General features: G+C 42.3%; 1 protein-coding gene and 1 long non-coding RNA gene across 6 annotated transcripts; both read right to left on the reverse strand.

The window, feature by feature from the left end:
* Nucleotides 1-4,596: 4,596 nt before the first annotated feature.
* Nucleotides 4,597-95,797, reverse strand: BAZ1A (bromodomain adjacent to zinc finger domain 1A). 5 transcript variants are annotated; one of them, XM_014611303.3, is made up of 27 exons: nucleotides 95,707-95,797; nucleotides 94,982-95,101; nucleotides 85,160-85,438; nucleotides 60,616-60,759; nucleotides 55,873-55,974; nucleotides 54,548-54,635; nucleotides 52,085-52,219; nucleotides 51,513-51,615; nucleotides 49,657-49,823; nucleotides 48,610-48,705; nucleotides 44,296-44,434; nucleotides 43,212-43,358; nucleotides 38,440-38,535; nucleotides 38,075-38,299; nucleotides 36,095-36,260; nucleotides 35,691-35,804; nucleotides 34,580-34,704; nucleotides 32,145-32,741; nucleotides 27,884-28,047; nucleotides 27,571-27,725; nucleotides 22,132-22,280; nucleotides 15,616-15,863; nucleotides 15,291-15,526; nucleotides 13,158-13,648; nucleotides 9,762-9,907; nucleotides 6,632-6,719; nucleotides 4,597-5,620 (listed from the first exon to the last, which is right to left on the reverse strand). In XM_014611303.3, exons 2-27 carry the CDS (start codon nucleotides 95,092-95,094, stop codon nucleotides 5,430-5,432), a joined length of 4,704 nt encoding a protein of 1,567 aa, XP_014466789.2. In that variant the 5' UTR covers nucleotides 95,095-95,101; nucleotides 95,707-95,797; the 3' UTR covers nucleotides 4,597-5,429. The 5 variants fall into 5 exon arrangements, with proteins under 5 accessions (XP_014466789.2, XP_019344308.2, XP_006258800.2 ...); XM_019488763.2 differs by lacking the exon at nucleotides 95,707-95,797 and adding an exon at nucleotides 95,445-95,696; XM_006258738.4 differs by lacking the exon at nucleotides 95,707-95,797 and having other exon boundaries at nucleotides 94,982-95,251.
* On the reverse strand, nucleotides 57,454-60,142 carry LOC132248797 (uncharacterized). Its single transcript, XR_009460217.1, has 2 exons — nucleotides 57,960-60,142; nucleotides 57,454-57,505 (listed from the first exon to the last, which is right to left on the reverse strand). It is a non-coding gene; the product is annotated as an uncharacterized LOC132248797 (long non-coding RNA).
* Nucleotides 95,798-144,179: the final 48,382 nt, after the last annotated feature.

A 144,179-nucleotide genomic window follows, 5' to 3' on the forward strand; every position in this document is an offset into this window, starting at 1 on the left:
TATCTAAGAAACTCTGAATTAAGATTAAATGTGAAAGGAATTAAAACATGGTGAGGGATGGAAAGGCCCTCAACTGGCTAGCTGCAAACTTTTCTTTTTTAAACCTTGTGGGTAGATGATCATTTCCACCTCTAAAAGCATTCCAGTGGGGAAGTGCATCCCAATTATGTGCAGGTCACATCAATGGCTAATGTTATAATGGTCGAGGACAAATATAATAATACCAATTTGGAAAAGCACCTCTGCCTGAAAGCAGCTTTTTTAATCTGTCCATTGGTTGTTTGCTGAACATCAGACTTACTTTACTTAGTGATTTAAAAACTGTCTGATACTATGCATTGAACAAGCTGTGAATTTCTCCCAACTGTTACTTACTTGACCAAATCTCAGCATGTACTCCAGATTTCCATATACTAGGTAAGTCTACATGTTCTTTAATGCACTGCAATTAAGGTGCTTTAAGTTAGTAGCTGTTATTAGTACTCCGCATTAGCGGAAACACTTTTTTGTTATATTTAATGTGCACTGTACTAATCTACTTCATATTAGCAGTTTTAGCCAGCTGCACTAATACGCAGTAGAATTAGTCCAATGGATATTAAGCGTCTTGTGTAGATATGCTCACTGAGACCATTGCTAACCTTTAACATGCTGTAAATTCTCAGGTGTATGGCATGCTTGTTGCCCATATGGACTGTGTCCAGATGTGCAGGGGTGTGCACTTGCAGCAACAAATAGTAGCAGCACAAATTTGTGCCACTTTGTGCCTCAGCGCACACCCCTGCACATCTGCTTTGTTACAGGACACATTGTCCCACTGTGGGCAAAGTGTCCTTGCCCAGCTCCTGGCATGCTGGAACAGCTGGGGCACAAATGGAGCAGTAGAGATGGTTTGGCTGGCAACCAGAGCATCTCACTGGAGGACCAAACCTCCAGTTGTTCCAGTGCATGCTATTTTTGTGCTCTGTACCACTTTTTTTCCTGGAGCTTTTTTTTTTTTTTTTTTGCTACCAGGAAATCCTGGGTACTACACCTCTGGATGTAGCCAAGGGGAAAAGGAGCTTGGTCTCCATATGAAGGGGAACATACAATGTTGCATCCCTTTGCAATAAGTAGCACACTACCAGCCCACAATAGACGTGGTTGGATGGAGCTGTGGCTATACCTTGTGGAGGAAAGCAGGGCCCTTCTGATGCAGGCGCACAGTGGGAAGTATAAAGACCAGGCAGCAGCTGGGCTAGGTAATTTACAGGCACTCCTCACTTAACGACCGAGTTCCTTTCCTGCGACTAGGTCGTTAAGCAAATTGGTTGATAAGCGAGGAGCCACCCCTTGATACTGCGTGCCTTGGCTTGAGACGCCGCGCTGCCGTGTCAACAATACGTTTTGTACAATACCGACTGCTCGGAGAGCTGGTCATAAGTCCGTGCGGTCGTTAAACAGGTAGGTCGTTAAGTGAGGAGTACCTGTATTACAGTGACTGAAGACAAAAGTGGAAGGCTGACACTGAGCTCTCTAGAAATCTATAATCTCCTTAAAAGGGCATTTTTGTGACCAGAGGGTTTTTTTTTTTTAACATTGAAGACAGTGATAACATTGGACATAATTGGGCTTCCAATTGAAACAAACCAACTGAAACCTGAACTGAATATAAATATTAACTTAAAAAAAATCTTGCTCAAGACCCAAAACAAAGACTGACAACACTTGGAATTAAATTTTTTATTAAAAAATATACAGCACTTCACAATCCAGTTTTAAAAGACCTGCAAATATACAGCCACGTTTAACAAGATTAGAATTCACAGTTTGGATGGTTAGAAACTGGGGAGAGCACTTCTTATAGGTCATTCTCAAGATCCTCTGACCTAGTGATTGGTGGATCCCATTTGACTTGGTCTTACTTAAGCCAGCATTTTCAAACATTAGTATCTAATATAGGCCCCTCATCTGCACCTCACCCTGCTGTACTGCTCGCGGCCCCAGTCCTGCACATTCTTAGGCACATGGGTAATTTGAAGTTTGGATGTGGACAACTATGATATTGACCAAAGGAGTTTATTGTGAATGCATCAAAGCTGTTGCAACCATTTTGTCTGTCTGCTTGTATCCCAAAGTAAATGGAAACTGAAATAGAACCAAAGCAGTTTATCCTTGAATAAAGAGGGTTAAGTTTAACTTCACTTACAACAGGACAGGAGTGGACAGATAAAAGTTACTACAGATGACCTGACAGCTCACATGGTAAATGCCCCTCTCTACCTGGCCTTTAAACACATAACTGGTTGCCACTTTATGTCTTTGGTCCCACTGACATCAACAGGAACAAGTCACATTAGTCAAGAATTTCCCAAATGTGTGAGTGACCTGCTGGTCAGTATGTCATATATGCCCCACACTGCTTACTCCACAGAAGATACAAAGTATATAGTCCATGTGCTCCAAGGAGCACAAAACTATTTTTCTGCTGCACACACTCCTTCCCCATGTGTTCCAATATTAATTACAGTAGAATGGTTATAAACACATGGGGAAGGCATGAGGGAGGATTCTTTGGTTTATATTTTAAAGATAAGGGAGGATTTCAATTTGGAAGAAGTCAATGGTACTGGAACATTGATAGAGTATTTCCAGTCTTGGTAGGGGGTGGGTAGGAATGCATATGAATGCCTCTGACTGTGAATACTGACCCTCTGACTTCCTAAGCTTAAAAACAAATGTAGAGGTTGATTCCAAATGTCTTTTTTCCAATTGTTTTGAAATATCACATCCCCTCAGTGTTGCAACAGATTTCTAAAACATGCTTATTTTATCTTGGCATTCCCTCATTTAGGGGCAATTCCTTGAGCTGGCCTTATACTAAGGGGATGCCCTTGGGTGATCACAGAATATCCTTGAAAAAGCAGATATTGAGGGTTGTATACCCTGTCCCCACACACATTTAAGGATATACAAGAGAGGGCAGAACCAGCTGCCACTCAGCTCCTTGAACTATTTTAGGGCTCTATAGCGGTATCCTCTTACATAGGCCACCTCTAGTCACATGAAGCAGAAATTTAAACTGTAATGGACTTCAGTGAGACTCCTTGGGGGGAAAAAAATTAAGTATTGCTCCAGTGAGTTAAGATGGCAGAATCTGGTTACCATCACAGATTCTAGATGCATGTAATTCCAATTGAACTCAATAGTGTTGTGGGGCTTGCATTTCTGGTACTTGGACTCTGATCCTGTTCTTGTTCATTTTCCCCATTTGTAGTATGTGAATGTAGAGACCATTACAGGGTTGGAATTGCTGAAAGCCTCAGTTGAATAGTTTACAGCTTTAGTCTGGGAACAATACATGCATTTTGCTAAATCGCCTTATCTACCCTTCAGTTCATCAGAGTCCTATTTCAATACACAGGGCACAGAACTTGGTGTTAGCAAAATGCCTTTCATCAGATATATGGGGCTTAATGCCTGGTGCAAATAACAAGGCCATTAATGTAGAATGCCTTTAAGATTTTACTTTTCTTTTAAAAGATAGTTACTCCATCCGTGTTCAAGTCCCAATATAGAACAAAAAATTGTTCCTCTTTTATAAGCCATCATCCTAGCCCTTCCATATTTACATTTGTGTAAGTGGAGGGAGGATATAGGCCAACAACTGTCTTGGTCTTGGGGAAGTGAAGTTTTCCCCTGTTCTGTTGACTTTCTTTCTCCATTCCACATCCCCCCTCCGCTGCAACCTCTCAAAAAGCCTACATGCTGCTGTGGAGACAAAGGTAACATTTACTCTGAGCCTACCACCACAAAATAGCTTTCTCCCATAACTAATCAGGGCTACCACAAGAATGGGCGGCAGGGGAAGGGGGCAATGACGTTCAGTGAAGGATCTACTGCTTTATCTAGCACCACAGGCACCAGGCAAACTCTTGTGATATGTATTACATAGTCAGTAGATCTGGGGTCATTCAGTATTTTTCCTTAAGCCCTGTTGCTCTCTGCCCTGAGATAGTCCTGCATTCCTGACTACTATGGTCTGCCCCTGGCCCTAGAAATACTGCAAATAAAAAAAAAAAACAAAAAAAACAACAACTCCAAAACAGCCAACCCCAAGAACCCTGCCTCTTTTACACCTGTGTTTTAAAGGCACCAATTCATTTGAATTTTAAAAATAAATATTTAATTCAAAATTCCAGAATGAGACCTTTAGAAGATGAGCAAAAGAATTACAAGAATGTTCTAAGAAAGCTTCTGGCTAACTAAAGTTACAAGATCTTACATGTTTGACAGAATAAAAAGCCTGAGCATTAAAGTATCACGCAGTTCACATACATCCTCAAGGTATCTGCATCAACAGTTTGCTGTAGAATAGCACAGGAAAGACAAGACAAAGGGATATATCCATCCATCCATTTTCAAGGTTGTTGGAAATACAGACTTTAAAATACCCCTTATGATTGCTATGCTGTTAGAATGCATTCTTGTCGAAGCCAAATCCTGCCATCTTCTCTCAAACAACCTCTCACTTGGAGTCACTGGAAATGAGGACTGTTTAAGGATGCAGATTAGAGAGTTGGATGGCTGATTGCAGTAAACTCCAGAAGCTCAGAATACATTGAAAAATGTATCATTTTATTTGTACACTTAGAAAGTTGTCATATAAATTCATTATACAGTCCTGTAAGTTAGTTGTTGCTAGAAGAACTGCTCCACAGAAAGGGGAAGGTATTACATTATCAATTGATCATCAGAAAAAAAAAAAGTTAGAAATAACAAAAACACAGAAAAATAATAATAAAAAAAGGTTAAGGAACTCTGTTTTTTTGTTTTTATCCCCAGGTACAAATTTTATAAATACAAAACAAATTCACAAATTACTTCGAATACTAAATAAATATCTACTTAAACTCAGACTGAATACCTCCAGCCAGCACTGGTACAGTACTTTGAAGGATATGTAAATTGTACTCATTCATGTGTAGTGTAGATAAGATATGCTCAAAACAAGTTTTAAACATATACACAGTTTCTTCAACTGTGTTACAGTAGAAGATTTTATCTGAGTTGATAAAGCCCTCACAATACCACAGCTTCTAGAAAATCTATAGGATGAAACAAGGTCATTCAATGCAGGAAAAAAAAAAAGTTTCTGGAAGATATATTTGGACACATGAATGTATTAAAAATGTACAAAACCTCTGTAAACCAGTACTGTATCCAGTACATCTATCAAAATTATTAGACACTGAATAAAACTGTAGCAAAGGTAATCTTTCCTACATTCTCCTGAGTGCTTAATATTAAATTGAGAATATAGTGCAGGCCCCACTTCAAGGTGGTTAAACAGTTGTTATTGCTTTATACAGATAGGATGACTGCATGATTTAAATGTTTCATTTTTATGCATATAAGTTTCCCTCAAAACATCCTTCGGAAGGCAGAGGTTAGATTCGTGACTTCTTTGCAGCTGGAGCAGCATGGTCTGCATTACCAGATGTCACAGGGAGTCCAAGCTTTTGAGCCTGAACATGGAAGAAAGCTTGAAGTCTAGTTCCAGCTTTTGCTTCACTTGTGTTGCGAGGGTTGTACTCAAAGCAGTTTGCAAACATGAGCTCAATATCTTCAATAAATTCCGCTGGAAAATAAAAAAAATTAAAATGAAGAAATGATGTTAGGGTATTTTCCACAGATGCTATGCTTTACGCTTCCAGTTGTGGCACTCTATAGAGAGTTCAAGCAGAGATGGATGCCATCCAGAAAGATCATTCTAACCTAAAGAAATCTTACCAATACTAATGCTGTGAATTTAGAGCATATGCAAGTGCTGAACAAGCAAGTGCTCTAGATTAACAGTTCAACAATCAGAGGCTGTTTCTCAAAGATTACAGCTCAGCAGCAACAATGACAACTACCCTACATGTTTCAATGTGCCACACCTATTTTGCTTTAAAGGTACTATCCCTAAAGCTTGAGCAATTAAGTTTCATGATTAATCATTCCTTAGGCCCCCTGCCAGATGTGCATGTAAATGGGATCTGATGCATGATCCATATGTGCATTGCAAGAGGCTCAATTCCCACAACTACATCAGATCTCACCATGCCTCATTACTGGTGTGTAGGTAATGAGGCATAATCCTGGGCTTCCCCCTGCACCGGGAAGTAGCAAGCTCCTGTATCTGGGAGCCACTGCAGCTGATGGGTCTTCCAGATGCAAGGGTGTACCATGTGCTCCCACAGCTGAGAGCCTGGTCAGCTCATTTGGGCTCCCACAACTGACAGGGCTCCTAACCACAAGGGTACATCTGGCCACAATTAATGGTGTGATAGGAACCAGCCACAAAAAGTTATCACACTTTTTTGTGGAATAACCATGTGGCTTGTTCCTTGTTTTATGTTGCCATTAAATGCTTTAATGTGCGGCCCGATTACAAGCTTAAGATACGATTAATCAGTTAATAATGTCTTAAGTATGACAGGTGGCACACACCTTACTAATACAAGTACTAGGAATAATAATTACTACATGGAAAAATATTCATAAGTTTCTTAGAATGGTTTTTCAAACCATCAGCTCTGCTTCTCTGGAGAGAATAAAATCTATTTTAAACAATAGTTTATACATTACTTCAGTAAATATTACTTACATGCTAACTTGTATTCACATTTATTTACTTTTTCACGGATTATATTTAAGGCAATAGGTTTTTTGATGATATCATAGTAGTCTGGTACCTGCAAAAAAGAAAAAGCAGTCCTTTTATTACAGCAAAAATACATAGAAGCTTGAATTCAACTCTTAAGAATCAACTGTTGAGACACATGCAGAGAAAAATCTGGTGTTTATTTAAGAGTCTTTCCTCTGTATGAGAGTGTAAAGATAATAGTTCTTAACTGGGAATTTACGGAATTTCAGCTCTTGTTTTCTTGATCTAATTTTGAAAGTTGTTCAAGAGACAACAACAACAGCAATTTATGCAGAAATCTGATACAGAAATTCATTAAAACCCCAAAACAAAACAAAAACACCCCCCGGTTTATAAAACTTATTTCTTGTGTAGCAGCTGTTTATACTGGTCAAGCTGCAAAAATGATTTACTGTTCCTCACACTTGTATTCGTCCTTTAGTATTTTATTACCTTACATGCTCCTTCATACTTAAGGAAGGCTATTTTTACTCCATTGCTCCTCACATTCCTCCATTTTGCACTCTTTTGGTTCTTAAAATACCAGTTCTGGTAGAAGAAAGTATCCATTTCTGCGTGACAGGTAGAAAGTGCTGCTTACCTCCCTTTCTTCCCTCCACCCCACAAATTAAGCTAGAAAGGGGGAAGGAAAAATATACAAGTCGTCTTTGTGTCAAGGACAATCCGGATCCCAATTCTGGTTGTCCAACACAACAGACTTAAATGTAAAATGTACATGTGTTTGTCTAAGTGGCTAAGGCTCATCATATAACATGGACTGAAATTTGCCAGGAAGAGGCAAGGCAGGATGTGGAAAGGGAATTGGCAGTGATACATGTTGGATGGATAAAGATAAAAATCACCCATTCTTCTTGCTACCTACCACCTGCCATTTATGAAGAAATGGAAGTAAAAAAAAAAAAAAATACACGTTGGTTTTCAGCCTCAAATCTGATACACCGATCATCTTCCAGTGCACCCAGGATTTGTAAATGCAGGTCAGCAGACTGTCTGCAGGAAGCAAGTAATTAAATTCAACTATTATAGCACTGTATAGAAGATTAAGTGTAATCAGCTGTGGATTTCTCTTTTGGAATCACGAAGACTATTTTCTAGTACTTAATTTGAACATATTTGCAATGGGGCTTCTAACGATTTCCTTTCAAGAACCAGATTAATCAATGTCCCCACTACAAAGATTTATTTGATGTCAGCCAGAGCTTTCTTTTTCCTAATTTAATTCCAGTACACCTAGGTAGTAGTAGCCTTCCCCCTCCTACTCTATGAAAAATTCCTCTCCTGCTTTGCTATTTACTAGGAGTACACTGACAGTGATTTTGGAGGCCGATACCAATAGCTGATTTTTAAGGAGGCATATTGGCTGATACTGATCCAGTTCTTGATACCAGCTGCGTGCAACTGGTAAGTCTGTTATGGGGGGGGGGGGCGCAGATCAATGCCCCCTGTGGTGAGGGAGTGGGACAGGGTCAGGCACTGTCCAGCTGAGGTGGGACAGGGCAGGCCAGGGGACAGAGCCATTTGGGAGGGGGGGGGAAATGCAGGAGTGGCTCCCACCACCGCATGCACCCTAGGACAGCACCAGGGGGGTGCCCCCAAACCTGTGCAGGGCAGGTGGGCTGCAGCTGCAGGCTGGGGTCATGCTGGACTCTTCCCAGCAGGGGGTTGAGAGAGCTGGGCCAGACTGTGCTCAGGGTGGGTGGTAGCACTGGGAGGGGGGACAGACTATGACAAAATTTGGGGTGGCTGCAGTCCCCTCCCTCAGTGCTGCCACCCACCCCAAGCACAGTGCAGCCCAGCCCAGCCCCCCTTCCCCTGGGAAGAGCAAGGCACAGCCCTGGCCCCAGTCTGCCCCATGCAGATCTGGGGGCATGCCCTTGGCCCCCCCCCAGGCCCTTCTGGGGTGTGTGCAGCTGTGGGAGCTACTCCCCCTCCCCTTGCCCCCTGGATGAGCTGCAGCTCTGTCCTGTGCCCTGCCCCACCCTGGCTGGGCAGCACCTACACCAGCCCCTACCCCACTCCCTCCCTCACCAGATCTGCACCCCCCATACCCCTTCCACCAGACTCACCAGCTGCATGCAGCTCTCCAAGCTGTTGGGCTGTGCTCCTCACTGCTTGTGTGCTGTGCTGCAGCTGTATGCACAAGCATTTATCAGCCAAATTAAATCAGCCACATTAGGCCAATTTCTGATGCAGTGAATTTTCTTTTTATTGGATCAGCACCAATATTCGGACTGATGTATTGGTGCACGTCTAGTATTTACATCCATTTATCTTGCTAGTAAAATGTCTGGTCACAGAGAACTATTTTAAATTGATTCTTCCAGCTCCCTGATGTTTGTTGTTTTTCCTCAGACTATCAAGTCTTCATTTTATCAGTTTAAGACAGTGCCCAGAAATTAACAGAATATCCCAGCTCTGGTCATAACCTGGCAAACCTATGTTCAGGGAGCAGTCATAATATGGCTGAGGAGGTAGACAGCCCTACCATTCACCTATAGAAGCCAGCAGAGCTTGCAGGAGCACTTACTGTGCTCTTTCAAACACTGGAGTAAGGAGAAGGGAAACTCCTTTTGGAGTTCCTACTGCAAAAACAGGCCCCAGTTGAAAGAGAGCAATGGAACTGAAGATGTGTTGCAGTGCACCATCATCATTTGGATGGCTTGATTAACACTGGAATAAGGTCATTCCTTTAGCACAACTTCTTTTTTTTTTTTAAACCATGTCTCTGCTTTGGAAGTAGTTCACCATCTATACAGCATTAAGAAAATAGAGGGAGAGCACTCATTCAATTAACTTTCTAATAATTTGCTTTTCCTTTGAGTACAGACTGTTAAGAATTCTGCCATTCACTTACCTTATCAACCCATCCCAGGTCTTTAACCTTGGATACCAGGTATATTAAAACATGTTTAGTAATACACCAAGTTGGGAAATCTGAGTTTCTAACAAAGAATTAACTTATATAGCTAAAGATTTTAAAGCCAGGCTTAGCTGCATTCCTGTTACTGTTACCCACTACAGCAGAATTCTGCTGTCAGTAAGTAGCATCCAAAGCATTCACACCAGTTACCTGGATTTTGGAAACCAGTTTCATGAAAGGCCAGCTGTCATCATGTCGTACTAGCTCCACGACAAGTTGTTCAAAAGCTGACAATTCATGGACTCCACTCTGACGCCCTGAACTCCTCCTGTTTAAAGCAGTCTGAGGAGAAGAATCTAAAAAGAACACAAAATTGGCGAAACAACAGTACTAATCTAGCCAAATATATATGACACTAAACATGAAACAAGAACCATTACAATGCAAGAGGAAGGGACAAGAGAAGGTAAAAGATCAGGCAGTCTGGTACTTCAGAGAAGGGATGGAAACTTTGTCTCTCCTCCCTTGTACACCGAGTTTCATCCCTATGTGAAATAGTATTTCTGTTGATAGTTTTATTTTGCTCAACTGCCCAGTAAGATTGGGGTGAATTCTAAAAGAGGCAAGAGTTGCCAAGGGATTTCAGCTACTTATAACTCCAAAATTTTAAATTAAGTCTCATCTGCCTTCTTTAGTCTGTGACCAGCAAGAACAGTACAAAGCTAAAAGGAACTTTTTTTGCTGTTTACTTTGAAAACACTAGTAAACATCCATTTCCATTTGGTCAAGTATCAGATAGTAAATTGGGCATTATAAGTTGAGAGGAATACAGAAGACTTCATTTTTGGAGACTTAGTGCCAAAACAGGAGCCCCCACACAGTTCATAGTTTTGGTTCATGCCATTTGTCTTAACTCTATTACAACTTCTAGTAACCAACTCAATTAGTCAGAAGTATAGGCTTTTGCTGAAGTACAGTACAAAGTCAGAACACTGACTCTGGACTAAGATCCACATCTTTCTTGTAAGCATCTGGAAGAGAGGACTTGGCCAGAATTTAGTAACAAAGTAACAAAAAAATAATACAGACTGACCCTGCTTCAGAGGCTTTGTGGTTCAGATGCTGATTAAAATAGATGCCTCAATTTTGTCCCTGAACTAGTGATTCTCAACTAGGGTGCCACAGCACTCTGAGGTACCTTGTGATCCATTCAAGAGTACCACAGGGTGCCAAGCAACATTGGCATGTTGGTGTGCAAACATGATTCACAAGATAAACCCAAGGATTAAATAAAAAGCCTACTGCAGGTCAACGTTTTTAATATTATGGATTCCTAAGTTCTTCGCAACAGAAGAATTGCCATTGTTGTTTTCTCTATAGTCCAAAAATAAAGGGAAAACCACAACGTCGTAATTTCTAAGGGGTGCCTTTAGTTTAACAATGATGTCTTGAGCCCTAGACTTTCAAACTTGAAGCCATGCCTATACTACTACTTCCCTTCCCCAGATCAGCCACCAAGGAAATAAACTTCAGACACTTGCAAGTGGGTGATGTGCCCTTGTAAGAGCAATTACAGAGTGTACATGGCTTGGGAGCCACTCTCAAATCTTCCTACCAGGCCATATTTAGGCTCACTCTCCCTTCCCTCTCTCTCTCTCTAGCTGAGTGAGGCTTGAAGAATGAAGAGGGGGCCGCTCCCAAGGTCTTCATAACAGCTAATTGCAGATCTTGAATGTGCCCCACTAGCTGTGAATAGGTGGGACTTTTTTCCTGCAGAGAACATTGGATAGGAAGAAGCTGTGCAGGCCAGGCCTAGACTGAGGCTTCTGCAGGTTTGGAAGCAATCCAGATGGAGTACCAAGACACCCAGCAATGCAGATTGGAGCTTGCAGGCAGAGCACACCTACAGTCCACCTGATACCACAAAAGGCACCGAGTTCAGTGCAGAGTGCTGTACCCTCAGTGACCAGACATTACTTTTGAACACAGGAGTTCCCACCAGGGAACTATGCTACAGTTTCTGCCAGGCCTTTTTACATGAGACAGGAATTGGTTAAACATACCATGTAAACAAAAATAACCCTGCCAACAAGGACCAAAACCTAGGACCCCAGCCCCTTTGCAGCACTTGAACCACCTGTTAGAGCCAAGCTCCATTTTGGTGGTTCTTCTCTGGCCCATGAACCTTACATTCTTGGGTTGCCCAGCTTCAATAGAAGGGATGAAAGGTGTCTCCCCCTGACACATCTTTTGCCCAAGGGTTGGAGCATTGTCCTAGGAAGTGGGAGATGCGAGTTAGAACCCTTCAGGTTGAAGTGAACCTAAATGAAGCCAGTACTGGTAGTGAAGCGTGTTAGTGACCTGGTTGATTAGGCATCTCCCTTCTGGGCACTCTGAACCCCAAGATGGAGCAACTTGCTGTGCAGCCCTAAGACATGTGCCTAAGTTCTTAGGAGGGGTAGCAGTTCAGTACACCTTGCATCTAGAATCTCCCACTGGTTGGCTCTAGATGCCTCCCACCTGAGCACCCAGGTGCTCTGGATCATCCTTCAGAAGCAGATAACTTTGTCTGTCGACTAGAAGATAATCTAGTTGCTTAACTCTGCCCATTCAGAGGGACATCTCAGAGCAAGGTACCCAGTTTTTAAAAAGGAGCTGCTGTGCACAATTGGAGCACCAAAAGACAATGGTTTGGATCCAACTCTTTGTACATAAGTCTCTTTTAAACAGAGGAAAGAAAGGAGGGCAGAGGAGTTGAGCAAGGTCAGTGTAGAAAGATACCTTTTAAGAAGAGTATAGAAAGGGTTTTTCTTTTGTTAGAAGGATGGAGGGTGAGTGGGGGAAGAAGGGAAGCCAGCAGCTGACACAATACTCTCCTGTAATCCCAAACTATTAATTTCTCCATCATACTAATACAATTAAGTCTAGTTTTACCCTATTTGCTGACCAGTATTAGCAACATAAGCAAAGCAGAGTGAAACCTCTAATAACAATGGTTGTAAATAGCACAGAATGGGACAAAAACATTAATTTTTTGGTGCCATACTTCAACCAAGCTCTGCAAGTTATCCAGGTGTGCAGTCGCATTATTTAGACACTGGCTTTTCAAAAGTATCCCCCCCCACCATGACTATTTTGGAATACATTAGCTAACATAGCAAAAGACATTGGTTTTCAGGTTGAATATCACTTTGTTTTACTCATTCTGAACTTCACTGCTTCACTTATTTCTCTGTTCTCCACTGCTTACTTGATAGTTACTGTTGAGACTGTGCTTTAACACTTGCCTTCGGCAGTTACACAGAATACAGGTTCAGTCTAGCTCCACTTCCAAATCTGCTGTTTGATAGCTGGCAACCCCTCCACATATTAAGATCACTTGTAACTTGAAACTGTCAGGTTACTTTAAAATAGTCATTAATGCTTTCGTACATTGAAGGGCCAACAGGTTAATTTAAAACTGGAAATGTCTTGCAGATTACAAATTTTTCATATAATCATTTACACTTTAACCCGTTGTATGTGTTTGTCTGTTCCCCCCTCCCATCATCCACGCATTCAAGTAAGTAATGCATCTAGTATCCTTAATAAAGGAGCTTTTCTAACCTGTAGATTGCCGTTTCCGGCCTCTTCTCTTAGGTTCACTATCCTGAAGAGAGAGTTTTGGTGCAGAAACCAGAGATTTCTGGACCCGTGCATTTGAGTCTGTGCTTTCAACAACTCTAAACCCAAAGGAACTGGAAGGACTGTTTTCTGGTGTATTATCAGCCGTCTTCCGTCCTCTACGTCGTCTTCGAGGACCAAGTAATTCCACAAATACATCTGCTTGTAAAGCTCCTTGACTCTGACGAGTAGTGCGGCTGTTAAGTCTTAATGAAGGCTTCATGACTGATGGAGGAGCAGACTTCACTTTTCTTAGCCCCCTTCTTCTAGCTCTGGAGGAAGACGCAGTTTGTTTAGAAGTATTTTGCTGACTCCGGGAAGCATATCTTCCAGTAGCCTGGCGCTGGCTACACCGACTTGAGAAGGGGTTGTTGAGTTTGGCTGCCCTCATTTTTAATGGAAACTTGACTTGTGGCCTCCTTTGTTTAGACAGGCTGTACAAATGTAAAAAAAATAGCAGCATTGCACATTTAACTATTCCAAATCATCACAAATGTCAACTCCCTCCTTTCTTCAAGGCTTTTAATTCAGTATATTTTTAAAAACATTTACCTATTGCTCAGAGTTCTCAGAGTCACAAGTTTTATGCAGCAGGTACTAGAGATAGATTCTAAACACTGGGAAACTTAATAGGAACAGCATGGTATTAGAAATTTATTATGACAGGACACTTGGGTTTGAGTCTTTAAATTTGTTTCTTGGGTCAACAGTGGTTGCTAGGTATTGTACAGGAATTGCCTGCCCAACACTAACTGCAGTGATGACAGGCTCCTAAGGAAGTCTTGTTCAGTCATTAGGGCTAACACAAGGTGCTTATGCCCTCAGGAGGGAAGAGTGAAGACTGAGAAGGGTGATCCAATGGACCACAGCATTTGCCAGTGACAGATAGTCTTATGGTGATATAAATTCTCTCAGACTATTAAACTCCAACTTTCAGAGGTAACAGGAGCCTTCCCCTATGCTCAATACAAGTGACTGAGGAAGGAAGGAATTGTGCTAAAGACAACTTTCAACTTGGGAAAGTGTTCTTAACTTGTATGTCAAGTCTCCCAAAGTTTTCATCCTGATTTACTTGACTCTATTAAGGAAGCAAAAAAAGTTTAGTGCATCACTCCTAGAACCCTCCTGATATGATTTAGGAGAGGAAGTTTTGGTTTCTTTACTGTTTGTATTCATCATACACATTGAGCTCAAAAACAACTCATAGGAATATTTTAGATTTGATCCATAGACTTGATTTTTGGGTTCCACAATTCAAAAAGGATGTGGAGAAGCTTGAGAGTGCAGGAGAGCCACGCACATGATCAGAGGTCAGGAAAACAGACCCTATGAGAGACTGAGTGCCATGGAAAAGCACAGGCTCAGGGGTGATCTGGTGGCCACCTACAAATTTATTAGGGGTGCTCACCAGGATCTGGGGGAATGCCTGTTCACTAGAGAGCCCCAAGGGATGACAAGGTCAAACGGTCACAAACTCCTCCATGACCATTTCAGGCTGGACATAAGGAAGAACTTCTTTACTGTCTGAGCCCCCAAGGCTTGGAATAGACTGCTGCCGGAGGTGGTTCAAGCGCTACCGTGAAGGCATTCAAGAGACATTTTGATATTTATCTTCCTAGGATCCCATGATCACTGCTGACTTCCAGCCCTGAGGGCAGGGGGCTGGACTCTATGATCTTCCAAGCTCCCTTCCAGCCCTAGTGTCTATGAATTTGAAGTCCATGACCTAACTGGGAATTCACATTCAGAACAGCACCTCTCCGGTGTATCAAATTTATCCCTACAACTTTAGGCATGGAAAGGCACCAATGAGCAGTGACCTCTGGTGGTGGTCTACCACATGCACATTTGTTAAAGAGGTATTATCATCCGTAAGTGCACAAGTATCCATTCTTAACACCAATAAACATTTAAACCCAATAACAAAGGCTAAAGTCACCATCACCCTAACTATTGATAATGCTTTCAGACTACAACCAAAGAGACAGACTAAAAGGTACATTTAAGAACCGAGAACATTTAGTAATCCAAGGACAACTGGTTCTCAGAAGACCATTTCTACACCTCCTGACCTACCTTATTTCTTCTTCTTCTTCTTGAGATTCATCATCATCATCATCTTCTTGCTCTTCCTCATAATCCTCGTCTTCACTCTGTCCCACTTCCTCATAGCTTGCTTCTTCTTCCTCTTTGTCAAACTGTTCTGCAGCGTCTTCATCACTTTCCACAGACGGTCTCTGTCTTGAGGAGAGGCGTCTAGAGCGCTGTTTTGGTCGGCATTCTGGACAAAACCAGTCTGCTTCAGGAATGGCCTGGTAAACAAAAATGCATTAGTCAAATGCCTCCCGTGTTAAGCCTTACCTGAATTACGGATTTTCAAAAGCATTTTTTCTCCCAGTACCTTGAGCTTGGGTCTGATACAGTAGGTATGATAACCTCGGTCACAGCCATCACACAGCACCATGCTTTCTGCATCACCCTTCTTTCGGCACATCTTACAGCGAGCATTTAAGATGGATTTAGACCAGATGATGCTCCGATCCAGTGTAGAGAGATGCAGGAACACTTGGGACAGGCTGGTAGAAGAAAGAAGAGATTCCCTCCAGCGATCCAGTACTGTTTTATATGAACGCCCACCATCACTGGCATCTTGCATTAAAAGGGAGGGGAGAAAGAGAGAGAAAAGCAATATCACATTACTTAAAATGAACATCCATGTTTATTCTAGAGAGTGAGGCTTCTAGGATTTAACTCATATGCAAAAGGTAATTTTTTTTATTTCTGTTTTAAATAATAAAAAGCAACCTATTACTCCTTTTCTTTGCCATTCAATGCCAGATTTCCTGGCTTCCATCCTCGTACAGATTTTAGAACAAGCCAATGAACCACAACTTTTAGTCTTTAACACCAAACTGATGTCATATGGGGTTTGCATATCCATGTCAAGTGTCTTGCTTTAGTATCAGATTTGAAACCCAACCTGTCATTAAATCAGAACTCTGTAGTCTTCATTTCATTAGTGTCTTAATTGAAAAATTCCCAACCACCTCTCCCTCACATATCCACATTTGCAGAGGTCAAAGAGGAAGTAAGTTAGCATTATTAATAAATCATTGCTGTAAATGTACTATTATAATATTCTCTCAATTAAAAAGAATCAACCATGTACCCTAGGCTTAAAAGAAAAAGGAAAAAAGTAGTAATTCTAAATTGCATGAGCCTGTGCTGCAGGGAGCCTAGAATCAGACAACTGAGAAGGAACCCACTACACATACACATTACATAACTTGTCTCCAGTCCCTCAGAAGTCCTCTCTGCAAGTCTGTCTGTGGAGGCCCTGTGTAGTGTAAATTACATGGACTTGAAATAAGTGTAGAGTGGCTCAAGAGAATCACACCCCAGACAGCTGCCTCTTTACCAACGCATACAAAAAGGTAAGGGCATCACTATGGCCCAGTGACCTCTAAATGTCCAACAAATTTATGCCAGCTATAATACTGGTAACTGAATAGTGTTCTAACGAAGTTTCAGATGTTAAAACAGACAAGTTCTTTTTTATGGAAAAAGAAATAACAAGGCACAATGAGACCGAGATGGCAGTAGGCCTTCAGAATGACTGTCAGCATTGAAGTACAACAGCCTCCTGTTAACAAGACTAGCATTGCTGCTGCTAGAGCAGCAGAAAGTTCTTGCATGAATAGAAAAAGCAAGCTATTGCCCATACAAGCAGAGAAAGTCAGTATAGTAACTTTGTAACTGTAAAAAATAGCTTTTGTTTTTTTAAAGGAAGAAAACCTGAAGTGATATTCTTGATCCATTTAGCCTGGGGCTAATTAGTCAAAGGCACTTCCTGTTTTACCAGCTGTGTGGTAAGTGCAGAAATGGAATACATACAATCCTGCTGTTAACATACATGTTTCTTCCTTGTGATAGGAAGACAGAAATCCCAGATTCCATCCTCACCTTTCATTGGCTATACAGAAGATAAGTGCTTCCCACCCAACACTTGTCTTCTGTCCCAGGACCTAGTAGACCCCTCCTCCTATTACAGATATTTATATTACACTAGCAGGTACCACCAGAGCCACACCATGGCAGCAATAGTAAGAGGAGGTGGGGGGGGGGGAGAAAACAGACACAAAAACAAACAAACAAACAAACAAAAACAACACACAAGCAAGGGGCACATATGGATATTTAACCATTACTGGGCTGCATAGACAGACCCAGAATTACTCATTACACTGCAAAGAAGGGCAGAGCTTGGGATAGAGAAAGTGGCAACAAGTTCTTGAGCTTTTCATATATACAAAAAAGACCCAAGCTGTTGTAAGCTGCCTCCATACTTATTACTTCATATCCAATAAAGAAGGCTAGATTAACAATCAAGATACTGTACTGGGACAGATACTGTATCTTGCCACAGATTTCTTCCATGACCTTGGGCAAATCCTTTTAATAGGGAGCTGAAGTTTTGTGTCTCCTTTTTACTTCTACTCTGTCTCTTCACTTCATTGGAAGTGCTGGTGAGAAAGGAAAATGGTGTCTTATCTGCCTGTACAGTGCCCAATTCAATGGGACCCTTTAGTCTCAGTTCACACCTGTAGGTATTACTACAATACAAATGAACTTGTTTGAGAAGGACATATCTTAAGTCAACTAAATTAGTTCATAACTGTTATAGTATAGAAACAAGCTTTTTTTCATTATGTAGATTTCTGCATCAAAATGCAACATCTCTTTCTTTTTTTATTTCAGCTTGCAAGTTTGTTTTGGTTTTTTTAAGCGCACAAAGTAAGGATGTTTTTCTTCATCTGGCATATAGGGTAGGAAGACTATACACTGGGTTAACTATATAAATATCAAAAAAGTAACAAAATATTGTAATAGTCTAGCTATAAAAAAAAATAGAGTAAAATTTTGTTAAATGTTACCATCTTTCTGACTAGACTGGTCTTCCTCTCTCTTCCTCTTTTTATCCCCCCTTTGGTTCCTTTTATTATCTTCTGCATCACCTAATGTTAAATTTGCAAAGTTATTTCAAACATCTTTTCATGGTTCATTGGAATATTCACCAGCATGTCCAACACTTGTATGTTTGCCCCAGAGGTCCAACAAGGAGGTTTTTTTCCCCCTAATGTGAAGGGGAGGGGAGAAGAACAATGTGGGTGGGAAACTGAGACACCCTGGATTCAGTCCAACTCCTACTGCAAATAAGGGTAAAACTGATCTATGTCTGTTTTTGTCCAGTACAGCTGATTATAGAAACAGCTCAATGACTTAAGCTTTGTCCAACCTGCCCTCATAACATATAGCCCTGGTGAGAGCACATTTCCCAGTTACAGACCCATCTATTAACATCCTTGCCATGAGAAGTGCAGCCTGCTGGGGAATATGCTCCTGTCACAATGTTACATTCACCATAAGGGGAAAGTTTGTCAGAGCCGAAGACCACTGTCTTGGGCTCCTCCACGACCTGGATGAATTCTCTCCAGAAAACTTGATTTCCACTCCAAATACAAGGTGCATTTCTTTGATCTTGCCATCTCCAGCAGGGAGATAGCAGGGCGTACATTAAAAAAAACAAAAAAACAAAAAACCCAAGAAAACAACCCCCTACATTATACAACTCTCCCCCTGTGGAGAGGCTGAGAGCAAAAACAAACTAACCTGTGTCATGTGTGGTTATGACTCAGCATTACTAGAAGGCAGATAGGTAAAATGGCAATGAGGGTCATGTAAGAAATGGTACAGGGCATAAAGCATGGAAAAAGAGGAAAAAACCCAGGAGTTTCTCTTCCTAGACCCAACAAGACAGGAGTGGGTACAGAAGAAAAAGTTATAGCAAGTGCTGTTTACAAGGTTAAAGGACAGCAAAGACTCCCAATACTTGAATACAAGCCCGCCCCCCCATCCCCCCCCCCCCCCCCACACACACAAAGAAAGGAGGGAAAACAGAACTAAAAGCAAATGATCTACCTAAAAGATCTAAACCAGGAACCGGAAGCCTAGAGCCCATGGGTCGGATCCAGGCTACAAAGCTGGAGCCTCAGTAGGGTTCAGTGGCAGGGTTTTTATTCCTGCTGTAGCACAGCTGAATGGCTGGGCAGCAGGGAGCTTTTCTGCACCCAGGTGGTAACAAGCAGCAGTGGCAAGGAGAAGCAGTGCCAGCTGGATCCTAGCACTGACCTGTCTAGGACCTGAGCTGGGCCATTCTGACCCACTGCCACAAAACACTGTTGACTGCTGGTCTAGACCAATAATCATGATGTAGAGAAAAAACCCAACACTTAAAGATGCCCGAGGTTACAACACAACCCAATGGCTAGAAGTACTGGACTGCAACTCGGGTCTCCCGAGTCAGTCTCTACTCTACCACCGTCCTGTCGGGTGACCTTGGCTCTGTATCTGGGTTTCCCTATCTGCAAAGTAATGCAGATAATGATGCTTACACCTCTTCCATAAAGTGCTTTGAGATCTGATGAAAAGCACTTTAGAGTGCCTATTTTTAAAATGTCTGCTTCTCCAGTACAGAGCCACTCTAGACCTTCCAAAGTTGATAGAGTAAAAACATTTTTCAGACGCTTCAGTATATTATTTTTGAAAGCCCAACTATTTACTGCCAGAGCCACCTTTGTCCAATACTGAAATTTTCCCCAAGATTGTTTGTGCTAGTTTTAGCCACCCTGAATTCAACCTAAGAAAAGAAATACTAATCACCACATACCAGCTAATACATGATGTGCTCTTACTCCAACCCATTTGCTGTTTACTTTAGTTATCAAACACTGCTGTTTAGCTACTAATCTTTCAAATCTGACCAGTATTCTCAAAGGAGGTGATGTGTCTTGCGTTTCCTACAGCCCCTTTACAGTCTGGTACTGTCAGTCTCCCCCTGCAGCTCCATATCTGTGTGCCCTCATATCCAGTCTTCCCAGAAGCATCGGTAAGATACTTTTTGCAGCCTGGTGCACACACAGGACGCAGAAGAACAAGTCGAGCTTCTGGTATTAACTGCTGTGCTAGTTTCCTTCATCTGCTACTGTGCACCCAGGAGGCTCCAAGAGTTAAACTTGCTAGTGACTCTAGTCTAGTAACTCTCCCTGCAATTTCTTCAGTATTCAAAAAGCACAACAGAAGGGAGGTGCAGCAATCCAGGAATGAAGCCAAGGCTAAAACATGTTTTCAAATGTGGTTCCATTTTTCTAAATGGGAATGAAGTCTAAAAATCAACCAGGAAAAAGAAACAGAAAGAAAAGTAACTAGGATAAAAAGTGAAAAGATTTTACAATTGTTTTAAAAGAGCATAATGGTATTTCTCCCCAGTATTACAAACAGCGGTAGTCCATATGTATGCGGTTCCTGCAATTCAGTATCAGCTTTTGAACCACAGAGTTAATCAAGTCTGCTTTAAAAAAAAAAAAAAAAAATGGTTTTCAGGTTTAATTGACAATATTACGCGTAGAAACAGGTGAGTCTTTTCTACAGAAAGCGTCCATCATCAGTTCCAGTTTAATTCAAAACTAAAGAGTAAAAAATGTTTATTAGAAACAAGAGTAACGTGGCCTAGGTATATCACTCACTATGAGCAAGTTACATCTTATAGTTGAAGTCAAATTCTGCCCTCAAATACTGATAGATACCTCCCATAGATGACAGAGAGTATTCAAAGTTTCATTATCATAAAACTCCAGTAAGTAGCAGAAATATCATGCTCATTAAGGTTTTCTAACAGTACTAATAATTTGGGGGTGGGCAGGGGAGGAGAGAAAGTATTGGGGAAATCATCCTAGCTCATGTTATTCATGTCCAACACAGAAGGAAAGTTAGAATAGCAACCTTCAATGATGCGTAGAAACACTGCTGCAATGTGACCTTAGGTCAGGAGCAGTCAATTATTTTGGGCGGAGGGCAGCTTACCCAGTTTTGGTGGGCTGTCAAGGGTAGCCCTGTCCCTTGACAGGTACCCCACCCCCTGGTCACCATCTTGAGACCAATGTCCAAGGGCCAGCACTGGTGGGGACCAAAGCAGGACACAGGCTGGCAGGGAGCTGTGGAGCCGGGCTGGGTTGCACTAGCAGAGGGGGGGGGGAAGCTGGCCTGGCTCCATAGAGCTCCTGTCAGTTAGAACTCTGTGCTCCTGCCACCCTGCTCTGGGCCCTGCTGGCACTGGCTCCAGGACACCAATGCGGGCTCCGTGCTCCCACTGGCTTCCCACCCACTCACACCCAGTGCCCCCTAGTCCCATGGTACAGGCAGGGAGCAGTGCACAGCCCCAGGCCCCTGCTCACCAGCAGGGAAGCAGCTGGTGCTGAGCACAGGGAAAAAGCAGTCCCTCGCCCGCCCTATGGCCGGTGCTCCCTGCTGCAGGCACTCGCAGTCCACACAGGGCTGTCTGGAGCAGGCACAGGCAGCCCCAGCGCAGGGCACCAGCCACAGGGCGAGTGAGGAGCTGCTTTTCCCTGCGCACAGCACCAGCTTGTAACCCGGTCCTGCTGCCAGCTTAGGCCCTGCCGGCTCTGGGCTGTGTGTGACAGCAGCAGCTGCATCCCACCCCCCGCTTGCCGCACTAGGCAATGCTGGCTGCTGCTGCCTGTCTGGAGCTCACGTGCTGGGCAGCCCAGAGGCAGCGGTGGCAAACACTGCCCAGCGCAGCAAACAGGGGAGCTGAAGCTGCTGCTGCCGTGCACAGCCCCAACAGGCGAGCCCGGAGCCAGCGCTGGGCTCAGGTTACAACCTGGTGTTGAGCACGGTAGGGAAGAAGCGGCCCCTTGCCCACCCCGTGCCCAGCACACCATGCTGCAGCTGCTCGCAGCCCATGTCCACAAAAGGGAAGAACAATTTTGCTACTCTTCAGAAATTCTTTAGAAATCTAAGAGAATTAAAAAGGCATTCAGTTTTGATACTGGCAACTTACCGAGTGGTGCTTTGAGAAACCTACGCTCAATGCCTTGCTCTATTTGAAGCAGTGCAGATGCTAAGCAATGGACCACATTATTAACTGGCTGGGGAGTGCTTGTATTTGTTGATGCAGTGCTTTGAGCTTCAGCTTTTAATCCTGTAAATCTAAAGTTAAAAAAAAAAAAAAAGTTAAAAGCACAATTTATGGCAGCATTGAGAAAAGTTAAATAAATCTAATTATTGTAGAGAATTTTAATTTATTTGCATGCATACAAGTTATAGCAAAAGCCCATCCAACCACAGAAATGGAGTTTAACAGGTTATATTGAGCTAAATTCCTTCATATAAAACATTACCAGACATGCCTATCTGGAGTAGAGTAAATTTGGTATTAGGACACTCACCAATTTTGATTTAAGTATAACTTTTCACCAGTCTCACATCATTGAAAAGAGTCTACTGTTACTTGTAAGCATCTTTAAAAGCTTTTTTTGTTATGATGTACTAGCTGTTAAAAGAATGCATAACCCTTCAGAAAGGGTGATATTCTAGACTTCACACAGATAATACCCCCTTTAATGGTCAGCTATGCCACTGTAAGATGCTATTATTAAGGTTAGCAAAGTGTCCAATTTGGTGGTATTATCACAACCAAGCAGATTAAATAGAAAGAAAATTCTGGAGATGGATGGATACAGTAACAGCTTAAAGACCTTGTATGATGCTGAACAGAGTGAAGCAATATCCCCTTACAGCTTCTTATAACAAACAAACAAACAAACAAACAAACAAACAAACAAAACAAACAAACAAACAAACACACACTCCTGAAGACTTGCCTGGTAAACCACTTTATTTTTTTCTCTCTCGTTTTTTAAAATAGGTCTGAACTGACAGGTAAGCTACAGTAATCTCTAATGGTACAAAAGTAAGACAAACTAAAGCCAGCCTTTCAATTTTGTTGGAAATGGGAGTATACAATTTTCTCTTATTTACAACCCTCCAACCCCATGAGGCAACAAACCCAGCCAACATACTATAGCACCAAAATGTGCATTGCCAAATCCTGTTTTTGACATTTTGTTGAAATGTAGTGAAACACAAAAGCTTAAACAATTTTAAAATTACTGACCAAAACTAAAATAGAGTTTCTAATACTTAAGAAACATTTTCAGAGCATTTGTTTAGTCAGCCTCTTAGAAGTCTGCAGTAAAGACAGCTCTTTGATTTTCCTTTTCATATAAAAAAAGGCTATTAGGTGCTATTTTATGATCTCTCTCTTGGACCACTTTATTTTTGGGCACTAATAATCGCAGAAAACCTAAAGAGATGGCATACTACTTTATACTGCAATTACTTGAACTCAAAAGCCCTAATGAAACTTTTGGGATTGAATGCCCAACATCAATAGAATAAAGAACGATTCCAGAATCTTAGTTTCTATCATAGGAGCAAAATCTGGAAGCTTTCGGGGGGGGGGGGGGGGGGGGGGGTGTCAACACCATAGATAAAAATTGTATACAAGTACAAGCTTTTAGAATGGATCTGAACATAGGCAGGAGGAGAGGCGAGTGACAGGCAAAAGGAGGAGTGAATGATAAAAGACACCAAGTCAATGAGATGACATTAGCTCCAAAGAAATAAATAATGGAATATTCCAATAGTGTAACTTTCAGGATGCAGAGAATATCCAGTCTTTATAAATAATACAAAGGACATGACTGAACATTGGTTTGTGGGAGGAAAGTAACTATTTCTATATCAACATCTTCTCATTAAAATCAGAACAGAGTAGTTCCTTCATAAACCTTTTCAGATGAGGCTGTAATCTTGTGACTAGTTATATACCACAAGTTATTTTGATAAAACACAATATAGAAACCATGAAAGGTTTCTGGTTTTGGAACCATTATGCAAGGTCAACCTAAAAAAAGTGAAGCTCAGACTTCCAAGGAGAGTAGAAGAAAAAGAAAAACAGACTCTTTAACCAAGTCTCTGGTTTTTGGAGTTCAAGAAACCTGGGTTAAGAGGGGAAGGTCTTAATTTCGTAGTGCTTAGAGTTGGAAGGGACCTAAACAGATCATCAGGTCTGACCACCTGCCCCGGGCAGGAACGAGTGCCAGGGTCAATAACACCCCAGCCAAATATATCTGTCCAGCCTCCTCCTGAAGACCCCCAAGGTAGGAGAGAGCACCACCTCCCTTGGGAGTCCATTCCAGAGCCTGGCAGCCCTAACTGTAATGTCTCCTGATGTCCAGCCTGAACCTTCTCTCTAACAATTTGTGGCCGTTATTCCTAGCAACCCCTGACAGTGCTCATGGGAACAGAGCCTCATCCAATTTCTGCTGGTCCCCCCTGGTGAGTTTGTAAACAGCCACCAGATCCCCTCTCAACCTTCTGTTGTGGAGGCTGAATAGATTCAGGCCCTTTAGCCTCTCTTTGTACGGCCTGACCCGCTGCCCCTTGACCATGTGAGTGGCCCTCCTCTGGACCCTCACAATGCTAAGCACATCCCTCTTGAAGTGCAGCGCCCAGAACTGGACACAGTATTCCAACTACAACCTGACCAACACCGCATAGAGGGAAAGGATCACCTCCCTGGACCTGCTTGTGAAGCACCTGTAGATGCATGACAAGGTGCAGTTAGCCTTACTGACCACTTCCTCACATTGGCAGCTCATGTTCATCCTGGAATCAACAGCGACTCCAAGATCCCTTTCTGTCACTGTGTTGACAAGAAAGGTGTTCCCCAGCCTATAGGCGTGTTGCTGGTTCCTTCTCCCTAGATGCAGCACCCTGCACTTGTCTGTGTTGAGTTCCATCCTATTCTCATCCGCCCACCTCTGTAACCCATCTAGCTGAATTCTGTCCCTCCCCTCCAGCGTGCCCACCTTGCCCCACATCTTGGTGTCAGTGAATATGGACAGCATGCTTTCCACACCAACATCCAGATCACTGATAAATGTTGAATAGTACAGGCCCAGGACTGAACCCTGGGGGACTCCACTGCCCACATCCTTCCATGTCGAAAACGACCCGTCCACTGCCACTCTCTGGGTGTGACCATCTAGCCAGTTTGCCACCCATCTGACTGTGTAGGCATCAATGCCACAGTCACTTTTTTTTTTTTTTTTTTTTTTTTAAAAAGAGAAAATGTGGTGGGACACCATGTCAAAGGCCTTCTTAAAGCCCAGGAAGAAGACACCCACCTCGATGCCCTCATCCAGGGACTTTGTGATCTGATCATAAAAGGAAACCAGGTTAGTCGGGCAGGATCTGCCCTCAGTGAACCCATGTTGATTGCCCCCCTGAGCATTACCTCCCCTGCTGGGCCCTTGCAGATACACTCCTTGATAAAATTCTCTCAAAGGTTTTCCCAAGGACCGAGGTGAGACTAACTGGCTTATAGTTACAAGAAGGGGAGAAAAGAGGACCCGGGTAATTGGGGACCACATCGGCCCTTTTCCAACCCTCTGGTACCTGGCCAGAGCCCCATGAGCACTCAAAGCTGTGCCAGGGGCCCTGCTATGATCCTCACCAATTCCCTCAGCACCCTTGGGTGCAGAGCATCTGGACCTACCGATTTAAAACACATCCAGCCCCTCCAAAAGTTCCCTAACTAGGTTGACCCTGACCCTAGGCATGGTGGTGCCTCCCCTGGGTCCATCTGTAATCCTAGTGGGGGAAATGACCTGGTCCCTGTTCAGAAATATGGAGGCAAATAATTCATTGAAGGTCAGCTTTTCTGTTTGCTGCAATCACCAGATTGCCAAGCCCGTCCTGTAGGAGCCCCATGTTCCCTGGTGCCACCTCCTTACTTCCTATGCATTTGAAAAAGGACTTGTTATCCCTAATTCTGGTCACTAGCCCTAGCTTCATCTCTGCCTTGGCCTTCCTAACAGCCTCCCTGCAGACAAGCAACGGAGGTGTAATCCCCCTTGGTGATAGCCCTTTGCTTCCACTGTTTGTATGCCTCCTTTTTTGCCCTCAGGCATTCCTGGATACCTTTGCTGAGCCATGGGGGCTCTTTAGTACTCCTGCCCCCCTTGCTGCACATCGGGACCAACTCCCTTTGAGCTCAGAGGATCGTCTCCTTGAGGAACAACTACCTGTCAGACTCCCATCTCATTGAGGCTCCAAGACCCCAATGCCTCTCCTACTAATCTTCTTAGCTCATTGAAGTTGGCCCTCCTGAAGAAATTGAGGAGTTCTGCCTTACTGCTTGCTTTCACCACCCTATACTAAATAATAAATTCCAGCAGGCAGCGATCATTGTTGCCCAGGTAGTCGAGTACCCGCAGACCCCTCACCAGGTCGTTGCCTGTGGCAAGGACCAGGTTCAGCAAGGCATTTCCCCTGGTGAGACTATGCACCTCCTGGGTTAGGTGGAGGTCCTGGATCCCAGCTAGGAACCTACATGAGCAGTCAAACCTGGTTGACTGCTCCTCCCAGCAGATATCATGGGTGACCTAGACTACCCAGACAACTACATCCCTTGACTTTACAGCCTCCATGAGCTGACCTGAGAATTCCAGGTCCAGCTCATCCCCCCAGTGAAGCGGTCTGTAGTAGACGCCCACTATCAAGTTCCTTTCCCCACAACCCCCTTGCATTCTTACCCAGAGTGCCTCAGTTTGCCCCTCCCGTGACCCCATCCTGATCATCGAGGATGTGTATTGCTCTTTGATGTAAAGCACTACCCCCCCCCCCCCCACCTTTTTTCCCTGCTCTCTCTCGCCTGTACCCCTCGATGTCCACTGCCCAGTCGTGGGTAGAATCTTCTCTCTACTTTTCTCTGTAAAATCTATTTATAGATTATAATACAGTTTACTTTAATAAATACAACTGTAGGTTTCCTTTCTTCTACTGGTGTTACAATTTTTTTCTATATAAAAAGTTATTGTTACTGTTACAGCCAAAAATTATTTTTTACTTATTTTTCCTTTTAGTGTCAAAGGTTTCAAGGCAGTGATCCATTCTGTTAATTCCTCTTACCACAACAGATGAATAGCTAGTTACACACACCTAGGGTATTTATCTAGTAGAACTCCAAAGAAAGTTGAGTGCTGGTGTCAATGTTCCTTGCATGCTTTCTATGAAGCCAACGCTTCCAGAAAAATTAAGCATGGGTTGTCAGAAAGCTCAAACATTATATCAGATTCTCCATGTTATAACATGGTATTTAGTTTACTGTATTTAAACATGCACATTTTCTTATATACAAATAATGGAAAGATGTTCTGCAGTTCACAAAGCAGTCAAAAAGTTCCTCAAAATAGTGATCACATGTTCACCTAATATTAAATCCACATCATTTTGAAAAATTATGGAAGAAAATAGCTCAGTCCTATACACAAAGCCAGCCTTAAGAAAAGAGTTTTCCATTTTTCAGTTATGGAAATAACTTATAAAAACAGGTACATAAAATGTTAGTTATTTAAATTACAGATTTTACCTGTCTTTTAGAATAAACTTGTCTTGATCATCAGTTTCCATTTCTTCAACATCTTCATTCACAGTTTTAATTATACCATTTTCCTTGTGTTCTTCATTTAGCAGCTCGTACCTCCCATTTTCTAGGGCTGCTCTCCAAGATTGCCTGTCTGTAACCTGCAGCAAACAAGATTTTGTTTCTACGAACTTTTGGTTGTGCCATCTTTTGTACACTTATTTGACTTATATTTTTGGTTTCCCTCAGGATATTATGCAAGAGTTCATTAGCACCTTCCTAGAAGCACCATCTACAAAAATACTGAATAGTGGAATACCTTAATAGCTCCCAATGTTCCTTGATAGATTCGGTCTTCAATGTCCAAAAGAAAGTCTCTAAGTCGTAGTTCAAGTTGCTTTTCTGCCGACATCTGAAGTGCATCATGTGTATTCTGTATTCTTCCCCGCCCTGAAAGTGGTCTGCTGTCACTTTGAGGTTTGTCTGCAATGAGAGTCAATACTATAATCTTTGTTAGGATTTTTTACCCCTTAAAACTGACCAGCAAAAAAAGCAAAACAAAAAACCCAAACCTTCAACAAAAAAAGGCTATTAACAACCAAAGTTATTTAAAATTCTTTCAGTACTGATTTAGCTAGAGTAACACCATAAAATTCAACTCAAAACAGGGTCAAAAAGTCTTCCTAAAAATATCAACATCCAGGGCTACCCAAAGCAGGAAGCAAATGGAAGGGACAGAGTTAAAGCTCAGTCTTAAAGTGTTTTATTTTAACACTAACAGATTCTATGCTATAAAGTTAGGACAGGATTCTCCTGTTTTTTTCTGTACACTCAACTTGACTCTGATTTGACAAGAGAAACAGAACTCCTGCATTCTCAGCGTGGTTCTTTCACACAATATGTAAAAAACAAGCAAGTACAGCTATTAAACTGTAAAACCTGACAAGACAATTCAGGAGCAAATTGTATTTCCTGAAACCACTTACCTCATTTTATGTCACTTAAATATTAAAATCGATAGCCTCATTGTAAACAAACAAACAGCTTATTTAAGAAAAACCAGAGAAGAACTCGAATAGAAAAAAACCCCAAAACCAACAACTTACTACATCTTTTCACAAATTTATAAAAAATAGACTATATCAACAGAATAAATACTTGCCAGGGACTGGAAGACAAAGTGGGGGGGGGAGGGGGAAGTTAACAGCATACAAATCAAAAGATGTAGTTTGTAAAACAAGCACGGATGAGCGTGATGAGGAGAGAAGAACATAAGAACTTCAGAGTTATTCAGACAAGAATTAACAACCTGCTGAAAAAGGAGGGTGGAAGAGAGAAGGAAAAAGTAGGGCTGTGCAGATTTCTGTTACTCTCTCACTTGCAGATAACGAAACAACTCCCAGTGGTTGAAAGCAGTTACATAAACTTTTCAAATACTAATGCACATTAAAAAGTGTGCATGGATGGTGCAAGTCCTAAGCAGGAAAAAAATGGCAGCCAATAATTGGAAATTCTATTGAGAAAAAAAGTTGACAGGTACTGAAATAAATATTTTAAAATGAAGTGATGATATGCTGTTTTTATATTAGTCGGTTATGAAGGGGGAGGAGCAGGAAGAAGCAAAACAATATGCTGCCTCTTATAACATTCAGAGTTCAATTTGACTGGGTTATAGACGGGACTTAGGATTTCTGTTCTCCATGGAAAAATGTGGAATTTTCCCTTATGTGGAAGCAGGAGGAGGGCAATCAGAGGCAGGGTGCACCATGCAGATGTGCACGCACACACACACACTGTGCGCGTGCACAAAACCTCGGGGGTACGTAACTGGCAGGGGTAGAGCACTGGCACGGGCAGGGCTGCTCAGCACCACCTAGGGGACTGGGGGGGGGGGGAAGGGAGGGATGGCCCAGAAAGGACACAGCTGCAGCTGAACCTACATCCTGGTGAGCAAAGGGGGCAGGAGGAGCTCTGAGTTTCTATGATATATTTTGGCATTTGATTTTGTTTTGTTTATAGGTATTTAGGAATTCATTTTATTATATTATTAATTATAGTGACTGAAGCACTGGTAAGCTTCTAAACTGCTTTAAAATTGTAAACACAATTAAGATATATATATTTAAACGAAAAATCACAGAAAAAAATGTGGGTTGAGGGTTTTAAATTGGAGAATTTGAAATTTTTAATAAAAGAACTTTGTTTAAAAATCTCAAGAACACCAGGATCCCTGGCTACAAATCATTTTACAGCATACTGTTAATTCATGGAATCATAAGAAAATTAGGTTGAATGAGTAAGGATGTGGAAGCCAAGTCCTATTGTTATAACCCTGCCCCCCCACAGTGAATTTACCTATAGCTACATCTCATTACTAGAGTACAATTCAGTAAAAGGTTTAACTACAACATTCTTTCCTTTGTTTGAAAAAACAAAACAAAAAACAAACCTGAAGTAGAGTTCCTGTTCAGGGTCTAGGGTTTCATCATTAGCAACACCACCAAAAAGAGGAAGTATTTGTAGTTGTTTTATCCATTTTTAATAGAACAACTAATATGCAGTAAAGGCAAATAAAAACATAACCAACCATCCATGTAGACCAGAGGTACAAAACAGATTCCTGTTTATAAATCGCCTTCATGGTAAAGTTGTGCAGAATCCAAGATTTCATTTAAAAATAAATAAAAGATCCAGCCCTCGGGCTAGAGACAATCTTCTGAAGTGAACTAAGAGTAAACCAATGTTATATCTTAGTCTACAGATGGTGTAAAACAAAGTCCCACAGATGTTAAAATTTCCTTCTCCTCTATTAGAGCCCTCACCCAAATGAGATCCAAGTCTAATATACATTGACAATGAAGTCTAATGACTATTCTACCGTTTTAGCTGATGGCATGGAGGCACGCAGCAAGAATAGAAGTCTAGGAATTGGGGGACTAGTGCAGGGATAAAAATGCACAGGAAGGGGAGAGGGAATACAAAAACGAAGAACACACAGAAAATGGAAAGACGACAAAAAACAGAAAAGAAAATGAATACAAGTGCTCATGCGTGTGCGTGCATGATGCATGCGTGCATGCACACACACTGTAGCTCTAATGGAAAGAAGCATTTTTTTTCTTGCTGTGGCAATCAGATGTTACTGGATAACCCCAGTAAGTGGAGATCAGTTATGGATTTTGAATGCTTTTGGTCCAAAAATTTCCCCAACCCATACAAATTAATTTTGCACTTCTGTGGTATACGTGCAAGACATCCTTCACTTCTGTCAGCAATTTGCATGACGACTGATATGCACTATAGTCTCATTTTTTTTAAGCACAAAAATGCTTGGGGTAGTTTCAAGCAAGCTTTTGAACTCGAAAACACACAAACGCAGTGTTATTCTGCAGACAAAGCTACTCCTGTGATGAGCATGTGCCAACAGAGCATAGAAACTTCTCCACGAATTTAGCCTGTGCATGACCCTGGAGTGTTCAACAGTTAGAGATCTTTTACTGTTTTCAAAAAAAAAAAAAAAAAGTTTGCATGACTTCAATACAGAGTACTAAAACCAACTAAAGTGAACAAGACAAATGGGTCTTTTGAATTATTTTGTATATTATGTTATAAAAGAACACCTCCCCAAATCAAAAACATAGTACACTAATTGCCTCTCCTATGCCCTCTGTCTTCAAAGGCAGATTATTGCATCTTCTGTCACAGCAGTGTTGAGAGATGACCTCCCTTTCAACCCAGGGATATCAAATACTGAATTTTCAAATCTACATCAAACTGAAGTCTCATTCTCCCCATCCCCCTACCACTCAATTATGCATGCTGTAATAGACTTTTGCCAGGTAGTAAGGGCCAATGACTGGCTCCAATTTATTGAGCTAGGAGTTGAGCACCCCTGGTTATGGGCCAGATCCAGCCCCCAGAGCCATGTCATCTGACTCACAGGGCTCTCCATGGGTTGAAAGTTTGGCAGCAGTGGGAAGAGGTAGTCAGTCCCCTGCCACATCATATCTGGACCCATGAGGAGCCTTGTAGGCCAGATGACAGAGTCCTACACCCTAGATCAGGTGATTATGGCAGCACAGGGCCCAGTTCCACAATGCAGGGGCACCAGGGCCCAATCCTGGTACATGCAGCCTGATCTCAGTACTCGGGGGGGGGGGGGGGGAGGGTGCGCAAGGCTCCAATCTGGCCTGCAAACTAGCCCCACACAAAAATCATCTCACCTGAAAGACCAAAAGATTGAGCACCACTGTACTGAAAAAGCAGGGAAGCTATTACCTTTTCCTTAAGATACCACAAAATGGGTTTAAAAAAAAAAACAAAAACAAACAAACAAAAAACACACACACACACACACACACACACACTAAAAATGGGCGATTCCCCTATAAAAGGTGCACAGTTCAACTGTGCAAACAAAAGGCAAAATAATTTATATGGGAGCAGTGAAAGTACTTAAATAAGAACTATAGGCTCCTAAAAGTACTATACAGAAACAACAATTAAACCAAAAGTTCAAATAATTTGCAAAAAAAAACCAAAAAAAAACCAAAACCACAGCAAACTAACTTGCCACTTACCTGGAATATGTAATTTTTCCACAGGAAATTCATTTAGCTGTTCATATAATCTATTTTTCTCTTGTAAAAGAGTTTCTTTTAAGGCACTCTCCCTATGTCCTCGGGAATTGAGAGCCTCTAGGAGTTGGTCCAGTTGTTCCCGAGAACTGTAAAAGCACCAGCGGTTTGGCTTACATACTGGCCTTGGCACCTCAACAGCAACACTGGCATATGAATCTTGGTCAATAGCGGAGGTAGATTCAGAGGACTTCAACGACTCTCCAGTTTTAGGGGATACCTGAGGTTCATTTGTGCAAGACTGAAAGGAAGATGTTCGAGGCAATAACATGTCTTCTGTAAGACCAGAATAGTCCTCTTCTATAAACAATCCAGAAACGGAAGGAAAAATCCAGTATCGTCGGTACATGCGATCACGACCCAAGGCAGTGATGTTGGTGCAGGCGGTGGCATTTTGAATCTTTTCTAGGAGTTCTCTCTCTCTCTTTTGCTGCTCCTGTTTTAAAGCTTCTTCTTCTTCAGCAGTAAGAGGTTCACTCTTTTCAGATACAGTTTCTTCTTGCCTTGCAAGTTCTTTATATCCATTTTGGCTTCTCTTTCCTAAGAAATGACAGGAAGAAGGACAGTAACATACTCCTACTACTGCCATTAGCTCGATTTATAATAAAATTACTCATTTTCTGACATGTTCACTGTAATCAGGTTAACATTATCATTTTGTGCTCAGTAAAAGAACAAAACTAATTGTGTGAAAAAGAAAGGCCATTTAAAATCGTGGGGAGCAGGGTTGGGCTGTTTTGTTTTGTGTGTGTGCCATTCATAATTTTTAAGAGAGAATCTTTGCAGCATTTTTCTATGGTAGAGTGACCAAAAGAATTCTAGTACCTGCTTTAACTGTCAGTGAAATTGTAATGCTAAGTGTGAGAGCCTACTAATAAGCCAGGTTGAACTAGTTCTATAGTCAAAGAGGCATTGTTGCACAGAACCTGCACTGTATTGCAGTTTGTCATTTTAAATTCCTGGGTAAACAGAGAAAAACTACATTCTTATCAAAACTAGCTCTTTACTCCAGTATCCCTCCAGGTGTTCAGTGCTTTGCTCATTTTAACTGATCTAATCCAGTAATTCTCAACCAGGATGCTATAAAATGTTAAATCACTGTTAGGGTGTGCAAACACCTACATGATGATTCACAAGATAAACCCCAAAGTTTCAAATAGGAATCCATGCTGTCAAACACATTCTGACCTCTTCAGTTACAAAGAACTCTTAAGACCACAACAGCTGCTCCATTATTTTACATAGTCAAACAAGTGAAAGCTAAGACCTGTTATTGTCCATGCAGTACCTCCAGTCTAATGAGGTTGAGAATCACTAATCTAAGCAGTTCACTTATTATTACTGCTCTTAGTAGTATCCCAGTCCCTTCCATTTAAAAAAACAGCCAAAAAACCCCACACAACCCTTTTCTTCCTGTCAGTCCATTCCTAGTATCCAAGTAGGCTGTTGCCTACAAAAGCTCATGCCTCTCTGAATCAGTGTTCAAGGTAACACTCTTCCCTACCTTCTATCAGACTAGCATGGCTAACCCCTTTTGTATAATTGTCAAAAGGGAACAGAAACATTTGCCTAACACAGTGGCATTCCAAAGCTTAATCCACTAACGTTTGAGAATGCTGAAATTCATTTTAAAGACCTTTGTAGGGTTCATTATAAAAATCTCAGCATCCTGTGGAAAACACTACAAAAGGTGAAATGCTACAAAAGGCAAAAACACTAGAAAAAGGCTTTGAGAGACAGAACTCCAATTCAATATATTGTTATTGACTACACAAGCTCATAATTAAAGGTTCAAACATTAACAATTTTTTAAAATCAGCAAACAGAAGTATAAGTCAAATGAATCACACTTTAAGTTAGCTTCAGCTTTTACTAGATATGTTGTTAAGGATATAATCTGGGTTTGAATCCAGGCTCACAGAGCATAAGAGGCAGACCTAGTCCAGAGCCAATTACCAGTGTAAGACATTTTAAAGAGTTCCAGAGAAAAGTAGGTTTGGTTTTTATTTCTTGTTGTCATCATCATGGTTAAATTTTTTGTTTTCTTAAAAAACAAAAAACTGAAAAAGCCAAGGATGGCATCTTCAGATAAGATTCCTACAGGATCACTGGAATATTCAGAACTGCAAATACACAACAGCTTATTATCATTTCACTTTTCTGAGACAGTTGCCTAGAGATGGCAAGCAGAAGAAAGAGGCAGAGAAGCTGAAGTACACAGGATTGACAGTTAAAACAGGGTTCAAGACAGCTCAATGTACTGAATAATCTATTATGATCAACATCTTGTACAATGAGGTTTATGCTTTTTAAAAACAGTAAGAATGTATCTAATTGCGCACACATTCCAACAAGTACTCACAAATTATTGGCATTACCTCTTCTGCCTTTTTTATTTGGCCCTGGTTCTTCCTCATCCTCTGTCACTGTGTCCATGTCTTGCTCCTTCCGTTCAACTTCTTTGCTTTCTGTGCTAGTATCAAGGTCTTCCCGTTCCTCCTCCCTAATAGGATGGTATAACAAAAGTGATTAACTACATCCCTAGTATTCATTGTCAGTTCTGGTCAATTCTTTGACAAGTTAGTAAAATGCTAATATATCAAAAGTTGCCCTCCAAAGATGCATTTTCTCCTTTCATTGCACTATTCCTGCTGCAACATGGAATATTTAAGATAGTGTAGGTTTATAGTAGGGTTTTGGGGGGGGGGGGGGGGGGGGGGGGAAGGAGGGGAAGAGGGCATTTATATAAAAACTTTAAAGTATAGGAAATTTACCAGAAACCAAAACACTGAGCAACTACCACAAAATTAAGTCATACCAAAAATTAAAGCCAGAGTTTAAATACCACCCAAATTGCTGGAGACACTTTATAGCTGAAGTGTCTGTTTTTTTCGGTAGTGTGCACTCCACAACGAATTCAGTCGAGTTCTGCTATTTTATACCAGCTTGGAATCTGGTCCTTAGGTTTTAATTTTTATTTCCTACTGTTTTATCTTTGTGAAAGACCCCGATTCCATTGAGATATTATAGAACAACAACAAAGTGGTTAAAATAGCAAATATCTCCCCTGCCACGAGATTGCTTACATAACATCAGTTGTCAAACCTCGCCTAACAGTTACTGCATCAAACCTATGACTGTCCTCTTCTGAATATGGCAGTCAGACTAGATAAGCAGCATACAAACCTCCCTCTCTTCCCCCAGCCAATTAGTAAACTAAGCCAACCATGAATACCTGCACTCACCAGTTGGATACACACAGTAACCTTATAAAATATAGTCTCAGATTTCTTATTAGCAGGCAGACTTTTGGTAATGTTTGTATTAAAGTCACTTATTTATAAAGGAAAACCAGTTTGTAGAAACAAAATGAAAAATGATTTTACAGTTAATTCCCCAATGGTGTAAATTGAAACAATACTAGAAGTCAGCAGAACTATAATGAATTGAAACTTCGGCCTATTTCATCACACAAATAACTGATCATACCCAATAGACGCTTCCACAGCAGGATTTCTTTGCTCTTCTTCCTTCAACTTTTCCTGTTTTTCTTTCATCTTTTGCTCTTGTTCTTTTAATCTTTCTTCCTTCCTCTTGCGTATCCTAACATTGGAAGGAAATGTAAAATAAATTATGACCCAATACACAGAGTGCCTAATTTAAGTTGCTCGTGAATTTTTACTTAAGCACGAAAAGGCATGAAAATAAATTTCAGGCCACAAACTCCTATTTTACAATGCCCATCATGAGGTATCTGTCATGATTTGGGCTTTTAACGCTGGTGTAACGCAAAGAGAAATAGTTACATGTTCATATCCAGTAGTTCTGCTGTATAAAGGAGTTCCACTTAGTCTAATCCTGGTTATGTTCAGCTTCCTATGTTCTGTTCTTACCTTGCTGCTGCTGCTTCTCTCTCTTTGCGATGTTGTTCTGCCTTTAACTCTCTGAACTCCTGTTTTGCCTGCCGTAATATATCAACAGAGTCCTCAATGAAATCTCGAGTGGAGACGAGAGTCAAAAGTTTTCCACAAAGGGCATGAAGAATCTTTATCTTTTCACCTGATAAATTAATATTGAATGGTTAATGAACTACCATGACCATATTAACTGTAGGCCTTTTTCTAGTTCATGGAAATACCCTTTATGTTGCTAATTTCAAGCCTAAGATATGGTGGTGTCCTGATCTTGCCTTGGGGTAGGGAGACAGTGGCAGCATTCAGCAGTGGTGGTGGCCACAGCAGGGCTTGTATGGCATTGTCCATGGGGCACGCCCGAAGCGTGGAACCCAGGGTGGTCACCGATTTGCCCTCCCACCCCCCGGGAACGGCCCTACATTTGGTATATTTTTGTAGATAAAGAGTTTTAAAACATTAGGCAAGACAGGTTATTTTAGTTCTACTGAATCTTACACGCAGATGCATTCTGTTTTACAATTTTGAATCAAATCCAGCCATTAACCCTGGTTGATTCTGTCCTTTTAAAATACAAATCATGAGAGTGCCTTTCTAGTAATAATTATAAATATAGAAATAGATGGAGACATGAAGCATAAAGACATGTCAGATCTGACAACTGAAAGCAATGAAGAAGACTCAATCAAGAGATAGCTCTTGGCACACCTCCAATATTTTAGATGCATATCCTACCCTATCCAGAAAGGCTCAGAGCAGTTTGCTGTAACAGACAAAACCCACAAGAAACAAAAAATGCTCTATCAACATTGTAAAATTTAAAAACTCCACTGCCCCCCCCCCTTTCCACTTCCCTGCCTATCTGCCTATTACACCCAGGAAAACAAAAACTCTCCAGCCATCTCAACTGTAAATTATGGTTAGGAAATTCACCAAGATATGGGCTCAGGATATACTAACATTCCAGCTTTGAGGTACACCACATCACATTTCATGCTCCTAACATAACAGCATACACCTCTAAACATTCATTTATAAGATTTGCATGCTGCCCTCCACAAGATGAGGCCAAAAAAAACCAGACAGACAAGACAGATAAAAATACTGAAAATAACATCATATGAAATAGAACCAATTCCCCAGAATCTATGCATCATTTTCAAGTTTGAACTGTTAACTGAAAGAAACTCACTACAGAAAAGAATAATCCCGCTTCAAAGTTAAAGCCTGTCAGCACAAAAGCAAAGTAACATCAAAGAAATAAAATCCTGGCACCGTAATTGGAAGCCTGAAAAATGAACCATCTAAAAAAAGTGGTGGCCAACTTTTTGGCAAGTGTGCCACAAGTCTCAAGTATATCACTCCAATAATCAGCCAATGTCTCCAAATCTTATTGCCCTCAGGCAACAAGGATTTGGCTGGTATTTACGCCGGTACAGTATCAACCCCCAACCCATCTCTCTTCCCCAACTACTGCTCCCAGTCTCCAGCCCCTCCCCAATCTGCTGAGTGCCAAAACATACTGGCTGCACATATGCAGTGGGCTGGCCACCACTGATTTAAACAATCAAAAGTTCTCATGGTTATCAAATCCAAGAAGGGAGAGTCCATTTAGAAGGCTAGTTATTCAGTAGGCCAGGGTGGCACCTGAGACACCAATTGGTAGAGAGAGAGAGAGAAGTTTTTATGGACAACAGCCTACTGCATCAGATGCTATGAATGGACTGGCAGCGGGAAAATAATTTTATATAGAAAGGAAAATGGATAGGAGGGGACACTCTGAAGAAAGAGTCTTCTCTATAAAACCTTTTCTCTCTGTTAAAAAAACTGGAGTTTATCCACCAATTTGTTATGACACAGGAAAAATGGCTGTTAAATATCTTTTGACCTGTGCTAGATTTGGAACCGATCATCAGCAAGATGGTTTTTATCAATTTAAAATACAAATATTTATTTTATTACCTGGTGACAGGTCATACACAGAAGTACTTGAGAGTTTCTTTAACAGACCAGGATTATTCAGCCTCAGCTCCATGCAAGCATCATCTGTAGCATCGAACCCTCCACGTTTTTGGTAACGATATTTTGCATTGGCCGATGTAACATCAGCACCTGATGCTAGGATGTGGAGCCTGAGAATCTCGGAAAGAGTGCAGCTATCGAGATCCAAGTTTTTCAAATTGCAGCCTACAGTTAAAATAGCAAGAATTTATTTCTATATATAAACTAACAATACAAAGCAAAACAATGTAAAATGTGCTTTTATTAAAATACAGAGCAAAGTAAAAATAAAAAACAAAAAACAAAAGAGTGAAACCCACACATACCCTGATGCAACTGGGGCCATGCAGCTGCCAAAGTTGCAACTGCAGACAGTGCAGATTTTGTAGGGTCTGCATCTTCATCCAAAGCCTCTGTTAAATCTTTAAGGAAATAAACACTTTATTCTAGTGCAAATTAAAACTTGTACTTCGGCGGGAAGAAAGCAAGCCTTTTTAAAACAATGTAAAAGACAAAGCAAAATGGCTCGGCATTCACAAAAGCCTCAAATTCAAAACTCAGTTCTACAAACAAAAAGTTAAAACACACACTGTTTTAAGTCCACCCAGAAGACAATAAATCCTAGGGACATGCACTAAGTCACTGAAAGCTTTTTTCACTATGCACAAGCTGCTAAAGCATCAAATGCACAAAGCATGCACAAAGGGTGGGAGTGGAACCACACTTGAAAAGGGAAAGACGCACAAAAGTTATACCATATGCTCTCCTTCAACTGAATCATCATTTCCTATTACCATTTCAGAAAGAGCTATCCAAACATCAAACATTTTAGGTATGAGTATCCACCATTTGTTACTAAAGAAAGAAAAAAAGACCAAGCTGCTCTTAAAATAGCAGGTTACATTTTACACAACTCTGATCTAAGTAGTAATCTGTTAAAAACAAAAGCCAAATGATGCCAAAGCAGCATTATACAGTCATTTAAGGCACATTAAACATCAGTAGGAAAAAAAGGTCATCTATACAGAACTTCTTCTTTTTAAAGGAAAGCTGCCTTAGCACCAGAGGGCTAGACTGCGTTGAACTGCTGTGTGGGGCTAATTTTACCTTATTCAGCTCCAAGTCATTACGCAGGTTATAAAGTCATCACAAAAAAACAGACAAGGTACAGGTCTGAACTAACAAGACTATATAAAACATTAAGGTCTTGGCTACTGAATAATATGCTTGAACCACATCACATTTGTTATCCAAAAGCTTTTACTTGTTAATTTTGTAATGTCTATCTGCTATTCTCTTCCTGATCTCCCCTGCCCCCTCTGCATAATACTACTTTGGTGTGGGACATACAGGGAAAGGAAAAACAAACAAAAAAACCTACCAAGCACACCATATTTTCCTTACTGTTTTCTGCTGCAGAACTGTTGCCTACTTTTCAAAATCCAGCACATGGTTTAAAAAGCACACATTTATACCAATGGCCATAAATCTGCTTGACTAGCGTGACAGAAGACAGACTGAATGTTCAGCTATTCCAGAACACAAGTTCTCTAAACAGGAACAGCAAGAAATAAGGAGGCTCCAGCAGAAAGTAATAGAGAAAGAGCAAAAAGCACCAAATCACCAGTTTCAGAGGGTACACCCAGTTAGAAGCAACTTATTTATATTTGCCAGCCCTGCAAATTCACACTGAAATTGGGGGAAGGGGGTGTGGAGAGGGGCAGAATCAAACTAGATTGCTTCTGGCTTATTCCTCAGCTGTATTTCATCTGCAGTGTTACTAGTAGTTATAATGTATTTCAGCCAGAAATAAACAGTTACATTATATTTTAAAAAAAGAGCATTAGAAGCAAGTCTTAAAGGACCAGATTGCTGCAACAAGGGTTCACTGAGTTTTCCCATCCTTCTTGCATCTGGGCAGTAGGAGCTAAGTGCAGTCAGTCAGTGAGCTCAGATGGACACAAGAACAGAGTCAAACAATTACTGCTAACTACTTATGGTGAAGCAAAGATAGGACCATCGTTTCACCAGTCAGTAAGTCTGGTAAGCCACAAGAAACACTGCACCCTCTTGCCATGACAAAAGCTTCTCTCTTCTTCCACCATAAACAGCTCCGAGGCAAAACAGTGCCAGAAGAGCATTGGCTCAGGAGCACAATCTCCATTAATAGCTAATGCTTTATATGCAATGTCCTGCCCCAAGTCTATTCTATTGGAACATACTGCTGGAGGCTAAAAACGAGATGGATTTTTCCATTAGAATAAAGTATTTAACAGAAGTTTAAAGTCTAAACTGTATTAGAAGACTTCACATTTTGATTTGATTGGTGGATATTTACTGTTTACAAATATTTACAGAAAGCAAAAGCAAGATTTTTTTTTGCAGAAACCTGAATTACAAGGAAGACAGGTAGGTCTGTCCAAAAAACTGGAGAGCTGAAGAGAACTGGAGAGCTTTTTGATGCTATAGAGTGCAAGAGGATTAGAAATATTCTAATATTAGAACAAAGACTATCACTAATATAAAGCCACATCCCTCTTGTAGGGCATTATAGTAGCCACTGGAGGCAAAGGGAAGCTGGCTTGGCCCAGCAGAGCTGTTCTGCTCCCCTCACCTTCATCTGCAGCTCCTGCCATCCTGTGCAGTGCATGGAGCTCGGGATCCAGCTGCCTTCCATCCCTTCCACTCACTCGGCGCAATAAGCAGCCCCTGAGGGCGGGTGCAGCAGGTGGAAGCCAGTCAGAGCTGGAGCTCCAAGTCCTGGGCAGAAGCCTCTAGGCTGGAACTAGAGAGTGGTGTCGTGCAGTGCAGCACAGCAGGGGCAAGAGCAAGAGCAGCAGCAGCTGGAGGTGAAAGGGGCAGAACAGCCCACCTGGCCCCAGCAAGACTGCAGCTGCTGGGCTCAGGGCCTGCTGGTGTCTCTGAGCCACACAGGCAGCCTGCTACCCAGCCAACCCCCACCCATGCTGCCAGTCCAGGCCACAGATGCTGAGAAGGGCCTTTAAGATATAAAGAAAATCTAACATACAGACTCGAAGTTTGATATTTTACCAGTGTTGTGACTGGAGTGCCATGACTTTATGACAGCCCTGCCCAGCCTGGGGGCTGGGAGCAACCTGGCTGTGCAGCCCCAGCTTTCTGGGAAGGTCCTTGCCCTTGCAGCTCAGCCCAAGCTGTCCCCTCTGCATCTGCTCAGCAGCACCTGCAGGCCAGCCTGGCTCAGCCCCCCAGCCCCAAGTGAGGCAGGAAGATGGCACGGCCATGCTGGCTGGCTCTGGCCATGCTCCCTCCCCTGCCACTGGGGGGGTGAGGAAGTGGGGAAAAAAAATGCTTGATGGGACTTGCTCTGCCCTGGCTGCAGACCCATGCTGCTGGTGCAACAGAGCAAGATTAGATCCCCCTCCCTGTTTGCTTCAGGCTGTGGATAGAGGGCCTGACAAGGGCTGCTACACCCCAATGGGAGAGGGGGAAAAAAAGCAAGCCCCCCTCCTTGCTCCCTTTGCCTCAGGGGGCCATTCTGACTGGTATCTGGCCACACCCCACCCCTGCTGTGACTAGGAAGCAGGGGGGGGGCACGCACTGGCGGCGCAGTTCTGCTGTCTGGAGCAGACAACACAGCTCAACCCAGGGCTGAAAAGCATGCTGGGGGACTGATTTAATTTAAACCAGGAAGGGGGTTGGGACAGAAGGTGCATAACTGATTTGGGTCAAATCAGTTTAAGTGATGCTACAATCAACCAGGTTTCTCATAAACCAGTTTCAGCCATTTTGAAATCAGTTTATGTGCACTGAGCTTTTGTTCTGCTACAGGTTTAAGCCAGTTTCTGATCACTTAAACTGGTTTATGTGCAACTTCTGTTCCTAGCCCATAAACCATCAATTGAAAGGAGAATAAAGTCTACAGTTACCGTCCTGGATTACTTTTTTTTTAAATCACCAATTCCTTGAGGACTAAGACTTAAAATTTAAATTTGCTGCCAATTAAAAAAAAAAAAAAAAAGGTTTAACTTCAAAAGGACAATCATTTTGTGCCCAACTGTTCTTCTCTATTAAAAAACTTAATATCAATTTAAACATTTTTTTACTGAAAACTGAGTGGTTAAACTTTAACTCCTTATGCAAGGCCAGATTTTGCAAGCCCTCCTTGTGGCTTCAGCAAGAGCTCTGTGGGGAAAGCATTTTGTAGGAACAGACCTCACAGCTCAGCCACTGCACTGTGCTAATAGAGGAGAACTCCAAAAAACAAAATTGGCTATTAAGAACAACGAAGACATTTGACACTGTCAAGCACTTATGCATACACAGAAGAGCAAGGTATAACTTTTGACAAGCCATTAGTTGATACTGTATACGTCTCAATATATGCCCAGCTCTAGTCTACATGCTAAGCCTAGAGCAGAGGTTCCCAAACTTTGTTATCACACACACCCTTCCAGATTTATCAGCTGCCCTCATACGCCTACCAGCATACAGTTTACATTTCAACCCTTTAAATGCCAATTATAATGAAAATTAAATCCACCATTATACAATTTCTCCTACATACCCCCCAGAGATGTCCTCCGTACCAGGGGTACACTTACCAGTTTGGAAACCCCTGGCCTAGAGGCAAAGCAGCCACTTCAACCTATAAAATGTTCTCTTAGTATACAAGCTGGTAGCCGCACGGCATGTAGGAAGGTTAATGGAAGATGTATAGTAACCATGCAAAGAATAAATTCAGAGTTTTAAATTATGACCATGGTAACAATTGGACTTCAGGAATCCTTTGAAGCTACAGAAGAGGTCTGTGTGAAGGGTCAGGAGAAGTATTTAGTGCTGAAGAAGTGAAGCTACCGGGGGGGGGGGGGGGGGAAGGAGTAGAAGACTGAAGAACCCTCCAAAACAGACTAGTATTAAATGCTTAGTGCGCTTTACTGGGTATGATGTGACAAATACTTGCTTCGTAAAAGAAACAAATGTTTGTAGCTATAACCAAACTTAAACAAGGAAACACCACGTAATAAAAGACAAATTTTTTTAATGTTAAAAGCATACTGCATAATTTGTCACACTTCTAAGCTCATATTTCAGTTTAATATTAAATTTAAAATCTGACCTTTGGTCTCAGCATCAGCTATTTGATCTTTGGCTACTTCCTCCTCCTCTTCAGCCATTGCCTGAAATATGGCAGTCAGGAAAAAAAACAGCAATTCACATAGTGGGCCTTCACTGTCATTTCCTACAAGAGCTTCCTCTAAAAGTTCTGTGAATAAAATACAAGTACTGTAAGAGCAAAGTAGCAAAGAATCAAAAATAGATCCCCCCCGCAAAAAGCATAGCAAATTATCCAACAACATATTACCATGTTGGGGCAAAACATTTTCAGAGATGCTCGAGAAAAAGGAAACAGTGACAACGCCCATTTGCTAAACCTGTGGCCAGCAACCTTTAACAAGCCACAGACCAGAACAACCCAGCTCATGTCCAACTCAGGCCAGGTGGCTTTGGGGAATGTCAGGGGTATGGGGACAGCGAGGGCTTCTTCCCCTGCACCTGTGCTGCTGCCACTTATCAACCCCCAGCTCTCTGGCTACAGTATAGCTGCAGCTTTCAGTTAATGGGGAGCTAAGCAGGGGCTGGACAGCTGCAAAACTGCATCTATTTTGTTTCTGCTTCTCCTTGTTTCCCTCCTGCACTCCTGCCTGCAGCATAGCCATAGGTGAAACTGGTCCCATCACAGGTCCTCCCCAGCTGGAAGCTGTACCCATATTGCAACTGGAGAGAAGCGACAGTGGTACATATATGAATAGCTGGAAGCTACCCAGACCCAGCATACAGCTCCTTGTTGCTCAGCCCTAGTGCGCGCACAGGCAAACCCTCTACAGCTCTGCCAGCTGGATCTAGTGCCTCCACAGTGGACCTGCAGTTTGTTGACACTGCAGTAAGATATCAAACACTAAGTTTAAGATATAAAAAAAAAGAAAAAAGAAAAGGTCTCCAGCAACATTTACAAGACCACACACTTCTATATTGAACTCATTTAGAGATATCAGCACTACCACCAGAAGATGATGTCAGGAAGCCAAAAATCAACACTATCAGTCACTGTAAAATAGGCTGAAAATTTTGAAACTTTCATAAATGCATTTGAGTCACACGAAACTATGCAAATTAAAACATGTCGCCAAGTGATAACTTGCCTAGGGTGACTCCTTCAGGAAACTCATCTTGAAGATCAAAGAGTTCTCCGAACGCATGAAGAAATTCTAAGACCATCAGAGCATCACCGAAGACCTCTTGAGGCAATCTCGTCTTCACAGGAGTTGGAACTGGAAGTTCCTACAACAAGAACAACAACTCAATATTTTACTAAATTTTGGCAGAATACATAGGTATTAATACAGAGATTCTCACCATCATTCTGAGTGACATGAAATTGACATCAGTAAGTCTTTTATATAGCCTCACAGAGCTATTTTTAAAAAGACCTAATAGTGCTGCAAGAGCCATGGTTGATTCACATTATAGCTTTAAAAACAATTCTAACTCATAACAGCAAAGAGAAGTAAATCCCTTAAGGATGTAATTTAGCATATCCAACAAATCAGGGCATACTTTTAACTCAGATTAACAACTGATTTGGAATAAGAGAATACTTATCCCAAGAATGCCACTTGCCAAGTTATTTCCCTCAAACGTTTTTTCCACAACAAAAAGGTGTGTGTAGGATTTTCCAGACCAGCAAAAAAGTACATTTTTTTTTTAAAAGGTGCTCAATAATGTTTAAAAAAACCTGACAATTCTAGAGAAGTATAGCAGGGTAGGTCTAATGAATGCATATGGGCCTAGGGCTTTTCCTAGAAGGAAATATGGCTGAAGGCATTTTAGATCAGCTTATCAAGGCTAGTTATAACCAATCATTCATGGCTGATAGGATTCAACAATAACTTAGGACCTTTGACTTGGACCTTAGGTGGAGACATTTGTGAATATGTGCAATCTGGTTATGGTTCTCCAAAAACTTAGCTAGATGCACACTCTCATAGTGAGAAATTTCTACTTAATATTCAACCTAAATGGATAAGCACTGGAACAGGCCCCCTACAGAGATTGTAGAACTTCTTACCCTAGTAAGTGCTTAACAGCAGGTTAAACAAACACTTATGTAGGGTAAATTAGACAGGAATGATCCTGCCATGAACTGGGGGTTGGATTAGATGGCCTTCTGAGGTCCAATCCAGCCCTACTTTTCTCTGATTCTATGAAAAGCTGTCTGTTCTCTTAAAGATGACACTAAAAAAAGTATTCAGTAATCCAGCAGGCCTGAGACCCAACCTATAAACTCAAGTTTCCAAGTATACCCTTATAGCTTCTACAGGCAGAATGGAAAAGAAGCTGTCAATAAGCTAAAGCTCGAATAGTTGAACTAGATGGCAACTTTTTTTCCAGTTATATGCCAACTCATACCTAGGATGTCTCCACATGAAAATCTATCTGGAGTTCATCTTTCCTTCCCCATTCCCATCGCTCGGTTTTCTCTGCACTCTAAAATCATCTCTTACTGCAATCATGTAGCTGCCTCTTCATTTCTCATCTTGCCTTTCAAGTCTATGCCAGACAGTGATGCTAAAAATCCACTGTTCTTATGTTGTCCTTACCCAGCTTCCTCTCCTTCCACATGCAGATCAAACTCCTCTTTCAGTGCCTGCATAACTCTACACTATGTGCATCTCAGCCTTTATATCTCTCATATTCCCCCATCTTAGTGCTTGCACTTCACACCATTTAATAGACTTTTCAATCCACCTCACTGATCTTTGTCCTAGACAGAGCAGAAAGCATAAAAGAACTCATCTCTGCATGTTTGTGCTCATGACTACTCTTCTCTTCATTCAGCCCCTCCTGATCGCAACTAATCATGATATTGTATTCAAGTACAATTCACCATTTGGAGACTAGCAAGGTGTCAGGCATCCAGAAGACCGTATAAAAAAAAAAAAAGTTCAAGCGGACTCTATTCTCTTCATTAGGTTTTATACACTATCCAAAACACCACTGGTACTAATTTAAACATGTCCGAAGGAGCATCACAAAGAATACACGCTGTTCTTTTTTGCCTTCAAAAGAAATACAAGTTAGACTTAAAAGGTTAAGAGAAGTGGGACGGTTGCGCTCAACTAGGGAGGGCCGATTAAAAAAAAAGCCAACACACACACACACACACACACCGCCCCCCCCCAACAACAACAAGCAAGAATTCCTTACTTAAAGAACTGAGTTTTAGTTATTTTCTTAAAACTAAAAGTTGACTCACTGGTTAGTCATCACTAAGCTATATTTCTTGCAGTGAAGTTCAACACGTTTTTTGCTTATGAAGAGGATCCATTATATGCATATTTAAGAAACTGGGTATGTTGCTATTTTTCATCTTTCCAGGTTAACACAACAGTAAATGATCCATCTCTTATTTACTAGATTTTTTTTATTTATTTTTTTTTAGCACCATGGCCATAAGTTGTTCTTGATGAAAACTGAAATTCAAGTAGTAATGCAGAAAACTGGCATGCAAACTTTCTTCAGTTTAATATTAAAATGCTGCACACGAGCAAAAATATAGGTTGTCATAATTTCAAATGTAATGTTAAAGTCCTTTAAATGGCAGATGTTGAAACAATTAAAAGTACTAAACAAAATGGATTCTCTTTTTAATTCATTTAACCAAACCCGTCAATAGATTGAACCTCCTGCACTTTGGTAGCAAATGTTCTCTCCTGACAGGATGACTCAGAACCTTAAATATGCAAATAACCAGAAACAGCTTTAGGTCAAGTGTTTATTGGAACACTGCAATTCGCATTAGCTTCATATGTGTTCATTCATTCAGGATCCTTAAGAAGTGCCAATCTTCTGTGCTTACTAGGTTGTTTAATGAAGGCCTCTTACTGGGCTGTATACAAACAATCCAGTCTTCTGAAAACAAATTAACCCTTTATCTAGAAGACTTCCTGTTAAATTAACATTTGTGAAAAGGTACGCAAGTTTAGTATTCTGAAAATTCCCCCCCACCCCCCAGTAGACAAGCATTCCAGATGCCCCAAAAGCTGAACCACCTGGACAACTAGATCTTTATTAGGCTTGTCAGCCCATCTGGTTTATAAACTTTGTTAAAGTAGCAATCATTCCAAACTGAAAATGATTTTTTTTTTTTTTTTTAAGAAAAAAAAACTGTAAAGGAGAAATCAAAGACTACAAAAAAGGAAAACAAGAGTAGTCTTCACCACAGAATCAAGATTGCACATAAAATTGGGTATAGACAACTCTGCAGTAACTTGAAAACAGGCAAGTTCACCTTCCCAAGAAAGTTGAATTAATAATTCTTAGAAGTGACAAGTAATACTAGACTAATGTGCCCAATCTAGACAAAATAAAAACCAGGAGTGTTCAGGAGAGGTATTCTAGTAGATGCTGCACTGGAAGTCCTGGATTCAAATCTTTTCTGAGGTCTTAAGTAGAAATCATTCAAATCAACTAACCTGCATCTATTCATGTTATAAAGCCACTAAACCAGTGGACTCCAGTCTGCAGGCCAGATAAAGCCTGTGGAACCATGTCATCTGGCCGCTCCCCTGCTGCCAAATTTCTAAGCCCTGTAGGCTATATTTGTTGTGTGTAGGGCCCAGGCCACGTACACTAGATCAGGCCTGGGGCCATACACTGGGCCAGCTGGACATGCCTGATCAGGACCTGGCTAGACACATTGGTTTGGGACCATGGAATGGATCTGGCCTGCAGAACACCACACTAGTCAACCTGCTCAAGGGGGCAAAAGGCTTGGCACCACTGGATGAAACAGTTTAATGTTCAGCATTGAAGCTCCAGGCTGTATAACAAACAAGAAGGATTTCTACACCTCCCTGCCTTTCTGCCATCTGACACCACCAGGGAAGGAATCCTGCCTTATCTGCACATCAAAGAGCAACTCATAAGATACTCACGGACCCAGAGGAACAGACTTCCACTGTCGGCTTCCTCTGTACTAAAATTAAGTTTATTTTCTACCTATGGGGACTTTTTACCATCTTTAAAATTTTCCCTGAGCCTGAGGAAGGGCGCGTTGGCCCGAAAGCTTGCAAAAAAAGATATATTTTTTTTGTAACTTCTTAGTTGGTCTAGTAAAAGGTATCATTTATGAACCAAGAGTTCTAGAGTTTTGCATTCCTCAATAAAGCTGACACTTTAATAGCAAAAGTGTTTCAGGTCAGGTTTGGGTGCATTAGCAGAGCTGTGCAAGGCAGAGGTCAGCAACCTTAAAATTTAGCCCACCACTTCTAAAACAGCTCAGTCTGAAGGTTGGCTACTGCTTGCAACCTGTCCAACTCCCACCACCACTGCTGTCCCTGCTTGGTGGGCCAAGTAAAATCACTTCCAGCCCACAGGCCATAGGTTAACCCCTAGCACAGAGGAACTTGTGAAGTGTAGTTATATGCTACTGCAAGTTCATGTAGAACTTATACCTTAAGATCATCACATTCCATATCTTCTCTAGGCTTACTCCACAGCTTTAGGTATTCCACATATTTTCGTTTTTCTTCACGTAATTTCTCTCTTTCCTGAAATAAAAAAACCCCCCCCCAAAAAAAAACAACTTTCAGAATTAGCCATACAATTGGTTGTATTTTATTAGCAGGCTCTGCTACTAAAGCCTTGCAATTCTATTCAGTAAAATTGAAAAAAAAGTGTACAATTATTTGGTGAACAATAAAGTTATGTTCAGTAGGACAATAAAAACCCGTTTTTCTTTTGTACAAGATCCAAGACGCTTGAAGTAAAAATAATTGCAGAATCAACCCAATAACGAGCCCAAGGATTATCAAAATGGGAGATATTTTGCAATAGCAGTCATGATAAAGAGGTACAAATTGGAACATTTAACTGATCAGTAGTTTTTCTTGTTCTCCAACAGATAGAAAACATGCATTTATAAATTAGTCCAAGGGATACTTCCCAATTAAAATCTGTTGGTGAAGAAAAGGTTTGAAGCATTCAAACATCAGGAAAGTCATTCTTGGCCAATTCAGATGTTTACCTCGAGGCAAAACAATTCAGCAGATAAAGATACTAGCCACACTTGCTATATTTAGATGTGGTTACAGCAAAATGTAAGGCAAGGTAAACAATTTTTCAAGTTAAAAATGCATTTCAAGTAGGAGACAGTAAGATAGTCAATAACATGTTCCTGAATGTGTCAGACTACCATCAAAAAAAAATTTCAGCATCTACCAAAAAGCTTATCATCCAACATATCACTAAAGCTAAAACAGAAAACAAAATAATCATGATTTCAGATGTCACCTTTAATTGCTCTCATTACTGGAATATATAGCCTTTCCCACACATTAATCTAAATGGCACATGTAGGTTATTATGAAGAACAAAGGACTTTATATACAAGATGCAAATTAAGGAAGATCGTAACTAAAAAGCAAATAAGCCAACCAAAACCAGAATGCCATTATACTTTTCAGTATTTTATAAGTATGCATATATGGAGGTCACATTACTTTTTCTTTTTCAATCTTGAGTCTCTCTTTCTCCTCTTTTTTCTTCATCCTTTCTTCTTCCACAATCTTTTTTAGCTCCTCTCTCTTTTTCTCTTTATCTTCTCTCTCTCTCTTCTTTGCTTCTATGGCATTTGCCTTCTCTCTCTTTAATTTAGCTTTTTCAAAAGCTGAACAGAAAAAGGACAACGTTTACCATATTGCAAATGAAAATAATTATGTGAACTGCTTTAAAATAGACAGATTGATAAATAGTTACCATGTGAAAAGGTATTGTTATGAACACCGAATTGTTTCTATGCCAACCAAAAATTCCAATTCTGCTCTATCCAGCAATATTTGAAGATCAGAATCCTAAACATTTGAGTTTGCAATATCATTATACATAGTCCACAGAATGGTTTTAAGGAGATGGAAATTTTGTACATTTCCCCTAGCCTATAAAAACTTGAGTTGAAAAAGTTAAACAAGAAATAACTTGAATAACTAACAACATTTTATAACTGTATAACCAATGCACAGTTGAGAAATGAGTGTGCCACATTAAGTTGCACAATCAAGACAGGTGTTAATTTAGTTTAAGTAACAAAAATTGCCTTAGAAGTTGAGTAAGGAACAAAATGAAATTGTTTCCAATTAGAAATAGGGGCCCGACGCAAAACTGAAATACTGACTTGTAAGAGTTTTAAAAAGTTAGCAGGTTTCTAGAACGGAGTCTGCCACCTGGTTTTCATTTGGAAGTCAAGACAGTACTGTTTACATCCCTATAGGAAAGGTTTAATTTCTACTGCAGTTTAGTTTAGCTGTCATGTTTGAGCTATACATTAATAAGATTTCATAGCAGCTCTTTAGATCAAGTACTACTTGCAACCTAGCCAGTGCCACATGCCACAAGTCTCCATCCCTCCCCCAAGAGTACCCAAGCTGCCTCTGCTTACCCTCACCAGCAATCCCTATCCCCAACAGCAAGAGTGACAAATTCCATAGTGAAGGTAAGCACCTAATGCGAGAGCACCAAAGGAAATGAGCAACAGAGCAGCTGTATGCCATGGATCTCCCCCCTGCCCCCCCAATGTCACCTCAGACCACTTCACACTTTTGCAGACTGGATTTAACCTCTTCCCGGACTGGGTTTGGCCTGTAGGCTGTTAATGAGCATTCTAGCCAGGTAGCATAGAACCCAAGGGCTGACAACATACATAATCTTTACAATAAACACATGCCACCTCACTTTTAGAAACAATTCAGTTTGGAGCTGTACAAAGAGGACATTTTGTTACCCATCTATCCTTGATCATCCCATCAAGTGAAAGTTCAGCTAAAACATCTTGTGCTAATGTGAAGAACTAGATCAAATCTCATCCTGTAAGGATCTGAGTATTCAAGCACCTAAGTGTCCTCTTCTCTCCTTTGTCACTTTCAGCACATAGGGGTAAGTGGCCTCCATATCAACCTCTTTGCACAAGTGAGCCCCTTCTTTTCCCCAAGTGCTAGTTTTCTCAGAAGATAAAGGAAAGCCTCACATAAGAATGGAAATGCCAAAGTTTCTAAACAAATGTCAGCCCCCAAGCCTGCAATCCTTACTCAGTTAAGGCTCCTCTTTAAAAGGAAGAATTGGCTTGCCTGAGAAGGGCTGCAGAATAATAACCAGACCTTCTCTCTAAAAGCAAGGGGCACTGATTTAATCAAAATCATATTTAAGCCATTGTTGTCAAACCAATGTAAAAAGCTCTTATTTTGTTTCAAGCAAATGATTTTGGTTTAAGTCCTATCTGATAGAGCCCCAAAGTATAATTAATACAATGAGCTTTTGAGCCTGCAGGAACTGGCTCTAACAATCAAAGAAGGGGTTAACTTACCCATGGCCTGCATTTCTTCTTTTTGTTTCTGAAGCCGGGCCCTTTCCTTTGCTAATTTGTTTCTATTTCCTTGAGTATTTGGTTTATCAGCCACCCTGTCTTCCTGGGGTGGGGGGAGAAAAAGAATCATAGTATCTCTAACAGGAAAATATATTTCAATTCATCACAATCTTGGAAGAGTTAAACAAAAACAAAAAACAACAACAACAAAAATCAAGTATACACTGTAGCTTTGCTTCATATTAAAGCTACTGCTGTGGCTTAGGCATTTATCTAAAATGGGAGAACTGAAACAGTGTTTTTACAGTTAAAATTACTTAAATTTAAGTAGGATGAGTTTCATATTGATTTTCATCTGTTGTTGCCAAAAAGGAGACAAAACAAAGTTATTTCTGTGGCTGATAGAACCACCCCAAAAACCCAGACATTTATCATTATTGTATTTCCATTAATTGGAAAAAAAAAATTGCATTTCAAGTGTTCTTACTTTCTTCCTCATATCCCCATGTTTACTGAGGAAAATGAGAAGCCTTAACATATCTCAATGTAAAGTCAGTTTTAGTATTACTTACATGACTTACAGATGGCCTCTTTGGAGGCCTCCCTCGTCGCCTGGTTGCAGGACTGAAGATAAACGTGGGTGGGTCATCAGGAAAAAAGTAGGAGAAAGTTTGTTCTGCTATCTTGTATTTTGCAACTGATGTCGCCTTAGCAGGAAAGTTGAAAACAGATATTAATTGTTAAGTTAATAGTTCTTCATGCACAAACTCAGTTAAGTGAAGAATTCAGGAAAACAATGAAACTACCTATAAATTGGTTAGTGAGGGTAAAGAAACTGTATTCTAAAAAACATACAGAAATAATATAGTAAGAGGTGACTGATAAATGACAGATCTCAAGCATCTCACAGTTCCTGCTGAATAGTAATGGTAATGGAATATTTGTGCCTGAGCAAAGAATTTGGCCTCAAAAGAATATACGTGCAAACTTCAGTTACAAAGTCATTTTAAAACACATTATTTATTGAAAGGTAGTTCTTACATATTTGTCAACACTGAAATTCAAAGGTAAGAGTCTTGCTCCCAATTTGGTGTCTGTATGCCATGTAAAGTTTCCCTTAGAAATGGTGCTGGGAAGGGGGCAGGAAAAAGGTGCTTGCAATACAAAGACCCCAGGCAGTGCTACAAGACAAGACAACAGGCAGCCCAGGGAAATTGCCATAACTTAGCCCAAGAACCTCACTAGCCCTCAGACAGCACAGTAGCTTGAGGTTATTAAGTTCACTTAAATCTGACCTAAGCATCCACCCCCATATTCTGCAAAATCTAGAGATACAGTACAGGCAACCCCTACTTAATGCAGTTTTGCTATAGCGCTCATTAAAAATACTTACCTGGTTTCACTTAGCGCTCAATGGTTTCGTTAACACTCAGTGGGGTGGGTAGGGAGAAACAGTGGTGGCAATATCAGTGGTAGCTACATCCAGTGAAGCAGTGAGTGGCAGCTGGCAGGGCCCAGGGTAGGGTGGCAGGAGCCTCGGGTCTACTCCAGCACATGGTGCTGGAGTGGCCGGTGGGCGGGGAGAAGCAGTGGTGGAGGCAGGCATGAGCGCAGGGCCCGGGCTGGTGCCCAGGGCCAGGGCTGGTGCAAGTCAGTGCTCAGACACGTGCAGTGTTCCCCACCCCAACCCACAGTGGAGCCAAACCCACAGAGCCCCACCGTCCCCAGGCTGCAGCCCGTGATCCGTGCCACTCTGGTCATGCACTCAACCACTGGAGCCCCGCGGCTCACTGTTAATGCCTAGGTGGCCAGGTCCCCGACTCAGACCCCGCAGGTGGGGCGGCTGGGGTCGCACACAGGTGTGCTGGTAACCAGCAGGTGTGGGCCAGCAAAGGCCATCATGGCGGCAGAACAATGAGGCCAGGAGGAGCCGTTGCCTTCCCTGGCGCTTCCAGAAAGGCCCTGCAGAGCCTCTGGCAGGACCAGGGCTGGCAGGAGCACAGGAACCAATTATATTTATTTATTTACATTAAACCCTATAGGAAAACAGGTTTTACTTAATGCGGTTTCGCTTAGAGCTCAGTTTTTCCAAGAACCAATTAATAGCGCTAAGTGGGGGTTGCCTGTAGAGGAATTGACCATGAAATTCTACCACAGGCTTTAGCATTCTGAGTTTTGCCAGTTAGGATTCTTGTCATTTTAGGATTGATTCAAAGCCCACTTGAGTCAAATGGATTCCAGCATACATTTCATCCTGCAGAACAGGACACAAATGCTGTAAGTGTAATCATTTGTGTAGAACAGGGGTTATCAAACAGGGAAATGTGTACCACTGGGGGTACTTGGGAAGGCCCCGGGTATGCGGCGTGCTGCTGCTGCCACGTGTCTGACCGCCAAAGGACCACCCCCCCTGCTCAGCAACGGACTACTGAGGGACCCCTCCCTGCTCCACATCTGGAAGGGGGTCCCTGCCTCAAAAAAAGGTTGAAAACCCCTGGTCTAGAAGGATAATTTTTACAGTAAACAGACACTAGCTTGTTATGACATGACTGACTAGTATATTTTGTATGATTTAAAGAACATATCACTTGTATGCTATTGGTGATAAAGAGAAGTTAACATACTAGAATTCCTTTTCTTGCTTAAACACACCATCTGTACTGTATTTCAAAAAGGAAATCTAGTAAAACCTTATTTAAATTTTGAGTAAAAAAAGAAAAAAAAAAAAGTTAGTTATTGGAGAGAAGAGTTTCTATAACAGGTGCCATTTGGAGCAAGAGACAACAGTGCAATTTTAACTATAAACTTTTTATACATCCATACCAGAGTCCAGCCCATTTGTTTTCAAGAGAGTCAAATACCTATTTACAATTAAGTTTAGTAGCCATAAGAAGTGGAATTTACTCTAGCCCAGAAAACAGCTATTTAAATAGATAACTTGAAGAGAGAAAGTACAAACATTAATTTAATATTTCTAGATCAGTGTTCTCTCTTTCTCCTCCCATCCCACAAAACAATTTCACCCTCTTATTTACCTTAGTTTTAATGACTCCATCATGCTGTTCACAGTGTTGCTTCAAAAAAAGTTTAAGTCTATCACGAGAAAATAAATGTTTTCTCCGGCTGTAATAGGAAAAAATGTTACCAATGATGTTTGATCTACATTCTCTTATTACTGCAAATTTTGAGATTGTACTCCAAATGAGACAGAAACTTTGCCCATTGGAAAACTTGTCTTGTTTTCCTCAGTAAGATTGTAATTTAGTATTATTGTAGCTAAATATTGCTCTCAGAAATTCTAATGAGAATAAATATTGCTTCAGAAATAAGGTAAGAAACAGCCACTTAAGTTTTCCACAACAGGGAATCTGACTTTGTTTTAAAACCATAGAAGAGCAACATCTCACTTGCACATGCGTGTGGGTGCACATGCACAAAACCATGAAAAATCCTCTACAGCCTATTGTCTCTACATGAACCCTCAATAAAAGTTAACACACCCCTTATTATTTTTGTTAATACATATTAAGAAGTGGCAGAAAAGGTCCAACCAAGATTGCAACCTCACTACCTGACAGGGCACATGAACATACATAATAGGAGGGACAGTACCAACGCTGAAAAACTTACTAACTAAATAGCATGTAATAAGATAAACAGTATTTTTCAAAGGCCTCATTTCAGCAAAACAATATTTAAAAGAATGTTTGAAAGTAAGCACATGTTTAAATGCTTCGTTGAACAAGTTTGGATTGTTCAATTAGGACCAAAGTGACTTGGCCAAAGTTGCATAAAAATGGTCTCCAAAACAGCTGGCAGTTGAACTGAGACAGCTTAAGAAACAATATTTTAACCTCAACATTCTTCCATCCCCAATCCTGTACAGATGTTCTTATTACACAAAGAAATATTTCTAATATTATTAAAAACAAATTATAATATAAAAAGAAAAACTGGAACTAAGTTATTTGTAATACTTCAAATGTTACTGGAACCAGGCCGATTTCCACAAACTATTAACTCAAAAAAGGTGTTGTTTAAACTCATTGTCATTTAAATTATGTAGTTTTATGTACATGAATTCTCTATTTTAAAAAGGAGTAAAAATATAATCTTGCCATCTGTAAATCAGTTGAAAGTGATTGCAGGACTTTATTCAACAGTTCAATTTTTTTTTTAAATAAATACAAACACCACAATAAAGTCAACATAATGCAAATAGACTTTATAATTTTGATCAGGAACAGACTAATAATACTTAGTTGAAAGTCTCTAGTGAAAAATAATGAAACAAATGATTAAGTACATCAGATAACCTACATGATTCATCCATCAAAAAAATAAGGCAAGTAATTTTTACCTTAACTGAGATGCTTTTACAATTACAGATTCATATAGCTCTTTTTTAATAGGCTGGACTTTGTACTTGAATAAGGAGGGATCAATTATGGCTTTTTTTTTCCTAAAAATAAAGTAAAATTGAAGTATTTTAAAATCAGAGACACAAGTAAATTCTGTAACAGACATTTTAAATCAAAAGCTTTAAAATGCAAAGCACAATAAGCTCCTGGAAATACATAAGCATGTAAAAAGGCTCACAATTACCAGCGGAATGAGAACACTGACCCAGTAAGAACATTAAAACAAACAAACATTCTAAGTCACACACACACTTACTCATTCTAAATCTTAAAACAACAACAGGATAAGCTAATTTAATAAATACAATTAGTTTTGAAGTTTATACTCCAAAATGCATGGGAGTTATCATTACTTCCAGCCATGAAGCAAGTCACTATACTACTGTAATCATTTAAATGCAACACTGTAGCTGTCAATATTCTTAAAGGAAGAGAGTTTGCATGACAATACATTCATTTTTCTCTCTCTTTTTTTTTTGGGGGGGGGGGAAGGGGAGGAAAAGGAAGCGATTGACAAAACAGAGTGAACTAAAACAAACAAACAAAAAACCCCCAATTAATTTACTACAAATCAGAGGAGCACAGCAGAGACTGAATGTTTTCCTGATGGAAAGTACACAAGTTTTTGTAACCAACATAAAAAAAAAAAAAAGATCATTTCTCAAATGTGGGTCTGGGAGACTAAATAGCAGGATTAAGCTGCACCAAAACAGCTATCTCCATTACCTTAATAAAAAAAAAATTCTCATGAGAAATTCTTTAAAATTGCTAGATAAAAACTAAAAGGTCCAAACACCTTCTTGAAAGTTTTATTTATTTGATTTAAAAACACTATCACCACCCTACACACCATCCAAAAAGGAGGTATTAGGCTTGTTCAGGGCAATGTATCCACTGGATTTATGGATTACAACTCTAATGCAAAGTCTTGGGCACACTATATTTAAAGCTAAGATTTTGTCACAGTGGCAAGGAAACCATTAATCAGGATGTAGGCCACCACACTAAGTCAGAGTGGAAAAACACAACAGAAAAAGATGTAGTTCAACCAGGGGTGCTAGCTTCTAGAAAAAGAGTAGGCACACTAGCCTTCTGAACTAGTCCCATGAGGCAATACTTTGTATGAGGGAAATGCCCTCAGTAGGATCATTTAGCTGCTGTACACATGCATCAAACTTGCTTGGCAACCTTTCTATGAGTACTCCTGCTTCCCTTTTCCTTCCCCCCACCTTATCCTTAATTATATACAATCAGATATCCATCAAAGGGTAGATGTGTCAAACTACCTCATTCATACAGATCACTCTCTCAGAAGACTGGTTAATATATTGACTAGCCATCTTTCCTCATATATAGGTCACAGAGACTGATTAGGAAGTCAGTACAGCCCTATTTAACAGGAATTTTAACATTTCTGCTGATTTGATGGCACAATATTAATTAATTATGTTAATACTAAGCACACCTCTTAAATTTGGGACTGAAAGGCATATAAAGAGCATTTCGGAGAAAGTAACATCTTACAGGTTTTCAGCTGTGGATCAAAACTTTTCACTGTTAATCTTCCATATTCTAAAAACCAAACCAAAACAACAAAACCCCCCAGAATAGTTAAGGTCACATGAAGATCTGTATTAGAGCACTTCCTACATGTGAACCCAAATGTTTAGTTTCCTCCTGTACATTAACACATTTATTCAAGAAAGGATGGATAGATGAATAAATTAATAAAAAAGTTCTCTCAACACCCAATATTCAAGTAGAAGACAAAGTAAATCAGAATCACTAGCAGCAAAATGGAAGTATTTTCTAAACACATTATGGGTTTTTAGTAGATTCCCAGGACCAACACCAGATACAAGAAAAACTGAGACTGATGACCATCAAATGAACCTGAACCTCTTGTTGCTTTGGCCCAGGAATAAAAACTAGTCTTATAAATTTATTCTACTAGTTATAGCAATATATTACCATAGACTGACTGTCTATTTCATAATTAGATCATTAAAGACCCTATACTACATACCAAATTCACCTCCCTGCCCCAGGGTCCAGCATAACTACTAACTGAAAAACAATAAAACACAAACACCCAACCTAAGCTTGGCGAGAAAGCAATAATACACCTAACATTCTCCCTAACCTGCCTTTCTTTTGGCTCAAAGAGACAGTCCCACCTCCTTTAGTTCCTATTTGGAGCTGAAGAGATGCACCTGGCTGCATAAATTAGCAGTAACTATCCTGAATTTTAAAGCACCTGGAACTGAAACAACTAACAGAAGAGGCTTGCACATACAAGGGCTCCAATCTGCTATCCTATTGTCTTCCATCTCTGCATATTGTCTAGCAAGGAGGAGGAGCAGGGATTACATTTGTTTTTTTTAAAAAGGAATTACAAGCTTTTAATATTTTCCACCACAGTGGGTGAGGGACCATAATCCCATAGTGAAGCAGAAAAGGAAGAAAAACTCTTTCCTTTCTACAAACTCATAAGGTAAGATACACCTATCCACCAGGAGTCCAAACAGGATAATTGTTAAACAAGAGAATGGAGAGGGCACCAAGGAATAAAATAGCTACTAGATCTACATCTAGGCAGATGACACCAAAAGAGCAGCAACCACTTATCCATACCCAATCTATAGACTGAAAGTCTAGTCCCTGCCAGACTGTAGCACTACAGCCATGTGGCCTGTGTAGGTTGGTGGGATGATGAATCCCATCTAAAATTAGCCTCTCATACAAAGACAAATTTACTTTCACTCTGTGCAGGGTAACAAATTTATTTTCTAGTGTACAACCCAGTTATCTATCCAGGGAAAATCTGCACAACAGTGCTTAAGATGGTCTAAAATTATGCCATAAATACACCTAATAGCGATTAAAAAAAAAAAAAGGTGGCAATGAAGCCTTTCTATTCCCACAACTGCTCACTTTGAGGTGTATTAAGAGCTCTCTCTAAAATAAGTAGATGGACTAACAGGCAAGAGACAGCGAAAACTAATCTCAGTCCGATCTATGTTACAGGGTCAGAAGCTCAGTGTTTCACATTTGGTCATATCCACTCACTGCTTATAGTTAAAATAGCATCCAGTAACTTCCTTTATTTATATAGCACTTGATGAGTACTAACACTTCCTGTAACAGGAATCAATGGATATCTTCTTCTATCGTGTGATAAGGCATATTCTCTTACAACTCTGATCCATGTAATGTTACTAAAGACAGGAAACCAAGACCATTTTCTTAGCAGCACTCAATTTGTCACAAGAGCTTTACACTACCTCCTTACTCAAACCACAGCTGTTTCAAATGAAGCAATACATGTTTGAAATCGGGCAGAAGGCAGGGTGGTGTTACACCTAATAGACTAGCTAAATCAAACATAGCATAGGCTTTTTTAAGCAGCAAGCTTATTTCTTCATCAGATGCTGTGAAGGGACACACCTGATGAAGTAAGCCTGCTGCTTATGAAAGCTCATGCCATACACATCTCATTTAGTTAGTCTTTAAGGTATAAGTCTACCCTTCCTTCTTCCGGAGTCTAGACTAAGGTGGCTCATTACCTACCTACGCTTACTGACCCCACCACTCAGCTGAATGAAATAGACTGCAAGCAAACTATACAAGAAACTTGCTCAGGTATACTCAGATTTTCTTTCTTACCAAATGAAAGCAGATGAATATCATACCAAAGGAATTCCAGGCAACCCATCTACTCTCTTCTACATACCATTCAGCCTTTTCTGACAAGCTTTACTCTCTCCAAGAAACTGAGGAACCACCTTAGTGTTCTGTACATCAAACAAAACCACCCAGACATAACAGTAATTTACCAAGAAGAAGCCCATGCATCTAGCTGTGAAGCCCATCACAAAGAATTATGCCTTAAACTGTCAGACTGATACCAAGAGGAATTTATTTTTTATATGGAAAATTCTCATCCCTCTTCTATATTTCCTCTCATCAAATTTTACTTGTACCACTGACAGAGTTTAAACAAAAGGTTGTACCAGTCCACTTGCTCTTCCTACTTCCACCTATAGCAAAACCATACAACTGAGTCTGAAAGCTTTTCTGTAACAATGAAGATATGATACACTTAATCAAACTTCTAGGGAAAAACTGGATAATGAGGAGGAAAGAGATGTTATTTTGTTATTCAACAAAAATAATAAAATAAATAGAACAACAGACCAGACAACTTTGTATTATCTTTTCCTTATTTACACTAGGGTGAAATCTCTATATAAAAATATTATTAGTGTAATAAACCTGAATTAATGTTTTTAATGTTACAAATATGGCATAGTTTTGCTCAAAAAACCCCAGTACAAATATTTGTTTACAAGCCTGAAAATGATCCCCAGAAAAGAGGAAGAGCTCTAAGGCAGAGTAGAAAACTGTATGCCACTACAATCCTGATGGCAATGCCTTCTCAAATAGAGTAATGTTTCTTACACTTGAGTTATTTTCTTACTAAAACTCTGGCTACACACACTCAAATTGCCAAGTTTGCAACACAAGACATCTGTGAATGTTCAGACTGCTCAACCAGCTGAATATGCCGAGAGCACACCAAGTGATCTGCTTCAAACATGACAAGCACCACTAAACCAGGTTAGCCTCATTCTGAAAAATAAAATCCAAAATGTTGATGCATTAGCACAAACATCATTTACCCATTTTGCACAGATGTGCTGTGTGTTTCTGAATCATCACTATCGCTGATGACGATAGTATCTCCATCAGTGCTGTTGATGTGGCCATTAGCCATTCCATTGTGATGTGTTGGAGGTATAACTTCCAAAATTTTGCACTGCAATCTGAAAAAAGTAATAACATTTTATAAACATAAAATTACTCTGCTGATGCAAAAAAGTGAGAATTCATTCACCAATTTTAAAAGGTAAATTTTTAATGCAACACCATCTTGTCTACTGCAAAAATTAAAAAAAAAAGTTCTAGATATTATATGAATTCTATTATGCTACATATAAAAAATAAAATGTGTAAAAGTGCAAATTCACCTACTTTATATACACACCAACTTGACCAATCAGGGTAGCAAATTATGAGAATGTAAGCAAAATCATATTATTACATGCAAAGCAACGTTGTTTACTTAGATGCCGTCTTACAGTTTAGTTTGCAATCAATGGCAGTAAAAGCTTTTGTACTTATTTTGTCCAAATGACAAAAAATGAAGTTGTTTAAAAGCATGTTAGTTGTTACTTAGAAATCAAATAGTTACAGAAACCTTTTACATTAATTTATATAGTAACCTAAGGAGAAAGCACAGGATTTTGTGATGCCAAAGAATTTATGCTAGAAGATCACCCTCCACTATGTTGATGACCTAAATAAACAAGGCTAAAATGATCATGTGTATTTAATCTTTTTATAATGGCCGATTTTATCTCCTGACACACATTACAGCTCCATCTGGCGCGTGCACACTTGACAAAAAAAGCAAATCCATTCCTTTGCCACCATAAATGCTAGTTAATTAATTTTGTTCCTTTAAAAACTATGTTATGAAAAATGCATAATTGACACTCATTTAACATAATGGATAAACATATCATAAACAACTACTTCCATCCTTTTCTGGAACTTCTAGGTAGTTATTTTTAGCATAATCTCTCAGAACCTATTTGCACCATAAAAATTATTCATTGCACACAACACATGTTGTCTAACATTGTAACTAAGTATAACCAAGTCCTTAGTCTGTGTGTGTGCACACATGCACACACGTGGAGGCAAGGTAAGAAGACGCGTGTACTAACAGATCCTTCTTTTCAAACTATTCTGAACTGCAATCTTAAGGTATGATCATCCCCTTGAAGTGGGAATATGTAAACATGGCCAGAAGGATAATTAGAGATCACTTCATTTAAAAGATTAATACTGGGCACACATCAATACATTTTGAGAGAGGCTGATTCCTAAATTGGTTTTGGCCAGAACTACCTCACATTACAGAATGCTACCCTCTGAAACACCAACTCACTAAAACACAGAGACCATGTAATGTTTTTAAAGACAGATCATTTAGAAGAAGACAGAGTAAGGGACTTGACAGCTTAAGATATCAACAGTGGGATACAGAACCTTTCACCGCTTTTTCAAATACTGTGCAAGTCATTAGTAGCCAGACACTTCCCCCCTAAAAGCTGTAGGTTGACTGACAAAGTAAATCAGTTAATAACTTTCCAAGACACAAAAACTACTATTATAATTAATGCCAAATGGCACTCTTGCACCTACTTTTAGCATACTACATGAAGACTAAAGTACTAATCATCTCCAAGATCCCTTCAACTGAAGACTGAGACACTGACAAAGAAATTGAGGGAAGTTCGCATTTCTGCTCATATTCTGTCAGCTGTGGGAGTAAAAGAAATGTCTAGCAACACTTTAAAACAGTGATTCTCAACCAGGGTGCTGTCATATCATGTGAAAAGTGCTAAAAGGTGTGCGGAGATAGGCGGATAAGTTAAACAGCAAAAGGGGAGGCTCAGTCTTGTTCCTTACTAGCTAAACCATGACCCTCCACTGCCTAGCCCCTCTGCTAGGAGATGAGCACTGTAAGTTACTTTTTGAATTTGGCATTCAATTCATAAAAGTTATAGAAGAGTGCCTGGAGTCCAGTGAGGAGTGCCCTGAGTTCAGAAAGGCTGAGAGAGCACAGCGGCAGGGAAAATCTCCCTTCCCACTTCTCACTCCACAGACTCCAGAGTGAAAAGTAAGTAGAAGGCTTGCAACACCACTCTCTCTGCTCAGCTGCTATTACTCAGAAGCTGAGTGGATTGAACCAAGTGGGGCCTAGACCCTTGCTCATTCCTCACACTGGGGACTCCAGTGTTCAAGGACTTAGTGGGGAGCTGCTGGTATTGGCTTGGCTTCTCCCCTCTCTTCCCTGTCACTGGAAAGGCTAAAAGCAGCTGCTCCTATGCCTTGTCTGCACCAGGGTGACCCTGTATCTCTGGAAGCGACAGAAGCCTTTTCCTGCAGCTCCATTTCTCCTGGCCTCTGGGAGGAGTTAAGCTTTGGGAAAGTGTATAAACATTCATTCTCCTGGTTGGAGTCAGGTTATTTTTCTACCAGAACCACAATTTTTTCTCTGAGAAAAAAAGTTGGAACACCTGTACACTTGTGGTTTCTACCAGGCAAGCAGAGATTCTTCCTGTAGAAATAAAATGTCTGCATGTGGCCTCAGTCCTCCCCCTCAATATATAAATGTACACTTAGTGCTCATTGGTCAGATAACCAATGAATCATATCACATATTTCTGTCTTACAGAGAACATATTAATAGCACAGAACTACATAGATACTGTTGGATGAACAACAAATCCGTAAGAAGTTGCACCAAATATTTACATTATTATTGTAATACTTAAATATTACACTAAACAAGTTTCCCTAAAAAAATCTGGTTCCATTTGGAAAGCATTTTCAATAGAATGTTTTTTTAAATGTATTAAGAGCATCAGTGTCTAAGGCCACAGTTGTTGACAATAGCCCATCATTCTGTGGTGTTTAATCTTTAAAGAGCCACCAGAGGGAGCTCATACATGCTAAAACTGACGCGTATATTAAAATAACTACATAAAGGCTAAAGTTAAAACAGGCTGAATGCAGTAACTTATGCTAAACTTTACAAATGGTGCTATCAAGAAAAGAAGTATAAAGATTAAAATAATTTAAAAAATAAGGACAAGCTTTCAGAAAACTTGAATATTTAGTCAATGAGCATTTCAACACAACACTTTTTTTTAAATCAGCACAGATTATTTTTATCTGTGTGTAAGTTCAGCATCCTGTCTTGTCTTCACTTGGAGAAGAGATTTTGCTTTAAGAAACTACATGTTTTATAAATCTGATCCATGCAGGTGCCAAGAATCCTTAACACATTTTTTAAATAAAGAAGTAAGTAATCACTGGAACAATTTATCAAGAAAGACAGAAGACTCTCCATTCTATTCAAGTCAAAACCTGATACCTTTTTGGAAGGAACATTTTAGTGAAATATAAGTTACTGGACTCATTTATTATAATGGATAAATATATCATAAACAATATTTATTTGGACACATTCCATTGGAAACTGGCTGAAATGTAATGACCTGTGATATAAAAGAGGTTGCATTAGATCAGGGGTGTCAAATATACAGTCCACAGGCTGGATTCAGCCCACAGAGTTGGGTGTCACAGCCTGCAGACTTTGCCCTGACCCTGGCTGCATTAAAGGACATTCCTGCAGCAGCAACCAAGCACCCACAATGCTAAACCTCTTCCTACAGAGCTGCTGGATCTCCAAGGCTGCTGTTTTCACTTGGGCACTTGGCTGCTGCTGCATAAAGAAGCTGTGGTGTTGCTGGCTGGGGCTCTCACCTGCATGGTTGCAGAGCACCTGAATGAAAGGAGCAGTACTGGAGCACCAGCAGCACCAGGGGGAAAAGTCCACCACAGCAACTTGTTCATGCAGGGTAGTCAAGCGCCCAGGCTTCTTCCCACCATGCCCCTGGCCAGCTGGAGCAGACTCCATATATGACACCTGTCCCTGACCAGCCATCATGGTGCCACATGCAATGTAGTTCCACACCTGCCAGAGAAGGCAAGGCCTTCACTGGATCTGACATGCAGGGGAGTGGGGGAAGGCTCTGGGCCCAATCTTGCCCACAAGGCCAGCTCTACATCATTCATCTGGCCAGTGAACTGGTCCTATGCCACTAGACAGGGCCTGCTAGGCCAGATGAGTTTGATACCCCTGGACTAGATGATAGTATTGATGATAGTATTGATAGCATTGATAGACTAGATCCCTTCTAATATTGAAAATGCATAAATTAAAAACAAAACAAAACCACCTTTTGACTTCACTGCACTGAACCTAGGCCTATTAGCTGCAAAATTCTTCTACATTAAGCAGGTTGGAGTCTGTCTCTAGAGACTGCAGGTCTGTTTCCTTTCAATATTTCTCACATTCTTCAAGTTTGTGCCATACGGATACCCTATTTCATACCTTATGGCACATAAAAGAAAACATCTGAATACTGAAGTAAAAACTTTACTGAATAATAACTCTCAAAATTATGCCATTTAATTTTGAAGCACTAAGTTCTTAAGCTTTTAAGTACTACCATCATCAACTGAACAAGAACTTTATTTTAGTTCTCACCTTGCATGATAAGCCACAAAAATAGTTTCTTTAGTTCTATAACTGTTTTCTAAATTACTTAGGTTAGCTTTTTAACATTCCAGTATGAACAGCTACATAGGAATACAGAGCTAGAGGGGAACATCAGCATTTTTGGCACTCGGGGAGGTCATTGGGGCTTGCTGTGGCCTCTCAGTGCCAGCCTGGTGTTGCAGTGCCTTCAGCGCCAGTGCTTGTTCCCTCCTGCAGGGGCAATTGCCTGCTTTTTATTAACGGCCACAAAAAAGCCCTTAGCCCATGCATGTTTGTCCAATGTGGGCCATGAGTCTTATAGTCATACTCAGTGTTGGCTGCATTTAATCAACTTCCTAGTTGATTTCCATTGCTGAACACACACTGCTTTTGGTAGCAGTTTAATGATAGACAACATATTTAGATTTCCTTGCATGTGATTATAAAGATGAGGGACTTTTTTTCTCCTTACCAACTGAGGGGAAAACTGTCTTGTGTTTGAGTAAATATGGTATTAGCCTGGGTGCAATGCCACACAAATAGGGCTATGCTGCTTCCTATATCAGAGCTAGGCTATGTATTTCTGCATGATGCAACACAGTCTGTATCTAACCATGGTACACTAGGCTAATAAGCCAAATTCTTTAAGTCTCCTAGAGATTGATTCTTCATTCCCCCTGGTCAACAAAGCAGATGTTTTCTATACATGATCCAGTTAAATTCACATTTCTCAATCACCACCTGATTTGTGCATACTACTACAGATTAGGAATGCCATTGATATTAACACTTCTGCCTCCAACATGAATTTTACAAGTACTGAAAACAAAAGGTCTGATCCTAAGTGAGCACATGCTGTACATTATTTCATTAATGAAATAGGCATAGATTGAGACACATTCATCTGAAATTGCACACATTCTTAAATAGCTTGAAGTTCAACTAACCCATTTCACTCCGTTCCCTCCAGTGCCCATGGCCAATACGCGTCCTCCTTCATTATGATTCCATCCATCAAACGGACATTTTTGTTTTTGCATAGAAACCTAAAATTAGAGCAATGTTCTGTTCAATGTTAAGGTGTTCTTCTTATAAGAATGACTGACCTGGGGCAAGCAATACTTGAAATAGCTGGGGGAGAGAGGGGTGGAGTGGAAGGAGGTTAGTTAGAAATAGAAGGAGGTGCCTTTGCAATGTCAATTGAAAGATTTCTAGGAGGGGGAAGTGAGAAGGGACAGAATCCTTATTGAATTTCCATACCTAAACTTTCACATAGTATGGGAGAAAGCCAGCAGATTCAGCAGCTTCTCTTGGGATCCTGAAAGTGTTTCCTATTTTACATGCATAGAAAGGCACACTCCTCTTAAGTGTGCACATGATGTCAACTGTTCACAAAATCGAAATCAATATACAACATATTATATTCACAGAACCATGCTCATGTTGTGAGAGCTCCCATCTCTCCCCAGCCCCAAGAAATCAATTCAAAGTTGTCATCTCACTCCAACCTGCAACAACAAGCAAAAAGACTAAAGGTTTTGAGTTCTTCCCCTTGCACCCAAGAGGTAGAAAATTCAAAAGTCGGGTTTGCACAATGCCTGGTCCATTTTATGCTACTAAGTAAACCTGGTTTTTGTTGTTGTTGTTGGTTTGGTTGTTGTTGGGTTTTTTTTTTGGGGGGGGGGGGGTGAGGGTTGTATTTCCTGACTTCTTTGTTTAAATTCTAGCTTTAGTGTGTTCTACCTTTATTTCTGTACAAAACAAATGTAAACTACTAAGATCTTGATGGTGCTCCATAATGTCCTGGAAGTATTAGCTGAATCCCCATTCCTGTTCAAAGCTGAATTTTCAAAAGTATGTTGATATTTATTTTAGTATTTGATGCATATTCTGATTAGCTTGAAAACTACTATGTCACTTGAAGCACTAGAACAGAATATATGGTGGAGTTTGGGTTCTTCCCTGAGATATGACCCATTTTTATCATGCAGCAAACCATGAAGAGAACAGCAGATTGCTGATAGATGGAGTAAGGCAGTGTGGTGAAGGGTATAATTCACACTCAATCTGACAGGAGACATTGATCTATGGGTCAGATTCAGTTGTTTCAGAAGCCTTAAAGACCTATCATTTGCAGTAGCTGGTCCCTTACTTCTCAGGAAGTCTTTTGGAATAATTTCTTCTGGGAAAAAAAACCTTGACTTGAATGAACTTCAGGGCCACTCTGATTACTAGTGTGATTCTCTACATGAATCATAGAAAAGATTTTTCTCGGTTGATCAACAGCTGAAGGATTTTAGAACTGTGCATGTAGCAAACTTGCAGAAGAGCTCCTTTTGGTATTTGCCCTCAGGAGACAGTCATCCAGATATGGGTAAATTTTGGTTCAACAGTCTAAGAGGAAAACCTTGACACCAAGTGTCCTGTGCCTTAACAGAACCCAAGGTAACTGGTGTGAATTAATGTTTATGGGTTTTATGGACACATAGATGGAAACTTTTAAGCAGAGAACTCTGTTTCAACTACAGTGACAAGTAGTACCCAGTGATTTGAGTTAAATCTTGCATCATGCCTAACCAAAGGATGAGAATGGAGTCCAAACTGCAGAGGCAGAGAACTGCAGCTCTGGCTCATCCTATCAAAATGTTACTTACAGTTAGACACTCCTGAAGTCAACATGTTATGAGGAATGCTTCTCCTACACCATGGCCTTTTAGCAGATGGATCAGCAAGGTTGACATCTCTGATATTACATGTTATGAAACCAGCATAGAAGGAGACCCTCAAAGGACTAGGAAAGTGAGAAACTTTTAAATTTAATTCTCTTTAATGTCTTTTTCATCTTAAATCATTACAAATACCTCAGCCTTTAAGTGAGAGTCAATCTGTCAATCTCTGGGACTCTAGAACAAGATCCAGTCTCTTCAACGCCACTGCCAGAACTATCCAACCTAACACAACCTTCAAGGAGAACAAAAGAAAATGTCTCGCTGCTCTTAGCCCATTCTCTGTGCTGGCCTCCACAGCCTGAGTCCACTGAACATTGCAACAGAAACTGGTACTTCTTTGAAGGAACTGGGTACATCTAATTAGCTCTGACACTGATTGTAAAGGTAGAGGACAGAACACCATGAGACCCTGGTCCAACTTACTAGGCCTGAAATAGTGGAGAATGTAACTGTCACCCCTGTTTGCCATTACATACTACCAAAAATGGTTTGGGGTTTTTTTTGGTGCAAAAATTCCATCTGAGTTGTAGAAGCCACTTCTTCCCAGTAAGCTCTTAAACTGTTTCTGTTCATCAAGTGCAGACCTATGGAGCATGATTAGATCTTCAGGAGCCATACTGTCTTACACTTGTCAATGGACAATTATCTGTTTCCTTTGATGGAGATTTTTCCTATTCATCAGATATCTGCAATTACTCTTCTATCTGTAGTAAGTGCCAATTTCAGTAGTGCTGGCTGTGGGCACAAATTAAAATGTAGTAGTCTCTGAAGGCAGCAGGCTCTCAGCACTGAAGGAAATGTCTCTGGTGCCGTGAAGCTTACCTATGACAAAAATCACCCATGTCCAAGGTGGTACAGTGCTGGATCTAGCCATGTTGATCAGAGCATTCAATTCCTGAAGGAGGGTGACATCAGAAGCTGGAGGTGAACTTCCAAAAGGTCCTTCCAGGTAGATTACGCTTTTTGGCACTGGGGAGAAATTAGGCTCTCGAGTGGATTGGAGGAACTTGTCTGGTTGGTTCTGAAAAGGTCCCCCATTTCTTGAACATATTTTAGGCTGCACAACAATATGTTTGAGACGAGCAGTAAAGGCAGAGCCATCAGTCTTGAGGGAGATTCTCCAAACAAAGAATATATAGCAATCTTTGTTCACTTAGGACAAAGCAAACATGTGGTAGTGGTATGGGTAGTAAACAAAGTCTCCTTTTCTTATTTCCCTTAAAGTCCTTGAGTTGGGGATTCCTTCCTCCTATCCAAGTAGGGTCTAACTGAGTTCTAATATCTAGCATCTCAGTTATGGTGATGAGTAGGGTTGACTTTACTTGTACTGAAACAGCCTCTGGTGCCAATGACTGCTTAAAGCCAGACCATAGTGCTAGAGAAGCTATTTGCAATGGAACTTTAGGCACAGGACAATCACAGGCACAGGAAGTGTGGGCAGAACCACACTCCAGACAGTTGACTTACTGAGACTGATTTCAGGGCCAGAAGAATTTAGTGCTGAGGTTCAGGTGACTTGGCACATCTTTGGTCTTTTTGCAAAAGATTTTAGCAAAGAAACTGACTCCATCGTTCTCAAATGAGGGATAGAAAGTGACAAGTTGAAGGTTTAGGGTAGCCAAGTATGTTTTCAGGCTTAAATCTCTCCTCTCTCACCTGAAGAATGTATACACAGGGCGCGTCTACACTTGCGCACTTACTGAGCAATAACTAAAATTACAGAGTAGTATGGGCATGTGTCTACACATGCATGCCTGTACTGTGCAGTAAATATGGTGACTTACACCAACTTGAGTGTAAATGTCATACTTGCATCATGTTGAAGAGCAATTTACTGCGCAGTAAATTTAAGGTGGTGTAAATTCACATGTTGACATGCCCAAAGTATACATATACCATGCACTCTCACAACTGAAAATAATCTTCTAAATGTGAACTGAACATAACTACTATCTTCCTGATTCTATAAGCACAGTAGCAAAGCTGTTGATGCATCTTGCTATTGATCCAGTGCTGCAGTTTTGATTTTCATCCTAGATTGTGCAGAAGGCCGACCCAGAAGTAAAAATGGGTACCTTGTTCTTCCAGCAAAGGAATTGGAGCAATCTCAACATGATGCTAGCCATATCTCTGTGTACTACTGGCTACCTAACCATGTGCCCCTAACCACGCTAGCACTATGAACCATCTAGGCTCAGGCGGGCCTTTGATTCTAGTGGCAAACAGCTCCAATGTTTTTACTGTTGCTCACAGTTTTGTAAAGAGGCTGCAGAGTATAAACTGAACAATGCCTTGTCAGTTTTCATGACATTCATGAAAACCCTTTGGGCAGCTGTGAACTAAAAAGAATCAAGTCAATCTCAAACTGCTGATGACTGATAACGCTCCAAACAGTAGAGGCAGACACTGGAGCTATTCACTTGAGGAAAAAGAAGACATAAAAACCAGACTTACATACATACAGTAGTAGCTAACAGGCTCTGGGATGGCAGAGGAATAAGAACAGAAAAGAGGAGGAATGATGCTGCAGCCAGAGAGGGTGCAGAAAACAGATATCAAAATTATCAGACACTACTTTTTTCTCCAGCATCACACTCACCTTCTGGTATCATGAGATACTTTTAAGGGTGTCACGCAGAAATAGTACTCTTAGATGTGCAAACACTTGCACATGATTCACAAGATAAAGCCAGAATCCATACTGTCAAAAACATTCTAACCTGTTGTGGTTTTTCTGAGTTCGACAAACTAACTATTACTTTTCAATCATCAAAAAACAAGTGAAAGCTAAGAAGCTGAATTTTCCAAGGGGCACCTTGGATCTATCAAGAGATGCCTTAAGTCTGGTAAAGTTGACAACCACTGATCTAGGGGCAGTACTCTAGGAAGATTCCTAGCATCTTTTCCCTTCCCAGGGAGGGAAAAGGAAAAAAACATTCTCATTTGAAGAGTGAGGCCAGCCCACTTCCGCTGTCGTTAGCTATTTAATAGCTTCCTCTACTTATTAGGTGCCTGCTAAAATTTCCAAGCTCAACTTACACAAAGATGAACGAGATGAACTGAGGAGCTAAATCAGAAACAAGGGTCACATTCTCTTTTAACACTTTAAATTTTTTTGGGAAACCGTAAACCATTAACCAATTTAGAGTAGACATTTGAGGTCATCCACTTTGGCAGTCTACAAGCAACTGAACTTTAAAATTAAAATGGTACAAGATTTAAGGCCTCAATTCAATGTACTTTTGGATTACAGGCAGCCCCCGCTTAGCGCTCTTAATTGGTTCCTGAAAAACTGAGCGTTAAGTGAAACCAAAGTATTTGATGACCCAAGATGGCAACAATTATTTTTAATGACCCAAGATGGTGACCCTGAGTGTTATAACAAAACTTGCTGAGCACTAAGTGAAATCAGGTATCAATTTTGAATGAGCGTTATAGCGAAATAGCATTAAGCGAAACAGCATTAAGTGGGGGTTGCCTGTACTCGTGCTTAGTTACACATATAGTCCAAGTACCTTACTGAACTGGGGGCTAGAACAGTAACCTTTTACCACCTGTGACCTACTAAACAGACTCTGCAAAATTCTACTGTTGAAGGAACTCTTGCCTTAGCAAAAGTGAATAAATACTTAATATTCCAAATATTATTTTATAAAAGTATGCATTGTGCTCGACTATACAGAAAGTTAATGTTTGCAAACATAAACTAAACCATCTATTTAAAAGGTAAGCATGTCACTGATTGGCACCTGAAAGCAATTACTCTGCACTGACAGTTCCGTGAATGCTGGGCAAGAGAATGGAATTCTACTTCCCCTCAAAACATGAAACCATGTGTCCACTACTGTTTCTTTTGAGTCCTACTCTGTAAAGCTAGGAACAGTCATTACACATAAACCGGTTTAAGTGATCAGAAACTGATTTAAACCAAATAGAATAGATGTTCAGTGCACATAAACCAGTTTGAAAATGGATGAAACTGGTATCAGACTTCACTGATTTGGCTCAAACCAGTTTATTCAATGTCAGTCCCAGACCCCTTGCTGGTTTAAATTAAATCACTCCACCAGCATCCCAGCATGCTCTCTGGGCTGGGCGGGGCTCTCTGGTCCACAGCAGGGCTGGCCCTCCCATCTGCTCCCTGGCTGCAGCTCTGGCAGTCTCTGCAGGCACCTGCCTGGCTTCTGCTCCCCCTCCCCTCCCCACTCTCTGCTAAGCAGACATTCCCCCATCCTTCAAAGACACCTCTCAGCATTAGCTAGCAGACCACAAGCTGGCCACCTCTGAGCTGTAGCACACAGGACAAAGGCAGAATCAACAGATAGCTGGTAATGTCCCTGTGTTGTTTTCCTAATGGGCTGATAAACACTGAGTTAGGGGTGATAAACATTCCCTGCTGGGCTGCTCAGAATGTGGGGAAACCCCACCCTAATCATAGCAAGTTGCTGGGCCTGGCCAGGGCCCCCTCAGCTCAGTACTATTGAAGGGAAGGGAGGGCTGCTCTAGCACCCCCTGGCTTGTAGCCTGAGCCAGTACAGGCATGTGCCTGAATTTCTGGAATGAAAAGGGAATGTCTACCCACCTCCAAATCAGTTCAAGCTTTACAGGTTAGACTAACCTGCAAAGATTGAATCAATTCAGGCTCAGGCTTTTTGAATGTCTGTCCCTAGCCTTTAGGCACAGGCAGTGGGGAGGAACTGCCAGATAAGGGACTACACACAAACACAAACTGGGATCTAAGTCACAACCTCTTGACAAACAAAGCAGGAACTTCTGTTAAAACTACTTATCAGTGGGGAAAAAGAAAAAGGCAAAATTATACTGCTCACTAATTTTAGTTCTTCATAACTCAGTAGTTCCTAGAAGATATTTCTGTCTAACAGCTGTTTGGTGGCATATATGAAATTAGCTTAGTTCCCAAAAGACAGGTATGTACTTCACATAACACAAACCACAACTATCACCCTTGTTGTCAGTTTAAGCAAAATGCCAAGCATTGAATAAGCTTAGAAAGTTACCTACACTCTTATCCCATACAATGATCTTTCTACCCCTCTGCAACATAGAGGTGGCATAGGAGTGATTGTACAGCTCTTCTAACAAGATGCTTGTCCAAATAAGTAATGGCTATATGTTACAGAAAACTTTACCAGTAAATGTCAAAGTGCTTTACAAAGTGGGGATCAGTACCATTACCCCATTTTAAAGATGTGGAAGCTAAGGCACAGAATGGTGAAGTGACATGTCAACCATCACCCTGCAAGCTAGCAGTAGAAGCTGGTATAGAGCAGTGGTCTCCCAAGTCCTGGACCCAATCTACTGCTCTCTCCACTAAGCAATGCTGCTTTAAAGGCATAAGCCAACTGCTGCAACAGTTTTGGAGGGGGGGGGGGCTTAAGTTTTAGACAGGTTACTTCTTATTTATCCACTATACAGTTCCTTACACCTGGCTCTAAAACATCTGGCTATTGGCAAGTATCAGAGACAAGATAGTGGGCTAATGCATCCATGGTCTATTTAGATATGACAAAACACACAGCCTTTCTAGCAGAAGCCTTCATCCACCACAGCCATTAATAAGTCAATATAGTACTTTTAAAAGCTGCCTTAAGCTTTATTTTGATGGGTATTTATAATAGCATTATTTTCTATGGTCAGCAAGCAATGACTCTTTTTGCTATGGTGTCATCTAGTGGTCAAATATAATGTAAAACTTATTTCCCTTGATAACTGACAAAAGTCTTTCCCTTTACCAAGATGCCACTCCCTAACTAGCCTTTACTGAGCATATATAAATTATATTTTTGGCACCTATACATCTGCCAGCTTTGGGCAAAATTTCAGAAGGATGACAAACAGCAACCATGGCTATTGGTGGGTAAGGTGCTACACACAAACCCACCCCACTTAACAGATTTTAAGCAAGGAGATGCTAGAATTTCTCAATTAAGTGTTAAGAATTTTGTTACATGAACAAAATAGCATATTTTCTCCAAAATTGGCCTCTGAAAAATAATAACATTTTTTGGCTGAAAATTTCCAGAAGGTATGACTTAAAATGGTCACTATACTATACAAAGTATATACAGCTATCAATGCTGTCCACAATTCTGCTTGAGATCTCCAATTATATTTTAAAGTAATTTAGTTATTTTCTGTTTGTTTTTTCTAAAATGAAGGAAAAATAATACTTAATATTAAAGATAGAAAATGTGAACTAAAATGTTAGCAACCTCTCCCATTAAAAGAAGGAGCACTGGCCAGAACACTGGAATTGTCCCTCACTCTTGTAGAAGATGTTCTAGATTTTTAATTTTCTTCTAACACTCAATTAGAAGAGTGATCTACTTACCTTTTCACATAAAGAATGAGACCTTTCACAGTACTCACAACTTTTAGCACTGCGCAGCAGTATCAGTACTTATCTTGAATAGAAATCTAACAGGTTTACCAAAAATCAGAGCCCAGGTTAGTTGCTGAAACTATGGAACTTAGAGTAGAAGTGACTTGTTTCTTGAAACATTAGCAGGACAAATAAAAATTAAAATCAACTAGTCTAACACAGTACACTGGACTAAAAATCCTGTTTCTCTCCACTTCAAGGCAGTAAGTATTCTTGTGTTAAATTCAGCAGAGGAAAAGTTTGGATCCAAAATATACTGTTGATATGTATACTGTTGATACTGTTGTGATTTAGCTTGAGTTATTGGAGCCTGAATTGGATCACAAGCTACATGATAACTTTCTCTGCTAGAATGGACAAATCAGCAATCTAATAACTCACTATCAAATCAGTAGAACCACTGCCTCCAATCTGAATAGTGCAAAAGTCTAGTAAAGTTCTCTAAGTTGAAATTTAATTCTTTTTACCTTATTGTTAAAGGAAATTATAGTGCCATCCCCTTCCACACTGAGGTACTCTCTAAAAATTCTGTTTGCCCTGGGCTTGCTTTATCCCTACACCCTTAGTTGCCTCTCTGAGACTGCAGCAGACTGCAGAAAGTTTTTTGTAATTCCGCTGGCTGGCTGTTGGGAACTGTTGTGGTCTTAGACAAGAACTAAAATCGGGGAGATAATCTACTCTCAACATTCCTCTGTTATTACATAAGCACTGGAAAAGAAGGAGGAAGTAACCTGACTCAAGAGTAACAAAACAATTCTGCTATCCAGCAAATATTTTCTCCCAGCTTGCATAGGTGGACAGCTTAAGTAGAAGTCTGTACTATGTACCTAAAATCCCAACCATGATAATGTTTTTCAATAACCTAGAAAGTTGCATCAAAACAAACTACTTGAATAAGGTTGCAAAGGCAACAACACTTAAAGTTATAAAATGTCAGAATTAAAACTGCTTAAAGAACATTAATGCATCCTCTTGTATATACATTATGTATATACGTATATAGTATATTTTCCATAAAACTCAAGTTAAGTAACGTCTGGATCTTATAAAGTGACAATCCTCAAAATGCTTATTCATGCTTATTAACGCAAATGCAGGGGTTTAGGTTGTAGCCGTGTTGGTCTAAGGATATAGGCAGACAAGGTTCCTTGGGTGAATTTGATATCTTTTATTAGACCAACCTAAATGGTTGGAGAACAGTTATTAAGCAAGCTTTCGGGTTCAAAAACCCTTCGTCAGGCCTGTTAACGCAAATGACTTTTGCACAAGTAGCTCCATTGCATTCAATGGGACAACTCATACACAAGCATTTACATGATCACTGATAAATTTTGTTACTTTCATTGAGGAAAAAAAATGCAATTTGATTACGGGATGACCACAACCATGTTTCTTTTCAATTAAAAAAAAGTAAATCAAAACAACATTGTTACATCTGAGAAAATATGGTAAATTTCTACTTCACCCAAATAAAACATTTTCAGGGAGAGTTTAGGACTTGAGGTTATGTTTTTAAAATTGTAAATGAGGATCAAACAAAGCTCTTTTTAATTAGTTTTATTTATAAAAATCATGTATGGGGGATTAAGCATACAAAAATAACACTTTGAAAACACAGGCCAAAAGTCCAATTTAGAGTCAATGGCTGTAAAAGAGTACTGCATGACCAAATCACCACAGTACATATATAGCTAGAGACCTACTTATATCACAGTTTCACAAATTTTGCAGAAACTGTGAAAAATAGCAACCTCCACAATTGGCACAAAAAATGGAATTGGCCATGACTTCCTGTGGAATCAGGGCCAGACACAGGCTTGGGTGAACCAAGTGGCCTCCTGGGACCCAGATAGAAAGGGGGACCCGAAAATGGTAATTTAAAAATTATTATTATCATTATCTCTGGCAAAAGGGGGCCCAATACTAAAAGTTCACCCAAGGCCCTGGCCAGGAGCCTAGATACTAGGGGTGTGCAAAGCGGGAAGTATTCGATTCGGATTCAGCCCAATTTGGAGGACAGTGATTCAATTTGCTGATTTGGATCACTGTCCCAATTTGATTAGGCCAAATCTGAATCTAAAGATTCGATTCTGATTCGGAGAATAAGCGTTTCAGCCATAGACACAGCTTTATATGGTTTTTTCTACGTACCTCAAGATACCAGGCAAGGTAATAAAAGTATTTCTGGTCCACTTCTGGGTCTGCCACCAAGCGCGTGGGGGATCCCCCCCATGCTCCCATGTGACGCTCCATCTGCCCTACCATCTCAGTGTCCACAAGCCACGCCTAGTACCTCGAGTTACATAGAAAAAACATATAAAGCTGTGTCTATGGCCAAACTTTTAAATCTCTCTGTCGCAGGGCGCTAAGGTATCTGCTCCTTTAAGAGCAGAAATTGCCTAGGGAGAGGGCCCTAAGAGCCAAACAGAAACCCCACAGGTGCAGGTTGCTATGGCAGCAGGCTAACAAGGGAATTAGCCTGCACCTGCACCTGGTCAGCTGACCGGAAGAAGGCAGGGCCTTGGGCACATATAAACCCCAGAGCTGAGACCAGCAGGAGTTAGTTCTCTGGCAGCAGCCAGGGGAAGGAGCCTCCAGGGAAGAATTGCCCAGACACACTGTGGCTGCCCGATATGCTGCATATGGGGCACCAGGAGCTCACCAGGTACCCTGGCCTACAAGGCACTTAGTGCTGGGGGGGAAGTTTGACTCTTTTAAGAGGGACAGAGCGCACCCTGACCTGCTTGTGTTATGTTATAGCCCAGGGGCTCATATTTTGGTTGCTGTTTATAAACTGGTGGATCGGGCTGAGGCTACTGGGGAAAGAGGAGGCCTTATTGGGGGCCCACTACAGTGTGAGGACCCCAGCACCAGGGGGCACGGTGACAAAAGGGGTGAACAGACCTCCAACACCAGGGGGCATGGTGACAAAAAGGCTGCAGAGAGCCTAGCACTAGTGTGGGCGCAGAGACAGGGCTGCAGAGAGCCCAGCGATGACTGGAGGCCTAGCTAGAGTAGGGCCTCAGAGAGACAACGTGTGAATGCCATCTGCGAGGCTTGGGGTGTGGTAAAGGGGTGGCTTTGGAGCCATGCATCTAGCCCATAAGGCTGAGGGTGTCCCATGAGGCAACCATTTTGAGCAGGACCCAGAAGGGGTCCAGGAACCCACAGGGTTCAGTGGGGTCCATCAGGACCGTGCCCAAACATAAACTCGAAGGTAGCCTCCCTATTTATTGTAATTACCAACAAGACATGGCAGGCGAGGAAAAGGGTGCCTGTGGAGCAAGGCTGGCATGGAGCCCTAGAGACCCCATCCCCTGACACTCTCCAAAGCAATTCGGAGGCTTCCATTAATCTCTCCAAATCGAATTGGGTCTCCTGATTTGATTTGGAGATTTGGCCGCCGTGAAAAAACACCCCAAAAAAGCAAAATACATTTCAGCTCAGGATCGCGTAACATAGTTCCGTATAGGAACTTTGCAATCAGATGGTGGTAAATTGTTTTGTTCACACTGCAGTGTGACTGGATGTGTAAAGGAAAAACAGCACCAATTAGCCTTTAGAGTCCAAATAGCATATAAAGTGAAAAAAGTTTCTATAGAGGCTGAAGGTCAGAACAAGAAACAAGCGATAAATGTCCTTGATGTTTAAAAGAACCACTGAATGCAGTTTACCAAAGAAGAGTGGCTACATTCGAGCTAGTGCAGGCATTTATGGCTGCCAACATCCCTCTGAGAAAACTGATAGCCTGAAATGAAGGGACTACTTGAACAAGTACACGCCAAATGCTGGCAGCTTCCCATGTGTGAACAAGCTTGGCCAAGATTATCTACCTGGAGTAATTGCTCTGCATGTTCAGTCTACAAATTCTTCATTGGCAAAATATGAATTAATGTTGATTTTAGCAGATGAAGCAACAGATATTCAGGAATGACTATGTTATCCACGTTTTATTTGTACCTGGGAGCTGAAAAGACCATGATTTGCCTGATTTTCAAACTGAGCCAGTTCAACTCATGTCTGTACATTTTTCAACTGTAGCACAAACTGTAGTGAGTGAGGGCTGTTGTAAACTACAGTTTAGAATTTAACAAGATCTCAGCATTTCTGTCTGATAATGCAATGTAGATGTGCAAAGATTTCTCTGTTGTACTCCATGGAATGATGCCCAATGCAATTCATGTTAGCTGCAATGCACATATTCTTTCTTTAGTAAGAGATATCTGGCACACAGGCTTTCCTGATGTGGGTAGACTGGTTTCCTCTTTTAAAAAAGCATTCAAACACTGTTCAGGCTGTAAGCTTCAATACAGGGAGTCCATCGCCAATCAAAATGGGGATCTAAATGCAACTGTGTTACTTCCACCAAAACCAGTGCTTACAAGGTGGTATTTATGCTTGAATATTCTTTGCACAGTAACAAACTGTGTTAAGCGCTACCACCAATTTGTGCATGATGAGCTTGAAAGTCACACCCAGAATACAGTGTATGCTTAAACTACATGATTTCTTATAACTGGATGACACTGAAAATCAAGTTAAGTTGGCAGCTGAAAATGTTATCCAGTTCATGGAGCTTCTAATGTGGTTTGAAAAAGTTGGTAGGCTTTGATCCACCAAGCACACAAGCTGATGGATTTAATAAATTGGGTCAAATCAGTCCCAAGTCTGTAGCAGTGCATGGGATTCTTCTATCTTAACTGCAGGACTTTGCACTTATCCTTATTGAATCACATGAAATTTCTTTCAGCCCAATCATCTATTTTGCCTAGGTCACTCTGAATCCTAGACCTACCCTCCAGCATACCTACTACTCTCCCTACCTTGGTGTCATCTGCAAACTTGCTGAGGGCACACTCTTTGCCATCTTCCAGGTCATTGGTAAAACTATTGAACTAAACCAGCCTCAGGACCGAGCCGTGGGGCACTCCACTACCAGCTGCCAACTAGACATTGAGCCCATTGAGCCTAGACCAGGAGTGTCCAACCTTTTTGAATGTGGGGCCGGATCATGAACTTTTTAATCACCCAGTGGGCCGGCAGGAGCAGGCGCTTGCGTGGCCTGTCCAGTCCGGGCCCAGCCTGGGGGCGCAGGGGTCAAGGGGTGCCACTTGACCCTGCCGTGTCCTCCCTGCCACCTGGGTCGCCTTGAGGATGCTCCCACACCTGCGCACCTGAGCTCAGCAGCCAGGGGGACATGTCGGGACTCTACAGGGGGATGTGGGATGTGCAGGGACACCCCCCTGCTCCCTCTCCCCCAGGGCAGCCTGAGCCCGAGCCCAAGCAGCAGGGGTCCCTCCCTCCCCGGGGCCCATGACTCATCACCCCCAGCGCAATGTCTGCAGGCGTGGGGGGATGTGGGGAGGTGGGAGCAGCACCGGCTTCCCGCCCCAACAGCCACAGCAGCAGCATCTCCCGCAGGCCCAGCTGCAGCATCCCTCTGAGCCAGCATCCGCGCCCCCTGCACCCGCCCGCTGCACTTTAACCTGCTCCAGCCCACACTGCCAGCGGGGACCAGCGCAGCGCGGGGCTGGCATGCAAATGAGGAAGGGAGGGGCGGGGCTAGGAACAGAAACCCTGCAATGTGGGAGGGGGAAGAGCTGGCATGCAAATGAGGAAGGGAGGGGTGGGGCAAGGAAGGGACACCGTGAAATGAGGGGGGAGGGGAGGAGACGCACCGCGTCAGCAACGTCAAGCTGACGCCGTGCATGTGGGAACCTTGTCCCTTCCCCAGCCCTTCAGCAGCCATTAGGAAGCTGCTGAGGGGCTGGGGAAGGGACAAGGGGTGGGAACGAAAGTAAACAGCCTTTACTTTCGTTTCCCATCGCAGCACCGCGGGCCATAGAAAATAGCTTGGCGGGCCGCATGGCGGCCCACGGCCCGTATGTTGGACAAGCTGGCCTAGACAGATTAGTTAGATAGGCAGAACAGAACCAGATGCTGCTTAACACTGAGAAGTGTAAAGTGCTCCATCTGGGAAGGAAAAATCTGGAACAAACTTACAGGCTCGGTGGTGCTACACTAGCTAGCACCATGTCTGAAAAGGACCCGGGGGGGGGAGGGGTGGCCATAATTGACCATAAAATGAATATGAGCCACCGGTGTGATGCTACAGTTAACAGATGAAACAATACACTGGCATGTATCAACTGATGCATCTGAAGCAAAACTAAGGAAGTTATTTTCCCACTCTACTTGGCATTGGTGAGGCTGCAGTTGGAGTACTGCATCCATTTTTTGGCACCACACTTCAAGAAGGACGTGGAGAAACTTGAGACAGTCCAGAGAAGAGCCACTTGTATGATTAGGATGCCTGAAGAGTAAACCATATGAGAAAAGACAGACTGATATGGTACTGTTCGGCCTAGGAAAGAGACTTCAGGGGGATTTGCTGGCAGCTTACAAATATATCAGGGGCTAGGTGAACAGCTATTCACCAAAGTGCCCAAGGGAAAAACCAAGAGAAATGGTCATAAACCCCTAGAAGAAGGTTTCAGACTGGATATAAGGAAAAACCTCACGATTCATGTGACCAGACTCTGGAATAGACTCCCAGCAGGGGTGGTGCATGCACCTACTCTGGAGATCTTCAAAAGGAGACTGGACACACACCTTGCTGGGGTTATTTGACCCCAGCAGTCTCTCCTGCCCAGAGCAAGGGAGCAGGACCCGATGATTCACAAAGTCCAAGTCCTTTCCAGCCCTGAACTTCTGTGAATCTGTGAGCCCAATGATCCAGCCAGCTTTCTATCTACCTTACAGTCAATCCATGCTTCCTTAACTTGCTTGCAAGAATACTGTGGGAGACTGTATCAAAAACCTTGCTAAAATCAAGATATATCATGTCCGCTGCTTTCCCTGCATCCACAGAGCCGGTCATCTCATCACAGAATGCAATCAGGTTGGTCAGACATATCTTGCCCTTGATGAATCCATGCTTACTGTTTCTAATCACTTTCTTCTCCTCCAAGTGCTTAGAAGTGGATTCCTTGAGGACCTACTCCATGATTTTTCCAGCAACTGAGATGAGGCTGACCAGTCTGTAGTTCCCTGGATCCTCCTCCTTCCCTTTCTTAAAGATGGGAATTATATTTGCCCTTTTCCTATCATCCAGGACCTCCTCCAATCTCCACGAGTTTTCAAAGATAATGGCCAGCGGCTCTGCAAGCACATCAGGCAACTCCCTCAATACTCTTGGATACATCCCATATGGTCACATGGACTTGTACACGTCCAACTTCTCTAAATAACCCCTAACCTGTTCTTTAACCACTGATGGTTGCTCACCTTCTTCCCAAACTGTGTTGCCCAATGCAATAGTTTGGGAGCAGACCCTGCCTGTGAAGACTGAGGTAAAAAAAAAAAAGGGCATTGTGTACTTCAGCCTTTTCCTCATCATCTGTCACTAGGTTGCCTCCCCCATTTATTAAGGGACTCGCACATTCCCTGACCTTCCTTTTGTTGCTAACATACTTGCAAAAACCCTTCACATCCCTTGCTGGCTGCAACTCCAATTGTGCCTTGGGGTCACCAATTTCATCCCTGCTTGCCCAGACAATATTCTTATACTCCTCCCGAGTCATCTGTCCAAGCTTCCTTTTTATGTTTAAGCTCACTGAGTTCTTTAAAAATAAGCCCAGTTCCCTCAGCCTCTCCTCATTAAGCCATGTGCCCCACCCCCTAACCATTTTCATTGCCCTCCACTGGACTGCAGTTAATTAGTCAACTGCACAGTAAATGCCTTGTGTAGACATGCCCATCACGTATAAATTTATATTAATGATATATTTAAATTTAGTTTTAAAAAAAATTAATATTTAGATGTATAATATACTAATTCATACAATTATTTCCATGGAATTTTGTAATCCTGCGGAATTTGATATTTAATTATGTGGTTTTTGCTTCTCAGCCAATTGGTGGAGAGGGAAGATGGCTGCCAGGGCCCATCTGTCAATCAGCAGCAAGGGATGGGGCCACCATGAAATGTCCGCAAAATTGGCTCTGTGCCCCACGAGACTGAAGTTCCAAAAAGCCTATTTTATTAACAACAATTGTGTGAATTGAAAAGCAAAACTAAAATGTGATCAGACTTAAGTTAAACTCAAATTTTGTCAGGCACCTTTGGATAAAAAAAAACAAAAAAAAAACACCTTCACCTTGGTGGACTAAAATTATTTTATCGGAACTTTAATAATTTAAAAATGTAGTATTTTCCAAGGCAGATCCAATTATTCCGAGATTAAAATTGCAGTATCATTTTTAACAGAATAGCTCTATTATTCATTTAATTCTAAGTGAAAGGGACAAATATTTGACAAAAGCAAAGTTAACACTGATTTACTATCCTCCAAACAAAATGTGAAAAGGATTCTGAATTTCATTAAGTGAAAGAACAAGAAAGCTCCCCCTTTCTATGTCTATATTAACTAACTATGCACCTGTTCTTCATGTAAAATTTGAAAATTTAAGAAAGATAAACACAGATTTTAGTCAGTGATTTACAAAAAAAGAAAAAAAAATAAAGTAAAACGTTAGCCTCCTGAAACTCATATATATTCTTCTAAAGCTGGGTGCTCAACCTGTGGCCTGCAGGCCAGATTTAGTTTGTGGTGGGGGTCATCCGACCTGCTGGGCTCCGCACCAGTCTGAAAATTTGGGGGTAAGGATGCTGCTAAATTTCCAAACACATAGGGAGAGCTGCAGTCTGGACAGAGTAGCTTGCTGGATCAGGCACAAAGGGCAGTGCACTGGGCTGAGCAGAGGCAGTGTGGGGACCCAAGGCCCATCATGCAGAGCCAGGCAGGGGTGGCATAGAAGCCCAGCACACAGGGCTACAGAGAGGTGGCACCCAGCCCCAGAGTTGCAGGGCCCAATCTGAACTGTGGACCAGCGCCATGCCAGTCATCCTGTCTGTGAGGCCAGAAGATTGAGCACTACTGTTTTAAAGCATTCTTTTGGCTGGGTGTCTGGAAAATGCCAACACCTTAAGGTTAAGACAAAATGAGACATTTTCATATACCAACTGAAAAAAAAAATTCCTAAACTAGAACTGCTTTGTTAAATCGTTCTTACCTACTATTTATAGTATAAATATTTCTGGAAAATGAAATTGATTTGTTGAGTCAAACTAATTTAATATGAGGGCTAATGTGCTCTAATACATTAAATGGAACCATAGGGAAGTAAAAAGAAAAAAAAACCCCTAAAAAAACAACTCTTGTGTAGGTGCCTTTTAACGGAAACAGCAGTTTTGAGACATTTTCCTGCCTTTCCACTTTCCAGAAGCTCCTCCACCTCAACTTTGCAGACAGACACTCCACAGTTGTAGGACTATTTCATACCTTTTTACCCATGGACTATAAATGAGGTAAAGCTTCCAATTAATTTATGAGCCCCTGCTCACTAGTCCTCTAACATGCATAGGTTATCTTACAGATCGAGCATCCACTATTTATACCACATGGCCACTCCGTAGCCTGAGGAAGCCTAAAGCCGACAGGAAAAGACGTTTTGCAAAGACTTACATGAGTGCTTTAATCTTTAGATTGAGAAAATTAAGAGAATTTTCTGATCTCTTCAGAGAAAGTGTAAGTGAAGAATCAGACCAGTTAATTTAAATTAAACTTTGATATCTGAATAAACAAGTTACTGATCACTTGTGAGAATAATTTCTCTAGAGTTTAAGGTTTCTCCATACCCTCAACACACAGTCTCACCATTCATTCCCTTTACCAAAAGCTTCCCTCATTAGAAATTTAGTTTAAGACAGTACCAAAAAGCAGTAATATCTGCAATTTACAAGCTAGTATGTTTGAATAAAATTGGCATTAAAATCATATAAAAATGGAATCCCAAAATAATAGCTATTACAAATTTATCTTAAAATTCTTCACTTTCTAAGCATGCCTTACTGCAGAGGTAGGCAACGTTTTTTGGCCAGAGTGCCGAAAACCCCCACAGTGCCTACCTTGGAAGGTGCCGGAGTGCCGGCATGCCAGAAAAACAAAATGAGGGCAGGGGGTGCATGGCAGGATGCCCTGCTTGTGCCCCTTGCCCCCCGCCCAAAGCCCTTGACCCTTGCCCCTGCCCCCCTAGCCCTGTTGCCCCTTGCCCACCAGCCAAAGCCCCTGCCCCCCCAGCCCAGGTTCTGTGGCTGTCAGCAGCTACCCAGAACCTGGGCCAGCTGCAAATATCTGCTGCCTCTCAGCGCTGGCCCCAGCCCCGGACCATATTCTTGAGCTAGAAATTTCTTATCTTTTCTAAAATTAAAAAAAAAAATCCAGCTTAAATTGCTTCTTTCAGTTCTCAAGTTCTGTTACTTTTGGAGTTACAAAACTAAAGCTGATGATTTACAAGCCCCAAGAGAGAATCCTTAGCATTTATTCATAAACTTCCCTGGTTGACAACTACATCTCACTCCAAATCTTTCTATTATGTTTAACATATACCAATATAGCTTGCCTACAATGTCTGTATCATCACTTTCACACTCTATAGCCTAAAATTTTGCAAAAGTTTCCCTGTGTTCCATTCAGTTGGCTCTGAGTGACTTAACATCTTTTTCTTGGACTCTGAAGAGTTGTTCAGCCTCCCAGATCCCAACTTGCTCTTTGAATTGCAGTAGTTTTTTGACAGGGGCAGGATGTGCTCCCTTCTAAATCAAAAAGACTTCTCTGGAAAGAGCTGATGGACAATGTGTACAGGTGTCCTGCCTCCACAACCATTACAGCACTTGGTAGACCAAAGCATGAGAAACTCAACCTAGAATCCAAGACAATAAGTAGCAGTAATAGAATGGGTACCCAAAGGCACTGTACTTGATCTTGTGTGCAATAATTTGTAACTTCAATTAAAAAAAATGCATACTATATACACACATTTCAAGAAAATTATGTTTAAAATGTATTTACCTTGCGCCATTATTCCTAATTACTTCCACCGTTTCACCAACAAAATATCGATCCTTGACATAAGAAAAGATTTCATCACAGATTTCATGAAGTCGTGAGCGATGGGTAAGGGTGGCCAAGTATAAAACTGGAACTATAAGTGCCTCTGGAAAACTCTGGAGATTATGCCTTGCTTTCTTTTCCGATTCTAGTGCTTCCTGATATGTGAGTCCCGGTTTACCCGTGACAGCACAACTCCACACAAGGCTGTTACACAGAATGGTGCGTTCAAAGAAGTCACTGTAAAGAAGAGAAAGGAAGAAAGTGAACAAACTCTAAATGCTGGCTAGAGTTTTCTTCACTATTAATATGGTTTTACATATTTCTGCTAAGTGAAAAACACGCTTTACAAATCCACAATGTAAAACATAAGCCTGCTGCTATTCATGTTATACACAGTAGTATCCACCAGGGTTTAGTAACAGCCATCACAATAGGTCTAGAGAATGTTATTACTGGATCTCCCATCATGATGGAGTACTTAATGATCATTTTCCACTTCTGTTAACCCCTCAATTCAGTGCCTATAAATCTGCTATGCAAGGACCAAAACCTGTTCTCAGTACAGTCTACAGTAAAACTCAGATTATTTAAGTGGCAGCATCAAACTCCAAGACTCTTCAAATAAATATCATGAACATGTCCCTTTGAGTTACCATATTTACCTGAATCCAAGATGAAGTTTTTGTCCCCTATTGGAAAAGTCCCTTGTCTTAGAATTGAGTATATGGTGGGGGGAGGCAGGGGGAGGGAATGGACAGGTGGCTGCTGTGGCACTGGCCCTGACTCCAAAACCATGGAAGCTTCCACCACTTCCCATGTTGCCTGCCCCTCAGCACCTCACCCACCCTCCCCTCCACCTCCCTGCCACTTTCCCCGAGTTGTAGCTGTAACTCTGGCCCATTCTGGCCTATGACACAAGGCACACATTTGCTTCCGCCCCCACCCAGCCCAGCAAGAGTGATGGCAGCTCTGGCCCCAGTCTCAACCCCAGCTCCAACCCAATCCCAGAGCTGCCACTGTTAAAACCACTGCTGCCTGGTCAGGCAGGGGCCAGAGCTAGCATGTGCTCCATGTCCCAGGCTGAAGGAGAGCCACAACTCAGGGTAAGCAGCAGTGGGGAGAGGAGGGGCACATCAGGGCCAAGTGCCAGGGGCACAAGAACTATGGGTGTGGGACAGATGCCAGATGGGCAAGTGGTGCAGGGAACAGGCGGAAGGCTGCTTCATTCCCCTGTTGCCATCCCCACCACTGCTTGACCCATTCCGGGGGAGGGGGGTGAATTTACGATGACCCTCCAATGATTAGATTCTATACATGAAAAATTATAACAAATGTATTGGTTTTCCATGTACACAATCTCATTATTGAGTGGGGGGTCATCTTGAATTTGGGTAAATACAGTAATTTATTTCCTACATCCCCCCCCCCACCCCTATCCCATCCCTATACATAAATGTTTGAGTGCCCAATATTGTACAAACTGATCTTGCAATTTTTTCTTAAAGTGGTTTTAATTAATGTTTCAATTTGCTCTTCAGTAATCAAAACACTAGTGGTTTTGAGTGTTCTGGCTCACAAAGGATGAAGGAAAGGTTAAAAACTCATGTCAAGTACTTTTAAATAGTTTTTATTCCTGCACTGTTTATACTACACTTACAGAGCACTAAAACAATTTTTTCTGCTGATTCTTTTCCTTACTTTTTTCTATTTGGCAAATATTGATTTTCCTTCCCTCCCATATTCCAATTAATATTAAAATTACCATTGTTGTTCTTCACAGAATCACAGAAAAGTAGAGTTGCAAGGGACCTCTGGAAATCATCTACTCCAGTAGCAGTCAACCTTTTTGGCAGAAGTGCCACAAATTAGCCCTGCACCTTCCCCAAGTGCCACTCCAATCCCCTTTCTCTGCCCAATCTATTGCTCCATTTTCTGCTTCCTTCCTTGTGTTCCCTGCTTGATTGGCTATTTGCTTTCTACTCTATCTACTATTGCACTGCCTGTCCCCTCCCTAATCTGCCTCATGCCACGCACGGGCTGCTTATACCACTTGTCTACCCCCTGATCTAGTCGAGCTCCCTGTCTGAGGCTGGATCATCCTTATCCAAACCATCCCACACAAATCCTTCTCTGATCTATTATGAAAACTGCACAAACAGCCTTGTCACACAATTATAAGGCACAGCACCCTGACCTGCCACCGATAAAACAAGTTTACTCCCAAATTAGTATAGCAGCATCATATATCGCTGGGAATGGCATTTATTAGTCCAGGGCTGTCAAACTGGCAAGGGTTAATGTGCAGCCCCCAAGTTCCTGTCCAGCCACTGCCTCCCCTGTTGTCTGGCTGCTGCTATAGCCAGGGTCTTTAGGCTCTCCCTGCCTCCCTTAACTTTCACTTCCTGGCAGTGCATCCCCCAGCACAGTGCAGCAATAGAATTGCCTGCCTGCATGGTGTGGACACTTACAAGCTGGGCAGCCCTGTCTTAGTCAATAGCTGTTACAGGGTGAGCCCATCAAAATATTTTTATTGTGGCTTGTTAAAATAATGTCTAGGTGAATTACTAATTAAGAAGAGACAGTAAATACAGAATGAAAACAATTTGCCAACTAGGTTAAGGCGATCCACTATGTAATATAACAGTTTGACACAATGTGCAACTATTTTTTTCAAACAAGGCTCTTTGGGTAAATCTGATATCTTTTTTAAACCAACTCAAATAGTTGGAGAATTCTTTTTTGCAAGCTTTCAGGTACAAATACCCTTCATCAGGCTGAGATGAAGGATACTTGTACCCGAAAGCTTGCAGAGAAGAATTTTTCCAACTATCTGAGTTGGTCTAATAAAAGATATCAGATTTACCCAAAGAGCCTTGTCTTCCTACGTCCTTAGACCAACACAACTACAACTTATACCACTACTGTTTCAGTTACTCATGCCTCCCTCATTCAGTACTTATGGCATTTCCTATTTTAAAACCTGAGCACCACTTCAAGATAATGAACTGTCCAACTACCCTACCACTCTGGTGCATCATATAAATTAAAACACATAAGTCATTTACAATAATTTAACATGTTCTCCTGCATGCCATCTTGTCTATCATATCCCCCTCAGGAGAGCACCCCCTGTAAGAAACAATGGCACATATAGCCTCTTTCCCACTTCTCTGGCATGCTTGAATGAGACATGAAAATACCCCATGAACAATGTTGATAGTCCAACTATTACTGAGATAGCACCCACTGAAGTAAACCAGACAGTTCACAACTCCAGTTTTCCAGGCTTCATGCATGCTCAGGTACACATTTCCCTCAGTTTTTCATCACAACCATAAAAAAGCAGACACTAATATTTTGTAAATCAAATCTCAGACTCTGGAGGAGAAATGAGCGGTTTAGCTGGGTCTCCCAACTAATACTTTTGATACCATCACTGCAAAATACCTCCCACCTTGGGAATAAATGGCTTGGGGGAGAAAGGAAAGAGGAGGTTAGTGAAAGAGAAACCGTATCTGAATATTTTCTCTGAATAATCTTTACCTAGTATACTTCTGTGTAACACTATAAAAAGGTTTTAAAATATTTTAACAAGTCTGTTTGTCTGTGCATTTAACAGTACTTCAACCCAAATCCTGCCTAAATATTGTACACAGGTTCAGTCTGTTTTGTCTAAAAAATAAAAAAAATAAAAATGATAGTGTAGCTCTACTGTTCAATGAGGCACCAAGCTATATTTAACTGAGATAATGCTTGCAGAGGAGGCATAGTGTATCTGACAAACTGAAGTATAGTATTGAAGCACTGCGTTTATACAAGAACTCATCCTCTCAGAACCACACTAAGGTGGTCACTACAGAGTAGGCACACCAGATCTCATTACAGCACTACCTAGCACTGTAACTGAGCAAACAGACATATATACTCAGAGGAGAACACAAGTTTTCTAAAACAGGAAGGACAGATCAATGTCCACCAGGAATTGTACAAAAAGAAATCTCAACTGCTACAAATTAAGCCAATTTAGGACATATGTAACAAAAACTTTCTAACCATGAGGATCATTAAGGCCTAAAACAGGTTACTTAAGCAGGTTGTGAAATCTCCTGCACAGCAGGTTTTTAGGATGTTATAAAAACATCTGTCAAGTATGGTCTGGGATCTCTCTTCTATGAATATTAAAAATATATAGTTTCAAGACAGGCTATTTAAAGTGTAGTGCATCAGAAAATGGGTTGCTTAAAAATATGAAGACATAAAAATCAAGTTGACACTGTTCCTTGAAGAGCCACTGAAATTTGTATAAAAGGGCACAAGGGACAGTCACGCTATTTCAAAGGAACACTATTCAACTTAAAAATAGATCACTCTTCTCAATTATTTTGAACTATGATTGTTACAAGTTAAAAAAAAAACCCAACAAAATTACTGTAACTCAAACAGATTTGAAGGAAACTTTTTCTCTTCCAATTTGCATATGACAATACTTTGTGTATCTAGTTTCACTGTAGCTTACTTCCCCTTTTCATTTATGTGGATTTTTCCCATGTACCAGTAGGGAAAGATTTTAAGAAGTCTCTCTCTTTTTGGTAACTGTCAGTATGTTTGCAAAACTATCAAAACAGAGGACACAGGGAGAGGTGCAGTCCCTGAAACAACCTTAATTTTAAAAACAACAACACGTGACTATACTTTTTCTGGGAAGTGTGCTTTAAATTAGATAGTGACTATATATAAACACACAGACAGATTATCTACAGACACTTATACTGAAGACCTTTACATTGTTTTACTTTACCATTTTAATTATTTTACCAAGAAATCCAATAGTATGTCAGATTTTATATCTAATATTTCTTTACTCCTAACCCATGGAAGCACCTTCATGTCATCATCATGAAAGGTAGTTATATAAATAGAAGTTATCACAAACAACTAGAATGATGGTTTTAATCAAATATAATAAAGCTTGTCTTTTAAAGAAAAAAAAGCAGCTTGAACAGACTTCATATTGAATTTAAATTCACAGAAGTAAATGCATTTGGAGTTAGGGATAACTGCAACCTTATGCAGAGTTGCAACATTTGTGGTTCTGCAAAATCACCGGCTGTTCCAAAATCCCAACAATATCTGAACATATTAGGATAAAGTTCTTGCAGAACAGCTACATAGGCCCATTAGCCTCTGTTCCCCTCAGTATATGAATATGAAACCCTATTTGGTTGCCATGAATTATGCCTAGGTACAAATAGCTGACCTATTTGCAAGATTAGATCCTAAGCTGGAGCTCCTTATTTTAAATTTTAAATCAGAAAGTCCTTGCATTTTCATTTATAAATGCACAAATGACAACCAATATAATCAGTTAATGGTTTTTATGCAAGAAATTCAATGATATAATCCTGGGACAATCCTAGAAAAATACTCCTTTCTGTTTACAAAATAAGTAAAATGGATTCATTATGAGCCAGATTTGTTTAAAAATTTGTATCCAATTCTTATGTTGAGACTTTCTATGAATATAGAACCTGATTGGGGAAGTGATTATTTTGTTAAAACGAAACACAGCCAGACATCCCTACCCATCCCGATTCACATCCAATGTTTTATTGTTGGGCATTTCCAAAAAGGAAATTTATTTCAAGTAACAAATTCCTCTAAGAAGGTTTAAGATACTATGGAAATGAAACTTACTGAAGAACAGAACTGAAAATAAATGCTCCAAATACTGCAAAATTTTATGCCATCTCCCAATATTATAAGCTCAATGTACAGGGTAAATAAAAAGATCCTGAGCTGAGAAGATAAGGAGGGAAGGGGGAGGGGGAGAGAGACAGAATGTCTAAAGTCAGTCAGTCCTTTAGAAAAAATCCCTTTTCAGTATCTAATACACAACACACTATGACAGCCAAAATTCCCATTCTGGACTGTACCAATATTATTGTTATGTAGCATCCTATTTCCAAAATAAAAGCCAATACCAAATACTCTAAAGCATTGGTGCTCAACCTCGGGCCTGTGGACCTATGTCATTTGGCCTATCTAGCACCTCATAGGTATGGAAATTTAGCAACAGGAGAGCAGTAGTAGCCTTAATTGCTCCCAGAGCTATGACAATTAGTGCTGCCACCACTCTCCTGCCACCAAATCTCCAGATCTGTGGGGAGCCCTGCAGAGCAGATAATATGGTCCAGTGCAGTTGCCCTGTGGCTGGATCCTGCACCTGGGTCAGGCCAGCACCAGGTCCTATCCACGAACCAACCCCCTGGGCTGACCCCATGCTAGATCCGGCCCCTGGACCAGCCCCATGCTACTCATCCAGCCAATAGGGCTGGAGAGGTGAGCACCACGGCTCTAAAGCAACATACAACACGTTCCAAATGAACGACTACAAATCATCTACTCATTGTTGAATTTTCACCTAGCCACCTCATTAGAGGTTAGCTATGCCCATGCCCATGTTAGACTTCTTTCAAATCAAAGCAACCCATCCAATGTAGCTATAGATATTATCATTATACATTTAAATACATCATCTTTTTTATGTTGCTAATGTCTTGGCATCAGGAATATCTTGAAACAATAAGTTCCACTGATTAATTATGCAATGTTTATTTTAACTGGTTTTAAAATATGCAGAATTTCTATTTCATTGAGCCTACTTAGGTTCTTGCATTATGAGAAAAAGGACTTCTTTTTCCCAAATGACTTCCTTTATACCGTTCATAATTTTCATTTCTCAAGTCTAACAAATTCTTTCTTTATTGGTCATCACTGTACTAATCAATCTCAGTCTTTCTAGGCTTTCTTTATATGATCTTCCATACCTCATGATCATTTTCATTGTACATCTATTATTTTTCTTTTTGGGACAGGATTTTAAAATAATATTTCCATTCCACTTCTCATGCATTCCAATATGTTAGTTTTTTCAGCTGTCACTAAAAACTGAGAAAGTTTTCACTGAGCTGTCCACAATGATACCTAGATCTTTTTCCTGAACTGTTACAACTGAGCAAAGCAAAACATGGATAGTTTAAACTGTTCCTTCCACCATGCAATATTTTGCAATTATCAATCCTGATTTTATTCTGCCATCCTTTGTTCCTCTAACTGCATTCCCCACTGACCCACCAGTCTTGATAAATCTAAATAACTGTCATCTGCAAGTTTTGCCATCTCACTGCAAAACCCTAGTATTACAAAATTATGAGGTTATTTCCCTTTAAGGTGAAATAAGTTCTCAACAGGAAATTCTCTTTCCCAAACATTAGCCCTACTGAGTCTTATATGCACCGGATACTGGCATAATGACTCTTCATTAAAAAAAAAAAAGAATACTAAAGTGAGAAGTATCTTATCTCCCCTACTGCTGCTAGTCATGTAAAAGTAACTTTGCTACTAGATCATTTCCAATTTTGTAATTTATGCAAATATGCAACAATACCCAACTAAGTCTTAGGCATATGTGGTAATTTGAAGCATATGAAAACACAACTGTGGGGGGGTGTTCACTGCACATACATGCAACTTACTAGTCAAATCAAGCCTACTCGATTTATTTACATGCCTAAAATTTACTTAAATTCAACAGAATACAAGTTTGCATTAAAAAAGCTCTCATATTTATGACTGCAAAACTAACCTTTCAGATACAGAGTGTGAACTGATGCAGAATTGCCTCCCCAGTTTTTGAGAACCTTAGATAATGGTTAGTTTCAGAAAACAGCTAGTGCAATTGTAGACAGCATGAACACTCTGTCTGCATAAATCTAATTAGTGTTGCATGGATAAGAAAAGGAGGTGTTTTTCCCCCCCAAAAAATGTTAGTTATTTCAAATACCACTTCATATTTGGTGGAAACTGTTTGACACCTTAAACTAGATGCTAGATGGTGAGTGATCATAGGCTACACAGTACTCCCCCTTATCCTGGGATGGCCACAGCTTGACATCAGTACATGAACTGAAGTTTAACCATGTCAAGACATAAGTTAACCTGTTTTAAAACAACCAAAAAAACCCCAATGCATGATCTATTTCCCCTGCCTAGACAAAGGCATAAGGAAGCAGGAAAGAAATGGACAGGACGATAGGGAAGAGCAGAAAAGAAGAGTGTTTTTCCATTAAGAAAAACCTAATGAGAACTATTAAATGAGAGTGTAGCAACTACAGAAATCCCATATTCTAAGGGCATTTAAACCCAAAAGCTTACAAAGAAGAATTTTTTCAACTGTTTGGGTTGGCCTAATAAAAGATAATCCAATTTACCCAAAGAACCTTGTCCACTTATATTCAACCCTTGGTCTCTGTGCACCATCCATTGACATTTTATGGCTCTGTGTGTTGTGAATGGAAAGCATTTATGAGATAAGTTTACCCTTAACCTGGAGCTCCAGCCCAAATGGAACTTGCTGCTTTACAAAGAGTTAGTGATATCCCCACAATATCTTTTCAGGGCACCCAGGACAGACAGGCTCAATCTTGGATCCAGTAAGCATCTTTCCAAAAAACCTACAACTTGATTTTCAGCCCCTACCAGCACTCATTTAGTATGAACCATAAAATGGCACCGTGACAAATGTAATTTCAAAGTATCATCAGTTAGGAAATTTTTAAATTTCTGCAGAGATATGAACTCTTTGTTTCCAATGTTTTATGTCCTCATAACCTGCCTAGAAACCCAGCGCAATAAAACTTTTTAAGAAACTTTATTTTGCATTTTCACTCCCCCTTGGTCCATTATTTTGCCCCGACAGCAACCACATGACTGCCCTTTGCTGTTACCTAATCTGAGTTTATTTGGTGATGTCTATTTGAGTAAGAAAAACAAGTCTAAGCATGAGGAAATTTAGGCGTGCTCTGGTTTCACAGGCTGCAAAGGATCCCAGAAGGAATCTGGTTAGGCTGTGCTTCTTAAAAAAAATTAAAAATAAATAAAGAAACGAGAGGATTTGAGCTTCCGAAATATTTTGTGGGATGCAGAGGGGGTCATGAAATGTCCGTGTCTTACACCCTGCTGGAAAGGTACAAGGGAGACACTCGGTCAGCTTGGGAGCAATCCCGGGAACACTTTGGACCTGTTCGGCTCACAAGGAATGAAAACCAGTGGGAGGTTTTTTGTTTGTTTTTCCCCGTCTCTCTTTTTTATTCTTGCTGCAAAAGCCCACAGGCCCCGTGTGTCACGCCGCGGGGGTGTGAGGGACCCGCGCAGACCCGGCAGGAAGGGCCCGAGCGGCGGCCGGGGCAGGGGAAGCGCCGGTCCCGTTCGGCGACCCCCGGGGCGGGGGCAGGCGAGCGTTGGCCGCTGCCGGCCAGGGCGCGGGGCGGGGCGGAGCCGGGCCCGCCGGGAGGGCGGCACCAAGGGGCAGCGCGTCCCGCCGGGCCGGAGTGTGAGGCGGCTCCGCGCCCCCAACAATAGCGCGGGCGGCAGATGTCAGCCCGCACGCGGCCGCCGCCTCGGCCCGGCCCGGCGACAGTTTGCGTCCCGCGGGGAGCGGCCCGGCTGCACGCCCCGGGCCTGGCCTAGCAGCGGCCGCAGACACGCGGCTCAGGGGGGACAAATCCCGCCCGCGGCCCCGCTAAACTTTCACTTCCCCCCGCCGGGCCCCGCCCGCGCCATCGGGAGGGGCGCGGGTGCCTCCTGCCGGGCTGGGCCGGGGAATCCCCTCCCCTCTCCTCTCCGCTCCTCCCCTCCCCCCGCCAGGTGTCAGCCGTTCGGGCGGCTCAACCGCCGAGGGCCGGGGGGGGGCCCGGGGGCACGCGGCCGCGCCGCCCTTACTCGTAGTCCCTGAAGATCTCGTTGGTGACCCTGCAGTAGAAGACGCGCTCGTCCGGCCGCAGGTCGGCGGGGGGCTGCTCCCTCACGAAGGGCTTGCGGTGCAGCAGCGGCATCGCCCCGCTTCCGAGTGGAGGGAAAAGAGAGGGGGAACCGTGAGCACGGCGGCGGCGGCCCGGAGCGGAGCGGAGCCCGCTGCCTTTTGTGTGCCCGACGCGCCGCCGCCGCCGCCTGCCTGGGACTGACGGCGCGAGCGGGGAGCTGCGGAGCCTTCCTCCTTCCCCGCCCCCCCCCGGCGGCGGCCGCCGCCGCCTCACAATGGGGCAGTGACGCCGCCGAGCAGCAGGCGGAGGCGGCGCTCCTGCCCCCCCGCGGCCCGCGCCACACAACGTGCTGGGCCCGGGGATCCCCCGCCCCCGCCCGCCGCTTTGTCTGCCCCGGGGTCGCGCCGGCCGCCGTCTCTGACCTGCGCGCGCCGGGCTGGACACCAAGTTGCCCGCGCGCCCCCCCCGCACAGCCCGGCGGCGGGGGCAGGGAGCGCCGCTCGTCGCTTCCTCCTTCCTCGCGCGGAGGAGCCCCTCCGCCCGCCTTTCTCCTCCTGCCCAGGCAGCGCTGCCTGCGGGCTCTGCCGCCGGGCTGCCCCCTCCTCCCCCCGGCGCGGAGCGAGGCGTCCCCTGCCCCCCGCCGGGCTGTGGCCGGGGTCGGCTCTCTGCCTGCCGCCCGCCTACCTGCGGGGGGAGAGGGTGGCTGTGGTGCGGAGGGCTGCCTAGCTCCTGCTCTTCCCTTCAGCTCCTGGGAAGTTTTTTGATCTACTTCTTCAGCCCTCGATCAGGAAGAGCTGCTGGGAGGAGCTTTCCACTTCTCTCCTCTACATCTTTATTGGCCACTCGGTGCCTTCCAGCGTGTGTCACACAGGAAGACAGAGAGCTACATTATTAATTAATGGCTGAGAGGACTCATCCTCCATTTTTGAATGATCGGCCCCGAGATCCGCCGCGCGCCAGGGGCCGGGTGGTGGCGGGGGCAGCCCGGCCGCCGGACCCCCACCCCGCGCCTGGGGCTCCCAGCTGACAACCTCCTCGGACACTAGAGACGAGAAAGCTGCCGAGAGCCGGGGCGGCGTGTGGTCGGGGAGGGGAATAAAGACTTTTCAAACGCTCTTTTCTTTCCGTCTCTCTCTCCCCTTCCAAAACACTCCTGCCACTGCCAAAAACACTTCGCTCTGCAGAAGAACCTAGAGCACTTCAGAGACCCCCCCTCTTCATCCTGGACAAAAAAAGCTACTGTCCATAGTACTTGTCCATACAGCCAGGAGAGAAATATCAACATTTAATAGAGTCTTCCAGTCTAACTAGCAACAAAGGCTTTGGTGTTGGATAATAGAAGTACAGAGAAACCTGTCTCCTAATATTTAAGTGCAAAGGGATATGTTGTCATCTGAGTTCAGGAACAAGAAGGGTACGCTGTGCCAGTTACAAGTCTCAAGTATAACACTTATTCTCCTTAGATGTGTGGGCCCCAGAGCAGTGTCTCCTGCTCTCATGTCACCTGAGATATGCTCATATTACTCTATGAAAGCACATGCTGCTATTGCTTGTAATGTTCGATTTTTATTTCACTTGGCATATTTTAAAGATTACTGTATTGGTTGATAGGGTTCTCAGGTGCGCAGGAGGCTTTACAGAGCCACAAAAGAAGATAAACTCCATATCCTAAGAAACATCAAATCTAAAGTCTCAGGCAAAAAGTTGTGAGTAACCACAAACTCACTGGGACTAAGAATTTGAAGAGCTGGTGCTTAAATAGAACGTTACCATCCACACCCCTGATCCTGGAAATACGTGGGCTTGTGTTTTGTCCTGCACCTGTGCAGACTTCCACTGACCACCCAGGCCAGGCGCATGCATGGGTTAAGCTTGGAAAGTCAAGCTCTCCTGATGAGAGGAAAAGGAGCTGTGAAAACATTACCTTGTATGTAGGTAGCTCTCCCTCCTGTTCATGTTACCCTCCCACTACAGATAATTTAACAGCCCATTTGCACAAATTTGGAGAGATGAAGAAAGATCAATACATTCAAATCACATCTATTAAATGAAGTGGAAAAGAAAAAAAAGAGCATACAATGGGCCCAGGCAGACCATGTGTGGATGAAAAAGAAAGTGCAAGACGAGCCTGCATAGCAAACCCATTCACAAGTGATGTGACTTCATCTTAGGAGCAGTAAATTCATCAGGCAATTTTCTAACACTTTCAAACATCACAGGTTAGCTTTTGTTTGTAGACAACCCCTCCCAGAGTCAGCCAATTAATCTGCCAACCGCCTCCTTTCATCATGTCTATCTTTCTGATTTATCAGTGGGGTCAGAGTGCCCAGGAGTCACCTCCCACCTTAGATTCTGGTGTAAGGTCACATTCGATCTTTGTTCTGCACAGAAGCTCCAGGAATCGAGAGCCTGAAGGCCCTTGGCACCACTTTCTTTTCTATGATCTTGGTACTATCAAGGGGGCCTGCTATTCACCACACCAGCTATTGGGCTTATGCAGAAGTCCTGAATGTTCTTGCACTAAGGTGAGAGTCAAGGGTCCGTTCAGACCTCCAGAATCCCAGGAGCATATATGTCTATAGACCAGACTGTACCAGAGAGGGGCCACCAGCAAGGCTGCTCCAAAGTCAAGGATCTCAAGTGTGACTACAAGCAGGCATGGGACACAAACCACCACTCAGGCACCAATTATGCCACAGCTCCATGCTATGAGTAGCTGGACAAAATGTTTTCAAAAGCTTCCCATATCAAAGTGGACAGAAACAGACCTCAGTTAGACCATGGTATGTGGAGCTAAGGGCTTCTACGGTCAAAGAGGTCTCTGACAGCCAGAACCTTTTCACCAGCCAGGAGGCTGAGCAGTCCAAACTAGATTCCAAGGTCTCCCAAACAACCACAAGCCAGCCTGCTGCTACACAGGCCACAACTCTCCGAGTCACTGCGATCAGGAAAAGATGCACAGATGGCATGACTGGAATGCATGTTTGCCTTTTGAATCAGTTCATGCCATTTTGTATTGCCCAGACTGCTTAAAAATATCTTGCACTGGAAGCAGCATGAACAAGCAACATGACCATCCCAGTGACAGCTACTCCATGGGGGACAGTAAGAACAGTGCCTTCTGGAAGCATTGCTGCTTTAACCCCTCTAACCAACAAGTTGGCCTGATGGCCCACCACTCCGGCCCCCAGGAATGTGGGGTCTTTCATTTGTGCCTCTGAGCTTAGCCTAACAAAGACTGAAATGCCCCCAAATTCATCAAGTTTCTAGTGGTTTTCTCATTAACTTGTACATAGGTAGCTCTCCCTCCTGTTCATGTTACCCTTCCACTACAGATAATTTAACAGCCCATTTGCATAGAAGACACAAATTTGAAGAGATGAAGAAAGATCAATACATGCAAATCACAGCTATTGAATGAAGAGGAAAAGGTAAAAGAGAGCCCATGGCATACAATGGCCACAGAGATACCATGTGTGGATGAAAAAGAAAGCACAAGAAGAGCCTACATAGCAAACCCATTCACAATGACGCCCAGGACAGAAAGAAGGCAATCAGTTTTCTTGTGTGCAATTCAGAGCTATCATGACAGTGTTTCATTGTGACACCTTAGCAATATTCATGGGGTTTCCTCAGAGTAGGTTGCCAGTGAGCTATCTTGTCACTAGAATGAGGTGTCTGTTTCGTTTGTCATAATTGCAGACAGGTGGTTACTCCAATCACTGGGCCAGTCTCTCTTTGCCTCCACCAACCCACCCCTTTGCAGGTCCTTTATGCAATTTCCCAGACTTCTGCAGTAACATAAGTGAATCTTTTGCAGTGGTTGACTTGGCTTAGCAGTAATATCTATGTAAAAGAACGCTCTTCCTATGAACTCCAAGTCCTGCAGGAGGACAGGGGAGGGCAAAGAATGTATGCTCTATCACTCCTAATTGGTGGTCTAAAATGGTTATTCTGCTTCCAGTAGCATAACTAGGGCGAGATGACCAAGGCAGCCACACAGGCAACCATTTGGAGGTAAGGGAGAAACCACTGTCACCACAGCCACACAATCATGCCAGTGGCACAGCAGGAACCACTGCTGTCCCCATGTGTTGCAGCTGCCCCAGACACCCAGCTGCATTGTAATGCCTCTTCTTCCATAGGTCTGTAGCAAGCTCTGTGCAGATTTCTAGGAACATATCATGCCATGGCACTGTGGTAGACATCTTTCATTGCACTGGGAGATGCATAACTCTATAAAACCCGAAAAGAATAAACCCTGGCTGCCAAGTCCCAGTCTACAAGCATTTTCTCATTCATGGTAGCTGAGCACAGACTACTCATTTGTCCACAGCTTCGCCTCTCATGGCTTATTCTTTCATGTGTTCATGGCCTGAGACTCCATGTAGATGTAGTGATCTACATTAGCGTAACCTGTAGGGATGATGCTTATGTTAAAGATTACAGCCTACATCTTGAATTATTCTCCTAAAATGTTGTTTAGTCCTTGATATTTTACAGCGATTAGCCTTATTCCACCCATTCAGTCAGTTTACAAAACATTTAGCTTGTTGAGCTCTGAACATCATTTCTTCCAAGTCCCCTCAAAACCCTACCAGTTTATATTCCATATTCACCAGTGAAGCCACTTTAGTTTTAAATAAATTTATAGTGAAGGGCAGAGATGTGACTGTAAATTAATCAGTTAAAAAGCACATTACAGTTTATATATATAGCCCCTTGGGGCTCAAAAGGAGTCTATCCCATTACATAGGAAGGGAGGTAAGGGGGCAAAAAAGCCCCCTTGGCTGAACAGGGAACTCCAGGAGAGTCTGGGGGCAAAGAAAGAGAATTAAAGGCAATGGAAACAGGGAGCAGCCACCAAGGAGAAATATATCTCCCTGGCGTGCTATTGCAGGGAATCAGTCAGACAGGCCAAGGTGGGGCTTGAGCTCAGGCTGGCTTCAACAATCAAGGACAATTAGAAGTCCTTCAGGTATATAGTGGGCAAAAGGAAAGCTCAGAGCAACATAGGGCCCCTGCAGGACAAATCAGGACAGCTGGTGGCTGACACAGGGGAAAAAAGCAGAGCTCTTCAATGAGTTCTTCACTTCGGTATTTCTAAGTACCGACTAAGCCAATTCCCCTACCTTGATCATTGACGGATGTCCACATGGCACCAGTCCACCTACAGTTAGTTCTGAAATAGTTAAGGAGTTCCTGGAGGAGCTGGATGGGTACAAGTCAGCAGGCCCGGATGACCTCCATCCACGGCTGCTGAAAGAATTGGCCAGTGTCATAGCTGAGCCATTGGCACAGCTGTTCGAGCACTCATGGTGCTCCGGCCAGGTTCCTGAGGACTGGAGAAGGGCCAATGTGGTGCCCATTTTCAAGAAAGGGAGAAGGGATGAGCCGGATAACTTTAGACCAGTCAGTCTTACCTCTATCCCTGGGAAAATGCTAGAGAAAATAATCAAAGAACACATTTGTGCAGGCCCAGCAGGGGAAACAATGCTGAGGGGAAACCAGCATGGGTTTGTCACAGGTAGATCCTGCCTGACAAACCTTGTAGCCTTCTATGACCAGGTCACACACTGCCTGGACGCGGGAGCTGAGGGTGATGTCATTTTCCTGGACTTTAGGAAGGCCTTCGACACAGTTTTGCATGCTATCCTCATTGTGAAGCTAGCAGACTGTGGAGTAGACGCCTACACAGTCAGGTGGGTGGCCAACTGGCTTAGGGACCGCACCCAGAGAGTGGTGGTGGATGGTTCCTTCTCAGCCTGGAGGGAGGTGGGCAGTGGAGTCCTGCAGGGTTCGGTCCTCGGACCCATATTATTTAATATCTTCATCAGCGATTTGGATGAGGGCATGGAGAGCACCCTCTCCAAGTTTGCTGATGATACCAAGTTATGGGGCAAAGTTAGTACACCGGAGGGCAGGGAGCAGATTCAGGCTGACCCAGACAGGTTGGATCAATGGGCAGAGCGAAATAGGATGCAATTTAATAAAGATAAATGTAAGGTACTCCACCTGGGAAGGAGGAATTCCCAGCACACCTATAGGTTGGGGAGTGTCCTTCTCAGCAGCTCGCAGGCAGAGAGGGATCTTGGAGTCATAACTGACTCCAAGATGAACATGAGCCGGCAGTGTAGCGAAGCTATCAACAAGGCCAATCGCACCTTGTCATGCATTAGCAGGTGCATGACTAACAGATCAAAGGAGGTGATGCTCCCCCTCTATGCAGCACTGGTCAGGCCGCAGTTGGAGTACTGTGTCCAGTTTTGGGCGCCACGCTTCAAGAGGGACGTGGAGAACCTGGACAGGGTCCAGAGGAGGGCCACTCGCATGATTAGTGGCCTTCGTGATAGACCCTATGGGGGGAGGTTGCGAGAGCTGAATCTCTTCAGCCTTCACAAGAGACGGCTGAGGGGAGATCTTGTGGCCGCCTATAAATTTATTAGAGGAGGTCAAAGGGAAATAGGGGACGCACTGTTTACTAAGGTGCCCCAGGGAGTGACTGGGAATAATGGGTGTAAACTAGTTGAGAGTGGATTTAGGTTAGATGTTAGGAAGAAATTTTTCACAGTAAGGGTGGCCAGGATCTGGAATGGGCTTCCAAGAGAGGTGGTGCTATCACCCAGCTTGGAGGTCTTCAAGAAGAGGCTAGATAGTCACCTGGCTGGGGTCATCTGACCTCGGTCCTCTTTCCTGCCAGGGGCAGGGGGTCAGACATAATGATCCATTGTGGTCCCTTCCAACTCTACAATCTATGAATCTATGAATCTATATTAAAATACCTTTGTGTCTTACATCAAAACTATACACTGTCTGAAGTAAAAAGACAATGGTTATGACACTCCACTGTTGCTAAGTCTTGTAATTACACTGAAAATTTTGCAATACTTGGTATTTTTCTTAAAGAACTAGCCCCAGGAGAGATGATTATATGAGAACCTCAGCTTCTATTAGAAAAAAAGTTAAGTTTGCAGCCCTCAATATTGATGTGAAATTTAAAGAATCAGAAGTGAAATAAGAACTCCCAATTTATTTATTTTAATTGAATGACTTTGAAGCCTATATTGTGATATTTGGGACTTTGGTTCATTTTTGTTTAATCCTTAAGATTGTCAATACTGCCTTATTCTAGAACTAGTTGGCAACCATGAAAAATTCATGAGCTGGTAGAAAGCAGACATCAAAACAGACTCCCGTTCTCTCTTTTCCTTTCTGTCTTGGCCTCCTCTTCTCTTGTTCTCACCTTTTCCTCCTCTTGTTCCTCCCTCCTCTTTATTCCCTCAGTTGTTTCCCTATGAACAGGGCTTGAATGAGCAATATGATGACATCTGAAGAGGTACTGTTTGGATATGCTCAGGATACAGTCCAACAATTTCATTCTATACTTATCTCTGAATTCTAGAACTGTTTTGTTTTGGAAACTGAAACACTGATTCTTTTCCCACTGAAATCATCAGGAGCAGGACTAAATCCTTATGACACAAGTAATATGTACTGGTAGAAAAGAGCAGAGCCTTTCTCAAGACATGTATTAAACTAAGAATTATATTTTTACCTCCAGTGGGGCATTTATCATATTTGTCACTGTGTTTATAATTTGTTATAATAATTTATATTTTGAAGACTTTGCTGGAAGGGCATATATTTTGAGTCAAAGTAGAAAAATGTGTAGAGTAACATTGCAAAGTAACTGACAAAATGGCTGCGCTGTTTTTAAAATTTGATTCATAATCTGGTAATTATATGGACTGAAATCTTCAGCCATTTAGATTACAACTTTCATCTATGGCATTTTATAAAGAAAAAAATACTTGTGCTATGAACATAATATCTTATAAGACATCTCTCCCCCCTCCATTTGGTTTATAACAAGTTAAACAGTTTCCTAGGGACTGTGTGGGCCCAGGCTCAGAGCAAACTCCTTAGTTTCTCCTTTTAACCCCTCCACAATTTTTATTCCTACTTACATCTCCCCCCTCTATTATTTTCTCTTACCTTCTGCTCCATTGAACCTGCATATTTCCCACCCATTCATTTTCTTCTCCCTCTCCCATCTTCATACCTTCTTCCATTCACTCTGCAAAGAGCTTGTTAACTCACGGAGATATTCCAAAAAAGCTCTTAGGCAGGGCAACTATTTGTAAATAACTCTGTCTGTGGACAATTTTATTGTGAAATAAGCATCAACGCACAAATAACTCAAAAACAGCCTTTCCAATTTAAATTCACATCCTATCTCACTCCGGAAAACATTCATATTTAGACAACCCCCTTGCTTGGGTAAACCCTGGGTAAACCAGATCCACTTCATCCCCACTTTCTGGCCCCTTTAAGTTCTCTTCCTGAGGGGATTTGAAATGCCATATGCAACCCTCTGTTTATTCTTTTCTGGAGTGTCTGTTATCATCTCTCTAGGGACCTGATCCAAGTTCCTCAAAGTCAACGACTTCAGTGTGTTTTATGTAAAACTCTAGATTTTTGGTTTTCATTTTTGCTAAAAGTATAGGCCTATCTGTTGTGGCTTAAAAGATAAGCTTGAAAACTTTAACTTAGCGTAACTGATGCAGTAATGTTTGCCTTAGCCTGTAGAGATACTGAAATAATACTTGGGAGAGGTGTGAATTTCCCTGTTTATTGCAATGGGTTATGTCAAATTTAAGTATCAAAATGATTAGTTCACTAAGGAAAAGGATAAACACTGTGATGATTTGTACAATCTGATGTGTCTGATTTGTGCAGGAACTAATTGTGGTGCATGAAGTGGGTAATGCATGGAAAAATCCCATCACTTTTTCCTGTGCAATTTGTCTATGATATGTTTCAATACTTTTCTTTCACATGGTCTACACATTTTAAATCTCTTTAAGGCAGTTTGAGGAACAAAGCCCATATGCCTCATGTAATACCGATTATTAGTACTTTAATAACCAGGGCAATAAACTGTTGTAACTTTTCTTTGTAGCAGAAAGCCCCTTTTCTTCTTGCCTGCAGTTGCTCTCCTCTACTTGGATATGTTTTTCCTCTTCTACCTTTCCTTCCTTCCTTCCTTCCTTCCTTCCTTCCTTCCTTCCTTCCTTCCTTCCTTCCTTCACTTTAAGATAAGGAATTGTGTTTTGAAATGTGTATGTGTGCATTTTGTATCTCCCCTTGTATTTTGGTATTTTTATCTATTTTTGTGCCATGGCATTTGTAGCTTATATTTTATACACCTCACCTTTCATCTTTCAACTGAATATATTTAGTTTCATAAGTAAGTTATACATTGTAACAATGTTAACAAGGGCAGGAATCAAATTGTCCTTCCCTGTATCAGGCTGGCCCCTGAAAGAGTGAGTGAATCAGTGATTGAATGTGTAACATGGTAGCACACAGCAATTAACACCTGGGAAGCTGCAGATCAACCAAGGGAAGAACTCAGTAGAAGACAATGTAACAACCAGGAAATCTCTAAATGTCACTGATCAAGGGCTAGAAGCCCTGGCCTGAGTTAATCAACGCTGGGGACCAACTTTTGGGCTGAATATCTCCAAATCGACTGCTCCCAAAGCCCTATTCAAAATTCATCAATGGACTCCCAAACCTGCACGTACATGCAGATGACCCCTGGGGCTGACAGATGCCATCCAGTAGCCACCGAGGGGGGGGAAGTCCCACAAGGGTCAACGACCCCTGGATTGGGCAAACCTGAAAACTGGGGAGTCACCGAAGTCTGCTAAGGACAGATAAAAAAGCAGTGAAAAGTGACCCTCAGTGGTGCCCTCTTGATCTCCAACTTGACCAGCACCTGACCTGTCCAGCCAGAAGGACCAGCCGGCGACCCCCTTCTGGATGATAACACCACGCTGAAAGAAGCCTCAACTGGCCATCGACGGCAGACTCCAGCGCCTGTAGGATAGGTATACCTGACTCTGTAGCTTGCTACTGTGTGTGTGTGTATGTGTATGCATATGTATGTGTGTATGTGTGTGGGGACCAGCCCCAAGGTTTATGATTTAACTCATTACAGTGTTTTAATCCGCCTAATAAACTAGAATTTTAAGGATCCCGAGTTGGACATTTGTAGCCAACATCTTAACCCTTCTTATTTTGCCTTCACCTTCCTGAGCATTTATCTTTCTTGTTGTATTCTGTCTTAATTTTGATTTTAAGCTATTTGAACATAGACAATATGCTGGTTTTCTTAACACACCGTACCTGTGTGGATTAGTAAATGTTGCCCTGTAGTCTTTTACTAGACTGTAAAACACAATGTTTGTTTTTGGCATTATATGAATGACATCCTTCAGCTGAGAGAGGGAACAAAGCACTAATGATTTTTCATAAAACATTTAATTTCTGTTTAAGCTCACATATGTTTCAATACGATCCTGAATATTTCTCTGGTCAGAAAGGTTTCTGATTCTGCAGCTGCTGGATGCATTCAACACTTGGTGACTTCCACAGGAGTCTCATGTAAGCAACAGCTTTAGAATCTGCCCTGTGTCTAATAAGTTTTTTTGAATACTTGAAGTGTTGCCATTTCCTTAATTGCATGCTAGGCAGTCAACAGCTGTGAATGAGCACACATTATTTACTTTCTTTTTAATAGTCCAGAGGACAATATTCGTATCTAAGACCAGGGTGTACTTTGTCTGTTGCTGAATTTATATAGTGCCTAACACTGCAAGAGCCCAATTTTGAACAAAGCTTCCTGTCACTATAGTGATATTTCTTAAATTGTAAGAAAAAATAATAGAAAAAGTTTTTTCTATCACTGCCACTTTCATTTTTTAAATTTAATGTGATTTAGGCAAACAGTTCTCACTGTTCCTTATGGAGGTTATGTGATGATTTTTCCATTAAACTGGAAAGATATATACTTTTAAAATTTCCTTAGTTCTTTTTTTAATCAAATAATTTTATGCAAACTATTTAAACTGTTAATCTATACAAATATAGAAGAATTCTGACCTCATCTACCCTTCAACTACAATTGAGTCAGATTCAGCCCTGACCTAATTACAACATAGTGAAAAGGTATTGTGAAATCACTGGTCATTTCTTATTAGTGTCTCTGTAACCAGGTTAAAACTCTCAAATGGCTGTATTGGGTCTCTTTATTCAATTACAGTTACAAGGTACAGGGTACAGAGTACTCACAATATTATAACTGTCCAATACTGTGAAAAATGTTCACTGCATTTCAGCATACTTATTTCCCTGAGTGATAAACAATAGTTACAGTGGATGAATTTACCATCTCCTGTTATACACCTAAACTGTCACTGCTAGATTGATGATCCTTACATTGTCTTGATTCATCTTGTTTTAATTCTGGATTTGTATCAATCTGATAACTCTCCGGGTGCACCTACATGAGACACTTATTACAGCATTACCTAATTAGCTCCTCAGTAAAGCATCAGTGATCTACATGAGTAGTGCTATTAGGCTGGAGTAAACTAACTGTGCTGTAGGATTGAACTGCCCAACACAAGTACTATTCAATGGTGGAGTTATTTTCTCCACCACAATGCACATATGGATGCTGATCAGGGCTGGCTGGGGCATGAGGGTGCTACAGTGGGGGTTGCCTGCCAGCTAGCTTTGTGCTGTAGCACCTTCATGCCCCAGTCAGCCCCTCTGTAGCACCTTGAGAGGGGCAGGAGCAACCCTGGGCTGGCAGGCTGACCCACAGGACACAACGTACTGTGGTCCTGGGTGCACATTCAAACAGTGCACCTGGGAGCAATAAACTCCAGCATGATAAGCACCAGAATTTGTTGCTTCAAAGTAATTGCACCTGTAGACACGGCCACAGTGGCTACTGAAGTTTAGTAGATTGTAAATACTAAAATATGCCATATAGATTTGCCTTCATTTTGGCCCTGAAATTAATATAGTTTTCCCTTTTCACAGGCAGCCTGATTGAACTATCTCAACTTTTTTAATGTTTGTGTGTGGGTGAAAGTGTTATGTGCCTGTGAGGGAATTAGAGTGAAGTAACTGAATTTCCTTCTATATATGGAATTTCCTTCTATATATGGAAGTTTCTAATAAAAGATATCAAATTCACCCAAGGAACCTTGTTTGTCTAACTAAATAAGGTATGTGAAGGATCTTGATTTTTAATTTCTGGCTCTTCTGTTTGTGTAACTAAAAACGAAGCAACAAAATAAGTATGAGAATCCTAAGTTTTATCGTCATGCTTGTTCACATATTTGAACTTACATGTTCATGTTCAGCCTAATAGTATAGCTGCTATGGAACAGCGTTGCCAAGAAGCTGAGGGGAATTATGGGAGCTGGTGTAGAGATGTAAGGCCTTCACATCTCTGACTGTGGCTTTGTGTGTATCCCTGAGTTTCAGTGAAAAAGCGTCTAAACACCACCCCCTCCCCATTATAAATTGGAATACAATACATTTTGCACCAGAAGATTTTATTAACATAATATTACAGGATTTTTTGGCAGGCCAGTTAGTTTAACATAAAATATTGGGTAAGATCTTGAGGAAAGTATGCTAAAAAATTTAAGTGTGGCTTTAAAAAAGGTCAAATTCTCAGTGAAACAGACAAAAAATGTAATTTATTTCTGAAGCCAAGAATTGAGAATTTTTTTTAATGTCCATATGAAAGGGTTTTTTTATTGTTTTTTAAATAATTTTACATAAGCAAACAGAACTGGTATTCTTTCAGCTAGCCAAACCTAGTCAAACTGTATTTACAAATAAATAATGCAACAGAAATCTTACTTTATGCAGTTAATTTACATTTTAGCTTTAGACATATGTTACCATTCCAGGAATATATTAAATAAAGATCTGACCTTCTATCAACGTTGATGGTGTTACAGAAGAGAATAGGAAGAAAATACCTTAAAGAATTATGTGCTTTTTCTTGGGGATCATGATGAATATTAAAGAGTTTGGTGTAAGTCATAATAATACTGCCAGGGTAAAGCATAGTCCCCTAATATGCTGATAACACAATTTGATTGTAATCCCATGGGCAAGACCAAACAGTTTTATAATAGTTCAGACACTATTGTGGGTTGGATACGTTCCTTAAAGGGACATTTCATATGCAGCTTTCCTGACTTACGCAAATAGTAGCTGCCTAGCTGTCATAATAACAAATTTTCCCCACCCACTCATTCCTTAGATCCTGCAAAACTATCTTTATGTGGTTTGGGTCAGTGTGGGAAAGGGGGTAGAGAGTAGGTTAAGTTCCCATCATATCACCCAGGAATCCCCCAGGAAAGACAGAATCATAGAAAAATAGGGCTGGACAGGACTTCAGGAAGTCATCTAGTCCAACCTCATGCTCAGAGCAGGATCATCCCTGCCTAAATCATCCCAGATAAATATTTATCTAACCTGCTTTTAGAAACTTGCAATGACAGAGATTCCATAACATTTCTAGGTTATTTGGTCCAGTGTTTAATCACCCTCATGGTTAGAATGTTCTTCCTAATACATAATATAAACTTCCCTTCAACCAGTTTTACTCTATTTCTTCTTGTCCTGTTTCCTGTGGACATAGAGAACAACTGATCACCATCCTCTTTAGGTGACTCTTTTTGTACTGTAAGGCTATTATCAACCTCTTGCCTCAGTTTTCTTCAGAATATAGAATCTTAATTCTCTCAACCTTTCTTCATATATCTTGTTTTCTGTATTCCTAATCCTTTTTGTTGCTTTTCTCTCAATAAGTTTTCCTGGTTTTTCTTGAAATTTGATGCTACAAAAACTTGATATAAGTACTCCAGCTGAGGCCTTCCTAGGCTGGAGAGAGTAAAAAACTAATTTTCCATTACTTGCATCTGACACTTCTGTTTATGTAAGCCCAGTATGCTATTATCTTTTTGTAACGATATTCTATCATGTTTATAGAAAGTTTTTGTGGCCTTTCATATCCCCTGCTAACTGTATTTCAGTTTGTACTTTGGCCTTCCTCATTATATTCCTATAACTGTGCTATATTCTTGTACTTATTCTTAGTTTCCACTTATAAGGTTCTGGTTTTGGTTTCAAGTCATTGTTTAGCCAATCTATCTCTTGCTACGCATCCTATCCTTCCTTCACATTAGTATAGCATGCTCTTGTGCCCTTCATGAGTCACAAAAAATAATTTAATTAATGCAGCCCAAGGTTCTCCTTTTACTAGGCAAACTAAAGTCACCTGGAATCCCTAATAGTATGGCTCCTATGGAGCAGTGCTGCCAAGTATTTGAGGGGAGTTATGAGAGGTGGTGTAGAGATGTAAGACCTCCACATCATTGGTTCTGTCTTTGTGGTATCCCAGAGTTTCAGCTAAGTTTAAAGGCAGGCTCAACAGGATTTCTCTATAGATGCCACTCCTTCCAGATGAAGCAATTGGAAGACTACCGCTGGATTCTGTGACTGATTCACTGTGAAGCCCTGGGCAAGTCACAAAGAACATGATTTTCAGACTCTTATGCTCTCTTGAAATCCATGGAAACTGCAGATACTCAGTGACTGAAAAAAAATCAAAATCTCTGTTCTCAGTTTCCTCATCTGTAAAAGAGGGTTAATACATTTCCTTTCAAAAGTGCTTTGACAGCCTTAGCTGAAGAGCGCTACAAGTGTTTTTAATCATGTCTTTCTGATTATGATAATGTGTCAATTAGTAAAGCTGATGACACTAAAAGCTACATTTTCAAAATTTCTATTTTTGGAGGTCCATCTCTAAAACTGGGGCCAAGATATTCAAATGTGACATGATGTTGACCATCTCAATTTTGGGGCACTCAAGGAGACAGATTCCAATTTGAGACTAAAGTCTCATATTGAACAGCCAAAAATTGACACACGCAAAAATCACTCCTCACTTCTGAATATGCTACCCTTAAGGCTGATTTTCAGAAATGTGGGATGCCTGCAGCTCCCATTGATTTTATGTGGACTTTCTGGTCTTCAGTACTTCTTTAAATCATGTCCTAGATCTCTCAGCTTGGACACTTGAGGCCACTTTTGAAAAATTGGCCTTTATGTTGTGAATGCCCTCTAGTGGTAGCTCTAATTAATACAGGAAATACCTGCTGGACTAGTAGACTGCACAGAATCCCTGACAGGAAATAAGGTGTGCCTTAGTGAAAAATAAAGCAGTGTGGATTGTTAGCAGCAAATAACAATTTTTTCCTTGCCAAAGAAAAAAATCCATGTATGTATTATAAACTACAATACAGAGTTCTGTCTCCTTTTCCATTGGAATTGTATCGTATCTTAGTTAACAAAACTGTCTACGCAACAACTTTATTTAAGATAAGGCAGTTGATTAAAATTAACTTCTGGAAAAATAAGGTGATAAACCTGTGTAGAAGGAAGTATTTTGAAAAAAAATCACTACAGTTTGCATGGATATCCTTTTCATGGAATACAAATGCCACTGCAAAGGCAGGCGTGGAGTTGAAGGATCCTGTATTTACTGCTTTCTTGACATTAAAATCTGCACTGCAGTAGTGATAAAGAGTGGCAGTTCTTACCTCCAGCTTATTCAGGAAAGCTGTGTGTTCTTCAATGCAAACTTCAACATGCTCATTTATGTATCTGTCATATTCAAGGTAGGATACTGTTATGTTCTCCTCTTCAGGTTTTCGTTGCCATTAATCCAAAGGCTATAAAGTGTGTAGGCTACAGTTGTCTCTTACACAGTGATATGGGCAAGAGAGTTGGTTATCCTGTCCAACTCTGCAGTCTGTACTGCTGACTGTGTGTCAAGGGATAGAAATCAAGCTGTTTTTTTATAGTATATATAAAGCTTAAGAAATTAGAGGGCCATTGATATCCAAGAAGAGGTAGGCATCAAAATATCTCTGAAGATCTGGGTATTATTTCTTAGGTTCAATCAGATACAGGATTAAGTTATACGACACTGTTTTCTTGAACAGGGACCGGGACATCCCACCTACCAGAGGTAGGGAAAATCTCAGGGATAGCTTTGTCAGGCCTTCAGTCAGTGCAGATGTAGTTCGGGATCTTCTGGAAGGCTAGACATTTTTAAATCTGCAGGTCCAGATGCCCTCCACCCAAGGGTGTTGAGGGAGCTGGCAAGGGTCATCACGGAGCCCTTGGCCCGGCTGTACAAGCATTCATGGTCATCTGGCCAGGTGCCGGGGGATTGGAAACTAGCTAATGTGGTCCCAATTTTCAAGAAAGGGAGGAAGGAGGACCCAAGTAATTATAGGCCTGTAAGCCTCACCTCGGTGCTCAGGAAGATCTTGGAAAGAATCATCAAGGAGCACATCTGTGGGGGGGCCTGCAGGGAAGATCATGCTCAGGGACAATCAGCATGGGTTCATCAAAGGCAGGTCCTGCCTGACCAACCTGATTGCCTTTTATGACCAAGTAACTAAATCCTTGGATGATGGTGTTGCCATGGACGTAGTCTTTCTAGACTTTAAGAAGGCCTTTGACACTATCTCTCACCCTGTCCTCATCAATAAATTAAGCGACTGTGGCACTGATGCCTACGCAGTTGGATGGGTAAAACATTGGCTGATGTGGTTCACCCAGAGAGTAGTGGTGGATGGGTTGTACTCAACCTGGTGAGATGTGAGCAGTGGGGTACCCCAGTGCTCGGTCCTTGGGCCCGCATTGTTTAACATCTTCATCAGTGACTTGGACGAGGGGGTGGAAAGCACGCTGTCCAAATTTGCTGATGACACTAAGATGTGGGGCGAGGTAGACACACTTGAAGGGAGAGAGAGGCTGCAACTAGATTTAGACAGACTACAAAAGTGGGCAGATAAGAATATGATGGGGTTCAATGTAGATAAATGCAGAGTGCTGCACCTTGGGAGAAGGAATCCACAGCATACATACAGGCTGAGGAGTTCCCTTCTTGAAAGCACAGAGGCGGAAAGGGATCTTGGAGTCATTATTGGCTCCAAGATGAACATGACCCGCCAGTGCCAGACTGCAGCCAGCAAGGCCAGCCATACCTTGTCATGCATCCAAAGGTGCATCTCAAGCCAGTCCAGAGAGGTGATACTCCCCCTCTATGCGACTTTGGTCAGGCTGCAGTTGGAGTACTGCATCCAGTACTGGGTGCTGCACTTCAAAAGGGATGTGGCCAGCCTGGAGAGGGTTCAGAGGAGGGCCACCCGCTTAGTGAGAGGGCAGCAGGACAGGCCCTACGAGGAGAGACTGAGGGACCTGAACCTGTTCAGCCTCAGCAAGAGGAGGCTGAGGGGGGACCTGGTGGCTGCCTACAAACTCATCAGGGGAGATCAACAGCAAATAGGTAGAGCCCTTTTCTCCCCACCACCACCTGGGGTGACAAGGAACAATGGTAATAACCTGATGGAGAATAGGTTTAAGTTAGGGATCAGAAGGCAATATTTTAGTTAGGGTGGCCAAAATCTGGAACCAACTTCCCAGGGAAGTGGTCCTTGCCCCTACCTTGGGCAAATTCAAGAGGAGGTTGGATGATCACCTGTCTTGGGTCTTGTGAACCCAGCATTTATTCCTGCCTGTGGCAGGGGGTCAGGCTAGATGATCTGTTCAGGTCCCTCCTGACCCTAGCTACTATGAAATTATGAAACTTATTTGGTTGAATGTCTTTGGTTGTGAAACTCTGCTCCAGACAAGGTCCACCATTCTGTTTCCCAGGTTGCCTTCATTTACTGGTAAACCAGTGAAAGGTTTATTTATAGACACGCTTTAATATATATTAGGTCTGCTGTCTTTTTCTGGATTGAAGTGTGTGCCCATCTGGCTTCGAACATCCGGTCCCATGCGGCCTTGGTCCAGGTGGCCAGTAGCGATCACCCTACGGTCTCCTGTGGGCTGGTGTGTAGCTGTTTATCAGGGGAGTGGCCTCCCCTAGTCTCTCCTGCCATGACTTTGAATGTTATTCCAGTGTGGGGGCCAATCACCCAGGGTTCCTCTGTGGCAGGAAGTCTGCCCAGAGGTCATCCGTGGGGCTTCACCTCCCCTACACCCCAACCTCACGCCAACCCTTGGCGGGTCACCCAAATTTTCTTGGCCGTACTCCCAATACTGTCATGCTCCTGGGCACGGTGGCCTACATAGCCCCTCCCATCCTAGGCCCTGCTCCCCGGAGTAACTCACTTAGTTAGCCTTAAGCCCCCTGAGATCATTCACTCCTGTCCTGAGGCAGCCTACGCCCGGGTCTCAGAACCTAGCCTGTACCCACAAAATAAAGATGGAAGGCAAAAGTAACTCTGATACAGTTATCCTGTCTGCACCGCTTCACCCTACTCCTCAACCCCTCCAAAAAGGAGGAAAAGAAAGAAAAACCAACACAAATAAATCGAGAAGGGCCCATATGGTTCTTTCCCCAGCCCGTCTACTAGGGTGACGGTGTGCCCTTGGTCTCTATGATCCCTCTGGGGTTTGGCCCAATGTGTGGCCGGGGTAGACCGTGGCCCCTCGCCCCAGGTCGTCTCCCCCCTCACTCTGCCACGCGTGGTTTGTGGCCCTTCTCCCCTTCTCTGTTGGAGACGTCCTTCTTCCAGTGCCTCACAGTACCTCCCCAAGAGCCTGGCCGCTTTTTGTGTTGAGGGCTGGCACCCAGCCTCTCATTGTCTTGTTTTGTAGTCCCTCTCACTGCTCCTGTCTGGTCTGCCCCAGAGGGAGAGCATCCTCTGCCTCCCAGGTTCCCCCGATGCTCCCACCTTCAAGGGCGTAGAAAGCCTCTTCTGGCTCTCCCATCCCTCTGGCGTTCCTGCCTTTGCCAACACAGCGAGCCTCTTCTGGCTCTTCTGCCTCCTCGCCATGCTGTCCTCTGCTGGTGCAGAGAACCCCTGCCGGCTCTCCCTCCCTGGGAGTATTCTGGACGGTGTCCGGCATCAGCGTCTCCTCTGGCTCCGCTCTCCTTCCCTCGCCATCTTCCCCAGTGGTCCATTTTATCCCCACTGGCCGGTGATTGCTGATGACATCACTGGCCGGCTTCAGTTGTATAAAGGTGCGGCTTACAACCTGCATGGATTTCCTTCCTCGCTCTGGCTGCACCACGGGTCCTGCTGCCGTTAAATATTTTTCTTGAGTTATTTTTGTGTTTGTTTCTCTTTTTATGCATGGTTCCTGTCCCAGGGGGTCCCCGTTTATTGTTTGGGGTTCTTTCCCCCACTCTCCCCCAGGACAGAGTGGTTTGCTTGGGCTGGAAACCTTACTATTTTCTGTCAGATTAGTGATAAATACATGCATTTATCAGATAGAGGGATCTGAATGGTATTCTCCAGGATATATGCCGTAACACACTTTCTTTCTACAGTGCCACCAATGGTAAGTGTCTAGCCCCATCAGATGATTTATACAGGATTTTCTTTGATGTGAAGTACAGTAGTATTAACTCCCTTTGGGCAAGGGAAGTCAATAGTGAAGCAAGAGTCTCCATTTAAAAAAACAGCATTTTCTCTTATACAAATACATTTCATATCAATTGAAGTCTGTGAGAAGAAAAACTCCTTAATGTGCTTCAGCTTAGAGAAAAATGAAAGTACAGAGAGCAGTAAGGATGAAATAAGTGTGTTGTATGAAACAGGACCTAGAAGGAGAAAATGCTACCATCATGCACCCAAACAGTGAAAAACTGCTCATTGGCTCATTAGAAAAGTGAATATTTTTCCCCATCCAAAACCAACAGCATTACATCAGAGATGAATTTCATCTAGTACCTTCTAAAGGAATGACTCTATTGTATATTCAAGGAAAACATACAGTATGCAAAATAGTGGTGTTGGAGATGTCAAAATAGCACACAGAGTTTACAAGACTAATCTTGGCCATGGACCTCTCTATATGATCTGCCCCTAAAGTGTCTGCATCCAGTTTTTAAGTCCTGCAAACTATGATGCAGTATGTAACGAGAGTAATTGAGGAACAGTGAGGGATGCTCACATGTGTTCTATTACAGGATTATTTTAACAGCACATAGCTGAACATTACCATTACTGTAATTATGCTTACATGACTGAAAAACAGAATAAAATGTTTTGAATCAGATCTTTGGCCATGGTCCAGTGGTATAAAATTCCTCTTAAATCTGCTTAACTGTCTGGTTCCAGAAGAATTCCCATAGCTCTGGAATCTCTGAAGAGTATAGAACCACCACAGCAAGCTTCTAGACCAGGGGTGGGCAAAATGCGGCCCGGAGGCCGGATGCGGCCTGCCAAGCCATTCTATCCAGTCCATGGGGCCCCTAAAAAATTTAGAAAATTAATATTTATCTGCCCCTGGCTGCTGTCGTGTAGCCCTCCATGGCTTGCCAAAACTCAGTAAGTGGCCCTCCGCCCAAAATAATTGCCCGCCCCATTCTAGACCATGGCTCTCAGGGCATGTCCATTGAAAAGGGGCCCTGAGCAGCATCTCCCTATACTTTGGTTCCAAGGGCTGGAATAATTTCTTGAGGGCCATGAAAATATTTAAACTGTTCACATTTGGAAATATATCAGCAATGGGAAACCATTTGCTTTTTATGTCAATACATAGACTAAATTCAACTATGTTTACCTTTCCTTGAACTCCACCGAGTCAGCAGAGACCATGGTTTCAGAATTCTCATATCTGTTTTTATACCATGGTGCTCCCAAATGTCTCTGTTGGGAAAGCAGTAAGAGCTGATAACATAATGAAAAGAAAGAGAGTAAAGATCATTGTTATCCAAGAACTTAGATTGCTAATACAGAGATCTTTGATCTACAATTACAGATATGACTAACGACAATGGGCATGCTAATCACGCTTCTTCCAAACCAAATGGAAGGTGGTGTTAAATACTGCCTTGTGTTGTGATGCTGGAAACAGTGGTTGCTGCCCAACGCTATCTTGGCTATACACTAAGGCCTGAGCAAGAACTGAGCCAGAAGAAAAGAAGGGTTTTCCTAGGATTAGTTACAATTGCCTAGATCAGGGGATTGACTAGTTGCAGCTGTATGCAAGGGCCCCTCTACATGTGCAGGTAAAGACATGATGGGGTCTAATCTGCAATCCATATAATCATGCCTCCTGCCATGCCACATGCGCACAGCAGGAACCATGATTATGGGATCACGAATCAGATCCCATAATGCCTTATTGCTGGAGTCAGGGGAGACCCATCCTGGGCTCCCTCTGCACTGACAATAAGCAAGTTCTCACAGCTGGGGTTCCCCTCAGCTGACAGGGCTCCCAGCCACAGGGGTGCCCCACACACCCCTGCAGCTGGGAGACCACAGCTGAAGCAATCTCCAACTGCAGGAGTGCCCCATGCATTCCCACAGCTAGGAAACTGCAGCTTCTATAATCTCCCAGCCGCATTAGTGCATGGGGTACCCTGTGGCTGGGCACCTTGTAGGCTGATGAGGCTCCCAGCTGCAGGGGCATGTGCTACTGTGGCTGGGAGCCAGCATCACTTGGGAGCTCAGAGGTGCACATGACACCCTCTCCCCAAGCTGGGAGCTCCGATCAGCTGACAGGACTCCCAGCTATGGGGCACAGGCTACCCATGCAAATTCAAGTTGGATAGAAATGAGCTATACAGTTATACATTTTCCAGCAATAACTTGATAGCTGGTTAGACATTTTTAAGGCATCATAGTTAATTCGTATGTGTAGCCAGTCTAAATTAACTGCACAATTAACCAAGTAATTGTGTAATACATGTAATGTGTAGAGGGGGCCAAGAAGCAGAAAGCAAGCAGAGATAGAAGCATATGTGAACAAATCTGAGAGGGAACAGTACATACAGATGTAATGGGAACTTATGGATTCTACTTATGGGTTCACTTTACATTAGCTCCTCATTAATACCTAGTTTAAAAGATCACAGAAACTTAACATATTTTATGCTACCTAGTGACAGCACCAAATTATAGAGTTTGCTTAACAAAATTAAGTAAAGCTGATGAGCCACACATTGGGCTAATGGGGCTAATTGCAAAAAGGGTGGGCAAAGTTACCAGGAGTTTGGGCTGATTTCAGTTAGAGTTTAAAGCTGATCCCCTGGCACAAATGTTAATACCTTCTGGTCTCTTTGTCCCTGTGGGTGCATGATGTGCCCCATGACTAGGGATGATTTTGGTCATGGAAGATCAGGGAGTAAGAAAGCTGAAAATGTGATGGATGCATTATTAAAAGTGACCCAGGTGTCTCTTCAAAGGGACTGTGTTTATCATTACAATTCCTCCTCTGTCCCCACTCTATTTTCTAAATCTCCTTATTACTGAGGATTAAATCTACCCAGGGGCAGAGCACAAGCATCAACACACTGAACCACTTATATTCTACTAACTCCCTTTTTTTCTGTGTTTAAGTGGCACTGAAGTGGTGCTTCAGTGTTGAGCTGACCATCTACATGTCATGATTTTCACCTTATTTGCTAAAAGCTCATTCAACAACTGGCTAACTTTATAACTTTCCAGGATATAGCTATATACATCTGGAAAGAACTAGATATGGATTTAGATATTCTATATTAACTGTATATCTTTGTCAATAATATTACCCTTTAGACTTGTGGTTTGTTTATACCTTCCATCTCATTATTGAGATGAGAATGACTCCCTCCAGAATTTCTGGATCATTAGGAAAAAATCTGCCCAAAATTATCTTTAAATGTAAATGTACAATGCTGGGCTGTATTGGTAGGAGTGTTGCCAGCAGGTCAAGGGAAGTGATTACTGCCCTCTGTTCAGCACTGGTGAGACTACATCTGGAGTACTGCGTCCAGTTTTGGGCCCTCCATAATAGAAAGGATGTGGATAAATTGGAGAGTCCAGCAGAGCACAACAAAAATGGTTCAGGGTTTGGGACACATGACTTATGAGCAGAGGCTGAAGAAACTGGGCGTATTTAGTCTAGAGAAGAGAAGGTTGAAAGGGGATTTAATGGCAGCCTTCAACTACCTGAAGGGTGGTGCCAAAGAGGATGGAGCTAGACCCGTTCTCAGTGGTGGCAGATGACAGAACAAGAAGCAATGGTCTCAAGTTGCAGCAAGGGAAATTTAGGTTAGATATTAGGAAAAACTTTCTCACTAGGAGGGTAGTAAAACACTGAAAGAGTTTACCCAGAGAAGTTGTGGAATCTCTGTCCATGGAGGTTTTTTAGACCCAGCTAGACAAAGCCTTGGCTGGAATGATCTAGCTGGGGATGGTCCTGCTTTGAGCAGGGGGTTGGGCTAGATGACCTCCTGAGGTCCCTTCCAACCCTAATTTTCTATGCTTCTATGAAAGGTTGCTAGCTGTGTTAATCTGAAGTCAGGTAGAAGGTAGGCAAGGTGGCACTTTAGAGACTAACTAGCATTATTAATTAAAAAAAACACCTGACTCCCAATTATGTTTAGACAGCCTTAATCAGATTTATATTAATACAGTTAAATAAAAGTCATCAGTGCAAGCTATATCCTTCTGTTAGAACAGAAGGAAAAAGTGTTGAGGGGAAAACAGCAGTTCTTTGGGGGATATATAATAGTTCAGAATGAGAGAGAATGCTTTTAAATATCTCATAATGATAGAGGACTGAGAGCTCCATCAGAGGAAGAAAAAAGGTTTTATTGTTCATATTAAGTAACGTACATTTTAAAATAATAGTGAGAAAAAATTTAAAAGAGAGAAATTTGGCGCTATGTCTATGTTCATGTATGAAGTATGTTTTTTCTGATTTCACATTTCTACCTCCATTTGGAGCATAACTTTTAGCATGGCTTTGACCATTCATTCATTTTGTAACAAGAACTTGATACCTAGTGGTCTATACCTGAGAAGCTCTGATGGAACCATCAACCCTGAATAGTTCTGTCCCTCCAGGCCAGATCCAGATGTGTAGGTATGTGTGTGTCCCCAGGGACAAACAGCAGAGACACAAAATGCGCCGCTGCTACTTGTCCCCAGGGAATACATGTGCATGTGTGCTCTGGCACATGGCATGTTGCCCTGGGTTGGGTAGTGGAGGCTGGGGCCAGCACCTTGGCTGGCCCCAGAAGCCTAACTGGGGTCCTGGGCATCTCCCAAGGCTCCAGCAGTAGTGATCCGGTAGCAGGGAGCCTGGCCTGCTAGGCTCCGGTTTCAAGCAGTGCACACTACTGCCACATGTGCTGCCCCACTTTTTTCTGCTGCAGGTTTTTTGACACTGGTATCTCCCAGTGTCAAACCCCTCCCTCACCTTCCCCCAGCGCTGCAAATTGGTAGCAGGGCAAACAGTTGCATGTGTGACGTGTGGTGTGCGGTGCCACATACTGCGTATGCATGCTCATCTGGATGTGCCCCCAGTGGATAACACTGGTAGATTCCTTATCAGCAGATCCACTTTTTTTTAATGATTCTGTCAGAAGTCAATAGAATGAACATTACTTTCCCCAAACAATGGCACTGACCAAACTCAAAGATCCCCAGAAAGGGGATGACATTAGACTGAAAGGGATTGCATCAGGAGTTTATATTCTGTGGACCTCTAATTCTTGAGCCTTTTAGGAGAGAACATGGGAGCATAAGAAATTAATTTGTTAAGCCTCCTTTCCTTGGGTATGCTTAGGAATCAAGGCTCCCACAGCCAGGTGGATTCTGGCAAGGAGGAGCACAGGGGCATATCTAAGCAAATGGAAGGGCTCAGGAGGGTTAGGGTTCTCATTCCAGCATCAAAGGAAGCTGGGCTGCAGAATGCTGATGTCGAAAAAAGGTACCAGATGTGGTCTGCACTTAAGGTTTCATGGAAAGACTCAGAATTAGGAACAATGACCAGTCACTATCTAGATCCAGAGACCTTAGAAACATATGAACTAGTGAAGTCTGTCCCGAATGGGACTTGGCCTCTGCTATCACAGATTCACCTGCTTTTATGTTAAATCTCCCCCAAACTGAGATTTTCTACTCCCTTTTAGATCAGTGTTATCTGCTAGAGATGTAAATCTAGTGACAGGATACTCTTTCACCCCTGAGCCAATTCTGTACATTTACCTTCTTCCAAAAGGAGTCTATAATAACTAGACATGCAAGTAGAGTTGGATGATCTGTTCTTGTAATCATGGCTGAAATCTTTAATTGCACCCACATTATATAATTGCTCTGTATTACTAATATCACTCCCTGAGTCCATCTTTCTCATACGGGAGCTATTTACCTTCATGACATGCAGTTTTGAAGTACCCCCTTCAGCACCATCCAGCTGTTATTATCCTGGTGACCAGAATGTATTAATTGGACAAAAATATGCAAGTTAAAAAAAAAAAAGAATAAGTCAGTAAGAAATTAAACCATCTTTTTAGCTCTGTTATCAAATTACCTGGAACATACTTTCTTTTTAAGTGGATTTCATGATCTCATTTTCTTCCTCAACACTTATACTCTTCCTGGTACACTTGAGTTTCTGATTTTGCTATGTTTCTTTTTTCAGCAAGCTTTCATACATTCATAGATTCTAAGGCTGGAAGGGACCTCAGAAGATCATTGGGTCTAACCCCCTGCACCAAGCAGGAAAGACAGCTGGGGGTCAGGTGACCCCAGCAAGGTGACTGTCCAGTTGCCTCTTGAAGATTTCCAGGGTAGGCGATTGCACCACCTTTGGAGGAAGCTTATTCCACAGTCTGGACACCCTAACTTAAAGAAGTTTTTCCTAATGTTGAGCCTGAAAAGGTCTTCCAGGAGTTTGTGGCTGTTACTTCTGGTTTTCCCCAAGGGTGTCCTGGTGAACAGTTGTTCACCGAGCCCTTGATGTACTCCCCTGATGTAGTGGTAAGCTGCTACCAAGACCCCTCTCAGTCTTCTCTTCTTCAGGCTGAAGAGTCCCAAGTCCCTCAGCCTTTCCTCATATGGCTTGCCGTGCAAATCTCTGATCATACAGGTGGCCCTTCTCTGGACTCTCTCAAGCTTTACCAAATCCTTGTTAAACTGCAGAGCCCAGAACTGGATGCAGTACTCCAGCTGCAGTCTCACTGATGCTAAGTAGAGTGGAAGGATCACTTCTTTGGTTTTGCTGGAGATGCATTGACTGATGCATGCCAGAGTATTATTTGCCCTGCTGGCTACAGCATCACCCTGCCGGCTCATGTTCATACCATGGTCTATTATAAACCCCAGGTCCCTGTCATTTGTGATACTGGTCAGTTTGGCACCACCAAGCCTGCAGGTGGGTAGGGGGATTGTCCATCCCTAGGTGCAGCACTTTACATTTCTCACTGTTGAACTTCATCTGGTTCCAACCCACCCAACTTGCTGGCCTGTCTAGATCCACCTGTATCTGAAGCCCATCTTCAAGCGTGGCCACGCTTCCCCATAACTTGGTGTCATCTGCAAACTTGGCCAGTGAGCTCTTCACCCCCACATCCAAAACATTGTTAAAGATGGTGAAAAGTACTGTTTCAAGCACTGATGCCTGTGGGACACCGCTGCCCACTTCTTGCCAGGACAACACAGATCTGTTCATTAGGACTGTCTGGGTCCTAACCTGCAGCCAGCTTCATACCCACCTGTCTCTCAGTTATGCCCACAATCCTCCAATTTTGTTGCGAGAACATCGTGGGGTACCAGATTAAAAGCTTTTTGGAAGTCAAAGTATACAATGTCAACCTCTTCTCTCTTATCCAGGTGGTGAATTATCTGATCATAAAAGGAGATGAGGCAAGACCTGCCTGCAACAGAGCCATCCTGGCTGTCGTTCAGAATCCTACCTTCTGCAAATCTATTGCATATAGACTCCTTAATGAATTTTTCCAGGATTTTCCCTGAGATAGAAGTTAGGCTAATTGGCCTATAGTTACCCGGGTCCTCCCTCCTTCCCTTCTTGAAGATGGGCACAACATTGGCCCTCTTCCAGTCCTCAGGGACCTCTCCGGTGCACCACAAGTTTTGGAAGAGTTTCACCAGGGGTTCTGCGATGACTTTGACCAGCTCCTTGAGCACTCTCGGATGGAGTTCATCCAGTCCTGCTGACTTATATATATCTAATTTCTTCAGTTGATCACATACCAGTTCTACAGCAATAGTAGGAAGGCAGTAATTCCTGCCCTGTTCATTCTGTACCTTATCTGGAGTGATTTTCCCCTTGGCCCAGTGAAATACTAAGGCAAAGTAGTCATTCAGGAGTTCAGTTTTCTCCTGAGTGCTGGTAACCAGCTGTTCTGAGTTGCTGAGCAACAGCCCCACACTTGCATTTGTTTTTCCTCCTGTTCTCTAGGTACCTAAAGAAGGACTTCTTGTTGTCCTTGATTCCCGTTGGCAATTTAAGTTCAGTCGCCACCTTAGCCTTTCTAATTTGTTCCCAAAAGTGTGGGCCATTGCTGTATAGTCCTCCTTGGGACCTGTCCCAAGCTTCCATTGTTCACCACCCTTGATGCTGTTCTTCTTACTTTGTGTGTCCTTAGTCCTGTTAATTTTTCCTTCCTGCTTCTTCCCTCTCTGTTTCCTTCTCAGCAGATGCTGGCACTATGCTTTGTTTTTTATCTTTTCTTTCAAGCTACCTGTTCCCAGCTGCCCAATCCCAGTACCTATTTCTATCTATCTTAACCTTTGCATCCAACTGCTAATCTTGATGGCCCAACCTCAACCATCTCTCCTGCCATATTCAAGTGCTTAATTCTAATTATTATTTGAGACTACTTGTAGTCACTGATTATCCAAAGTTATATTTTGATTGTCAGGTAACACCTTTGACATGATGGTCACATTTATGCACAATCTTTCAATAGTGTATAGTTGAAACTTAAGTGTCCAATAGATGAGAATCTCTGTAACCATTTTGTCAAATAGATGACATTTTTTCTCTCTCTTTCTATTTCATTTCCTTCCCCATTTAACATAATGGGAGATGGACTTTTCTTTTAAAATGCCTGCCTCTCTTGCCAGCAGCCTTCCTTTCTCCCTTGCCTCTCTTCTTTCCTTGCCCATAAATACGTAAGAACTCAAACCAAGAGCTGTTAGCTTTCTCCTATTTCAGATGCCTAGAGTCTAAATTTTATCTTAAAGGCTGGTAGGATCCTTCTCCAGGGATCAGCCACTGGCCTAGGAAGAGGAAGTGGCATTGTTCAACTGTTTTCCTATCGATTTCAATCCTTTTACTGGGAAATATTATTTTTCTACTCAAAGGATATTTGGTATAAAATTGGCCAAAATAGTTTTAAAAGATTATTTTGAACCACATTTTAAATTAATACACTTACCAGAAGCCATTCTATGGTGTGCATTATAAGTTTCCTTAGGCGTGTCTACATGAGACGTTTACTGTGCAATGGACTAATCAGCTGCACAGTAAATGTTGCACATCTACATGTGCGCTCCTATTAGGCTGAAGTAAACTAATTTACTTCGCAGCAAGATAGTACTTGAAAATATCCTGTAAATACAAGTACTATCCTGCTGTGGAATAAGAAACTCCACAGCAGCACATGTGTAGATGCTGCTGTGGCTGGCTGGGGCATGAGGGTGCTTTAGTGTGGGGGCTGCCTGCTGGCTAGACCTGAACTGAAGCACCCTTGTGCCCCAGCCAGCCCCTCCTTGGGACATTGAGCTGGGAGGAACAGTGTTAGGATGGCAGGCTGATCCCTTGGGCCCCTGCCAACTGCAGCTGATCTGACACTGTTCAATGTGCTGCGCTTCCAAGAGCACATGTAAACACGCACCCAGGACCAATAAACTCCAGTGCAATAAGCACCGGAGTTTATTCAAGCACATTAATATGCACATGTAGAAGCACTCCTTGTGTACTTTTTGAGAGGGAAAGAAGTGAGTTAACACCTGTTAATACTTATTACTGTATTTTTTGACTATTCATTTCTAACTGCCACTCTCAACTACATCAGAGCCTTATGATTCCAACAACCTGTACCATCTCCTTTTCAAAGGGCATCTGAACTGCTGTGGAGAGGATGAGAAATGTTTGTCATCCTAACTATTCAGTCACCTACTCAGGTAATGATAATTCAGGACTTTTTATACTGTGAATGCAAAGCATTCCATAGATAAGGCTTAGAGGCAGACAGAAGCAGCACTTGAGAGATTTCAGTGCAGAGAAGGGGAAATGTAAATGGGAAATATTTAGTTCAATTCTGTCAAATTCTGAGAGAGAGAAAAATATTCTGGAATTTTAGGATTAGTTAAATGGAAAAGCTGACAAAGGAAATATCTGCAACTATTGCTCTAATGAGACATATATGCTTTGCGTTATTATTTTTAATTAACTTCACTGCAGAATTATACCCTGTTCAGCATGTCTTACTCTGAAAAATGTCTGCTGCCATCTGTGCATGTTTTGTTAAATAAAGCATGCATGAAGGTTGTTTGAAGAGTAGCCTCTGATGAGCAATATGCCACTATAGAAGCCAAGTCCCTCCAAAGAAAAGCTAATTTTTAACATGTTCCCTCAGGAACAAAATAGTGTTGGTCTGTGTAAGGTGATGATAAATGGTTTCCAAGCAGGAGTTACTGAATATTTTAGTCCTGAACCTTCTCCCATTAAAGTCAGTGGGAATTTTGCAATGCACTTTAGGGCTGGTCATATTTCTTTATGCTCAGAAATATGAGACATTCTAGATAATAGACACAAATGTTAAAAAAAACTTCAGGGCAGTTCAGAAGAGGTGACCTCATAGGACTGATATAGAGACTTTGGCATCAGGCTCCAATTGTTATGAAATGTATGATATACTTTTAAAACAGACAGAAAACACCCTTTACAGCCTGCTGGCACCTGATTTCAGTTCCTTACTCTCAGGTGATGTCATGACTGGCAGCAAACTCTGAAGGCATTGTCACTTCCCTAGAATAATCACTATCCTGTGTGTTGACAATGCTGCCAGCAAGAGCAGAAACCCAAATCCAGTTGTCAGCAGATGAACAAAAGAGCATTTTATTTGAAATATTTTGGTTTCAAATGTATTGATTTTTAAGTGATGACAAGTTATCATTCACTGGTGATCTTTACTTATTTATGCTCAGGGGTGAGCAATTATTTGGGCTGGAGGGTCACTTAAGGAGTTTCGTGGGCATCTCTATACATGTTCTGGGGTAGAGACATTTTAATTAGTGCGGCTCCCAAAGGTCCTACTCCGTGCACTGTCCTGTGCGCCTCATGCCAGAGGCTGCAGACCTGAGCCACCTCATGCAGCTCCCACGGTTTGGACGCCATGTTGCATACCGGGAGCCTAGCTGCTGGAGCCGTCCACCATTCCCCACTGATGGAAGTCTTCAGGGGCACTTCTGGGCTACTGCTTTGCCCTGCTGAGCAGCTCTCCTCGGCTCTTCTAAGCCCCACTCTACTCTCTTCTCTGTCCTGGATGCGTTCCCCTCATGCTGGCCACGCAGCTCCTTTTATATGCTCCAGGGCTCCGCCCCTGAAGTCTTCTGGACCTGAGTGTTGCGGTCTTCAATCAGGTCCATCGGGGGGGGGCAGTGAAGGTGATTCCTCTCCCCCTCCCCTCAGGAAAGGGGTGTGACTTAACTCCTCTTGTTGCCTCCTGATTGGGGGATGAGCTCCACCAATCAAAACAGCAAGATTTCAAGCCTGGGACTCAACCCAAGCTCCAAAAGGCAAGCGTGCTACAGTTGTTTGTTTTTATGCTAAGAACTCACAATTTTCATAGAAGCAGTGAACTTTTTAGATGGGATATGATGCATCATGATGGTTTGAGGAAAATTACTTCATGCCTAAAGCAGCATAGATAAATGAAGATAGAAGGGAACAATTTAAAAAAAACCCAAGGCTGCCAAGACTGGCATAGATGGAATGCAGCAGCTCAGAAAGGAGCAAAAGGCAATTGATTAAGTTCTGAAGTACAGGCTAGGGCAGAATTAGGGTAGAGCGGAGGTAGGCGCTGCCCCTCCCCTTCCCTCCCCCCCAGCACACATTCGAGAGCGTGGCATGTGAAGGCATTTTGCTTGGCACACGTGTTTTGGGGCAGCCACAGCAGGGAAGCCACAAGGGGCCTGATCCCTGTTGTGGCAGCACAGCCCCAGTCCCTTCCGTCTGCCTTGAGGTGCGCGTGGACCTACCACCAGTAATGAGCCATGCTGGGGTTCTGTGGACTCTGGTGCAGCTGCATGTTGCCTCCTTGCTGCCTGCTGCAAGCAGCCCGAGCTACATGGCAGGCAGCAGGGGCCTGCCCAGTGCCCAACCTGGGTGTGGCAGGCAGCCAGAGTCCCAACTCAGCTCATTGTTGGCAGAGAGTGCATGCATACCTCATGGTGGATGCCAGGGAAGGGACTGAGTCTGCGCTGCCACAAGGACTGGGCTCTCATGACTCCCCTGTCATCCACCCCTCACATGCCAACATCTTACAGGTCAAGGTTGTAGCTGTTTTTGGCACTCTGCCCAAAAACGTTGCTGACCCCTGAAGTCTTGAGTTTTCCAAGAGTGGAGAAAAGGTTTAAATCTGCTATGCTCATCAAGAGGAAACCAATTACAGAACTTGTTGAGGGGTTTCTACAGTTAGAATGATTGGCAAAGATAATTTCCACAATGGTTTGAGGGAATGATATGGACATTAGAGAGATGGAGACAAGAAGAAATAAGAGGAAACTACTTGCCTTATAGTAACTGGAGTTCTTTGAGAGGTGTAGTTCCTATGCATAGTCCATGTGTGAGCATGCAGCTCAAAAAATATGCTGGTCAACAGTACCTGTCTGGTAAGCATGCTCTCTGCCTCTCCTAGTGCTTGGTACTAAGAGCATAAATGTCTCTTGTACCTCAGTTTCTTCTCAGTTTTGGAAAGTGGATAGGGCTCCCAGAAAAGGGAATGGGGAACTGGTGACAGAATGGGTATATAGACAACACTCATTGAAAAACTCCAGCTCCTGCAAGATATGAAACTTCCTTTCTTTTTCAAGTAATCATTGATATGCACATTCTACTGTAGGTACCTTCAAAACAGTGACTTGGACATTTGGAAGTAGGATCTTCTCTGCTGGTTAAAAAGAGAGCAATATTAGCACTGTTTTGCCTAATACTTTGTGAAGAGACCCTAAGAGCTCTTTTACATGCATCTCATATGGATATAGAGGTAGTTAGCTGTGTTAGTCTTAAGTCAGGCAGAAGGCAGGGCAGAGTGGCACCTTATGGACTAAAGTCTCTAAGGTGCAGATGACACTTGCTTTGGAGGTATTGAAGTCTCCAGGGTGCCACTCTGTCCTGCTTCTACCTTGGATATTTTAGTCAGCAACGTTTTAGTTTGCTGCTTGAGCTGTGATGGAGTGTGCTCTAATAGTCATGATAGGATCCACCTTCCCATTGCTTTCTGTCTTCTCCAACACAGACAAAGATCCATTTGGAGTGGCTCTGGCTGGAGGCTGCTGTGCCCTTTTTCTTTTTTGCTATGGCTATGAAGAACTGAGGTGGTGTATGGGGCTTTGTCCTCTGTAAACAATATGCTAGGACAGGTTTCACATTTAAGGTGTGAAGTGAAACTGTTGCTCCTGAACATATTAGGCTTTGGGAAAAATCAGGGGCTGTGCCAGCCTCTTCCCAGTGCAGGGAGCTGAGGTGAGCTAGACAGAAAATTGGTGGGGGGTCTGCACAGACAAAGGTGTGACACAGCCCCCATGGGCCAGGCCGGGAGCGCCATGCCTCTGCAGGCAGGAGCAAGGCAGGTTCAGCTGCGTGGGGCAGGCAGCAGTGGCCCGGGTGGAAGGGAAAGGCGGGGAGCTTGGACAGGGCAATGCTGGGAGAGGTGGCTATGGGGGGGGCTCAGGCAAATTTTGGAGTTGCTATAGCCCCCTCCCCCCCACCCCCAAGCCCTCTCCTAGCACCACCCATGGGAAAAATATAGGAAGGTGGATTTATTGATGTAGATCTATGACCACCTCTGGCAGGAACCCAGCCCAGGACAGGGAAGACTGTGTATGACAGGGATCTGACATCATGGTCTGGATCCCTGCCACCCTTTTTGCTGAAGCTACAGCAACCAGAAAGGCTTCATACACAAACATAGTAGGGAATACTATACATTCACTCAAAAGATTAGTCCCACAGTAGGATCAGATTTTGTATTTGTGGGAGACCTTTACAATTTTTTTGCATTGTGGAAGGAGAAAATACCTTCAGTCTCTGTCTCTCCTGTTACCCATGTGTTTCTTATGATGAAATTCCAGTCTCCCTCCTGTGGTCAGCTTCCATGGAAAAACTTATTCAATGTCAATGGCCTTACCCACAGAAAAGCTTTTGTTCCAATAAGGAAGAGTTATTCAAGGTTGATAGCCTTAGATTTCTGTGCATCAGCTTCTGAGACAATCATTTAACTAGACAAATCCCCATGAGAAAATGGCACTTGCAAAACAAAATGGAGTTTACAGTTTCACACAAATGTACAGCCTGTGACATTTTCTCCCATCAACAATGAATGGAGCAGGCATAGCTACTTTCTCCTTATGAGATCTTTGCTGTCAGATCTGGCTGCATTTCAGCTATCACCCTATTAAATTAATCCCATATATTTAAAGAGCAAAGATTGTGTGGCTGAATTTTGAAGTAATTAAGTACGTCTGAATTTCATATACAGGTGAGTGATTTAAAATTAATTAAAATCATTGGATTTCTCTTTTAAGGAATTGATTTAATTCTTGAGGCAGTAAAACTATATTAAGTATGCCAGTTCTGGGTTCTTTTCATATTCTTCCTGTTAAAGTATTTTACTTCAATTTTATAAAAAAGGTTATTAAAAGTTAAGGTCCTGATCCTGGAAACGTACACTCATATAGATAATTCCACTGACTTTAATAAAAGTTAAGCATATGCATACATATATGCTGTGTCAGAGACTAAAGCCATATTTATTAAGTGCTGTACAATCTTTGTTAACTCAAAACAAACTTGCTTATGTAGATTTCCAAACATTAACAAAAATAATTATGATTTAATACATTGAAGCCAACATTTTAAATAACTGGGATCAAAAAAACAGACAAGGACTTTTTCAGTCTTCTAAGTTTAAAGGCATATTAAACAGGGATGGATTTGGAAAGAGCTATGCTTGACAATTTATTTAATACTTCTGATCAAACAAGTAAGGAACACTCCCAAAGTAACCACCTTAAGTCTGACAAGTCCCATTGGAGGCTGAGAACGGACTTCTAGAGTTTTAGGCAGTCCTGTTGAGGTGTCCAGCTAGAGCAGAAGGGTTCATTATATGTTTGTATAAAACACATGGCTTTAATTCTCCCTAAACTGAAACAGTGGTTTTTTAAAAACACTACTTCAATTTAGGGTGAACTAAACCCCCTTGTCATGTACACCTATGTTGGAAACTGATCCTTACCTGCCTCTCCAGTGGTGGGGAGGGGAGAGTGAGCTGCCCTGAGCTGCAGCAGAGGTTGGGGGCTGGTGCCCCCCCCCAGGCAGTGGCAGCCCCCCCCCAGGCAGCACCCACCTGCAGGCACCCGGCTCAGGCAGTCTTGGGGGGCATTGCAGCCACGATGGAAAGCACCGGGTCCCCGCACAGCTCAGGCAGGCTCGGGGAGGGGGAAAGATCAGGCTTGCCGCTTTTTTTTTCCTTCTTCTGTGGAGCCTGCCTTCCCGGGCTGCTGCCGGGCAGCCTGCACAATCTTCCTGTACAGCCCCTGAGCTGCACGGAGCCCAGTGCTTCCCTCCACAGCTGTAGGGTTTCTAAACTCCTCGGAGGTATTTTACTTTGCAGCGCCTCAAAGTCATTTGCTGCATCCCAAAGTCATTTAAGTGGCATTACACCATTGAATGTACTACAGTGGCCAGAATTAATGTGCAATACGCCGCCTAATGTACAAACAGCAGTGCCATTAAACAGTGCAAAAGGCATTTAACCCAATTTAAACCTGCTTTAAAAAGTGTCTACAAACGCCCATTAACACGAATTAATTATTGCAATGCTGAGTTGTAGTGTATTAGTTCAAGACGCTTTAAGAAACCTGAGGCACAATAGCAATTTATAATGCAAGCATTCACTAATGTAAAAACTATTGTCTTTGGCAATACTAACTTTTGAGCTAATTAGGAGCTGTAATTTGGACTATTGGATAATAGTAAAGAAATACTTTTCTCAGACAATTCCTCTTACTTTCTTTGTCCCCCTTTCTTGAGGGGGGCAGGGATAGGAAGAGACAACGCAATGTTTCCCTTCAGCATAACTTGTACATTTGTCATGGTGCTGGTACAGTAAAAAGTTGCTAGGAGGTGAGGAAAAGTACACAGGAATCACGTCAGTGAAAATGTTTTACATTCAAGAGAGGCAACATGTCTGACATGCAAAGATGAGGCCGATTTATTTTGCAATTGTGATTGCACAATTTTGCCAGGCTTTGCTTTTTTTTAAAGAACTTAAAAATATAGTGGGTCAGATCCTCACCTGGTGAAAATCAGCATGTCGCTATTAGCTTTGTTGGAGACGCACAGATTTACACCAGATGAAGATTTGATCTGCTGTATGCAGATGTCTCTATTCCCCTTTTTACTTTATCTGTCAAGGAAAGGGTAATAATCAGCAAGCTGGAAGCAATTATGTGCATGTGGGGAGGGGGTAGTTTCATAATAACTAACTTGATATGATTTCCTGTATGAAGCACAAGGAGAATGGAGCCTGATGACCTGTTTGTTTTGTAAAGAAACATTTGTTCAAGTCTGTTTATAATAATTTGTCAAACTCTGGACAGGATCAACCTAAGCTCAACCCTCCCCTTGACACTTGTGGGAGACACGCCACTGACTTGGGGAGTATGGGTGCTATCAAAAGCAGAACTGAGCTAAATGTGGCTCTCCTTTATATCTCCGTAAGTCTGAAGTCTAACAAAATCAATATGCCCTATTTACACTGCTGTAACTGAAAACAAAGTTTGGCTGAGTTTTCAATTAAGTATTTATAAACTGTTTCTGGCAGCAGTACTAATGGGGGAGGGGAAGATTATTTATTGCAGATGCTTTGAGAAGATTAGCAGAGGTTTTCTAGTGACAGTACAGGCGATTAGCACAGACACTTCTGCAGAATGCTTTGTAAAATCTCATTTTTAGTTCACTGTTTAATTCTCTGTGAATTTAATGGTGGTAAAAGGTACAGACCGACAGGCCTAGAAAGCTCAAAGCTTTAATGATGTACGGGTAAAAGCTAAAACAAAGCCAGTGATCTGAAGTATGCTATTACCCTGCCAATATCTTCCAACCCCAATCCATAGCCAAATGTACCGGCCAACTTTACAGCACTTTACGGGGCCCTAAGAATGCTAACAGATCATTTTATGGTAATTTCTATTTGGTAAAATCTCAGTTTTAATTACTGCAAAACACCTAAAGATTGAAACAGGAGCTGAAAAGGGTAAAAGAAATACAATTGCAGTAAATTCAGTGATCACCTAAAAAAAAAAAAAAAAAAAAATCATTTGTTACCTTTTCTGAAGATGTTTTTTAATGTTTCATATTACATTATTATTACAACCAAAAAACATTATTTGACTGTTTCTGTGTTTAAACACTGAGTTTAACCTTGCCTTTTAGGGCTGGCCTAAACATGCTTTTTTGCACAGACTTGACTTAATTTAGATATTGATATGGTGAAATATCAGTGCAAACCCTTACAAATGGATGCAGTATCACTGCTATAGATGTGCTTGTATTGAAATACTTTACTTCTACGTGGAAATAGATTTCTAAATGGACATATAGTTAAGGCGATACAAAAACCGTAGGTAGACAAACACTAGACTAAAGGACACATGGCTTAGAAACATTCTTCCTTTACGTCCAATTATATAGAGCAGATCAACTTTGGCAATGCCTTTTGGATAGAATTTTGCACAATTTTTCTGTGAAAAGGAATGTAAAATCTTAAATGTGTTCGAACACAACCAGACATGTAAAATCATACTACGGGTAAGTCCTACTACAGCCAAACCATGCACAGTGACAATCAATTTCAGCACTTTAAATCTAGTGCTTTGGGGAGTCAGGGCTGGATCAAAAGTTTAATGCTTATTCCAACCAGCCTGGAGAACCTCCCCCATTTTTCTCCACCCAGTTCCTCAACAGTAGCATCTGCTAGTTTCTTCTGGGAAAGGTCAGGTTGCCACTGCCCAAACTGTTGCTTCCAATTTCTTTTGGGTGCTTGAGAAGTAAGGCTACTACTGCTTCCCACAATTCTGTCTTCCCTTTGAGGTAGGGCACAATGATAGCTTTCCCAGTGTAGCAGGGATAAGCAAAGAGCTACTCCTTCTTGCTGCTTGTTTTTTTCCTTTTCTTCTGTGTCAGACATACCTTCTCCGAAAACAAAATGCAAATACTTATCTACTTACCCTTCTTATCAGGGGGATAATGATCATGTTTCCCCCTCCTGCCCCATGTTTATTTTTCCATTATAGGCTATTATTTCTTTTGTTTAATTCTGTATTGATATAAGGCATGTTTTTACTTGATTGTTTTAAGTTTCCTAATTATTAGTAAAAGAAAAAAAAATATGTAACGTCTAAAATTCTACTAGGAAATTTCACATTTATATGCTCACCTGTGCTGAAAAAGACTATGGGAAGGACTCATCATTACCTTCACTAAGTGGACACTACAAAGTCACCCATAAAATTGAGAAGCAAACAGCTATGCCTGCAACCAGCACAAGCTTCCAGAATATTGAGCTTCCACATGTCAAAAAAGTTTAAATGTTTGATCACACAACGCTCTTTCATGGAGTTTACTGTTTGTAGTTAATGGGATGTGCGGTCCTCAATCCCATAAGGTGCTTTTACAAAATACCCTGATTTTAGGTTCCTTTACTTTAAAATATTAGTGTGTGTAAAAAAAAATAATAATAACTTTGTTAATCTGTTGGAAGTGTGAATAACTTAATTGTTAACATTATATCCACAGAGTTTTGAAGTGACAAATAGGTTAAACCACCTAGAGAGAATTTAATAAGAACACAATATAGCTCCTTATGGTGTGACTGCTAATGCATATACTTAAACTTTAAGCACTGAGTAGTATGTTGGAACTATTTATATAAGTAATGTTATATGTTTGCTTAACTGTTTGCAGGATCATGGCCTTAATTTTCAACATATTATTTATATGATAGTTTTGTAAATTACAAATAAAACACTATATAGGCAATGAAAATTTAACAAACTGTAATTTAATTCACTGTAAATTTTAAATTAAGTTGCAATAGCACAAACTTTCAGGTTTGTTTTACAGAACCTGAACCTAAACTTAAATCAATAATTGGAAAAAAAATTTGTCATATTATTTAAAACCCTTGTATTACATCACTCTATCCTGTTTATAACTGTAACCTATTAGAGAACAAGAATCAATGCCACATGAATTTTGTGACCAAACACAGAACCGATTAATCTAAAAGAGAAATTCAAAAGGTAATATGAAAATCTGGTGCAGTTTCAACTGTAATAGCAAAGAGAAAATAACATATCAATAGAAAAAGTAAAGTGGTATATCACATTAGTCAAATGAAAGCAGATGTTTTTCCTTGCAATTTCCCCCCTCCCCCAAACTTACTTTTTCAATTGTTCTTTCCCATGTCTTATTTTTTTTTAATTGCCAACATTGCTGGATGAAGGGGAATTATTTTCATAATCTATTGAATATGAACATGCCGTCTTGCTAACTGTAATGTAAACAGAAGGCTATGACTGTGAGTAAGGAATACACAGAAGATTAAATCTTAAACCACAACTGTGTTTTCATATAATTCTTTAGGGGAAAAGTAAAATTGTATAGATTTACCAAACTATTTATAAGCAAGGTACCTATCTGTTAAAGTTTTCCATGAGGTGTCAGCAGTTCTTTAAGGTTTACTTTGATGTTAGATTTTTAGACAATAGTTGTACTGTACATATGTTGTTGAAAATCAGGGATTAAGGTGACACTGATTCAAGGAATGCTTTATGCTACAAGCTAATCAATATCTAGAATCAAGAAGGAATCTCTCTCACCAGGTATGAAACTGAAGTTGACGGGGTGAATTTGGGAGATCAGAGTGCTATGTTCTACCCTCAGTGTATTCCTATAGATGACTACCAGAGACAATACTAGAGTTCATGGTCTATTCTGATACAATAGTTACAACTATTACCAAAATAATCATTTATTTGAAGAAACATAAGGTCATATCCATCTTTCATGAAACTGTTAAAATAAGTGAGCTGAATGGATGGATGAATTTGACCTGTTTCACACTGCCATAGAACCTGATCCTGCATATAAGACAGAGTTTAGTCAGTTCTTAACACGTAGGACTTCTTAAGATTATAAGCACTATGCCACAGTAGCAGAGCTGTAGGACTGAAGTCTACTGATATATCTGCAAAAGGTGACTTGTTCATAGCCTGCTTCAAGTATATACTGTACCTGATTCAAATAATTGAATAAGCATATGATCTTTTAGGAATACAGTTATTTGGCAAAAGTTAGAGCAGCCCTATGGCTGCTCTAACCATGGCCAAGAACAGACCAAAGAATCAGGGAACTGAAACTTGTTTCCTGAAAGCCCCACTATGACACCTCTCCCAGCTCATCAAGCCTGTCAAGTTTCATGTGAAAACAATTATGTACAGAAGCAATACACTCTAACATGAAACATTCAGATGCTGCACTTCTCTGAAGTAAACACTGAAATACTTTTGAAACATTCCTTCTAACATATTACTTAAAAAAGTAAAATACGATATCGTATTTACCAGTTAGGGGGACATATTTAGGAGCAATAGGCACCTCACCAGCTGACTGCCTTGTCACCATCCATGTCCCAAGAATAAAGCAGTGAAGTTTCATAGATTTTCTAGATTTCATAGACATTAGGGTGGAAGTGACCTTGCAAGATCACCGGGTCCAGCCCCCTCCCTGCCCAAGGGGCAGGAAGTCAGCTAGAGTCAAAGGATCCCAGCAAGATAAACATCCAAATGTTTCTTAAAAGAGTCCAGAGTAGGTGCTTGCACCACCTCTGGGGGGAGTCTATTCCAGGCCTTGGGGGCTCCGACAGTAAAGAAGTTTTTTCTTATGTTCAGCCTAAAACGGTCATGGAGGAGATTGTGACCTTTGGACCGTGTCATATTTCAAGTTCACATTTCTGGAATGTTTTGGCTCATGGAGTCCATTTCATGTAGGAGCCTAAGTCTGACTCTCCTATAAAGTTTAACCAGCAATAATTAGTATGGGAATGATGGGTTCTCAGGAGAGAAATGCAAACATGAATGAAAGCTATAGAGTGACTTTCAAAATGCTGTTGCTCAGCAAGGTCTCTGATTTAGTATCAGTTTAGCAAAACTGTTAATTAAAACTACTTACTTTGATTACTCTCATTAGTCCTGAAATTAAGAAGCTCTTATCAGTGGCCCTCAAGAGCCTGCACAGACAGAATAAACTCTAATTACTAGACTGGTGTTTTTTAATTACCAATCATAAAAGTACTGGGGGAAAACTGTCATGATATTGTATTAGGAAACCACATCCTCCCTACTTTCTAGCTATCCCACTCAGCCTCTGAGTGGGAGGGTTTAGTTCAGAGTGTAGAAAAGTAGATGCAGATAACCACATCCCCAATCTGCTGTCATCCTCGGAGAGCAGAATTTCCGACATGGCCTTCTGTTTATCAGAGAAGTGGTGAAAAGCAAAGAGGATGTAAGTAACCTCACTCAATAACAGGTGTGCTAACCAAAATTAGTCATAGGAGTTATAAGCCTACAGCCAAAACTTCCATTAGCCTTTTGGCAAACTTTGGCCATTGCCTGCACAAGGATATTGAGGAAAGTTAAAGAGAATCAACTAAAGTTTGAAGATAATGTGCTTAACGTAAAGCATATTAAACCTTTGTGTGGATAATTTCCTGAAGGAGTAAAATGGTCTTAGGTTGCAGTAATTTAACCCTTCTAAACTATAGCAAATTGAAGATACTTTATTCCAGAATGAGAACCCACTGCAAGGGTGTGCTTTAAAATGCACATGGATTGCACAGCTTCAGTGCATTTGTCATAACTTTTCCAAATGCCCCCATACAGATAAGTGTTTTGTGTGTACAGCAGTTGATTTCAGTAGACATGTTGCCTGAATGGGATTGGCAGCTCAGTACACATACATGCAGTTCAAGGGGGAACAGGGGAACAACTTTTCAGGCTGTTTTGTGCTCTCCTGATCTGGGGCTGTTCTTGGAACTGGTGCAGCCCTTAACACATTTAAATGGCTGTTCCCAGCTGCCTTTAGGGACCAGTGCCACCTAGAATCCTAGCAGTGATCTGCATGTCAGACTGTCTCCTCCTGTTCACAACACACCCTCTCTGTCTGATGCATGGCCACCACTGCCAAGGTTTGAGCACCTCTATGTGCAATATTTCTGAAAAGTAATTTGCATGTCTAATTTGCATACCATCAACAATATTGATTTTAAAAGTGAGTTCTGGCTTTAGTGCTACTTACAAAGTGTTGAATTCAGACTAGCCTTTATTTAGAGGAGTCATCTTAGCATACCCTGGCAGCAAAGATGGGAAAGTAAGCCTTTATTCCTGGCATCTGTGAAAAGGAGCAAAGAAAAATTGTGAATGGCCAAGGTGACTAAGGTGGCCAAGGGGGTGGAGAAGAGTGTGGCTGCTGGAGACAATGGAATCTTCCTAACAATAGCTGAGTTTTCTAAGAGGCCCATTAGCCCCTGTCCCTATGCCAAGGATGTATAACACAACCCAACTTGGGGCCAGCACCTCAGTGAGTTGGCTGCACAATGCAAGGAGGGGAGCAGGCCCCGGAGAACTGCACTGATAGCACCCATTCCCATGAGAGATAAGGAGGGACAGGGCTAGATCAGACCCAACTGTCAGTGTTGGCAGCAATTAGTGATGGGCCATGCCTGTGGGGTAGGAAGACCTTTTTCCTCTGGCTGAGTCTGAGGAGATAGTGGGTCCCCTTCAGAGATATCCTGATATGATAATTACAGAAAAAGTATCATGTTTTCCACTAATGGCAGTCCCTTATTGGGAAATGTAACTTGTAAGGGGTCCTAAATAGGAATCTGAATAATGCATCCCTGCCCTGCACTGTCCCAGGGGTATGTCCTGTCAGCCCTACCAAGTTCCCTTATTAGCACATGCTCTTTTCTTAGGCATCTCCTCTCTCACAGACACAAGTATTTTTTTACTTCTCTTTTTCCCCACACCCCAGCTCTTCATTTCCTTGGTGAAGCTAAGATGCTGTAACAACATCGGGTTTTCTCTTCCTGCAACCCCTCTTCCAGGTTCCTTCTGGCAAGGGCAGCCAGAATAGATAACAAGACACACCATGCATTTTACTAGCTCCCAGTGATGGACAGCAGCAACTGCCACCTAACCCAGCCTATTCACCTGGAGTCTAGACTCCTGTCTGACATCTTTAGTCCATACCACAAAGTGATGCCAGCAGAGCTATGGTGGAGAGAGGTCTGAAAAGATCATAGCCCCAGCCAACACAGCTCTGCTGGTAAAGCCACACATCTGGATGCACCTCTAGTGACAGAAGAGAGTTTCTGCTGGCAGAGCTTCTGTTGGTACTGGAGGTAGCATAGCCAATGTGTCAGATAAAAACCCTTGCTACCATGCTTCACATCTTCTGGTGTCTGCGTCTACAAAACTGTGGCAGCATCAGTCTTGCAAAGTAGACAAACCAGTAGTCTAAGTTGCAGGTATCTATTAAGGCAGGGGCTTTCAACCTTTTTTAAGGAGTATACCCCTTCTGGTGGTGGTGACTGGCTGCGGAGTGGGGGGGAGGGACTGGCAGCGGCCAGACGTGGCGTGGGGGAGGAGGGTGGTGGCAGACAGACATGGAGTGAGGTGGGGCTTTCATGGGGTGGTGGCGGCAGCGCTGCATGTGAGCTCCCCCTCCCTGCATGCATCTGGCTGGCTATGCAGTGCCTGTGCGACCTGCAGATGGGAGCCACTGCCCTTGCCCCCTCCGGCCCTGCTCCTGGCAGGTGGCAGCAAGTGGTGGTAGGTAGTGACACTCCATCCCCGCCCATGCGTACCCCCTAACACCTTTCCAAGTACCCCAGGGGGTATGTGTACCCCTGATTGACAACCCCTGCATTGAGTATGTGCAAAACTTAAGGCAGCTTTATGTAGCTTCTATGCTAGGACTTGTGAAGTCTTGCAGAAACCTGTGCACTGCTTGCACTGGAAGAATTCTTCCCAAGCCAACTCTTGGCCTTTTCTAGTCCTTTTACATGAGTTGGGGAAGGGGTAGAATCACCTCTCAAAGAACATGAAGCAACATTACGTGAATCCATAGAAATTACTTCCTCTGTTATTGTATGTTCAGTATTTTGAGTTGTCTGTTCCCACTAAAATACCACTTTCTAGTCTACTAAATAAAACCTCTCATTATTTGCAAGAGCTGAGCCATGTACACAGTTATGAAACGTGGATGCTGCAACAAAATTCTGTTAATTCAGAACATGAATGTCAGGTTGACGTGCTGAGATACACAGGAATGAAAATGTAAAATCTAACATATTTTTTAATATCCTTCTAGTACCAGAGTCATAAAATCACAGGATAATGGAAAATTAGAGTTAGAAGGGACCTCAGGAGGTTATCTGCTCCAACTTGCTTTGTTTCCCTAGATCTCAAAAACCTCTAAGGATGGAGATTCCACAACATCCCTGGGTAACCTGTCTCAATGCTTTACTATCTGCCTAGAGAGAAAGTTTTTTTCTAATAACTAACAAACTTCCCTTGCTGCAACTTGAGAGCATTGCTCCCTGTTCTGTCATCTGCCACCATTAAGAACAGTCTAACTTCATCCTCTTTGTAGCCACCCTTCAGGTAGTTGAACGGTTACTATTAAATCCCCTCTCCATAGGCAGAGGGAGAAAAAATTATTGGGGGGGTGGGGGTGAGCATGTGCGCATGCACCATCCCAGCAGGTAAGTCTGTGGGGGAAAGGCTGTTGTGGGGGGTGGAAATTGAGGCCCCAGTGGGGAAGGAGGAAGCGGGGCACAGGTAGGACCCATTCACCCCAGCCCCTGCTCCTGCCTGTGCCCCGCCCTCCCTCACCGCTGGGGCCTCAATCTGCCCTCCACCCATGGTAGTGAGGGAGGGAGTGGGGCTGGTGCAGGGGCAGGCCCTGCATAGCTGGGGTGGGCCATGGGATGGAGCTGCGAGTGGCTTGTCCATGGGTGCCAGACGCGGGGAGGGGATGTCGGCTCCCACTACTGCATGCACCCCAGGAGGGCATAGGGTCCAAGCCTCCCAGGATGTGTGTAGCAGCAGGAGCTGCACCCCCCGGATGAGCCAGTTGCAGCTAAGTCCCACAACCCACCCTGGCTGTGCAGCGCCTGCCCCAGCTCCAGCCCCACTTTCTCCTTTACTGCTGTGTATATTTCTATTCCTGCTGCAGCCATCAGAGGCCTGTGGCCGGGCTGCCTTGCGGCCCTACCACTGCTCCGCATTTCGGGGCGCTAAGCTCTGTTCATAGATTCTAGGTTTGGAAGGGACCTCAATGGCCCATCTAGTCCAATCCCCTGCCCCTGGCAGGCAAGAAAAGGGGCACCAAACCTGGGATCATGTGATCCCAGCCAGGTGTCTGTCCAGTCTCTTGAAGACTCCCAAGGATGGGGCGAGCACCACCTCCCTTGGAAGCCCATTCCAAATCTTGGCAACCCTGACCATGAAGAACTTTTTTCTAATGTCCAGTCTAAACCTTCTCTCCAATAGTTTATGGCCATTGTTCCTTGTTGGTCCAGGGGGTGCCCTGGTAAACAGATTATCGCCAACTTCATGTTGCTCCCCCCTTATGAATTTGTAAGCTGCCACAAGGTCCCCTCTCAGCCTTCTCTTGGAGAGGCTGAAAAGATTAAGGTCCCTTAGCCTTTCCTCATAGGGCCTTCCCTGCAGGCCTCCAATCAAATGAGTGGCTCTTCTGGTTGTCCGCATCCTGCTTGAACTGCGACATCCAGAACTGGACACAGTACTCCAGCTGCAGCCTGACCACTGCTGCATAGAGAGGGAGAATCACCTCCCTGGACCTGTTTGTGAAGCACCTATGGATGCATGACAAGGTGTGATTGGCTCTGCTGACTATTTCATCACGTTGACAACTCATGTTCATCCTGGAGTCAACAGTGACTCCAAGATCTCTTTCTGCCTCAGTGGTGCCGAGAAGGTTGCCCCCTAGCCTATAGATATGATGGCAGTTTTTCCTCCCTAGGTGCAGCACCTTGCACTTGTCCTTATTGAATTGCATCCTGTTGCTCTCTGCCCACTTCCCCAACCTGTCGAGGTCAGCCTGGATCTGGTTCCTCCTCTGCAGGGTGTTAGCTTCACCCCATATTTTTGTGTCATCCGCAAATTTGGACAGGGTGCTTCCCACCCCCTTGTCCAGATCACTGATGAAGATATTGAACAGCATAGAGGTAGGGATAGAGGTAAGGCAAACCAGTCTATAGTTCCCTGGGTCCTCTTTCCTCCCCTTCTTAAAGTTTGGGAGGACACTGGCCCTCTTCCAATCCTCTGGGACCTGACCCAAGCACCATGAGTGCTCATATATCCTTGCTAGTGGTTCAACTATGACACTCACTAATTACCCGTGGGTGGAGTTCCTCCGGCCCTGGTATTTTGAACATGTCCAGTCCCTCCAAGTGTCCTTTTATCGTGTTGGCACTGACCGTTGGTTGGCTATGTTCCCCTTGTTGATGTCCGTGATGCATATTGAGGGCTCATCTAGATTCCTATTTAAGAAGACGGAGGCAAAAAACTCATTGAAGAGCTCTGCCTTCTTCTTGCTATCTGTCCCTAACCCCCTCTGCCTGTCCTGTAGGAGTCCTATGCTACCGTGCACCCTCTTTTTGCTCCCAATGTACTTAAAGGACTTTTTATTGTCTTTAATCCCTGCCACTAGCCTGAGTTCTAGAGCTGCCTTAGCCTTCCTGACTGACTCCCTGCAGGTGCGGGCCAAGGAAGTGTACTCCTCCTTGCTAGCTACCCCGTTTCCACTTCCTGTATGCTTTTTTTATCCTTAAGGTTAGCCCCCCGTTCTGCCACCTATGCCCCTCTTAGTATTCTTTAATCCAAACTAAATAAGGCCAGTCCCCTCAGCCTCTCCTCAATGTCCCTCTGAACGTTTTTGTTGCCCTCCTCTGGACTCTCTCCAGTTTGTCCACATCATTTCTGTGGTGGGGGGCCCAGATTGGACACAATACCCCAGCTGTGGCCTCACCAGTGCCAAATAGAGGAGAATAATCACTGGAAACACGCTGTGACAGGAAGTGACGTCAGGGTCGCCGTGCTCTACCCTGCTGCCTCCTTTACCATGCCAAGTTGTCTTCTTGCACCCTCCGATTCTCGCCCGCCACGTCTTGGATATTATGAATTTTTATAGGGAGGCTACCTTCAGTCCTCTTGGTCACAGTCCTCCTGTCTAAGGTTGTCCCATGTACCCAAGCCTTAAGGGCTATGCGTGGCTCCTACCACCCCAATACCATGCCCCAAGCCTCGCAGATGTAAAAGGGATGTTCTGTCCCTCTCTCTAGCTTCGCACCCTCTTTAGCGCTCGTGCTCTCCACAGCCCCATCTCTCGGTCTCCCTCTCTCTCTCTCAGGCCCTCTCCGTACACTACCCCGTCTCGCGGGCCCTTTCCGTACGCTGCCCTGTCTCACCAGGCTCTGCTCTCTGCAATGCGGCCCTCTCATAGGGCTCTGCTCTGGAGCTGGGGTCTGTACACCCCGAACTCTGTGCCCTCGCTGGGGCTGGGGTCCTCACTCTACCGTGAGTCCCCTATGAGGCCTCCTCCATTACCTTATAGCCTCACCCAAACCACCGGTGTAAACAAACAAAGCAAACACAAGCCCCTAGGCCATAACTCAACTTAACACCACCGGGCTGTAATTATGTTACTAAAACGTCCCAGAGCTTCCCTCCGTAACCCTGCTTTGAGCAGTACCTGCAGTTCTCACATCCTTGCTCAGGTAGCTCTTTCTGCCTTGACTGCTGGTAGGGAACTGCCTCTGGCCTCCTGCCAGTGCTTTATATATAGGGGCCAGGCCCTGCCCCTTCCTTCAGCTGGCTAGGCAGGTGTAAGCCATTAGCTCCCTTTGATTGCCTTGGCAACTGGCACCTGAAGAGTCTTCCTGGCTCTCCCAGTAGCAAGCACCTTAGTGTCCTGCTACACACTCCTACTGAGGCAGCCCAGTATACTGTTATCCTTCTTGCAAGAAGGGTGCACTGTTGGCTCATTCAATTTATTGTCTACTGTAACCCCCAGGTCCTTATCTGCAGAGCTGCTGTTAAGCCAGATGGTCCCCAGCCTGTATTGGTGCATAAGATTGGTCCATCCTAAGTGCTGGACTTTGCACTTATCCTTTGTAAACTTCATGAGATTTCTTTTGGTCCAATCCTTCAATTTGTCTAGGTCTCTCTGAATTCTAGCCCTACCCTCCAGCTTATCTACTATTGCCGCCAGCTTGGTGTCACCTGCAAACTTGCTAAGGGTGTACTCCATCCCATCTTCCTGATCACTGACAAAGACACTGAACATACCCAGCCCCAGAACCAACCTCTGGGGCACTCCACTTGATACCAGCTGCCCACTAGACATTAAGCCATTGACTACTACCCTTTTGAGCCCAAAAATCCAGACAGTTTTTGATCCATCTTACTATCCCCACCTTTCTACCCATTCATCCAACCCATACTTCATTAGCTTACTTGCAAAAATGTTGTGGGAGACGATATCAAAAGTCTTGCTGAAGTCAATGTTCAACCCACTTCTCTCCCTCGATCCTGCTTGGTGCAGGGGGCTGGACCCGATGATCATCCAAGGTCCCTTCTGGCCTTACAATCTATGAATCCAGAGCCAGTCATCTCATCACAGAAGGCAATCAGGTTGGTCAGGTATGACCTGTCCTTGGTGAATCCATGGCTGACAGTTCCTGATCACATTTTTCTCCTCCAAGTCTTTGGAATTAATTCCTTGAGGACGAGGGACTGAGGTGAGACTGACTGATCTGTAATTCCCTAGATACTCCTTCTTCCCTATTTCCAATATGCCCTTTTCCAATTGTCCAAGACCTCTCCCAATTGCCATGATTACAATCACATCGGCCAACTCCCTAAGAAACCTTGGGTGCTTCACATCTGGCTCCATGAACTTGTACACATCCAGCTTTTCTAAGTAGTCCTTAATTTGTTCTTTTGCCACTGTCGGCTGCTCACCTCCTCCCCGAACTGTGCTGCCAGGTGGAGTAGTCTGGTAGCTGACCTTGCCTATGAAGACTGAGGTAAAAAAAAGACATTGAGTACTTCAGCCTTTTTTGCATCATCTGTCACTAGGTTGCTTTCCCCAATCAGTAAGGGAACCCAGAGTTTCCCTCATCTTCTTTTTGTTGCTGACATATTTATAGAATCCCTTCATGTCCCTTGCTAGCTACAACTCCAATTGTGCTTTGGTCTTCCTGATATCATCCCTGTATCCCTAAGCAGTACTCTTATGTGACTCCCTAATTGTTTATCCAAGTTTCCACTTCTTGTAAGCTTCCTTTTTTGTATTTTAGCTCATTGAAGAGTTCCTTGCTAAGCCAAGTATGATGTTCTGCCAAACTTGCTAGTCTTCTTACACATTGGGATGGTTCATTCCTATGCCCATAGTAAGGTTTCTTTAAAGTACAACCAGCTCTCCTGGACTCCTTTCCCCCTCAGATTGGTCTCCCAGGGAATTTTGCTATCAGTTCCCCGAGTCAAAGTCTGTTTTTCTAAAGCCCAGGGTCCTTAGTCTGCTAGCTGCTTTTCTTCCTTCCTTTCCTCAGGACCCTGAACTCAATCATCTAATGGTTGCTGCTACCCAAGTTGCAATCCACTTCTATGTTCTTCACCTATTTTTCCCTGTTTATGAGCAGCCGGTCAAGAAGAGCACAGCCCCCAGCTGGCCTCTCCAACACTTACACCAGGAAGCTGTCCCCAGTACTTTTCAAAAATTTCCTGGATTGCCTGTGTACTGTTATATTGCCCTCCCAGCAGATGTCCTCCCAGTCCCCCATGAGAACCACAACCTGTGATCTGGAAACTTCTACTAGCTGTTTGAAGAAAGCCTCATCCACTTCATCCTCCTTGTCTGGTGGTCTATAGCAGACATCCATCACAACATCACCCTTGTTGATCTCTCTTCTGACCCTAACCCATGGACTTTCAACAGGTCTATTTCCATACTGTGTCTCTGAGCAATCATATAGCTCTTTTACATAAAGAGCAGCTCCTCCTTCTCTTCCCCCCTACCTGTCCTTCCTGAACACTTTATACCGATTCATGGCAGTGCTCCAG

This window comes from Alligator mississippiensis, chromosome 2 (assembly GCF_030867095.1).
Source record: "Alligator mississippiensis isolate rAllMis1 chromosome 2, rAllMis1, whole genome shotgun sequence".
Classification (NCBI taxonomy): domain Eukaryota; kingdom Metazoa; phylum Chordata; order Crocodylia; family Alligatoridae; genus Alligator; species Alligator mississippiensis.

Bases quoted from the DNA above. Each gene is read 5' to 3' on its own strand.
- BAZ1A (XM_014611303.3), bottom strand. From the start codon at position 95,094: ATGCCGCTGCTGCACCGCAAGCCCTTCGTGAGGGAGCAGCCCCCCGCC. The intron at 48,706-49,656 runs GTAATGTGACCT...TTTTTATTTCAG, and splicing joins TCAAGATTGAAAAAGAAAAA to GAAAGAGAGAAATTACGTGA. The intron at 34,705-35,690 runs GTATGATCAGTT...CCATCCTATTAG, and splicing joins GCTGTGGAAGCGTCTATTGG to GGAGGAGGAACGGGAAGACC.